Genomic DNA, 144,179 nt, shown 5'->3' on the forward strand with positions numbered 1-144,179 from the left:
AATGCCTAAAACATAATATATTGCTTTCTATCATAATAAATAGATTAATGGTGGTCTTTTTAACTTTTCCTTCAAGAGTAGAGCTCACAGATACATTCTAGGGAGTAACCCAAAATGCAAAAATAGTCAAGAAAATACTATGATTAGTCAGTTTTGCAGGTGTGGCTAGTTCTATATAGAGATATATATTTGGTAGAAAAAAAAAAGCCCAAAATGTACAAAATCACACACTTGCCATTTGAGACAAGAGAAGCCAAGAGAAGAGTAAGGAAGCAGGATCACAGAACCTGTCTTCCATTTGAAGCAGTGATTCCCAAATGTTACTCTGAGAATCAGCAGCATCAGGCCCCTCCTGAGTCAATTTCTGGCAGTGTTCCCAGGAAATCTATACTGTAAAATACCTTCCCAGGTAATTCTGACTTTGACCAGGTTTGGGAAGCCCATGTTTAGAGGCTCCACTGGAAAGAAAGCCTGATACTGCTCCATATTCATATACTCCTTACAATGACTCTCTAAAGTAGGTATGATTATGGTCCCCATCTTGCAGACAAGGATGCTACAGCACAGAGAAGCCACCCAGCCAGTAAGTTGTTGAGTCTGGATTTGAACCCAAATAATCTAGTTTTGGAGCCCATAACAATATTTCAACAGAAATATTAAGAGGAAATAAAGAAGCAAACAACACATGGAAGGAATAGAGTAGAAAGAGAAGAAAGGCAAATATGAAAACCACTCCATAGGGACAAGTAGATTGTGAAAGACAGATACATCTTCTAGCATTTAGAAGAAGGTAGAGGTTCAGTGAAATTCTGTGCTATAGGGCTGTACCATGATAACCAAGATATTAACAACAGTCTTCAGACAGTGCAAACTCCAACAGAAAGAAGAATAAATTGTGTCCAAGATACTATGCATGAAAAAGATGAAAAAGACCCACACACATATTTTTATTTATTTATTTATTATTGATTGATTGATTGATTGATTGATTGTATAGGGGATTGAACCCAAGGGCGCTTAGCTCTTTTTATTTTTTAGAGACGGGGGTCCCACTAAATTGCTTAAGGGCCTTGCTAAGTTGCTGAGGTTGGCTTTGAACTTGTAATCCTCCAGCCTCAACCTCCTGAGCTGCTGGGATTACAGGTGCGCACCAAGCATGGCCAAAAAAAGAAAGAAAAGGAAAAAAAAGACTAATATATTTGTATATATGAATATAATGTGTGTGTGTGTGTGTGTGTGTATAACATATGTATGAAAGATTTTTAATATGAGTCAATTATTCACAGAGCAATACAGATAATCCGGGTAAGGAAAACATTTCAGATCTCTGAACATTCTGCTTAATGAAGGTTTTAATTCATTGTACATTATTTTTCTGTTGTCTAAAAGGCCTCCTTGTCTAACCTAGATGACAACCATGATGTCATACTTATTTGCCCTTTCTCAGTCTAAACCATAATGAAATTGAGATCCTTGAAAAATCCTTCTATTCAGAGCCAGGCCACTAAAAACCTTTCTCAGATATGAGACAATTGTGCTTGTGCTGATAATATCTGGTCTAGACATAGGGATTCATGAAAGAAAGTACAATTAGAATATTTTAGTCTGAAGCTGGTGTCTTGAAATCACTTTTCTAAAAATCCAATTTTAATATATTATTTTTGTAGTGGGAGAGCGCCAACATCTTTCCCAGATCTTCACTAAAACATTTCTTTTATTTCTTCTTTCAAACATCCATTAGAGCTGTACAAGTTGTGCTCACCAATTACGGAAGCTGTCACTGGCAGGCAGGACTTCACTTGTAGCAGCCATAGGGCTCTGCACATACACATAAATGTTGAGGAGCAGGGTGGCAGCACTGTCCTATGGCAGGAGGGGCTTTTCCTGAGGTCCCACCAGAATAGTCACAGACTCATTGAGGGTCCAACATTATTTAATGAGATGGTTGCTTGGCTTATTTGGCCAAAGGGATAGCCTGTGTGTGATCCTTTTTTAACAAAGTACAGTCATTTACCAGAAGTAAAAAGAGAAAAAAAAATTCTCTTTCTTGGGAGGATTCTGCTGCTAATCTTATTGCCATGAAGGTAATAGTCTGAAATGTCAAAGCAAAGGTCAGCATTGTTATAAAGCAGAAGAGACCAACAACTCAATTAAGTTATAATTAGCTGAACTATTTCAGGTGATTTTAATAAACTCATTTCTTACCATAAGTCACAGAGAAGGTCTTCAGGGCCAAGAAAGGGAAAAGATGGTACTGCTATGTTAATATGAATGAATAGTTGCTGAAGGGCTTGGATGAAGGCATGGCTGACTACTCTTAGGAAGATTCATGACCTCTTCTTTCTTGCTCCTCTCCCTGTTACCTACCTCCACCCAGGTATTCTCAGATACCTAACCATGAAGTGCTATGGAAATAAATATTTGGAGTATGTCCATTCTGCTCTCATCTTCACCCTACTTTTGTTGAATGGATAACCACATGGTCATGGGATGGTCTTTCCAAATTGCAGACCTAGTCATATCTATCCTCGACTGAAATCTTCCATGGCTCCTCATTTTTCCACATTGGTTCAAGTGTCATGGAAGCACTTCCCAACTGGCCCCAGCCCACCTCTGCAACCCATAATGTGCCCATCAACACACTCCAGCCTGTTATGCCAAATCCTTTCTGGCTCACAGAGACAGTCGTGTTCTATCCAATTTCATGCCTCCAAACTACCAGTTACCCCTGTCCCCATCAGCCCCCTTTCTCTTCTTGCACCTTCAGCTATCATATCAGTTGCTCCCTTGGTCCCAAGGACTCTCTTGGAAATTCAGGCAAAGTAAATTTATCTTCTCCCTGTTAGTCCTCTTCTCTTCTCTGTGATCCTCCCACATTGTTTACATGGCCGTCTCAGCTACTCAACCAGTTTGACTGAAGACATTTAACCTATTGAGGTAAACACAAGAACTAATTTTATCTTGCAAATGGCTCCCACCAACTGTGTTTCCCATCAGCTCTCCTTTCCCTCTGGGCACCAGGCTCTTGTAACAATGTTTCACTCTATGTCATAATTCTTTAGTCATTTGTGTTTGCTAAAACAATCCGGTCTGGTTAACCATGGCACATTTGGTCCAAACCTCCCCCTCTCCCCGAACCTTGGCTAGCTGGGGATATGTGAAGTCACTCTACAAAAGGTCGGTGTGATTAGATTTCCACTGAAGTGGGCTCAGTGCTAAGACGTTTCCTTAATCACTGGTGGCTCCTTGTGAGGAGAATTCACTGTACCTTTCATGTGAACCCCAACTAAAAGGCATCACTCCATGTCCCTCTGCTACCCATCTGCCTTACCCCCTGGCACAATTTCTGCTAAAATTAAGTTAGAGCTCTTGTGGATTTTATTGTTAGGGAATGTCACCTATAAGACTTATAGAAGGTACAACAAAACCTTGAAAATGAAAACATATGCTCACAAACTTAGGTTTAAAATATTGTAAAAGATACATCATCTTTTGTGGCTTCTATTTGTTTATGGGCTCATTAAGGATCATGGTATGGAACTTTTAAAAATTATGTAAATTTAAATCACAAATAAAAATTCATATAGCTTTAAATTATAATTAGATTTTAGAGAAAATTTGGCCCAGCATTTCTCAAAGTATGTTCTGAAAAACTAAGAGCATTTCTGTGAAGATGGTACTCAATGGACAATTACTTTGGGGAAACCCTATATTCAAAGGGAACCCCTCCTTGGAGGGTTACTGTAGATGTCAGAATGTCAAAAGCCCTGGCAAGTCCTGTAGTAAATAAATCTGGTTGATATCCTTGAACTTAGGATTCTACAAAATAATTTGAGCTTTGAATCCCCCATCCCGATCTTTTCCCTCTGTGATACCTATTGATCCAGTTTGGGACATGCTGACTTTAGGAAGGGGGAGTGGTAAGTCCTAAAAGAACAGGAAGAAATGGCAATTACAGACAAGGCCTGGATCTTTGTACTACAGAGTCACCTGGATTCAGGGACTTTATCTCTTGGCATCATGCCTTCCATATCTACAAAACATGGGAGGCCTGAGCTCATTGCTGCTCCAACCTTTGACAAGACAGACATTAAAAAATGACCTTATGATTCAACTGCCAATTAATATAAAGCAACAGTGCTCTTATTGTATTTCAGTAAAGTTATGGAAATTTTGCCTGATCAGTTTTTTTTTAGATTTTTTTAATGTATGAAATATTTGTCAAAAGGCAGAAAGGTATTATTTTGGAAAAGAAATAAACATTAATTTGAAACCCTTTGACTCTAAGATATGATGAAAAGTCAAGGAAGTGCAACAATTTTAGTTTTAAAAATATATTTAGAGTAATAAAAATGATGTTTTACAAAATTTTTTCACATGCAAGTGCACTTCATAGATATTACTAAACACAGATAATACACAGGCATGAAAATCAGAGAAATCTGGATTAATCAATTCTTGACACACAATTATATGAGGGCATTACAAATCAACAAAAAGAAGATAGAAAATAGCTGCATTTGTTGTCAATTCTCCAAAGTTATTGGATAGAAATAAAAATTCAACATCATTTGAACATTACATGAGTACATATGGAGTCTTAATTTTAAAATTGTACAAACAAAAGCATTCTAAAAAAGTCTATGAGACCTGCTTTTTGTTTTGTTTTACTCTAAACTTAATTCTTTCACTCCAGTTAAATATTTCAGATTTCCTCTCAGTAGGACTCGGGCTGATTGCTGAAAGGTTTTAGCCACCTGAGAATGGCATCTGTCTTCCTGTCTCCATGCCAACTCCTCCTCGGGATTTCCCCCCTTTCTTTTTCTTTCTTTCTTTCTTTTTATTTTTCTCCAGTCTTTTCCTCCAATGTGAGACACACTCACTCCCACCTTGGGAAGAGCACTATTTCTAATTACAGTTGGTTCCCTTCTTCTTTTTTTGTGTGTGAGAAAAGAAAGCCTGCGATGAAATTGTCTTTTTAAACATGATTTGTTTTGTTTTGTTTTCTCACTATTCTTACTGACGTCTTTGTGTGGTGCAGTGGCTGGGATCCCACTGCATTTACATGGTAACCAGGAAATCAGTCATTCAGAGTTGCCATGGTAACCGGAGGGGGGAAGGGAGGAGAAGTCCATTTTATCACAGTAAGCTGTGTCCCTTCCAGGAAGCCTACAGAATTTTTAGATGGAGGTCACTATGAAAACAACAAAAAAACACGCCTGTTGGTCTCAAGACAGGCCTGCATACTGCCATCAACAAGCACACCTTAGACTGTGAGGGTGAGTGAGCAGGTGGCAACTGTGACACAAGAAGGAGGGCGTTGCCTTTTGTCCTGGCACACAGCACTGCCTTGGGCTCTACAGCAGGGCTCAAGGGAGAAGTCTGTACACACAAGCACCAGCCCCAGCCCCAGCCGGATCGCCTCTTCCTCTCTGAAGCTCCAAGTGTGTGGAGGAAAAGCAGGTAACCAATGTGAGGCCAGGAGAGTGCCTCTCAATTTGGGTGGGGTGCAGCTTTACTTTTTTGGTAAGAAGAGCCCAGGCTGCGGAAGTGGGGCACAAAGTACTGTCCCCAAAGAAGCAGAAGTATCTGCTAAGTCTCATTTCCTGTCACAGCTGCAGGTAGTCAGATGTCAAATTTAAAAGAAGAAAGTCGTGTGAGGATAAACAGTGAGATTATCTTTTATGGGCACAATAACAAAATCCTCAGTGGGCCAAAATCCTTGAACTACAGGTAGATGGTGTTTGATAACAGACAAGAGGGCTCTAGACCCCCAGAACAGGTTTAGCTCCTGAATTTAATAATCTGACTTTTAGGAGTTGATTACACCTTCAACTGAAATTGAGAAAGCATTGCTTGATTTTAAACTTTTCTAATGGCAATACTTTCATAAGCCAGGAGATAGGAAAGCTACCCTATGAGTATAGTTTTTCTTTTCTTTCTTTTTTATTCTTATTTTTGTAAAAATAACTTATCTTCCTATTTTAATAAACTATAGGTTTAAAAAAAAAACTATAGGTTTTTTCTCTTTTGTAGTCTAGATGAGCAAACTTGTGATCTTCTCCTGTTTCCCCACAAGGGTCCCCTGCAACCCCTCTGTTTTCATCTCAGAACCTGGCTCCATCATTTGTCATTCACTTCAGAGCCTTTTTCCCTCCTATTCTCCTCCCTCACATTCATTTCAGCAGCAAATTCTTCGGCCTTAATTGAAAGTAAGTCCTGAACCTATCTCTTCTCCTTGCCTTTACTATCTGTCATCCTAAACCAAGCCACGATCACCTTTCTAAATTCTAAAAAGCCTCTTGAATGTTCTGGTTTTCATTTTGTCTGCCTATATTCTGGTGTTACCATGCCAGTCAGAGCATTTCATGCCCTGTTCTGATGGTTTCCCAGCCCACCCATGGCTATCCATCACATTCAGAATATAACAATGATCCACAAAATTCTATCTGATGTGGCCCCTGACTACCTCCCCATCCTCATACCCTAGCTCTCTCCTATTTTTGCTTTCCCTTTTACATACATTGACCTCCTTGTGTTCCTTGAGCACACCCGCTAATCTTGGGGGCTTTGCAATTGATGAACAGTCTTCCCTAGATATTAGGAGGCCTCCCTCCCTCACTTCCTCCAGGTCTCTGTCCAAATATCCTTTCCTACAGGGAGACTTTTGTATTAGCCTAGAAATAAAAGGCATGCAATTTTAGGAGAATGAACTAACTAGTTACAAGGGGTGTATGCAGAGTTAAGAAAACCAACAGCAAGATCTGACACTACACCTGGGCTTGAAGGGGTTAGTGTTGCATCAGTGCAAACAGCTGCAGTCCTGAAGACCCATAGGGCTGCCCGGAAGAGCTGTGGTTTTGTGGAAGGAAACAAAGACCAGAGCAGAATGCTAAGGAACTCACTGCCCTCACTTTCTGCCCATCAGCCAAACACAGATGGAAACCAGAGGCTGAAGGAGACAGGGTGATATACTACTATTGCATAACAAAGTATCCCCTGACACAGTAGCTTGAAATAATAAATATTATTTCTTATAGTTTCTGTGGATCAGAATATTGGAAACAGCTTACCTTGGTATTTCCAGCCCCTCTCCACTTGAGATTTCAGTCAAAATGTAGTTATTTGAAGGCTTGCTTGGGTTGGAGGCTCCATTTCCAAGGTGGTTTATATATAGGGCTTTCTGATGGTTGCTGACTATTGGCAGGAGATACAAAATGCTTTCCATGGAGACTCTCTGTACAGCTGCTTAAGCATCCTCCCAATATGGCACCTGGATTCCCCCAGAATGAGGAATCCTAGAGGCCAAGGTTGAAGCTATTGTACCTTTTTAAATATAGCCTTGAAAACCACACATTGTCACTTTGGCCACCTTGATCTATGAGTCAACAGATCAGAGTCAATGTGGGAAGAGATCACCCAAGGGATATGAACAGCTGAGATTACTTGGGGGCCATCTTAAATATACCCTGGACACAGAACAAAGAAGAACTAAGAATGAATTTTAAAATGTGGAGGAATAAGCAGATTAAAGAAAAAAAAATCAGAGAGTAACCAATATCCTTCTTTGATCATCCTATTTAAAATATTGTATGCATTCCTACCATGATGTTGCCTTTCCCTCTGTTTTGTTTTTCTTCATGGAGTTTAGTTGTGTATTTATAGGTTTACTGTATTATTTATTTTATTATTTCCCCTATTAGGTAAACTCCATGAAATATGACTTTATTCTATTTTGTCTCCCACTATCACCTAATAAACTTCCAATAAATATTTGCATATTGAATATATAAATTATATCCAAATTAAATCCAATTTTAGAGAAAAAGCAAATAATTAATTTCAGTAATATCCCTACAGTTTTTAAAGTAAAAGTTTATTTTTTCCCCTGGGCCCCCACCTCCAAAAAAAAAAAAAAAAAAAAAAAAAAAACGGGTAATACTATTCAGAATTGGATTTTGCTTCTTGGAGATTTGCAAGCAACATTTTTATCTCTTGGTCAATTTTCCCTCCTCAGTTTCTTTTATTTTCCTTTCAGGTTTTGTTTTGGTTTTATGCTTTCTTTCCTTTTTCTTTAACTGAATTTAAAAAGCAAGTTGTTATATTTCTCCTCCTTAAAATAAAATTATATTAAATTGCCTTTTGTTTATATGGTTCTCATTTAAGTTATCCTTTTAGAGATCTTATTTAAAAATTGGCACTCATGAGAAAAATAAACCTTTCTTTCCTGATTTTCTCCTGTATATTTCCTCTTCTGTTCATTCCTGTGAAATTTTCTTGTCCTCTCTGGCACATATAAAACAAAAAAAAAAATTACTGTCCTATGGTTATTGATGATCAGAGGAAAAGAACCAATCACAGTAGAAAATATCTCTTGGTGGGGACTCCAAACCCAATGTGATTCCCTTTGGTTGGTTATAAGAAGGTGACGGTGGCCTTAGGAACATCTATACCCAAATCTAGTATTGGTGGAAGGGTGATTTTTCTATTCTATCACCCCCCAAAGGTATATTACAAATTAGTATCTTCCATGACACCAAATGGGAAAAACCAGTCACTTACATCATGAAGCAGTTTCCCTTGGAATGGGGGAGAGAGCCTGGTCATCAAAAGATATGACTTGCTGGCATGCACACAAGCTTACCACTTCACACCAAAGGTACATGGAAGGCTTCATCATAAAGCCTGCTGTCAATGAGGGGCACCTACTTCCACCATCTATACCACAACCAGAATTTGTGACTCTTAGTATTGATAAAACTCATCTTATATCATCAACAGGAGTAATGAGGTTCTGTTATCCTTGTAGATTCAATCATTCATTTAATAAAGATTTAGTAAATCCTTACTATGTAGCAGGTACTATCAAGACCCTGGCTAAATCCCCAAAAAACAAAGTCTGAATATTCTCTCTGATATGTGGATGCTAACTCACACTAGAGGCAAGAGGTACAGAAGAATAGAAGTACTTTGAATTAGATAAAGGGGAATGTAGGGAAGGGAGAGGGATGGGAATAGTAAAGATAGTAGAATAAATCAGACATTACTTTCCTATGTGAATATATGAAAACACGACCAATGTAATTCCACATCATGTACAACTAGAAGAATTGGAAGTTATACTTCATATATGTATAACATGTCAAAATACATTCTATTTTCATGTATATATAATTAAAAAAAAATAAAAATATTTTTTAAAATGACTCTGACTGATCAAGGTAAGCACTATTTACCTTCCTAGAAATTTAGTGGCATAAAGGTTCTTTTTTCCCCATCTGATGATTGTTAGAGATAATGGATCTTTGAAGAATTTCCTTCGACTGTTAATACGGAGTAAGAGAGAGATACATCTTGCTAATATATTGAGTAAATCCATCTGTGTTGAACATGTTATTTCTTGGGATCTTGTTTTTCTCAAGCTATCAGTATGAACATTTTATTCTCTTCCCTATATCACCTGTGGTTATTACTGCTACATCCTTCAGATATAAACAATTGTTACAGGCAATCCTTAAATGAGGGTATAGGTAATATAATTTTTCATTCTTTTCAAATTTGTGCCAAGTGTATTCATATGGTTTGGGTGGGGTTATTTTTAATTTTATTCATATTTATACTGTCAATTTTCAGTTAATATAAATCTTTCTAGATGCAAAACTCTGAAAGCAGAGCATTATGAGGAGTATACATTAATATTTTAATAGTAAGCAAATGACTTGCCTGTAATCTGGGTGGATTTCAGTAATTCGGAGTAGGAGGGAGTCAATGACAATGGTCTTGAGCATGTAACCTATTCTTCATTTGAAAACATAACCATAAATGGCAATTTGTAATTGATAATCTGCTACACTAATAAGATACTGTAGAACTTTATTCATGTGTATGAATTACAAGTTAACCTACAGATAGAAATTAATCTCTGTGCCTCACTTGTAACTTTGCATGTATTTGCATATGCCACAATATTTATTACATGCTTATTATGTCCTATGTGCTTGTACTGTGCAAAGAACCAGAGTATCACCTCTGCATAAGACATTACCTGTGTATTCTAGTATTTTTCATAGGAGGATAGAGAAAGGTAAACAGGCAATAGTAATGCCTTATGACATGAGCTACAACCGAGATAAATAAAAGGTGATTTGTGGAAGAGGGAATTCCTAGCCCAGCCATTTTCTTTTAGAAAACAGTAAAAATAGCAATTCACTAAGGAATCTTATTTATAGATAAATTTTGCCAAGTCAATAATTTCAGACTTCTAAATTTACTGTATATCACACAATTCTCTGTTGAACTTCCCCTATGCAATCACATAAGTAAGACTTAAAGAATGTTGAATAATTTCTACTATAATAACTGAAATCATTTTGGCAACACTTCATGGGAAGTTATTTCTAATGTTTTGCTTTACTGAAAATGTACCTTCCAAGTTTACAGACTTGCAAAAAAAGCAATCAATTGAAAACACTTCCCTTTAGAAGAGCTTTTTACATATAGTGGGATTCATTATCATCTAAGTAAAGAACAGATTTCTTCTAATGGCTTAATATTATCACTTCGGGGTCTTTCTTTTTCCAAAATCAATATCATCTTCTCCTCCTTGCCACATCCTCTTCTCATTTTCTGACTCCTAAAGATATTTTTGGTAATATTTTAAGTACTCTTGGTTGCTTGCTTGCTAATTCTCTTAGAATTTTATCTGATTTTATAAAAATGAGTGTTCATGTATTTTCAAATGATCAATAATACCTGACTTTCTTCCATGGGGCCTAATTGCTTAGATTCAGCTGAATATAATTAATGCATGTTGATCTCATGCAAAGTGTCAAGTCCAGGGCAAGTTGTTGAATATGCAGAGATGGGAGACCTGGCCCAGGAAGACCAGGACTCAGCAAGGGCTAAGTCCAGTTATTAAACTCTAGGGGGCACTGCTAGAGGAGATACATTCACCAGCCCACACTTACTCAGCAATCCTCTTGGATTCCTATGGTTCTGTTTCTGAAATTCTAAAACATAGGTGAAAAACAAATCAGGGGAGGGTCAGGAATTAAGGTCATAAGCAAATCTATGAAAATTGATTACCCTTTCTTTACAGTAGGGAAATCAACAAAGGCACAAAAATAAAATGCCTTCAAACATTTCCTTTAATTCCCTGGCCTCTTGTGCCAACCTATTTACTGTCAAAATAGATCACCCTGTCTAGTCTGCATATTTGGCACGAAAAAAAATCAAGTTTTGCCTTTCTGCCTTTCCTGCAAATGTTTGGAGTTACTATTGCATAGCTTTTCTCTCAAGACGCTTCAAAATGATTTACTTGTGTGATATTAATCGCACTGATTTGTATCCTTTAATTCTGACACTCTTTATAAAGGATTGTTTTTCCAAGGCTCTGCTAGTGCACAATGTTCTCTAACCTCTGCCACACTTTGTTGCTGACTCCCTCTTGATCTTGTTACTCGTTTCCTGTTGTCCCTGAATTTCTATATTGATCTTCAGAGACTTTTTAGAGGGGACAAGTTTCAGTTCACAGAATTACTGTTTCTGTTTTTATGATGAATTTGCTTTAAATGTTTTCAGCTGATTCTACTCAGTAGACCTGCTCCCGTTTCTGCTGGTGGATAGAGGGTTAGGGACATTTCCCACTTATGGGAAGTCTAGAACTTCAGACATATGGCAGCAAGCCCACAGGTGGGGAGCATCTACCCCTTGGATCCTCATTCATGCCTCAATGGCTCTCTTATATTTGCAGCTTAGGTTCTGCTTGCCTGCCCCTCTCCTGCCTTTTGTCTTATTATGTCCCTCTAAGTCCAGTGCCCTTTTCAGCAAGACCTCACACTTCATACTCAGCTCTCCTCAAACCAACTTCCATCAACCTGTGGACGCCTCACTCATTCCTTCCTTTCTCAACTACACTTGTAATTATTTTCCCCTGAGATGTTAGAAAAGCAAGTTTCTTGAGCTCCTTTATTACTGATACCCTCCCTAGGGTTGAAAGTATGCAATACACACATGTGTGACATTCAGGCAATAGCAGAGAAGAGTCTGGGGGCTCCACAGTCTTCCACTTAGCCCCCTAGTTAGCCCTAATGGATAGGAGAACTCCTGGTTCTAACACTCTTTCTGGAGGAAGAGTTGGCCCTCATTCCTCACACTCCTTGTCCTACCAACTTTTGTAGGACAGAGACAGAGAATGACATTTTTCATTAGTAAAAGCCAGCAACTCACTCTCAAGAAAGATTAGCTTGGCCCCAACCCTCACTCTCTTTAAACCAAATATTATTCAGCCTTCTTGGCTCCTGACAGCTGGGGTAGGCTCAGATGTCTAGAGGAGGGACGATCCAGTGACACAGATCAAGGCAATGATGCCTTTTTTAACTCTTGAGAGGGGCTTCTACTCCCTTTAGCTGATGCAAGAAATGCCTGCAAGACTGTTTTTGTGTGTGTGTGTGTGTGTGTGTGTGTGTGTGTGATAAAATAACAATTTAATAATTAATTTATTAATTCTTCATTAATATGGTACAGCAATTAAGCAAGTCATTAAGTGTATCATCAATGTATATGTGTGAACAAGATTTATTAGCATATGAACTCTTATTCCCATTTCAGTCTTACTTCCTTACCACCATACATGCACAGAAGAATGGGTTTACTGGCACAATTTACGGTTCTTTTCTGAGATAACAGAATGAAAAAGGGAGAGAAAGACCACGATTGAAATGTGGAAGGAAGAGTGGGAGGGGCTCACATAGACAAGGCAAGTCAATCAAAAGAGTAAAGAACTAGCTGGGCATAGCTGGGGGAGAGAGAGAAAAGGGCGGGAGTGGAGGGGAGATGAGAACACTATTGCCAAAAGATTAGAGAGAGAATATGAGTTTGGCATAAGAGGGGTTCTGGGACAGCTGTGAGGTGACAAAGATTGGAGAGTACAGAGGATATGTGAAAAGAAGTATTTCTGGCTTATAAATTGGCCTCTTTAAATTTTCTCCATAGATGCAAGGAAAGACTAGCTTTTTTATTTTTTTCATTTCTTTTAAAGCTTTTTTTTTTTTAAATTACCTTTCTGTTGTGCTTGTTTGTAAGCAATTTGATGCAGAAATGCAGTCAGAAATTGCCCCAGAATTCTGTAGGGTTGCCCAAATAACAAATATTCAGAATTGGGCATGTGTGTGGCATAGTTTTCTGCAGGCCAATTGCAAAAAAAAAAAAAAAAAAAAATAGAGGGATTATTGTTTCTTATCCCATGACCAACTTCTCATTTTAGACTTTCTTTTTTTCCTGTTCCCTAGGCACCCAAAGAAATACAAAAGCACTTTTGGAATTTCTGCCAATTATGTCTTTTCAATATATAAATATCTGTGAACTATTATGTCAGGTAGGCACACACAGCAAAGGTGAACAACACATGGCCCTTACTTCCAGGGGATCAAATACTAAAGGGTGAGATGGACCTATATCAAATCATTAAAACAACTGGTGCTGAAATGGAGGGAGAGTCAAGTAAGTCACCATGTGCTTACAGAGGTCAAAACTGGCTCTGCTTACGGGTCAGGGAAAGCTTCTGAGAAAAGCTGAGTCTTGAAGGATAGTAGGGGTTACCAGCAGACACCATGGAGGAACAAGAATAGCATGTGTTAAGGTGCAGAGGAGAAAGGAACATGGGTCTTACCAGACCCTGCTGTGAAGATGGACATGGGGTGACAGCAGTCAGTGAGGCTGGTGTATAGACAGGTGACACATGGAAGGCTCTGCGTACCAGACAAAGAATTGAGGCTTGCATACCAGGAGCAATGGGGATGGAGAAAGGGAAGACTTATAACAGGGCAGTGATATGATCAAGCTTCATTTTTAGGAGTGTACTTTTGGTGGGAATGGCTTGGAAGAGAGACTGGAGGTAGGAGGGAGGTAGGGAGTGTCACAGTCATGCAGGGAAACCTAAAGCATTCTGGAATTAAGACAGTGGTGAGGGGAAGAAAAGAGGGAGTTTGGGCCAAGAGATAATTTGGAGGTGCTAATAAAAGGTTGAGGAACCACACTGGGATAACAAAGATGAAAGGTTCTGAGATTGTTCATATATTACTGCTGTGGGCAACTGGTGTATATGCTTCATAAAGCAGAAAATATAGAAAGAGGAATAGGCTTTGGATGAAGATGATGTTTAAGACTTGAGGAATAGAAATGTAAGAGCTCCAAAGACCATCCAGCCAGCATTCTCAACAACACAGGCAGGACACAGGCCAAAATGATGTTCTCTTCTTACCAACATCCTCCTCTACTGGGTAGATGCAAGAAATGCAACAGCTATTAATGCCTGCAAATACAGGCACTGATGAATGCTAGAATTTATATAGGCTTTTGTCTCTGGGTTGACTAAAGATCTAAGGTTCATGCCTAGTAATTGAAGGCACGAACTTTAAATGGTGAGATGAAATTCTATCTTTTTTTTTCCTAAAATAAATGACCATTTTTTCAAACTTAGTACTTACCATGCTATCAACTGGATTCATCATCTCTCCTGGCCTGTCTATACCCCCACACTTTCCCTTTCTTTCCTGAAAAAGAGGGTATTAGAATCAGTTGAAAGCAAAGAGGTCAACCACAGGAAGAGAAAAATTTTAAAATCTACTTTTGAGTTTTGAAGAGAATTTGGTTGGCACCTCCTGGTAATGGCCAGATTAACCTACTGTGAGTTTTATGGCCAGAGCTGAAAGAATGATTAGAAGGCAACAAGCTAAATTTCTAGCAATTTTATTGTTCAAAAGAGGCTTTCCTTTATAGGTTTAAATATCAAGTACCTACCACTTCCTGATGTGGGGTAGAGGGACAGAAGAAAGAAAGGATGCGACAATTATTAAAAAAAAAAAAAAAAAAAAAAAAAACTATTTGAGTCCAAAGTTAATACCAGAATCCACAGATCTGAAATTACCTTAAGACATATTTTTATAATCTTTCTAACCATTAACAACACGCTTTTCTTTTTTAAAAAACTTGGCATCATGTATATTGAAATTTAAATTTAGAAGCTCCCGATAACCTTTGGCACCTGGATTCCTGATTTGGTGGTAACTCACATTACATTGGATCTTTGAGAAATCCTCTTCTAATACTATAATTCTATTTGTTGATGGTTCAAAGGTGTTCCTCAGCTTTAATCTTAAAAATCTATTTTGTGATTTTTAGATGTCAGTGAGTTCACAGCAGGGTCCTGTTGAATGAAAATTTTCCAGGAAACAATAAGCAAACTCTGTCCATAGAACATCCAATCAAAACAAAGGGCATCATAGGACTGTCTCGGAACATTTCATAGAAATAAAATTCTGTACCTACCAAGATAATATACTCTGGTCCCCAAGGTGTGTTGGGAAGACTCACTTGGTGGGTTATCCTGCATCAACCCTACATTTCTAATATTTTCTGTAGGTTTATTTGCTAGAGAGTTAAGGCAAGACTGAATTTAAAAAGGTAGAGTTGGGAACTCTATTGCCCAGAAGTTTAGCTTTCCAGGCACTGATTCCAAGTAGGGGTCTCTTAACTGCATTGCCTGACCTCTAAAACAATCCTGTGTTTAATCTGTAGCTTCCCCAAAGCACACTGTTAGTACTTGTGGAGGATGACTCACAAGTTGAATATCAAGAGTACATTAGGGATAAATGGTAAATATACTAACTGTAGGGATTTGAAAACCAACCATTATCCTGGTTTGGTTACTGACAGCCCAGGTTACTTGCCACCTCAGAACTCCAATATCCTCTAAAAATAATAAGAGCTAATATTTGTTGGATACTTTTTATGTTCCTGGAACTATTATTAGCATCTTGTGTTTGGTCTTATTTAATCCCCAGATTTCCACTGTGGGTTATGACTATAATCATCTCCATCTTGCAGATGAGGAAATTGAGGTGCACAGAAGTTATAGGATTTGCCCAAGTTCATACAGTCAGGAATGGCAGCTTGGATTCAAACTCTGGCAGACCGACTGCCCTCACTCTCTATCCTTATCCATGACACTACCCACTCTCTGAAATGAATGGCCTGGAGGGCCATGAGGGTCCTCTCTGCCCTACCAGTGTGAGTCTATGTAGAGGTGGGGGCCAGGGTTCTATTGCTGGGCTAGGAATCCATAGCATGGGGTACCACCTCAATCCTCTAAGAAAGCCTTTAGAGAATATGTGTTCACATTAGGTCTACAGGCAGCACCACAGGACTTGGTTTAGCTATTACGTTCCACAAGAAGGCTTACCATTCCTTTCTGAGCATGTGAGTTAAGTAAAATCTCAGTGGTGGTGAGACCTTGGAGAAATGAAGTGTCTGGAAGGTTGGCCACAGAGGAAAATGCTGAATCAAGAAACTGCCAGCTCCCAGCTGGCGAAGATAGGAACCATTGTAAATCAGGGAACAGTTTAGACTGGTGCTGGATATCAGGGCCAGAGCCTGGGCAGGGGCTGTTGACCCAATAAAAATAGCAGCAGCAGCAGCAAGAAGAAGATAAGAAGCCAAGTTCAGGCTCAGAAAGCAGCTTAGATGACAAAGAGGTGGCTGCTTGGGTCAGTCTGTGGAAGCAGTTAGCAGGTGAGGAATGAGGAATGAAAAGGAGAAGGTAGGTACAAACAGCACCAGAGGGACAAAGGGGTCCCCGGGATTACAGTCAAATTACTGTCAGTAGCCCAGAGCTGGCAAAAACCACTAGAGTAAGTTCTGAAACGGAATAAGAGAGAAGCAAAGAAAAAGCTGCTAACAGCTACCAAAAAGAGGAGGAAGTGGGAGATGCACTGCTTCCTGTACGATGAACGATGATTGAAGACAAAGCTGGGTGGGGACTAGTCCCTGGGCTGCAGCCGCAGCTGCTACACATACACACGACGCTGCTGCTGCTGCCGCCGCCGCCGCCGCCGCGCTCTGTGGGCAACTCCTACTACTGCTGGGCTGGGCTGGGCTGGGCGGGCCGCCGCGGAGCTCGCCTACACAGATCAGCTCCGGAGAAGGGAAAGCCACTCTCCTCTGACCGAGCCTCCGGAGCCAAGGTAAAGGAGACGTTTTTCCATGTTGCTCCTTTTTAACTGAGGAAAGTGACCATTTGCCTGTGGATTTTAGGGCAGATTTCTAAGGGAAGCTGAGAACATTGCTTCTCGATTAGGGGATGATCAGTCTTGGTCTTTTAAAGGGGCTTTTAAGAATGATGGTCAAATTTGTGACATATTTTCTTAACAACAACAACAATAACAACAACAACAAAAAATCATCCACTAGTGCTTACCTTGGGTGACTCGCCAGAAAAAACGCGCTAAATGTAAGGAGCGGTTTGCATAGTTCTCTTGAACGGAAAACAGGGCTGAGTTGAAATCAAACTGGGGCTATGAAGCTGTGGTTTGGTCATCAGTGTTGCAGTCCTCTTGTTTAGGGGTGTAAGTGGTGGAAAAAATGTTAATCTGCATTCTCTTTCTTACATATTGCACGGGGCTGTCTTCTGCTTTGTAATGTAATGGCTGTGATTTGGCTTTTTGGGGAGTTAGATCCTTCTGTACTAAGATTTTGCCAACAAAGGCTCGAATTGTGTAGGTGAGGGGCAGTATTTACCATTGGAAAAAAAACACCAAAAAACGGTGTCTTCCTCCCTCAGCTCTGTGCGGCTGCTTTCAGGGTAACCTCAGAAACAGCTTCCATTTGCCAGTAGGTCTTATCCTAAAGTTGCATCCTTATTCAAAGCAGCGTGGCGGGTCTGGGGACCGTAACTTGTCCAGAATCGAATACTGGCGTACATATGGATTTTATGTTTATATGGATTTTATTCATCTCTAGGTCATGTTAACCTCGGTCAGGGACAAAATATAAAAGTGAGCTGGGTTATTTCCTTACCTGTATATACTGTTAATAGACTGAAGTAGTCCAAGCAGGAGATAATTTTTATTCTTTAATTTTCCTAAGCAATGGATGCTATTAATGAGAGCCTAGGGCTGTGACTTGTTCATATTTATGAATGATATGTAAAAGTGCAATAAATAGGTCTAACGGACTAGAACTGAGATTGTGAGGTTCCTTTGCAGGATATGTAGGAGAAACAGTTTAATACCCTAGTGTAACATGATTTAAAAAAAAAAAAATCAAGCTTTGTTTCTTCAACAAAGTGGGTTTAAGCAATTGATGGTCATTGATAAAAGGGTTTTTCTTGGTTTTATTTTTTACAATTAAGGGTGATAATTTTTCAAAGGAAAGAAAGAACTGCTTATAGTAGAGTAAAAATAATAAAAAGGACATATTTTAACACTCGCAAATTTTTAAAATACAAGTTTTTCATAACCAAATATACCAATTGAGAATGTATATGCCTCCTCCTGGTTCACCATTGCCAGTTGTAAATGGCTAAAGGTTTTTTTGTTTTGTTGTTTTTTGCCATCTTCATGAAATTGCTTTGGCCTCTCAGAATTTGTGGAGTAGAAACACAGTTTCAGAGATAGGAAGCTTTTATTGGTACTAAAGAAAAAAATGTCTATTTTTCTGAGGCCACTTCTCATTAAAGTAAACCGGCACCATGTCTAAGAGACAAAGTATTGCTGGTGTGGAAACCATGAAGCTCATCTGAGGATTCAATGAATCAAAGCTACAGGCAAAACAAGTCATGTCAGGATTCCATAGTTCCACTTCCAGTTTACATCCTAAAGTCAAATATGTAAGATAATCTTCCTAGATAGAATGCCTAGTGTAGATCTTACAGTCCTATAATCAAGCTGTAGTCATTAAATGAAATAGAAAGTTGGGAATCTGAGCTGCATGAATGAGGGCAGGGCTTACCCTCTGGTATTGATCCATCTACAAGCTGTAGTCGGCAGATAATGCCAACACCCTGCTTTGTTTGGGAATGTATTGAAAATGCGTGTTACTCCTCTGTGAGTGTTTCATCCAACAGTAAGAAAATGAAACCCTGGCCAACAGACATAGTGGAGTCAAGAGGCCCCTTCTCTTCTGAAAACAACTAAGAGCTGCCTGTTTTCCTCACAGCACAAAACATTTCCATAATTGTTAAATTCCAGCTTGAAGCAGAACGTTAGTAACAGCAGATCAGTAATTAGGATGGTGAGATGTTTAGGAAAAATATGAATATTCTCCTACGCTGCAAAATGAAAACTATTTCCACTTATTCTGGCCATATGGGATATTGAAGATACATTGCTTTTGCTCAGGGTATTCAGTGGCTTTTGAGGGAGTCAACCAACATTGAAATTTTAATTGTAGGCTTCCTCCCCACCCCCGCCATATGGCCAATGGCTGAATGGAAACATGACTCCATTATTTCATGGCCAGCCCTGGGCCTCATATGGTGGGCATGTAGTGAATGTGTTTGGTTGACTGACTTTTTTAGCCTATTTCAGAAGACAGACCCAACTTTTAAGTCTAAAAGCTCTATAGTCAAAGCAGAAAGCCTGTTCACAGAAGATTACTGTGGGTAGAAGAAAAGAACACAAAGGAATAAAAAGAACACAGGCTTTGGAGTCGGGCAGCTCTGCCTTTGAATCCTACCACGCTCTTACTACTTGACCCAGTACATTAATTTATGAACCTTAATTTTTTCATTGTAAAGAAGGATTAGCAGCACATAACCAGGCTTTTTGTTTGGTTTGTTTTTGCTTTTATGTGTATGATAAATGAGTGTATGGTACACCGAAGATACTCAAGTATTATTTTTTCTTCCCTAGAGGCATAAAAAAAAGTTAACATGCTCTTCATCTTTGTCACTGCTTCCAAAGGTGACAAAGGAGAAGACTTTTTCTAATTTTGAAAAATATTCATAATATAAAATATCCCATTTTAACCATTCTTGAGTGGATTATTCTGTAATCTTAAGTACAGTCACATTGCTGTGCCATTCACCACCATCCACCCATGGAACATCTTTTAATTTTGCGAAGTGGAAACTCTGTACCTATTGAACAATGACTTCCAGACCCTAGCAATCATCTTTATTCCACTGTCTCTATAAATTTGACTAAGTACCTCATATAAATGGAATTTCCTAAGAAAAATATTGTATAATTTTTTTATTGTCTTTGATGTTCATCCATGTTGTCACATGTGTCAGAATTTCCTTCTTTTTTAAAGCTAAATAATATTAAATTGTGTGTATATACCACCTGCTGTTTATCCATTCATCTTTCAATGGACACTTGGACCACTTTTTGATTATTATGAATTATGATACTACAAATACAGGTATGCAAGTATCTGTTAGAGTCCTTCTTTAACTTTGCAGACTTATAGGACTTTAGTAATTCTTTTTAATTTTTTGAAGAACTGCCATACTGTTTTCCACAGTAGGTACACCATTTTACATTCCTACTAGGGTTACAGTTTTTCCACACCCATACCAACATTTGTTATTTTATTTATGATTTTCTGGTTTTTGTTTGTTTTTGATAATAGACATCCTATTACATAGGAAGTGGAATCTCATTGTCCTTTGGATTTGCATTTGTATTTTCTTAATGATTAGTGCTGTTGAGTACCTTTTCATGGACAGACTGGCTACGTATCTATCAAGAAAGTATCTATTCAAATCCTTTACTGATTTTTCACCAGATTATTTTTGAGGCAACATTTTAAAATTTCTTAACATTATGTCATAATATTTGTATTTAATCTCCTGCAAAAAAGTCTTATTCCTGCCCAAATATAATACTTCTCTCAAAAGTAACTTTTAAAATCAAAGGAGAAAGTAAGAAAATATTCATAGCTTCTGTGAACTGGTAATGTTAAGAACCAGTGAAATTCCTTATTGTTGGCAGTCACACATACCAGTGACCCTGCTGGTCAAGTCGTAGGCCAGGCTACTCTCAAGGAGTCACTGGAGGGAGGCTGCTTCAGTCTTTCTGGTCCCTACTCATTAATGAAGCTACTGGGGATAAGAAAAATGTCCAACAGGTATCAGAGTCAGAAAAAGAGAGAAGAAACTGAAGTATTGAATTGTTCTCAAATCCTTTATGATGGAGAGCACTAGTCTCTGCCACAGGCTATAGCAGTGAGACAGTACAATGAGTTTCTGAGACAACAAATTTCTACCCATGAAATATGATTCCAATCCAAATTTCACTTTTAGAAATAAAGAACATTTCTGTTTCATTTTCCACTCCACTACAGATATCACTCCTAATCCTGAAACCAGTGAAGCAGGATGTAGATGTGACTTAGCTCCAATATCTGAGCCTCACAGTGTGGGTGCGGACATTGATTGACCTTAAAGGGTTTGAAGTGCTCCTAAGTGACGACTGTCTATTAATTTATGCATGGGCAGGTGTGTGCGTGGGATTGGGGGCTTGCAGATAATGATCCTCAATTTTATTTAATTTGAAAATCTCTGTTCTATAATTACTGGGAAAGCCCATGTGCCTAGCTTTACTAGAGTAGGTAGATAGGAGAGTTATAGAACTATATTGAAATTCTGCCCTTAAAGTGATAGATATGTTAATTAGCCTGGTTTGATCATTTCATGTATGTGCTCAATCATGAATGGAAATATCATATAGTAACCATAAATATGCAAAGTTATTATTTTTCAATTAAAACCTAAAAAAATAAATAAATAAGACTTAGTCCCTGGCCTTGGACATGGTAGAATGGCAGGAACTGAAAATGGCCTGGCATGACCTAGCTTTTATCAACCACTTCATGATGGATAATGAAATAGGCCTGGAATTGAAAGTTATACAGTTGATTAATCCATCATCTCCCAATTCAAACTCCATTTTTCTTCCTGCCATATTAGGGCAAATGGATAGAGAAAATCTTTATTCTCTGTCATTCTTAAAATTATTTGTAAGACTAAATTATTTTGTTCAGAAAAGGGGGGTAATGTTTAAATTTAATGCCTTATATAAATATGCAATTTTTGTGTCCAAATTTGTTGTAGTATAAGGAAGGTACTGCAGAATAGAGATTTAATTTTTCAGATGAAAGTATGAGAGGTCTCCTGAAAGCTCTTTATGTTAAAAGAAAAAAGTTGTGTTAAATGAGAGTCAGTGTTCAGACAAGCTCTAGAGAGCTTCATTAAATCTTTAAAAAGAGAGTGCTCAATCATCAAATTTTAGTGCTAACATTTTTCTTAGAAGTGGTACCACTATCCACTGAGGTTTGAGATAAGGCAGGACCAGCTCTTTTATCTCCTGGCAAATAGCTGCAAATAGAGGAGCTCTTAATAGAAAGACTGTGAAAGCAGTCTTTGGACTTCCTTTCCATGGCCTCCCTTCCCCCCAGCATGCCTGGTTGGTGGGGCCAGCCATCCCCCTGATCTCCCAGGTGCCATAGGTAATAGAGAAGGGCTGGAAGCTGGGTAGGTTGGTTCCACTCTGGATTCATTGTTATGTCAGCAGGGTCATTCCTGTTCCTTGAAAATCCTTTCCTACTTTCTTTTGTATTTCACTTTTCACTCTCCTCGGTGCATTTTCAATGAAAACCATTCAGTCCAGGTTGCTACTCCCTTTATTCATTATTGGTGACCTCACCTTCTCATTTTCTGATAAGGTATGAATTTCGGTTTTTCTTAATCTCCTTTCTTGTCACTTCAAAATTTCTCTGTCTTCATTTGTCTTAGTTCATTCAGACAGCTCTATCAAATTACCAGGCTAATTTATAAAGAATAGAAATTTATTTCTAACAGTTCTGGAGGCCAGGAAGTCCAAGATCATGGTGCCAGCAGATTAGATGTTTGATAGGGGCCTGTTTCTCATAGATGATACATTCTTTGTGTTTTTATCTGATGGAAGGGACTAGCTAGCAGCCCCAAAGGCCTCCTTTTTAAGGGTACCACTCCCATTCCTGAGGCAATTATGAGCTAATCACTTCCCCAAAGTTTTCTTCTCCCAATACTAATTGCATTGGGGAACAGATGACAATATATGAATGGGGAGGAGAGAGTGGAGCACAAATATCTAGATCATAGCTTCACTAATTCCTTCTTTAGGTCAAATTAACATAACAACATTCTTTTAAACCAGGGGAAGAACATCTACATAGAGTCTCCATCCCATTCTCTCTTATTTTCTAAGGGATTGTATCTTACATAATTTTCTCTTTGCTACATATTTGGTTTCTTCTCTTAATTGGTCCTTTCCTCTTTGCCTATAAACATGCTTACTTTTTTATACACTCATAAATTAATTACAAATAAAAAATAATAAACCTGCTGCCATCAGTTTCCCCTTAACTTTTGTAACCTCTGCTGATTCTCTTGTAAGTTCTCTTCCTACCTCTATGAAGGCTTCTTCACTAACTCCAATTCCTGCTTTCTAATATGAGTATTCTCAAGATTTGGTTCCTCTTTGGTTCACTTAATTACTCCCTCTCTCTTAATTACATCATTTCCTGTGATTTCAATCATTGCCATTCATGGGGCAGTCCCAAATCTGTTCTCTCACCTACTTTCTGAGCTTGCACACCTGGTGAGGTGACTGTAAACTCACCAGAACATCCAACCCACCAAAGGTAAAAGCTCATGCATCCAAGATGGTGCTCCACATTGCCTTTTCCACACCTCAAAACCATCTCCTCACCTAATTCCATGATTATCAGTGACACCTTCCTCTTTCAGTTCCTCAATTACAAAGACTTAATTTCACTATTTTCCTTACTGCGTGACTGTGTTGTGGAATGTAGCACAGCCCTTGGCATTGCAATTGGAAAACATCCTGATGCTATCTCTTTTCTGTATTGCTAACCGGTGTCTTATTCAGGCCCTCCTCACCTCCAGCTGGGCTGATTTGTAGGTTGTGTTTTTTTCTCTCCCTGGAATAGCTTTTCTGCTCCAGAGAGACACCCTATACTTGACCCCAGCTTACCTCTCCAAGTAGACGGATTCCATTTGTCTTGGAAGGCTCAGTTTGAATGTTACCTCTTTTGTGGTGCCTTTCTTGGATTCTTTCCTTTTTTCCCCACTAAGGAATGGTCTTTGCCTCCTTTGAAATCATTCTTTGGTCTTTTATCACAGCATTTAACTCATTCCTCTATATGACTAGGAAGTAGTATGTAGAATATATTTCTGCATGCCTTTTCTTTTTAACCACATGGTAAGATCTTTGAGGACAGCAGTCACATCTGGTTTCATCCTTGTCTCACAGTGCAGTTTGTTTATCATCCATTTATTTGATGAACTTTCTTGAGTGACTCATTTTTGGATTTAGAGTGAACTAGACACAGTACTTGTCCTTTAGCTCACAGAGTACTGGGGAAAACAGACAAATACAGAAATTATTATAATTCAGTTGGTTTGTCTCTCTGCAAGTCTTAAATGAATGTCTGCAATGTGCCCTGCACCTTTCTAGATGCCAGGGAGACGAACAGTGAACAAAACAAGCCAGTCCTTTGTTTTCTTGGAACTTACATTCTAATTTTGAGATAGACTCAATAAACACACACACACCAGTGGTTTTTAGATCTAGTTGCACATTAGAAATCATTAAGGGTACTTTGAAAAATTTTTGTCTCAGCCTCACTCCAGACTGACTAAATTAGAATCAGCCAGGACTGGAACCCACAGACAGAAATTACAAAATGAGAAAATATTTGTAGAAATGGATGGAATGATAGAGATTGTGCATATGATCGTGGTGGTCAGTGGGACTCAGCTTTGTTGGGTGATCTTGGAGTTAATAAGATGACCCTGGAGTTAATAAGATGGTAAGGAGTTGGCCAGGTGAATTTCTAGGGTGGGGAGTTGTCTCCAAGCAGAAGATGCAAATGCCTTTCTGAAGTAAGGCTGAGGTGAAAGGCCCAGGAAATGTGACTTTTGAACATCCATGTATGGTAATCTAAAATATGTCTTTCCTCTACAGAAAGCAGCTTTTCAATTAAACTAGGCGGACTCCGAATGCAAAACACTTAGCCCTTCTGTTGAGTACTTGCTCTGGGTTAGATTTTTTTAGATCAAATTGACTTACACAGTCAGGAAGACTACTCCATTTAATTATATTATTTTCCTACATTGCAATCAGCTCTACAGGGCTTGTTGTCTGAATTAAACACCATCCTTATTGTTTAAAATAACCTTAGGTCCTTGGTATTATCTCTTGGGTGAATAAAGAAAGGAAAGCAATGATTTATGTCCTTAATTTTGTTTAGGGGAACCAGGGAAAACTTTCCAGAAGAATCATTCTAACCATACAGATTAAAGTACTTGTGTTAGAAGATGTTTTAAGAATCAAGTTGAGAATCATTATTTATTGAACTTTGAATTTGTGATTGATACTTTATATACATTACTGTTTTCAGCTAGTTTTAAAAATAACTCAAGAGATGAGGATAGTTTTTTTCTACGAGAATACTTTTGGCTACTCATGGGGGAAAAATGCCCTACCAAAATGGCTTAAACAATAGAATATTATCTCAAGACTTGAAAGGAGGGCAGCTTCAGAGCTTGTTATGTGGTAGCTGGACAATGTCCTCAGCAACCTAAATTCTTTCCTTTCTCCCTCTCTGACATCCTCAATGGGTTGATTAATCGAGCTCCCCTCACTGTGTCAAGATGACTACTCCAGTTTCAGAATTAAAGGCAGATATCAATATGTAGAAGCATAGTACAGGGCTAAATTATTCTCTGCTGTTCTTAGTAAAGTTATAGCAAAGCAGTCTCCAGCAGAATTCCCCTCCCAACTCATATGCCTTCTGTGTTAGTGACCAGGTAGATCAAACCACTGGGGTTTAAGACTCATTTAGGAGTCTCCTCCTGAAGCCATAGAGCAGCCCAGCATCTCTAAAGAACAAGGTCACCAGACCCCAGGAAAAAAGGACTATAAAAAGGTTCTATTAGCAAGAAAGAAGGGGTTGGTGGTTGTTTCGTAGCCAGTCACCACTACTAGTATTCCCATTTTATCAGTAAAGATACTAAGTCTTAAAAAAGTTAAATAACTTACCAAAATCACACAACTTTGAATGGAAGTGTTTCCATGCATTTCCCTTTCAGAGAAACACACACACACACACACACACACACACACACACTTTGTTTTTGTTGGTGGTGATGATCTAGTTTAGGTAAAGATTCCTTGAGGAAAACACACAAGGCTGAAGAAAGACAAAATAAGGAATATCTTTCTAAATAGAATATTCCAGAAAGTCCTAAAAAAGCAATAGGAATGGCATTTAATTTAGACAACTAGCCCTGTGTTTCTGCAATGTCAAAAAAATATATATAATTAAATGAGTCTTCTTGCCTGGTCATTTAAATCAATTTGATCTAAATAAAATTCACCCTGGGCTGAGTAATGAGCTTCAAAAGGCCAAGGATTCTATGACTGGTATCCGTCTGACATAAATGAAAACCTTGTTTTCTCTAGAGAGGCCTGTATTTTGGTGATTACAGCACCTGTAAGAGAGGAATGAATAATCTCTGGGATTCCTGATCATGAGCTGTTTAGATGACAGGTTTCCACTTCCCAACTCAGAGGCAGCACCAAGTAGTGTGGCGTTTCCAGTGTGGCTCCTGCTTCCTTCTTGGGCATTCTCTTCCAAGGCTTATTGGGTGAGGCAGCAGCCACGAGGAAGGGAGAGTTCAGTGCATTTGCTGTCATTAGTATTTTGACTGCTTGTCTCCAAGGTGTATTGCTGTGCATTTTCATCGTATCAGGCTAAGCGTTAACGGTAGGAGTGCTTTTTCTGTAATAAATGACTGAGCACCTCCTACTCTTATATTTGCATTTTTAAACAGGAAAGTAAAGTTAATTTCTAGGCTTTGCCAACAGAGCTCTGTTTAAGGTGAGTATTTATCTGATCTGTGTAGGACAGAAAAAAAATGTAAAAACATTTAAACAAGAAAAAAAAAATCTGTCATTTGCATGGTTTTCCTGGGAGAAATGAATTGATCCTTTGCCATTTTTCTTTTAAACTCATGAATGTGGATTGTATTCTGGGGACATTGTTGTGCACGGGCATTAAGCCATTTCCCTAGCAGTGTTATTATTTCTTTCCCTTTGGGGAGAAAAAAAGTTGATATTGAACAACTCCAAGACTTTTAAATTAAAATAAGAAAAGCTTAACTAAGAAAAGGAGAGAATTTCTAGGCAAAAAAAAAAAAAGTCTTACATTATAAGCCTTAAAATAATTCTAAAATACACTAACAGAAAAATAATAATCCTAAGGCTTAATTGATAGGAGAGCAAAGTAGTTGGAGACACAGTCACACTTAGACGAGTTGCTTAAACTTTCTGTGCCTCAGTTTCTTCATCTATAAAATGGGAAATAATGATGATACCTACTTTGTCTGGAGAAGATTATATGTATATAAAATTTTATTTAGCATGGTACCTGGGTTAATTACTAAAGAAGGGTAGCTATTACTCTGTAATTGTTACTACAGATCTGCACTGGAGTTTCTTTTATTTTATTCAAAGAATTCTTGCCAATTTCTAGCAGAAGTGATTGCTGTGGCCTAATATTAACCACAGGGACTCAGACCTTGGAGTTGGACAACTAAGGGTGCCCATTTTCCTGGAATAGTCAGATGTCCATGTTTTCTCTTAATGAAGTGCCAGTCTCAGACTTGCACTGTTTGTTTGGAAATCCACTGAACTTACCCATAAATATTTCCAGTTCTCCTTCCCAACTGGTAAGAAATTTATACAAAGTATGGCCATGTGCCTTGCATCAGCTAGGGCAATGTAAGCACAGTGGTGTATGTCACTTCCATGAGGAAGCTATAGACCAGGCTGCAAGCACATTCCTTGGAAATCAGCGGTGTTGTGAGAACAGTATTAAGTCAGTTTATTTGTTACCAGAGTATACTCCAGTTTATCCTGACTGATAGTCACTCTGGTTTTACCTTTAAACTCTAGAGGGAAAAAAACACAAACAAACATATTATTGTCAGTGTACATAAAATGTGTAGCTCTTCAGAAAGTGTAATTTCTAATGACTAGGTATAGGTGTGTGTATGTGTGTGTGTGTGTGTGTGTGTGTGTGTTTGTGCACGTGCGCATGCATTTGTACACAAAATGTAGTATGTTAGAATCAAGGGATTTAAATAGCTTTATATAAGTAATTTCTACTTAAATTCTTTTAAAATAAAGTTATTTCCGTTTTTTTTTAAAGAGAGAGAGAGAGAGAGAGAGAATTTTTCTTAATATTTATTTTTTAGTTCTTGGCGGACACAACATCTTTGTTTGTATGTGGTGCTGAGGATCGAACCTGGGCTGCACGCATTCCAGGCAAGCGCGCTACCACTTGAGCCACATCCCCAGCCCCATTATTTCCGTTTCATACAGAGGAAATCAACAGACTAAAATTATCAGCATATGTTTTCTTTGAGCAAGTCAACTATTGTACCAAAGTCAGGACTCTGAATTTCAGGCCTGATATGATCATCAGGTTATGATTTTTAGGTAATGAAAGATCTACCCAGAATGGTGCCTTGAGCAGTGAAGGAGTTTCCTGAGAGAAGAGAATGCACCCAGCCATGCCCATGGCCTTGGTCTCCACTAAGACAATAGTCTTCCTTAAGCCCTATTGTGATATTTTGGTTATAAACAATGTGCATAGTTCATAGATGGTATTAAATATATTTGTTGAAAAAAAAATAAATGGAAGTAGTTCATGTTCTTTCAAATGTCTGGACTCTTTCATGTTCAAATTGATTAAATTAATGATTTTATTTTGTACCTTGGTTTTAAAACATCTTGTATTAAGATTTACATATATTATTTTGTAATACTTTACATTTGACCATGCATATACCCCCATATTTGGGTTATTTTATTTGATAGTTTTTTACTACAGATCTTATTTTGCCTGATTATTTCATTTGGATCTCTAAAAGTACATTATGAAATACCTTAATTATTTAAATTAGGAACAGATTAATTATCTCCAGTGTACAAACTCAAATTAATTTCATTATAAACCTGAGGTTTAAATTGATTAATCTTGTAGTGTTTAAGGGACCACGTGGTTTTTTTTTTTTCTTTTTCTTTTTTTATCCTTAAGGAAAAGAGTATGTTTGATTTGATGGATCACTCTCCATTGCACCAGATATGCTAATAGGAGCAAGAAATTTGCAAGAAAACTTTAGATGCATTTCATAAACCAGCCAGAAACCTGTGTGTCTGGGGCTTCTGGGGGAACAATCTGTGAGTCATTTTAAAAAACAAACACACTCATAATCAGAGTGCATGTTGTTGCCATGGCAATTAGGCCTGTTGAGTTGGCTTGCTTATGTTCCTGTAGAGGGAAGAGGGGGAGAGAATTCAGAGCTTTGACTATCAGCTCTGGTTTGCCTATTGCGGGAGAGAATTTAGGGGTTTTTTGAGAACACACTGGCATAGTCATCCTGACTATAGCCTGTCTTTCTTATTGAATATGAACTAGCTATATTAGTGTTGGGCTTTGCAGTTCACAGGGGAGAAAAAGACCAATTGGCATTCCCTTGAAAGCGGGGAAATAGTTTCTTTTTCTGATATATAATTACATGTAAGTCTCTAAGGTCAGCCTGGTGGAGCATCTTGTGTGCCTGTGCACAAGACTAATGATCCTCTAACAGGCACCAAATGCTGCTGGCAAAACATTATTTTAGATTTAAATGATCCTCGGTGTATTGCCCTAATACAGTTACAGACTGCTTTTAATGAGACTATTGTTCTGATCTGATTCATAAGTAGACCTGGTGTCTTTATTTTGTAGGCTGGGTATGACTCTGTATCTTGAACAACCATCTTATAATACAGACCCATGGGTCACCTGGGAGACTGGGGAAATTATGGGAGCTCTGCCAAATCTGTCATTACTTCAGGAGAAAATAAAATCAAAGCACGCGCTTGGTTGATGGGCATCCAAGTGTTCTTGGGCCAGTGGATTGGCCATTGGGATTTTATATAAACACCAATGATTCACTGAAGTACCGGTGGGAAGGCACACTCACAACTGTCAAAAGTGTTTCTAAAATTCACTTTAAGAAGTCTGGGCATACTTTTAAATATACAACTGTAATACAGTGGCTGAAATTTATTCTTTAGAGCATACATTAAGCAGATTTTATTAGAGTTGGAACAACTTTTCCTTAATAAAACTTTTTTTTTTCAAAAATCTTTGTATAAGGTGAGTTTTGATTAAAGGGTAATTCAAACTCAGAATTTATGTGTGTGTGTGTGTGTTGGTTGTATCCCAGCATATGAAATAATAAGAAATTCTAAAATACATATTTTATTCTTATATGTATTCTTATGGGTAGAAAGAAGGAATATGTTGCCCAAATTTCATTTTTTTTAAGATTATCACATATGTATTTTTCCCATACACCTAGCAGTAGAGAAGCTGGGAAAAATAGGTATTTTGATATATAGCTTATAGCATAGCTTAAAATTCTATTAAAAGTAATGAAGAAAAGAAAAGCATATTTTGGGGCATATCTAGAAATTTCTGCCATTTCTATAATCCTATAAAAGAGAGGAAATGTGTGGTTTACATTTTTATGTATTTTCTTCCAGTCCTTTTCTAAACAAAAAAAATGTGTGTATATGTATACACAAACGTACATACATACATACATATGTATCAGAATGAGAGATGTATATTGCATACTAGAAAATATTGTTTTCACACTATATATTATAGTATGTACATAGCATATTTATAATGTTATATGTTAGCATGTATGATATATTAGAAAATATTATATATTTAAAAATCATAGATGCTATGTGTTAAAAAATATGATGTACAGGAATACACCCTTATCCTTGGGGACATGCACCATGGCCCCCAGTGGATGCCTGAAGCTGAAGATAATATCAAACCCTGTACATACTATGTTTTTTTCCTATACATTCATACCTATGGTAAAGTTTGATTTATAAATTAGGTGTAGTAAGACATTATCAACAATAATAAAATAGAACAATCTTAACAATGTACTCTCATAAAAGTTAGGTGAATATGGTCTCTTTCTCTCTCAGTTATACTATACTCACCTTCTTGTGATGATATGAGATGATACAATGCCTACATGATGAGAGGAAGTGAGGTAAATTGTGTAGGCATGGTTGTAGTCTGTGTTGGTCTCAATTACTATATCCACTGTTGCAAGATATCATAATTCTTGTGTTCAATTAACCCAAAGTGACTAAGAGTGGGTAGCATATACAGTGTGGATACAGTGCACAAGAATATGATTCATGTCCTGAGTAAGATAGAGAAAGCAAGGATGAGATTTTATCATACTTCTCAGAATGACCTACAATTAAAGCTCATTAATTATTTATTCTGGAAAGGTTCTATTTAATATTTTCAAATAGTGGTTGACTACAAGTAACAGAAAGCAAGGAAAGTAAAACCTCAGATAAGGAGGGATTAGTCAATATGCAAATTTAAATTACAATATTGGTTGAAGCTACCTTTTTGATAACATTTTATTATGTCTTATTTCACTTAATTGTCTCACATGCATTTTCATCATTTAATTTTGTTGTGTCCATTGTTTGTTTTACATATGGAGAGTCTTGTTTTACTTAGAAGAGTGTATTATTGTTAATAAGATTATAATAATTATAATAATTCTTTGTCTATTTGTTTTATTCAAATTAAGGAGTGATGTCACTAAAATAATGATTGAGAATATATTTGAGACTTTTGATAAATAGTGCTAAACTATTTCCCAGAGAAGCCATGCCCATGTATACTATCAGCAATAATATATTGGTCACAGAGCACCCTTGAACAGGCTTATTTTGCAACTCAGTCATTGTTATCCCCAGGGTTCATTCTCTGAAAATAGGTTGTTTTTTGCCCTTGGCTTGTTTTCTTTTCCTTTGCTGTCATTAATCATGAGATAATGGGTTTTTAATAACTTTGGTTCTTTAAAAAACATGTGACCCCTTATAGTAGCCTGAGAATAGTGTTAGTTGTGTTGAGATGTAGCCTACATGCCAGTCTCAAGCAGTGTGAGATCTCTAGAGATGCTGCTGTTTATTTGGTCCTGAGACCCAATCTGAATTTGATTTCCACCTTCAGTTGTATTACTCTCAATATGAGATACCTCTTTGTGCTTGCTGAGACTTTGGCAATTCCCTTTAGACTAAGCATTCTGTAGTTGGAAGAGGAAGGAAGCTCCTCTATATAGGAAACTTCTGTATATGAACCACACCAGGCAGTAGGCACAATTAGGCCACCTCTGTTCAACATTCACAAGACACATTAGTTACTAAGGGCATAGGTGCCTTTCACCTCTAAGCAGCCTGCATGAAGCTTTGGATGCAATAAATACTTTCATAACCACTGGCTTGTCTTAAATTACCCTTTTAAAGAGGCAGATGCACACAAACAATATGGACTCCAACTCTGTCCCTAACACTGGAGCAGGAGTGTGCTTCCTCTGCTGCCTTGGAACGTACAGGTTAGGTTAGGAGCAAAGCTTGTTCTTATTCATCCCATGGTGCATAGCCTCTGTTACTAACAGCTCTGTTTCTCCTAGGTTCCTAAGTGGACTTTTTGTTTTCATGCTTTCGTGCAAGCTGGTGAATTTCACAAAAGAGAAATTCTTATTTCACATACTATATATCTTAAAGGAAAGAGTTTACAAAATGTTTTTAGGTCCTGAAATGTAAACCTGTGAGACTCTTTGCCCTTCCAACTATACTGCCATTAGCATCAATTCTGATTATGGAAACATTCATTAGCTCATTCAGCTCTTATGTGTTTTGCTATTTTCTTTTCAGAATTTATTAGCATAAATTAAATGATTTCTTCTCTTTTAATGTTTCATTTGTACATTATAACTCTACATAGTGGGGTTCATTGTGACTATTCATATATACACAGAAAAGGGAAATAATGGGGAACTATATTGAAGGAAATCGTGTTATTTCTCATTTTCTTAAGAAATACATTTTCCTCTGTTTTCTCAACAGCCAGATCTGCCAGTGAGCCTCAGGCTTTGGAAACTGAAGAGGTAAGAGTTATGAAATATTTTTTTCTAGGATCTTCTTGAATTTTACCAGAACTATAAAAGGGAAAAAAATCTTAAGTATGTCTATAGATGAAATCATTTAGACATGTTATGTTTTATGGAAAAGAAACATTCATACACTCTTAACAATATTGACATGACTATGGGATACAAAGGAAAAAAATGTTTCTCTTTAGTGATAGATAAAATTGGATTTTTACCCCAAGTTTCCCATTATCTAAAAATCTGAGCTAGAAAACCTTTGAAGTTGCTGCCTTGACAGAATATGCTTATGATATCAAACGTGATTTATGGTATCAAACATACCATGTCTGGTATGTTCAGACACTGGGAACATACCCTGTGCAAGACAGAAGCTCAAAGGAGATTAGATCAGAGAACGTAAACCCTGCTCTTAGCAGATGGGTCGTAGATATTGGAAAGACTTTTCTTGTACCAATAACAGTAATAACAGAAGATCAATCTCAGCTGGTGGAGATTCTTCTGGAAGAAGCACTATTAGCTTTTGAAACTAGCTAACACCATTTATATCTAGTTGTAGACTCAAAAGGGTCTCCATAATTCTGGGACAGATGATAAGTATTTGTCTGCTGCCATGAAGGTAATACTTTCCTTTAGTCAATGAATTTGATTTTACCCCCCCATTTAAAAAGTTAACTTCACTATGAAGAATTTCAAGCATATATCAAAGCAGAGCTAGTACCACAATAAACTCTGATATCCTCATCACCAGTTTCAGCAGCTGTCAACTCAGGGCCGGTATTGCTTGATTTATATTCCCATCCACTTCTCTTCTATACCCATTGAACCGTATGACAGCTTAAATTTGATTGTTGGATTTCTAATTTTTATTTACACTGTCTAATGGCTACAGAAAATGCTAATAAAAAGTAAACCTACTTATGGCTCAGTTTACTAGAACTAGTCATTCATTTATTTACTCATTCAACAAATATTTATTGTTTATTAGGTAGCAGACCTTCCTTAGAATTGAGGGTCAGTTTTCCTTTTCTCACATTTTCAAGGTTGTCAGATTTGGACTTTTGATATCTGCAATGAAGTTATCTGTTAGACACTGACAGGAGGAAAAGTCAGCATACATCCTACAACTGTGATTGTTAAGGTAGACATTTTAGAATATGCCACAATTCTTTGGAACCTGTTTTTGACAGTTTTTTATATTCATTTAAAAAAATTTTTTTTGTGAGAGATGTTGGAACCTAGGGCCTCATGCATGCTAGGCATGCGCTCTACTGAGCTACACCTCCAGCCCTACTTCTTCACTTTTTAGTACACGGGGAGTGTAAAAACAACACAAAACCAAACTTATCCCAGTCCTCTAAACAGTACCTTTCTGTTTCATCACGAATGTTCATCCAGCTGTCCACCTCCCTTTTAAGAAAAGCTCTGAGAGAGCAGGCGTGGTTTCTAACTTGTTAACAATTTTGCCTCCAGCATGTAGCCGGCATGTCTGGCACTTGTTATAAATTTAATAAAACCGTTGAATGAATGAACAAAAGAATGAATGCCAGATGCTGGGCATATAAAGATGAAAAATGCACAGGCCTGGCTCAGTTGCTTAGTCTCCAGGAGGAGAAACCGAGCCCAAGGAGGCCTTTGTGGTCAAACTGTGAGCAGGAAAAGGCCAGGCTGAAGGCAAGGTGGGGAAAAGCGCCAGGCATTTGAGCAGTGGTATGAAGTGCCATCAGGCAGAGGAGGGGACAAGTGATCACATGTGAAAGTACAGAGAGGCCCCAGAGAGCATAGGGCACTCTGAGAATCTTCTAGAATTTAGAGTGGCTATGGCTGGAGAAGCAGGCCAAGGAAGCCTGGGATGGACCCCATGTGTTTTACTCCTGTGTCCAAACTCTATCAGCTGGGTGGGAAGCCAGGAAAGGGAACCTGAACAGAATTTTTCTTTGAAAGGATAATTCCTTAGGCAGCAGGGTAAGTGGAAAGCGAAATCAGTGGGGGTTTAGGTCTGGAAATGAACTGGATTTGGGAGAACTGATGGTGAGGGTGGGAGTCTGAACAATAGTAGTTTCTAAAAGCTCTTTGGGTAATTTTTGAAAAGTAACCAAGGTTGAGAATCTCTGGTCTAGATCTGGTTAGAAGTAAACCGTGCGTGCACATACATGCACATACTCTCTTAAGACTGTGTAGCTGTACTTAACATCTTTTAGATGAGGGCCAAGACACTCCTAAATTCTACCAAATATTACTAATAATTAAGACTGTTTTAAAAGAATATGATGTTATTTGATGTGTGTGCTGATTTTTATTCATGCTAATAAGTATACTGAAAATTTTCAAATCAATCAAGCTGTTTGTCAGTGGGGATTACCAGTCTGTTTAATGGAATAATACTTCATTGTGCTTTTTGATGTACTGGTTCTTGGCTCATAAAAGGCCAGTGGTGTCTTCCAGTCACTGTGACATCCAGAATGCCCTAAGGATGTTGAGAACTGTCGTTTCTTAGCATATAATTTTAAGGAGGTTATTTGTTGCTTTCTACTCTCTTTTAAAAGCATTTTTTTTTAAAGAGAGAGAGAGAGAATTTTTTTAATATTTATTTTTTAGTTTTTGGTGGACACAATATCTTTATTTTATTTTATTTTTTTATGTGGTGCTGAGGATCGAACCCAGCGCCCTGCGCATGCCAACCGCTTGAGCCACATCCCCAGCCCTATAAAAGCATTTTTCCTTCATACAAAATTATTGGTTTCAGTTATGCTCAGAGGCTCCTTATGTAAGTAGTCTCTGTGCTAACAAGCTGAAGAGAGAAACTAAACAAAGTAGACAACTAAAAGGAAGTATTGTTTTATATGGTCAGAGGGATTTGGAGTATATTTGGTCTAGTACTAAGTCTGTTTTTTAAAGTCTATACAGAGGAACAAATTAAACACTAGGTAAGAAATGGTCAAATATTGAGGTCTGAAGCAAAATACTACTAAGGCATTTTGCAAATTGCACAGCAGCAGTGATGAGAGATGTATTAGTTTTCTATTGCTGCTGTAACAAATTATTATCAACTTAGTGGCTTAACACAGTACAAATTTATCTTACAGTTCTGTGGGTGAGGTTCTATAGGGATTTCACTGGTCTCAACAGGGCTACATTTCTTTATGGAGGCTCTAAGGGAGAAGCCACTTCCTTGTATTTTATAGCTTCTAGAAGCCCCCTTCCTGCATTTTCAAAACCAGAAACATTGCATTTCTGTGTGTCTTTATACTGTAGTCACATCTCCTTCTGACTCTGAACTCAGACAGACAAGGTTGTCTGATTGTAAGGGCCCATATGATAAGACTGAACACAACTCAATAAACCAGGATAAACTCCTCATCATAAGATCCTTAATTTAATCATACCTTCAAAGTGCCTTTATCCAGATAAGGTTACCTATTCACAGGTTTCAGGGATTAGGACATGAACATACTTAGGGCTATTGTTCTGCCTACTATAAAGTGAAGAGATTAATGGTTCAGAATGGTAGAAACTTCACACAGTACAGATAGGATCATCTGTAACATTTAATCACATAGGATTAAATGTAATATTTAATCACACAAGACTGAGAAGGTCCTGGCTTCTCAAAATAATGAAGCAAGTTTTTGTCTTGATTCTGCAATTCCTGTTTTATAGGTTCTGGTACTGAAGCCTCTTGGTTTTCTTAGAGAATTTGGCAATGGAGCAGGTGGACAGATTGAAGTCCAATGGCCCCTTTCTTGGCCTGCTTTTCTGGTACTATAGGTGTGGCCTCTGGAGTTTGCTACTCTTGGCATTTCTCCAACTCCGGAGTTTGTCTACTGCACACAGGATCCAAAGTCTTTGAATAGGACCAAAGAAATGTGAGGTTTGTATTTTATGCTGTTATGGCTGCCTGTCATTATGCATTATTTATTAGGTTCTAACTGGAAAATGGGGTGAGTGATAATATTTTAGAACCTCACTCTAGTGGCATTTATTATAGTCAGTTTCTAGGTATGGTTTTATTTTCTCCATGCATTAGGTGGGTCATTCTTACAAAACAAGAAACCATTTCTTGCCTGGTGAGTGAAATAGATCACTGGATTATTTTTTGAAAACAATCTTCAGAATGAAACATGGCTGGAAATTTTTGGTGGAGATTTTCCGTTTTTCAGCTATTTTTGCAACTACTTCCCTTTCTATCCACTTTTAGACACTCCAGCAATACAGATCAGAAGTCCAGGCCTAGGGCTAGCAGGAGGGCACCAAACTGTCCTGATTTGCCCAAGACTGAGGGATTTTCTGGGACAGAGGACTTTCAGTACTGAAACTGAGGGAATCTCAGGCATGTTGAGATATTTGTTCACCCTAGATATTTAACAAAATGGCTCCAGTAGAAAGTAATGGTCAGTTTGATGAATTGTTAAAATATAAATATAAAATAGAATATAAATAGAATATAAATTGTTAAAATATAAATAATGAAGTAACCCCCAAAGTTTGGGTTGAAACTGATAGTGAATTCAACTCCTTTGGAAAACTCTACATCTATGCATAGTTACTAGGTCCTAATTGTATTCATGAGTTCTGCATCCATGGATTCAACTAACCATTGTTTGAAAATATTTTTAAAAAAGAATTGCTTCTGTACAATACTCATCACTATTCCTTAAACAATATAGTATAACAGTCATTTACATAGCATTTGCATTGTATTAGGTATAATAAGTCATCTAGTGATATTATAAAGTATATAGGAAGAGGTCCAGTAGGTTATATGTAATACTATGCCAACTCCAATAAGGGACTTAAGCATCTACAGAATTTAGTATTCACAGGGGTCTTGGAAACAGTCTTCCATGGATACTGAGAGACAACTGTTATGTTGGTCCGAACCAACTTAAAAAGAAAAACAGACTCCCTAAAATTCTTATCTAAGGAAAACCAATGATATTTGTGAAATCACAAGTATTAGTGAAGAAATCTAGCCATTCAGTTCTCCAGTGTTACAGCACTCTGCTGTGGAAGCTTGAATAACTCTGCTCCTAGGTGACCACAGGACCTCCCTGAACCTTTTTCAGCATGTCAACATGTGTGGAAGTTACAAAACCCACATTTGCGCCAGCAGCATAGAACTCCTACAGCTTCATCCCTTGCATTCTTGGCTCTTATTTGGAGATTTGTACTGTCCAAATAATTGGGACTAAACAAAGAGAACTAACTCTTCACTGTACTTGAAAGAACAATACGTCGGCTTCTTCAGAATAGGCATTTGACTTTTAGGAGTTGGAAGTCTTTTTTTTTTTTTTTTAATATATTAATCTTTTTCTGTCTTCCAAGCTGTCCTAGTTGATAGATCCAAGGAATTCTCTTTCTATTCTTCTCTCACCCACCCCCCTCTCCCCCAAAAGATTTAGCACTATCAGTCATTGAGGTAAGATGTGGGTTTCAGACAAGGAGCAATCATGAACAGAACTGTGAATTATTTATTTTTATTTATTCTTTATAGTTATACATGACAGTAGAATGCATTTTGGCATATTACACACACATGGAGTATAACTTCCCATTCTTGTGGTTGTACTTGATACACTTGTGTATTTACATATGAACATAAGAAAGTTATGTTCAATTCATTCTACTGTCTTTCCTATTTCCATCCTCCCTCCCTTCCCTTCGTTCCCCTTTGTCTAATCCAATGAACTTCTGTTCTTTCCTCCCCCTCCTCTTATTGTGTATTAGCATCTGCATATCAGATTTCTTTATCCATTCATCTATTGAAGGGTACCTAGGTTGGTTCCATAGTCCAGCTACTGTGAATTCAGCTGCTGTAAACTTTGATGTGACTGACTCACTGTAGTATGCTGATTTTAAGTCCTTTGGTTATATACTGAGGAGTGGAATAACTGGGTCAAATTGTGGTTCCATTCCAAGTTTTCTGAAGAATCTCCATACTACTTTCCAGAGTGATTGTACCAATTTGCAGTGCTACCAGCAATGTATAAGTGTACCCCTTTCCCCCACCCCATATCCTTACCAACATTTATTGTTATTTGTATTCTTGGTAATTGCCCTTCTGACTGGAATAAGATGAAATCTCAGTGTAATTTTTATTTGTAGTTCTCTAATTGCTAGAGATGTTGAACACTTTTTCATATATTTGTTGACCATTTATATTTCTTCTTTTGTGAAGTGCCTGTTTAGTTCCTTTTACCCATTTATTGATTGGGTTATTTATTTATTTATAAAGTTAAGTTTCTTGAGTTCTTTATATATCCTGGAGATTAATGTTCTATCTGAGGTGCAGGTGGCAAAGATTTTCTCCCATTGTATAGGCTCTCTCTTCAAGTTCTTGTTTGTGTCCTTTGCTGTGAAGAAGCTCTTTAGTCTGAAACCACCCCATTCTTGATTTTACTTCTTATTCTTTAGGAGTCTTGTTGAGGAATTCGGTTCCTAAGCCAACATGATAGAGAGTTGGGCCTACTTTTTCTTCTAGTACATGCAGGGTCTCTGGTCTAATATTTAGGTCCTTGACCAATTTGAGTTGAGTTTTGTGTAGGGTGAGAGAGAGGTTAAAGTTCTTCTTGCTAGATATGCATTTCCAGTTTTCCCAGCACCATTTGTTGAAAAGGCTATCATTTCTCCAATGTATGATTACGGCACCTTTGTCTGGTATGAAATAACTGTATTTATGTGGGTTTGTCTCTGTGTCTTCTATTCTGTTCCCTTGGTCTATATGTCTGCAGAACTGTGAATTATTTTAATTCCTTCTCCATATCATTTAAGTTTTCTTCTTTCTAGGACATCCAATCCTGAATATTCAGACTAGCTTCTGGACTGAGGGTGTTGCTTCATGGTAGAGTGCTTGCCTAGCATATATGAGGCCCTGATTGGATCCCTACCTCAAAAAAGTAAAGGGGAAAAGAAAACCTCACTTCAACTTCAAACCTCAACTGATATTTGTGAATCAACAAGATTGAATCTTTATGGTGTAATTTAAACCCAGATTCTTTTATTCTTTTCCAAAAAGGAATTAGAGAAGAAATGTAAATAAGAGATCAAAAAAGCCTATGTCTCTGGGTACAGAGTTCTCTATCAAAAAAGCCTATGTCTCTGGGTACAGAGTTCTACAGAGTTTGGATTTGATAGAAATGTCTGGAATTAGATAATGGTGACACTTGCACAACATTGTCAACATACTAAATGCCATTGAATTGTACACTTTAAAATGTTTAATTTTGTTATGTGCATTTTTGCCTCAATTAAAACAACCAAAACATTGACTGAACTTGGAGAAAGAGAGACAAAGGGAAAAGCTGCTTCTCCCTTTCTTCAAATTCTGGATGAACGCTATATGCTTTCATATATGCGTATTAAATTTCTAGACCTAAATTATTGTTCTGTTCTGTTCCATTGTTGGGAGAAGATATTTGAATATAAATATCCAAAGGACAGACCAATGAGTAAGCTGTTGGAGGGGTAGAAGAGGAACATCACCAAGAGTTAAGAAGCTAGTTGCATATTCTAAATATATGTAGTTTTTGTTCCTAGGTTGTGGACTGACCTATCCTTTGCAAAACTGATGACAACAAAAAAATATTTTTTTGTTTTGTTTTGTTTTAAGTTTAACAATTTAAAACACTGGACTTCTTCTACATGTTGTGGGATAGGAGCTGTATCAGCTAGGTTGAAAAGTTTTTAATAGCTCGTAGTAGCAGCCTATAATTGGAAATAATAAAATGGCGAGTCCATATGTGATAACTTTAATGAAGTAAAAGCAAAGTAACAAATCTCATTTATAAAAATATCTTTTATTAAAATCTCTCCTTAGACATCCCAAGGGCCATCACCTGATAGGAACATGTTTCAAGGGGTGACTGCATAAAGGTTCTTAAATAGTTCTTGGTTTAATTATGAAACTTTGGGGCTTTAAATTTCTTTTGGATTTGGAGACAACGATTATAACCTTTCTACAGAGATATAAGTAGGCAACTAGTACAGCACTTAGCCAGAGCACAGTATTCAAAAATCCTAGCATTTGCACTGTTTTTAAAACAAATACTATTTAAATCTTCTTTAGCTTTGGCATATGTTGCCATGTAACCTTTATTTTCTTAGAAAATATTGTACAACCCTCTACCCTGCTGTAAAATGGTACAGTTTTTGGAAGCCCAGCAGGCTCTGATGGTAATAAAGAAGTATGTCCACAAGGGCAGTAAAGTCCTTGAGAGGGAGCCACGTGTACTGTGTCTTGTAACTGAGAATTAAGATAGTGGTTTCAGTTTTGATATGTGACTATGTAAGGGTTTAAAACCATATCCTCAGCAGGTGGAAATAAGCAGTATGATTCTTGAAAAAAATGTACATTCACAGACAAGAAAACTAGGTTTTATTTAGTGAATCTGATTTTACTTTCCTGAATAGGTGGTAGCTAGAAGTATGTAGTTTGACTGATAACCAATACCATATGGAAGCTTTTAGTGCTCAAAATACTACACTAAGTTTATGCCGTGTTCCTTTTCTGCAATAACCAATAATTTATTTCTAATTACTTTTAATTGTGAAAGAAATATAAGGAAAAAATTTTTAAAATTCAAGTAGTAGACACAGGCATAAATGAAAAGTGAGAGTCCAACCCCCACCACCAACTTGCAGTCTCTCTCCCTGAATTTAACCACTGTTAATAGTTTCTTGTGTGCATTCCAGAAATTTTCCATCTCCTGGTTAATCTGTGTTGAAAAGGTGAATACGTTAAGTGTCATTGAACCATCTGTTCATAAGCTCCTCTTCTGAGCTAAGTCTTTTAATTTCAAAACACTGTTGATGTTTCCTTTTGAACTGTGCCTTTTAAAACTGAAAGAGTAGAAATGTCAGAACCAAAGGAAAGCCAGTAGAGAGGGCTGGTGGCGTCTAGGACTACAACTGATGAATGTTAATGTGTGATTTTAGCCTCCATAACATTTACGGATGAAACAAGTAACGACCCTCAGTGTAGTTCTTTTAAGATTTTCAAGTCATCTGGAGTACATTATCTCCCTGTACCCTTTTGATGACCCTGCGATGCAGGATCTGTTTATTTTACAAAAAAAAGGAAGTTATGGTTTCCAGAGGTTAAGTAACTTGCCCATGATCACACAGCTGACTAGAGAAAGGATTAGGACAAGAATCCAAGTTTTTTCTAAGCTTTAGCCTCTCCCAGACCACCTTAGTAACTGAAGACAAGAGAAGCTCAGTAGCATCTCTGGGGCTTCTGCAGTGACAAACTATGAGGGGACAGGTACAGCCTCAAGATCTGGTTACTCAGTCCTGATGCTGCCTCTTAGGCAAGTTGTTGAAGGCAGCACACAAACTAGGGTAACAGGCTCTCTCCTCACAGTTTCCTTGTGGCTGTTCTGTTTCCTTTTTTTGTTTGTTTAGGTAATACTGGGCACAGGGGCAGGACTTAACCCAAGTTGAAGAAGCCGTAATATTTCATCCCCAGACCACAGTGGTGGGTTCAGATTGTGGCATATGACCATCCAGGGCCGGTGGGTTCTTCCTCTGGATTATCCAACTCAGGCTGAGGGAGGAGAGGTCCCATCTTTTCTCTCATCTTGAGGCAGTGGGAATCATGCAAGGCCATATTTAAGTCTGCTGCAGGGATGAATCCAGTGTGCAGAGAGGGAGGACAGAGAGGGCGGTGGGGAGGGAACTCAAGAGTGCCTAGAAACAATTAGGGCCAATAAATCCAGTCACTGAGAGACAATATATTTCCATCTTTTGCCTAAGCTAATTCAAATTGTTTTTAAAAGAGTCTTGACTAATAATCTCTAGGTCTTAGTTTCATTATCTGTAAACAGGGGTTATAATATTTTCCCTGACTATACCTGAACTATTGTAAGCATCAGTTGAGATAATGAATAGGAAAGCACTTTGTAAATTGTACAGTGTGACACAGATGTGAGATGGTATTATTCATTGATATGTTACATTGAGTTAGGAAAAGTTGAAAGAATGAAATTACCACTCATTTGGAAAATAAGAAGCAAGAGCTTTGTGAAAGCCATCTGGTCTCATGCAGAATTAAAGGGAAGCTGCCAGAGTTCCCTAGATTTTCTTTTCATACCTACTTTCAGATGCTTCTAAGTTCTAGTAGATAGCTATAATGAATGAAAGCATAGATCTTTCTTTGCTGACTCAGGTTAATTGAATGGGTTTCTTTTTCTTGCCTTATTCTGTGACACACATGCAGGCTTACACACAGAGATAAATAAAACATCATATTATATATTATCATTTAGCTTTTTCACTTAAAAAAGAGCTTTACAGATTCATACTAAGTAACAATTTAGCTTTATCAAAGAAAAATCATCAAGGAAAATAAAACAAAGTAGTTATTCTAATTATACTTCATTTGGGAATGATACAGTTGAGGTTATTCTGGGAATGGGGATTTAGTTGTTTTGGATTTAAATAGAATCAGGATTCAACTTTTCTTTAAAAGATATAGCTTTGATATAAGCTCTAAGTAATCAAAATCTACTTGACCTTATGACTTATTCATGACACAAGAAATATCACTTCACTTTTATAGCCTTTTCCCTATATATGATAATACCTCTCCATGAAGGAAAACAGATGGTATCTCTCTGAATCTTAGATTTGCCATGTAGACAGTTTTTATTGTAGCAAACATCACTTTCTTTATATTTGATAATTAAAACAAAAAAAGTGATTTAAAACCTCAATCTAAGAATACCATATGCAAAAACAGTGGAAGGCACTATGGAAATATGATTTATAAGCATGAATAAACATGATCTTTCAACCTGAAAATGTTTTCCATTTCTCACATTTAAAAATCTGTGAAATGTATCCATTACTGTGACCATTCTCATAAGGTACTGCCTTCACTTTCTCAATCGCCAGTACAGGTTGGTGTGATTCTGTGCTCTCTTAGGTGGTTATCTTTCCATGGGATCTGCACCACTAATGTTGGTGTTTTCATATAGACAAAGGACTTGAATAAGTTCATAATCTGAATAAGACATATGCTGGGTTCTCCCTCAGAAAATATCTGTGGTACTGAAAATTATTGGCATCCTTAGATTGTTTTATTTCAGCAGAGCTTAATAAAGAGAATGTTTACAAAGACTTGGGCAGAGTAGGGGACCTACCTGCAAGGGAGAGAGGAGTTCTCCAGGTCTGTGTGACCTGATGCAATGAAAGAAGTAAAGAGAAGCCTCCTGAATAGAATGGAACCAGAGTCTCCAGCAGATTATGACAGCCCTGTAGTCAGGGATCCCAGGAAGCAAGTAGCCTGAGTTGATGTATCTCCTGATCTGCTCATGCTCCCCATTGGCCAAACCCAACTGGAAGGCAAACAACAAGCCAGTCTGCTTTTGAGTCCATACAATTTGATCTCCAGGGGACAGTGAGCCAGGTGGAACAGTGGGGAGAATGAATTTGTTGTGGCAAATGGAACATATCCAGTGCACTTAATCTTCATTATGAAAGTCTTTCATGGAAGCAAGGGCAGCACTCCCTTACCAAAAAATTTGTTTGAGCCAACTGTCTCATTTTCGTTTTCATTAGTTTTACTTAATCGGGGTCATAGGCCATGTTCAAATGGACACAAATGCAGCGGTAGCATTTAGACATAGTTCAACTGGTAAAAGATGATCTGGAGGAGGTGCACAAAGAAAGAAAACCACCCTCTTGCTTGCCCTGTTTAGAGAGAGGATGGTAGCTTCAACTTACAGTTCAAGTTGCCTGTAAAAAGGAGCCAGGCATCATGGAGCAATTTTAGATAGCTCACCTTCTTGGGCCTCCCATGTTCAAGGGAATAACTGTTATCCCAAAGATGTCCAACACCCAGCTAAGTGGGTTGAATGCCAAGGTTTGCATTTTTTCTAGCTGGATTTTAATTTCAGATGAATTATTTTCATTCCTTTAACCCAGGAAGCAAGATTACTTCCCTCAATCTATAATCCAGATTAACCACTCTGATCCACTGAACATGAATAATTGTGTTCAGTGAGATTCATCTGATTCAGTTGAATTGTGACATTCAACTGAATCAGATGAATCTCACAATTAGGAAAATATTTTCGGCAATATAAAATGATAGTCAAATGTGGAGTACCACACTGAAGTAGAAACCTCTTCCATGGACCAGAAGATTCTGTGATTTGGGAAATACGGGGAAGAGTTGGGTCTTTGACCAGAACAGGCCAGTTTGGTATAGAAAAATAAGCATGGATTTGGGGGTAAATAATTAGAGACCTCAGACTAAGACTGACTGTGATCACTTTGGAAAATTACTGACCTCTCAACCTCAAATTTCCTTATATGTAAAATGAGGATAATTTTACTTGCTACGAAATTAATTGAAATGTGCAAAATGAAGGCAGCATTTTCCATGCAGTAGTTATGCAAAATGTTTGAGGAGGGGGATTATATATATCTTTCTTAAATAGCTTGATTGGAGCACAGTTGATAGACCAAAAGAAATTTTTATATTTAATGTATATAGTTTGATGAGTGGATATATTCATTTTTTTTAAAAAGTACTTCTTGCAAGAAAAGATGCTGCATGCCTTTAATACCAGCAGTTTTGGAGGCTGAGGCAGGAGGATCTCAAGTTCAATGCCAACCTTGGCAACCTAGACTCTGTCTTAAAAAATAAAAAGGACTGGGATTATAGCTTAGTGGAAGAGCACCCCTGGGTTCAATCCCCAGTACTTTAAATAGTAATAACAATAATAATAATTTCTTAAAAACTTTATTGAAGTATAATTGATATATAATAAATGACACATATTTAAAGTATATGAATTAATGAATTTTGACTGCATATACCTGTGTAACCATCACCACAGTCATGGTAATGAACATATCCACCATAAGTTTCCTCATATCCTATGATAAATCTCTCCCTCTCATCCCCATTCCAGCATAATTACATTAAGATACACCCATGTCTTATGTATCAACAGTTTTTTTTTTTCTTTAGTTGCTGGGTGGTATTCTGTTATAGTTGAGTTTGCTCATGTGTTCATGAACATTGCTCAATTATGTTTTAATTTCATTTTTTCTTCTTCCTTCTTTATTAATAGTATAACAAAAAAATATTAACAGTTTTATGTAACCACAGCAGACATCTCTGTTAACATCCTCCAGAGCAATATAATTTATAAGAATCTGGCACACATGCAAATCTAATAGCAATTGTATTTACTAATCCCTGGTTTCATTTGAGTTCAGAGCCAAAGTCCAGTTTCTTCTGCTTCCTAGATTTTCTTTTTTCTTTTTTTTTCCAAAATAAGCAAGCTGAAGGAAAGAACCCAGATGTCTACCAGCTGATGAACAGCTTAAGGAAATTGTGGTAGATCCATAAGATGTATTATTCAGCCATAAAGAAGAATGAAGTACTGATACATCCCACAACAAGATGAACCCAGAGAACATTATGCTACATGAAAAAAAAAAAAAAAGACACACCAAATCATGCATTGTGTGACTGCATTTATTGAAATGTACAAAAGAGGCAGAAGAGACAGCAAGTTGATGAATGGTTTCAGGAGCTGTTGGAAGGGAGGAGAAAATGGGGATTGGCTGATAGTGGGGATTTGGTGTCAGAATGTTCAGAATTTAGGAATAGTGATGAACGCATAACTGTAAATATGCTAAAAGAGTTATGCTTCATGGCATTGCATTATAACTCAATAAAGTAATTATTTTTTAAAAATTACATGAAAAGCTTTACTTGGCGAAAAACATTCAAGAACAGTGACTAATTTCCCTCTTTTCATTGGCTCAAAGGAAATGTCAAGCTGTCTATCTCACTGGTTGTGCTGCACCTGCATTCCCAGGTCTTGAGCACAAAGTGAACCTTTCTAGCAATAGGAAGGAAAAATGTGACATCTGGAAATAAATTGTATTTGCCCATATGAGGTAGTTCGATATTGTTTTGGTTTACTCAGGAGGATAAAGGGTCCGAGGCTACTTTGACTTTTTTGTCTTTTCCTTTCCTTTTAAAAATAACAAGCATCCAGATTGTCTAACCACCCTTTCCTCCAGCCTTAGTTAACTAGATACAGGATATCCTGGCAGTAAGGCATCTTAGTTCATTCAGATTATTTATTGAACTCCCAAAAGCAGTAGAAAGAATAGGGAGCATAGAGTCCAAATACTCAGTCTGTGGAGAAGAGAAGAAGCCAGGAGATCAGAATGAGCAGTCAGCAGTACAATGTGGGTTTTAGCCAGCTGCAGAGGGTGGAAATGAGAACAAACTTCCTGCCTTTCTGACTGTCTTCCTTCACCTGGTGAAACACCACCTTCTTTCTGTCTTCCTTCACCTGGTGAAACACCACCTTCTTTAAAATGCTTTTAGTCGCTGGGCTGCAGAACTAGGACCAGTAGTGTAGTACTTGCAATTAGAAGCTGGTGTTTCCTGGGTATTCATGGTTTAGGGAAATAGGCATTTTTCCTACTCTTGAAAATCATACTATGGGTTGGAGTTTTGATATCATTTATCATAAACCTTAAGGTGAATGACCAGGAGGTATTATTAATTCAGGGTAAATAGAAAACCTGTGTAACTCAGACATGTTAGCTTTGCTTTTGGTGTAACTTGGCAAGCTGTGTTTTTCCAAGGTAACTTGAAAATTTTTTTATCAGTATGTGATTTAGCTTGGGTTTTCTCTTATTCTCCAACATTGATGCACTATAAAAAAATTGTATGACTTTCCATTTTACCCCTGTACTGGAAAAATGACTCCCTGGGATGCTTCTTTGAATATCACTCTAGAAAGCTATCCATTCACCTATGTATTAAACATTTAGAACACAAAGTACACCTGAAAGATGGCTAAGTGACTTCTCTAGTGAGAGGCTGGGCTTTATACATATGAATAGACACAGGCATAGAGATTTTCCTTGTGTGTGTAACGTATCACATCAAAAGAATTCATGATGTACACACAGATGTTAAAATCTATTAATAAAACAAACATACATACTTCCCCCTTTTTCTGGGAGGGAAGGTTACCAGGGATTAAACTCAGGGGCACTGAACCACCAAGCCACATCCCCAGCCCTATTTTGTATTTTATTTAGAGACAGGGTCTCACTGAGTTGCTTAGGGCCTCGCTAAATTGCTGAGGTTGGCTTTGAACTTGTGATCATCCTGCCTCAGCCTCCTAAGTCACTGGGATTATGTGCCACAGAGCCTGGCCACTTCCCCATTTTTTAAGTACTATTCAAAGACTCCTCTATTTCTCTTCTGATCCCATCCTTTTTTTTTTTTTCTTTTCCAGAAAGGCATAATCTCAACTCTTTACTTATTTCCCTGCTTACTTAGTTTTGCCTACTTATAGTCTTTAAATAAATGGCATAGCTTTTTCCATGGCTTGAATTTTTGCTCAACTTTATGTGTGAGTCTCAAGCAAGTGGATGTTCTAGCTGTAGTTCACTCATTTTCACTGCTAACTAGTATCAATTCATGTATCACTGTGGCTCTTCCACTATATGAAATGTGCCACTCATTATCCATTCTACCCTTGGGTGCATTTAAGTTGCATCCAGCTCCTTGCTGTGATGAACAATGCTGCTCCCTCTGTTCTGACTGGGTCTCCTGGTCTACACGCAGTTGTTTTTCTAGGACACACAGTTTGGAGATCAGTTGGTAGGTCATAGAATATGCAAATGTTCATTTTTTTAGGAGAATTACAAATTATTTTAAAGTAGTCATGCCAATTTAGCAGTGCAAATGAGTTATTATTCTGCTGTCAACACTTAATATTCTCTGAATTTTAATTTTTACTAGCTTTGTTGCAGGTATGTTCCAAATTCTTCAAAAAAAAAAAAAAAAAAAAAACAAAAACAGAAGATTACTTAGAGTACATTTGAAACTATTATGATGAAAGAGAGAGAAATAAATTGTTTTTTTTATTTATTACATTTGATAAAGTAAAATGGACCATTGCTGTATTGCAATGTAGATGTATGCTTTCAAGCACAACCCAGCCTGAGAATTTTTTAAAGTTTTTTCTCCAAACTGTTTCTTTATTAGATATTTTTTTTGTTTATAAAAGTAATATATTCTTGTTTATATAAGGAAGACAGTGCAAAGATGTATGGAGAAGTTTATCTCCTCTTCTCTCTTTTTCTCTTCCTCTCCCAGGTAAACAATGCAAATGTTAGGGGAAATCATTCCACATTTTTGTTCCTATTCATAAATATGTAACTAATATATGTTAGGGAGACATGTGAGAGATTACCATTTTTTTAGATCAAAAGCAGTTGATACCAGCTATTTTGTGTAATTTAATCATACAGGTGCCTATCTTATTTTGGGGGGATTTAAAAAAAATATTAGCATCATCAGCTGTGGTGTGTTCTAGTTATCCCAGCAACTCTTGAGGCTAAGGCAGGAGTATCACAAGTTTGAGGCCAGACTGGACAACTTAGGGAGACTCTGTCTCAAAAATAAATAAATATATAAAATGATTGGGGGTGTAGCTCAGTGGATAAAGCATTCCTGGGATCAATCTCCAATGCCACACACACACACACACACAAAATAAATAAATAAATAAATAAATACATACATACATACATACATATATACATACATACATAAAGAAAAATAAAAGAAAGAAAAGAAAAAATATCATTATCATGCCAATAGATATGACATTATAAAACAGATATCCTAACTTTTCATCTAGCTTGTAGAGGCAATTCTAACTCATTCATGGTAACAATTGCCTCATGTTTAATCCCCTCCCCTCTATGGAGAGACTTCAACAATGTTTCCCTTGGTTGTGGTGTGTGTCCCCTAAATAACCTGTTCCTATATACCAGGACCTCATTCTGATTGAATCCCTAAAGAGGGATTGTTAAGCCAAAGTTCCAAAAACATCATCACAATTCAGACTCCAATTTGCAGATAAAAGACCGTCTCCTATATTCCAGTCCTCACTGTGTATTGCCACTCTATTGGGTGAAAAATGGTGTTCTGTTTTATTTTGCATTTCTTTGAATTCCAGTGAAGTTGAGCGTATTTTCATATGTTTTTATTATCTTTTGCATTTCCTCTTCTGTAAACTGTCATTTCGTATGTCCTTTGCTTATGTTCTGTAGAGTTGTTTGACTCTTTCCTCAATTTGCAGAGTCCTTAATTTATTAGTGATAATACTTTGCTCTGTGTGACATGGTTACTTGTTTCTCAGTCCAGCATTTTTCTTTGGTTTTGTTTGTAGTATTTTTTTTTTTGCCATATTTGTCGTTGTTTTAGTATTTAGTCATATATATGTCTTTGCTTTTATGGCTCTTGGTTTCTTGTCTTGCTCAGGAACATTTCCTTTATCCAAGGTAATATAAATATCCTCGTTACTCTTTTTCTAATATTTTTAAATGTTTTCCATATATATATATAAAATCTATGTTCCTATGATTTGAATATGATTTGTCCTCCTGAACTCAGGCAGGAGTTTAATCCCCAAAGTTATGTTAATGGTATTAAAGGTGGAAATATAATCCCTTTATAAGATATAAGATCACATCATTAGGGCAAGCCCCCATGATTGAATCTTGGTGACCAAAAGTCACACACACACATATATGGTCCCACCTTGTGCTATAGCTGTGAGGGGCCCTTGCCAGAGCCTACTCTTTGCCATTTGCACTTTGACTCTCAAAAACTGTTATGCTTTTTAATAAAGCAGCATATCTCAGGTACTTCATTATAGTAATGAAAAGCTGACTAATACACATATTTTGCATGTAATGTGAGGTACAAGCACTACTTTGTTACACCAAATGTGTTGCCATGTTTGATAACACCATTTGTTTAAAAAAAAAAAAACCTGTTTTGTCTACTGACTTAAAATGCTATCTTAGTCATATAGTCATAAAGTATTTTGCACATATACTTAGATCAATCTCTGTACTTTGTATTATATTATCTTGTTCTATTTTTCATTTTTGTGTCTATATGATGCCATTATGTGTGCAATAAGTTTCATCTTAGGTTTTAATGTCTATAAAAGTAACTGGGTCCCATTTCACTTTTTTTTTTCTTCAAAATTTCTTGGTAGTGTTTGGCATTTATTTTCCATATAAACTTTGAAGTCATCCTGTTATCTTTGAAATAGGAAGAAACTACCACTAGAGGTTCTAATAACCACCACATTAAAATCATGTGTTATTGAAAAGGATCAACTTATTTTTTAACATTCTCTTTTATCTATCCAGAAAGTCTTCCTCTTCAAGTCTTTGTTTTATATCCCTTTATAGTTTCTAAATAGGTACTATAGCTTTCTTTTTAAATGTATTTTCTAGCAGATAACATTTGTTACTTTTAGGGGTCTCTCTCTCTCTCTCTCTTTCTCTCTCTTTGGCAAAATGGCTAGAAGTAAGATAATTCTAAGAAGAAACAGATTTCTTCTCTTAATGCTAAAACTTGTTCTCAGACTAAAATGCAGTGGAATCCCTAGTTCAGATCCCCAGGGACAGATTGATAAGATGGATTTAAGAAATATGGAAGAAGAGCTTTGTCCCACTTGACCTCATCCCAAGTTCACTCTGTGTGTCAAAATTACGATGGAAGAAGGCAGTTCTGTGAGCCTCCTGTAACTGGGCATGTCGTTTCTGTGTTTAGTTCCATATCAGCCGCAATTTGGTTGAAAGTAAAATCCTAATAGAGGTAGTTGATTATTACATTTAAATGTAAATGTCCTTTAAAGCCTAATTTTATCTGTTGGATAGAGGCTCATTTTAAGATATTTGCTATTGGATAAATTTTTTCATCAGTCTAAAAAAAATCTATGGCACTTTCATATGTACTCACTTCCAAAGGCTAAATTTTATAAGTGGGAATACTGCTGCTACCTCTGGGAAGCTAGTGGCCGGAGTAGCAGGGGAGCCTTTTCCACATGAAACCCATTAAAATGCCAATGAGAATGCCCCAGGGAGTCCTCAACAGCATAACTTCAGCACCCACAAAACAAGTCAAAGAGAGATTATTCTTTAAAAGTCAGATTCCAAAGAATAAAGCTGTATAAGAACAGGGGGAAAAGAACAAAACACAGAACAACCAAAAAGTCTTAATCCAAATTTAAAAAACTACTCAACTATAGCTAAAAGAGAAGAAAGATAAAAGCCACAAAACTAAAGCCATGTAGTGAAAATTAAGGAAATTTCTAGAAGTGGTTGAGAAAAGCATTTACATGGAGAACTACTAAATAGTTAAATAGAGAAGTGTATTTATTAACTGCAGAATCAAACAAAAAAATGAAATGACTTAAATAAATTTGTGAAAAATAGCTCCAGACCGAGATGAACCATTTCGAGAATGGAGTACCGTATCTTAATTTAAAAATAAAAGAGTAAACACTTAAGCCAATAGATGAAATAGTCAGTAACTTAAGGTATAACGTATTTCCAGAATTGATTAAAGACGTGAGTTACATGTATAAATTAATGTCCAGGGAAAAATGCCAATATATGTACTTAGAACATTTTCAAACTTCAGAGAGGAAGAATCCTGAAACATCTGGAAAGAAAAGCCATTTGACATTCCAAATACTGATTTCAGCTGCAACCACTATTAAGCCCAGGAACCCCCCAAGGAAATGAAATAACATCTGCAACTGTATTTATGAAAAAAGTAATCCAGGCAAGAGTTCCATTCTTTTGGGAAAGCTGAAGAAGGATTTTTCACATATCCCACCAACCCTACTCATTGACCTTACACTTTGGGTCCAAAATGGGACTTTCTTCACATTGTGGACTCCTGATCAAGGCTTCCTCTCAGGATAGGATAGTGAAAACCCTAACTAAGGTCTGACTGGGGTAGGTATAGGAGGGAACAGCACAGAGCTGGCCAGGAGAAAGAGGGTTCTCATTACTCGTCCCTTTTAATAAAAAATGGAAGACCTAAGTCATATGAAACAAAGCCTAAAAAGATCTCTCATTAAAGAGAGAAGAGAAAATTGTCAAAATAACAGCTCCAGCTAAAGCCCAATGGAACAAACAAAATAATCACAAAGGACCAGAGAAATTTCTTTGTCTGAATTAAAAATAACTAAAAGTGGCAGGATGTGCCCTGAATCCAAATGTGGGATTCACTGCAGAGCACTCAAGTTCTGTCACTTTGCAACCACTCACAGGGATGAGCTTCCCAGCCAGCTGCCCTTAGGAACAGGTCATTAGCTCCTGCTTCCTTCAATAGCCAACTATAGCCAGTGGCCACGGTCAGCTCTCCTTGGATGTTCCTGCTGCAAACCCAGGAGGATTTGATAGAAATAAAATGACGGATGAACCAGACCACTGATTGATGAAGACCTTAGGAGGCTGGTGTACTCCCCTTCAGCAGCAGTGAGGAAAGATGGGTCAAGGGGGAGGAAGGGCAACTGTGAGAAAAATCTCCATATCTGATAGGGCCTCCTTAAGCTTTTTAGAAACCGTCTCTACTCTGCAAAAGACCTTCTAGGACGAATGACGAGTTTGAGTTTGTGACTTTCCCTTTGAACATCCCCATGTCTCTACAACATTCTTCTGGTCCTGAACTCTTGTAAAATAGAGTTTACAAGTAGGATTGTTTGGGGAACCCATTTATTTCCCCCTCTCCCAGCCCATCCCTGCCCATCGGCTCTTGACTGGCCTTGTGTCTGCAAGTTCCAGCCATTCTCTGACTAAAGCCACAGATGGAACCATACCCTCCCCCAGGGCTCAGGCCCTCCCCAATCCATGCTTTCCTTGGAACTGAAGTAAGAAATAATGACAATAAGCAGAATTGTGATTCATGTTCCAAATTGAGAGAATAAAAAGGAAAATAAAAGTTTTGAGTTTTTTTTTTAAATGATGGTAAAGTACACACAACATAAAATTTATCCTCTTTACTATTTTAAGTATACACTTCAGTTGCATTAAATATATTCACATTGTTGTATAATCATCACCACCATCTACTTCCAGAACTCTTTGTTTTGCAAAACTTTGAAACTATACCCATTAAACCTCAACGCCTTACTTCGCTCCTCCCAGCCCCTGGCAACTGCCCTTTTACTTTTATGAACTTAACTTCTCTGAGCACCTTATAGTAGAATTGCATAGTATTTGTCTTTTTGTGACTAACTTGTTTTACATGCCATATTGTCTTCAGGGTTCATCCTTATTGTATGCTGTGCCAGAATTTCCTTCCTCTTTAAGGTTGAATAACATTCTAAGTATATTACACATTTTGTTTATTCGTTCACCCATCATTGGACCCTTGGGTTGTTTCCATGCTTCAGCTGTTGTGAATAATGGTGCATGAAACCCTTGGTGTGCAAATATGTCTTCAAGATTGCTTTTAGTTTTCTGCTGGATCATATGATAAATCTATTTTTAACTTTTTGAGGAACCACCATATTAGTTTTACATTCCTATAACAGTGTACAAAAAGGTTCCAGTTTCTCCATGTGCTAGGTAATTACTTGTTGTTTTCTGTTTATTTTTTAAATAGTAACCATTCTAATGGGAATGTGGTGATCCCTCCCTGCTGTTTTGATTTGCATTTGCATATCACTAATGAGTAGTGATATTGAGCATCCTTTCATCTGTTTATTGGTCATTTTTATTGCATATCTTCTTTGAAGAAATGTTGATTCAAATTATTTTCCCATTTTTGAATTGTGTTGTTTTTTTGTTGTTGAGTTTTCTGGATATTATCCCCTATCAGATACAGGATTTGCAAATATTTTCTTCCATTGCATGGGTTACCTTTTTTCTCTGTCGATAGTGACTCTCAGACCACAAAAGTTTTTAATTTTGATGTAATCCAATTTGACTGTTCCTTTTGTTGCCTTTGAAAGTGCTTATCTATCAGGCATAGAAAGCTATAAAAATGTACTAGTTGAGCACATGGAAACTTTCAGTTAGAAATCAGAAATTATACCATTATATATCAAATTCTATGGCCATAGCACAACTGGTACAAAAATAATGATAATTAAGAAGCTACATTTAAAATGATTAAGTTGAGCTGGAGACATAGTTCAGAGGTTGCTTAGCATGTGTGAGGCCCTGGTTTGAGCTCCAGAACTGCACAAGAACAACAACAATAATAATTAGGGTATAGCAAACAGTACAAAGGGAGAGATGTATTGCTCTCAAGATTGTTTTATTCTCAACTGCAATCCCGGCGACTTGGAAAACTGAAGCATGAAGAGTTTGAGGCCAGACTCAGCAATTTAGCAAGACTTTAAGCAATTTAGCAAGGCCCTGTCTCAAAATAAAAGGGGCTGGGATATAACTCAGTGGTAAAGTGCCCCTGAATTCAATTCCTAGTTTGAAAAAAAAAAAAAAAGAGATTGTTTTATTTTTTTCATTTCTTCCTTGAATGAAGATAACTGTTAACCAGATAGAGAAGGGATTAGCAATGTTTGAGAGTGGGAAGAAGAAAGGGCAGTGGCTTTTTGGAGCACCTGCAATCTGTCAGGTGATTTACATGTATTTTTGTTAATTTCTTCCTGTGGACCTGAGAGGAGGGAGGCTTTGATTCCTATGCCATTTCCCTGGCCAAGGCTTCCATCTTGCCCACTCACAGGCTCACTGAGCAGCAGGAAGGGGTTGGTAGCCCCAAAGCCTGTGTTCTCCGAACCTGCCACCATGTTTGCTAATGTTAACCAATTTAACAGTTTCAATTGAAATACTAATAGGGCACTTTATAGAATGAAACAAAATTATTTCAAAACTCATTGATAAGAACTAAATTTCAAACAAAGAAATTAGTTAAGGAGGATCAAGCTCTACTGCATGTTACAAATATAATACCTCATAATTCAAATGGTGTGACATAGAATTAGACTTGGAAACAGTATTGTGACAGAATAAATAGTTGAGCACCTTAAGTTTATGAGTTTTTTAATATATTTTGGATATTAGTCCCTGTTGGGAGAGTAGCTGGCAAAGATTTTCTCCCATTATTTAGCACACTCATAATTGTTTTCTTTGCTGCACAGAAGTTTTAATTGGATGTCATCCTACTTATTGATTATTGATTATTGATTGAGCTTTTGGAGTTTTATTAAGGATGTTGGTGCCTGTGCCAATATGTTGGGAGTGTTGACCCTATGTTTTCTTCTAGAAGTTGCAGTGTTTCTGACCTAATTCTTAGGTCTTTGATCTGCTTTGAATTAATTTTTGTGCATGATGAGAGATAAGGATCTAGTTTCATTCTTACAGATATGGATATCCAGTTTTCCCAGCACCATTTGTTAAAAAGGCTATCTTTTCTTAAACATAGACTATTGGCACCTTTATCAAGGATCAGATGACTGTAAGTATGTGGATCAGTCTCTGTGTCTTCTATTCTGTTCCATTGGTTTTTATGTCTATTTTGGTGACAATATCATGCTGTTTTTGTTATTATATCTCAGTAAATGGGCAAGTGTTCTAAATAGTCATTTCTCAAAAGAATAAATACAAATTGCAAAAAAATGAAAAAATGTTCAATATCCTAGCAATCAAGGAAATGCAAATCAAAACTACAGTGAGATTTCATCTTACTTCAGTTAAAATGGCAATCATCAAGAATACAAATAACAATAATTGCTGTTGAGGATATGGGGGGAAAGGTACAATTATACATTGTTGGTGGAACTGCAATTAGTATGACTACTTTGGAAAGCAGTATGGAGATTCCTCAAAAGACTAGAAATGAAACCACTATATGACCAGATTTCTGTTCTTATGAAACAGAAATCAGCACACTATAATGATACATGCATACCAATGTTTATAGCAGCACAGTTCACAATAGCTAAGTTATGGAACCAGTTTAGGTGCCTGTCAACATATGATTTGATAAAGAAAATGTATTATGTATATGCAAGTAAGATTTACTCAGCCATAAAGAAGAACAAAACTATGTCATTTAGAGGTTACTGGATGGAACTGGAGAACATCATGCTAAGTGAAATAAGCCAGACTCAGAAAGTCAAGGGTCAATATTTTCTTTTATATGGAACTGGAGACAGAAGAAAAAGGAATTTTAAAAAGGGATCTAATGAAAGGGGATCAAGAAGGAGGGTGAACAGGAGAGCATTGGTATGTATAAGGGAATGGAATCTAACAAAATATGTGATTTCCAAGAATGAACATACCACAATGAATTCCAATTATATATATAATTATAATGCACTAAGTAAAATAACAACAACAATAATAGAAGGAAAGTCAGGAGGGTAGAGCAAACAGATCAGGAGGCAGGAGAGGAAGGCAATGGAAAATACTGGGGAATGAGATTGATCAAATTATGTGCAGGAACAAATATGGCATAATGACTCCTACTATTATATATAATTATAATGCACCAATAGAAAATACAAAAAAAAAGAGTTGAGGATAAATCTTCACACAATTAAGACTTAATATATATTACTACAAACTTAAACAATTCATTGGTTTATCGAGACTAAGATTATATAAAGTCTATATTTAGAAAAAATAATAGGCTGGGTTACACACTAGCCAATGGATTTTATAAAACCAAAGAGGTGTGTGTGTGTGTGTGTGTGTGTGTGTATGGAAGGTGTATGGGGAAGGTGCATTTGAAAGCTTCTGTTGCTACTTAAGACCGCAGTTGCAATTTTCCAGGGAAATTACCATTCCATACTATCTTCATCTTGTCAAATTTGTGTTTCTGTACCTGCTTAGCCCTTTTGACATTTGAAACTATGACTCTTGCTTTATAATCATTCTTCATGAGCGATTCTCAAAATTTAACATACATTAGAATCACTTGGAGGTCTTGTTCAAACAGACTGCTGGGCCCCAAGCCCAAGATTCTGCTTCAGCAGGTCTGGGATGGAGCCCAAGAATTTACCTTTCTAACAAGTTTCCAGATGACGTGAGTGTAGTTTCTGGACCTGATTTAAGTACATAAATTGAGAACAAGCCCTTAGAAGCTATTATATATATTTTTTTACAAGAAACTTCTGATTTACAGGGTAATTCGGCTTCTGTTAAATCTAATAATGAAAAGATTGGGTTTGAATTTCCTGTACATTTTTAAATTTCATTTTTCTAGTTATATATTTTAATTAGATTTTACAACAGTTTTGGTCCATAAGGCATTAGAAAGTCAAAACTAACAATGAACAAAACTGTATTGCAACCATAGAGCATTTGCTGCTATTTCCCTTGCAGATTCATGTGATCTGGAATAGGTCACAGCCTGCAGACCCAGAAACTTGATCTAGTAGAAGAACCAGAATTGATTTAAGTACAACATAGACACATGCTGTCAAGTCCCACAAAGAACTGGAATGTAAAACCACATGCCACCGCCAATTTATTCATTTACCAGGAAAAATGAAACCACTAGCTGGATGGGTTACTCACGTTGTCTTGGGCAGTGAATCACTTCCCTGCTGGGGAAACCCACTTATTCCCAGGGGTTACTTAGTGAATGTGGAGAAGGAAAAAGGGAACTAGTTTTATGGATTGTGTATTTAGAGACATCAAGGGGGGTACCTACACATAGAACCTGTATATACCTGCCAAGTGGATTCCACATCCTCCTGTTAGTTCTTAGATGACTGGACATTTGCTTTTGAAGTTTCCATTGCTGAATCACCAATTTCCCCTTGCTCACTGACCAACGAGGAACTTAATTCAGTCAAGTTATGACCCTATCTGGAAGTAATCCTGTCTCTTTGATGATGTCTTTGCAAATCTCCACCACAGCTCATTGGCTCGTGGTTGTCAAAGTCAATTTTGAAAAAGTTAAGATTCATACTTGTATGAATCTCATACAAGTATGTCACAAGCACACACGTCAAAGATTTAATTAACTTATGGAAATGTCAAGTGAAAACCCTGATTGAAAGAATAGAAAGAGATTGAAATACATCGTCCATGAATGAAAGAATGCTGAAATAAGATTGCCAAATGACACACAAAATGAGCTAATGTCCTACGGGACAATAAAGCTATAAAATTGGGGTTTTTTATTCAAATAATTTTATCTCTATCCAACAAAAATAATGTGTAATCTGTTAATCTGAGTGAACTTCTAGTTTTATGGAGTCTATGCCCTAATATAACATGGTCACTGTTATATGTTATATTAACTTGGTCTCTTATATTACACTGAAAAGGGCTGGGTGCAATGCCTCATGCCTGTAGTCCTAGAGGCTTGAGAGGCTAAGGCAGGAGGACCACAAGTTCAAAGCCAGCCTGAGCAAATTAGTGAGACCCTAAGCAACTTAGTGAGATTCTGTCTCAAAACCAAAAATAAAAAGGGCTGGGAATGTGGTTCAGTGGTTAAGCACCCAGATTCAATCCCTGGTACCACCCCCACCCCCCAAAAAAGAAAACAAGGAAAGAAAAGGCACACAGGTATATTTCTGCCACATTTCAGAGCTTTGGAATTTATTCTTAAAAAACTTAATAGTTTTACTTATAGAGAGTAATATTACTTCCTTGTTTCCATGTTCTCCAAAGGAGGGTAGTGATAGGTTAGGGAGGCAGAGAGGAGAGAAACTGTCACTTTTCTAACTTCTTCCCAACTCAAGTTTTGCATCTATTTGTTGTGTAATTGCCAGAAAGAGTAGCCCAGTCAATGGAGGTTTACTCAGCCATAAAGAAGAATGAAATAATGGCATTTGCTGGAAAATGGATGGAACTGGAAAATATAATGCTAAGTGAAATAAGCCAAGCTCAAAAAATCAAGGGTTGAATGTTGTCTGTCATATGTGGAAGCTAGAGCAAAATAAGGTAATAAAGGTGGTTGGGGACAGCATGAAGTAGCATAAAGATATAAGGAAGATCAGTGGAGAGAAGGAAATCAAGAGTGAAGGAAGAAGAAATGGAAAAGGGAATAATATGGAATGAATTTAACAAAATCATTTCATATTTGTATACAAAGGAAATTTCAGCTTTGTGTGTATGTAGAAGAAAGGAAGTTTAGTAGAGAAGGGAGAATAGGGGGAGAGAGGAGGGGAGAAAAGGTGGAATAAGGATTGAAATCAAATTCCTTGCATGTATGATTTTGTCAACATGACCCCAAATACCATGAATAATGCTCTAATAAAAAATAAGAGTAGTTCAGTATCATGATTTAATAAAAGCAAAGGTGTAACTCTATCTACAGGCACTAAAATGCTCTCATCAGCTGACTTTGGGTTTTATTTATTTAGATAGATATTCAGTATATGCAAAGTTCAAATGTGGGACGTGATACCAACGTGTTCCCACACCTGCCGTGTAAGCCATCTAAAATGTTTGAGAATACTTAGGGCCAAGCAGACAATAGATCTACAGGCATTGTTTCTCAATTACCATTTTATATAAAACATTCATTTTGGGATAGCCAGGCTGGTATGTACCAGAGAGTTGCAGTGGGTGTTAACATACTGAAGTGTTTTTGTACCTGTTGGTAAAGAGAATTTTCTTCCTTGAGATTATAAGGTATCTAATGGCATCACCCATCAGTGAACATTAGAGTGCTAATGGACCTGGGAGGAGTGCCAGCACCAAGGCTGGTGGCTCCTGGCAGCCACTGAGTGGCCTGGGAGGTGACAGTGGAGATGTGTGCAGTGACTTCTACCTGCCCCAGAGTTGCCAGGGGCAGCAAAGCAGGCAGTGGAGCAGGTAGCACTGGTGGCAGTGTTTGAGGGAGGTGAGAACAAGGGGCAGAGGAGGAATCAGGAGGCTTAGCCTCTAGGAAGCACTGGCATCCAGGTTTGATGTTGTGAAGAGCCTGGGATATGTCCATTGCAGCAAAGATAAGGGAGTTTTAATGTCAATATGACACTGAAATCATGGATATTGTTCTTTTATGGTCTGAACAGGGACATCGCTTAGCTAGATAACAGCTACATCAGCTAAGACCACGACAGCAATTTTGTAAAAATCAACAAATGATTTGAGAATGTCTAAAGTATTTGGGCAAATAATATTCTCCATCATATATTGTGTTTGTGTATATATATATGTGTGTGTGTGTGTGTGTGTGTGTGTGTGTATACACATTACTTTCTGAAAGGACCTACTTAATTTATACTTGTTATCAGGGACACTCATATGTGTGTGTGTGTGTGTGTGTGTGTGTGTATGTGTGTGTGTATAAAATTGTTTACAATATAGTTTATTCAGCAAATAAAAGGATGTTGAATATATTTTGGCTTGTTACATTACATCTTGACATTTTTACCTCGCCAATTGTTAAATATTTTAATTTTCAGTGTGACTCTTTTTTTAATGGCTGTATAAAAATCAAAATTATTTAACCAAGCCATCAGAATTAAGAAAAAAAATGATAATAGCAATATGATAGAGAAGGACTTATTGTCTAAATTTACATAATAAGCTTATTCAAAACTGAAAAGATGGCACAACCCTCCAATAAGCAGATGGTTGAATTTTAATAGGCAGTTTGTGTAAAAGTAATCACAGGTGGTGGGGAGGTTCCTGAGGGCATGGACTGTGGCTGACCCAGGCCTGGCTTCCATATCTACCTGGCAGGGGCTTGATAAATGTTAATTGACTAAATGAATAACTGAATCAAGATATGAAAAACTCTTCAACCTTTTCAGTAATTAAGTAAATGCAAACTAAGACAATAATGAGGGATAATTTCACACCTGTTAATTTAGTAAAATTAAAAAAAAATGTTTTCAAAGATGGAGAACCATTGGGGAACAGCAAAGTTTGTCATTACTTTCTGAAAGGACCTACTTAATTTATACCTTGCTATCAGGGACACTCACTTTCTTCAACCCATTTTATGGATTTAGCCTTGGGAAATAGGTGATTAAATTTGTTTATAATAGAACTATTTTTTAATAACAAAACTTAGAAACACTCTGGTGAAACAATTTGGCAGAACATGCACTTGTTTGAAATAATACATGCAGAAATTATATAGACAAGTTTAGAAGATACAGTAATAAATATGCATATTGCTTGCAACCATGTTAAAAAATAGCACAACATCTATTTATTGAATAAAAATGGAGTGGCATTGGAGAGTATCTAGATATAAAGGTAATTGGTTTATAATTCTTATTGAGTTACTTTGCTAGTGAATGACCAGTAAATTTTAAATAAAAATTTACCTCCTTACAGATTGCTAATATAGAAAGCCACTGCAGTTATTAGCCCATTAGAATCTATTGCCATATTTTCCCAAAATGGAAGATTGTTTCTTCTCTACAATTTACATTGCTTCTCACAAATTTATGATACAGTATGTAATAGCAATGTTTAAAAGTAGTTCATAGCATCCAGCAAGATTTCTGTCAACAAAGTACAGTTGACCCTCATTATTTGAGATTCCATATTTATAAATTTGCCTTTTAGCTAAAATGTATATTCAGCCCCCCAAATCAGCATTCATGTACTTTTGTGATTATTCCCAGACATATGCAGACAATGGCAAAAAAAAAAAAAAAAATAAGTTTTCCAACATCTGTGTTCCCTGCTGAAGTTGAACCAAGGTGACAGCTTTCATATTGCAAAAAAGTATTCCTTTTGTGGTCTATTTATTGCCATGTGTTTTGGTTTTTTATGCTTCTTTTGTTGTTGGTGGTGATAAGTCTGCTCTTGACAATGGTCCCCAATCACACTTCTGAAGTATTGTCTAAATGCAAGGAGGCAGCAATGTGTCTTATAGAGAAAAACATGTATTAGATATTTTGCTCAAGCATGAGTTACAGAGCTGTTGGCCCCAAGTTCAATGTAAATGCATCAATGATATATATTAGATATATATTAAACAAGGTATCTTTAAACAGAAATGCACATAAAACAAGTGTAGGTATTGAGACTCTCAGGACCCGTAACTCCATAACCCCTGAATGCAATTATCAGTCTTTTCAGCAATATTACAGACCATATCTACCTTCAGATAATGAGTATTATCTCTATTAAATGAGAATCACCTCTATTAATGAGAATTGACCTCTAGTTGGAGACTTAGATGTTCACATTTGAGTCAGTTATTTATTAGTAATACTCAGTCTTGAGCAAGAAAAGGGTATCTGTTTTTAGGTTAGTGTATTGTTTTTAAACTCTCTCATACCAGTGAACATAAACAAGTCCAGTTCAAAGTCTATTTCATGTCTTGGCTTTCTGTCTTTTGTGAAGTTTTCAGATCTCTAATTCCCTTTTTTCCTTTAAGATCAACAAGAATACCATTATTCAAGCAGCAATAGAACTGCACATGAAATTTTTAGAAGATGGCAAGCACTTTTGGAGAGATAGATAGATAGATCTAGATCTATCTATCTATAGATATCTATATCTATATATATATATATATAGATATCATATATCTATATATATATATCTATATCCATATATCTCTATATATCCACAAGGTCATAAAGTGATAACTACTCCTAATTCTTTGGTTTGGGAATAAACCAGATAGTAACGTGGTACTTGTGATCCAAATCCTAACCAGAGAGCTTAGCTGGAAATAACAAAGACTCAAACCTCAGAGAACTCTGTTGCTTCCCAGGTCTAGCTATGGTGGGCATTAGTTATAAGCAAAGTAACCAGCTTTGGTGAAATTTATCATAGAAAGAATTAATCAAAAGGTTATGACTGCTCACAGAATTTCTGGAGAAATGGAGAATCTTCAAATGTGAAAGATGGATAGTCAGAAACAGCACTCAAATTGCCCCCACAGTGCAGGTCACAGAAGATGCCACCCCCACTTCTGCTGGATGCCAACAGCTCGGCTCACACAGACAACCCTGACACTGGGTACTCAAACACTACTGCTGGAATTTCTGCCACAGATGTCTCTGAAAGCCAAACGAGCGTCTATCACACCACATCCACCATCCCTGATTCTTCACACAACTAATTTCCAGTCCCAGTGGGGACAGGAGCCCCAATAGCATGTCCTTTTACATTAATTGCAAGGAATCCTGGGAAATGAATCTTAACCTCTGCCCCAAAAGTTTGGAGGAAGGGGTAGAAAGGAAGGGAGAAAAAAATTATGAACATTCCTTACCATCTTGTACAGTTTATTGACAGTTCATTACCAGAAGGACTCACTTGTTACTTGGGGCACCACAGGGAAATGTTATTGCAACCATTATCTGCTCTGGCACAGCCATATTGGTACCTGGGCTGCTTCTGCTGCTCTAGCTGCTCCATATACACCCTCCTTTCAATTTAGGATTAGGAGAGGGGCAGGAGACTCCAGACAGTGATAAAAAACAATTTTTAGTGAAATGCCAAACTTTAAGCCTTTTGACTCACCCATGTGAAAAAATCATGCACAAAATTAAGACCCTAAAGGTTTCTGCCTCCCCATCCAACATGAGATTCAAATACAATTTCTATTGTAATACTTGGATCTTCACAAGTTTTTCATCAGCTGCTTCTTCTTCTTCTTCTTCTTCTTCTTCTTCTTCTTCTTCTTCTTCTTCTTCTTCTTCTTCTTCTTTTTCTTCTTCTTCTTTATTTTTGGTAGTAGGGATTTAACTTTAGCATTAAGTCATATCCCTAGCTTTTTTTTTTTTTTTAATTTGAAATAGGGCCTTGCTAAGTTGTTGAGGTTGACTTTGAACTCGTGATCCTCCTGCTTCAACCTCTTTAGTGGCTGGAATTACAGGTGTGCACCACCATGCCTAGCTATGAGCTTCATTTCTTTAAAAACAAATTATTCCTTAAAAGACACTTTGTCCCCACTGGTATACAAAACTTCTGTAAGCAGTTTCTATGTCTGCCAGGTTGTCCAGCTAGCTGGAGACACAGAACAACAAGGTTCATATAGGATGAGTTTTAACAAATCTGGACTCCTAAAACATTGCACTTAAAAGTACTTTTCTGAGGATATTTTGTTTAACATTTTTCTCTATAAATGTAAATGTTTTGTTCTGTGAGGAAGGGGTGGGGGTCGTGGGGTGGTGGGGCAGGTGGTTCTCTGGGTACCTTCCGCAAGGCTGGCTCCCTGCCTCCTTGCTCCAAAATCACCCCCTCTCTCCCAGGGATTGGAGGTAGTTGGTCCCAAGTAATTTTACTGTGACCCCAATCTTTAGATAACACTAGTTTTGCTTCGCAGCCAGACATTTGGGATTCAATAATATTTCATTTGAAAGTGTTTTCTTTGCAGAACATGGTTTAATTATTTTATATTTTCACTGCGAGACAGCTGTGGTTTTTCAATTTTTGAGAGGTTTTTGTCCTTTTGGGATAGTTACCACATCCGTGGAAACTATAGGAAATAGGTAGCTTTAAAATAAAAATGACAGTCATCTTGGCTGAAACTGAATAACATTTTCATCCTAAATGCTTCTTCTGCCTCCATCAATTTAATTTTTCTGAACATACATTTAGATAAATAAAAAAAGCATGTGGTATTACATTATTATGTACAATGTTTATGTTTTCATGTGTCAGTTGAAAACTAAATAGAAAAAGTAACACAATAAAAATAAATTTAGAGAAGTTGAATCCATTTCAGTTACCTTTACCTTTGCAGTTTAAGTGGTAGACAAATTTAAAAAGAATAGAATCAAATATGCCTTAGAATTAGGTCACCCAGGGTGACAGGGTATTCTTTGACAGAGTGCCATCAAATATGACTGAGACTTGAGACAATAGCATTATAGCCAGTAAACTCAGAGGGGTCTGTTGCTATCACTTTATTTCATGGAAGCTACTAGAATCTGGGCTTTTCGCAGGAGGTAAGAGCTACTACTTTCTGCTCTTCCTACCACGTGACTTTCAGGGTTCCTGCTCTGTTCCTTCCTTCTTCCTTTCTGCTTTGTTTTACTGTTTCATATTACATTTTTTACCAAGTAGGAATTAAGACACTCTGGTGCCTTCTTATGTAGCATATTTAATGAGGTACAATGAGTCTATTCACTTTTGTTTAAAATGCATACTCTGTAAATGTAATTTATGCATAAAGCATGATTTGGTTTAGTCATCTCACTGGCCCTGCCTGTCTAGGAAGTGGCTGAGCTGAATGAAGGTGCCATTACATCTTGTAGAGAGTGGAACATTTTTTATCTTACTATACAGCATCTCTAGAACAATGGTTCCCAACATTTTGAATTGGAAAAGTCTTCCTTTTTAAATAAAATTTTGCCAATCTCAGTATCTAACTGACAAGAGATAAATTTTTGATGTCCATTGTTTGAGAAAGCTATTAATTAAAAAGTGGTTTTAAACTAATATGCATTTGATTTATCATACTACCATCTACCTGTATTCAGGAAAATAGAAAAAACATATGTGTGTAGAATATATATTACATGCAGCCTGTTGGAGACTCCTTTGCAGAAACTCCATGACTTTATTATTAAGCTGTGCTTGGAGGCACAGTGTGGCAGCTCCTGGATTTTATTCAGGCTGGTGACTGCTGCCAAGTCTCCTTGGACTGAGCTGGCAGCAGATCGATAGTCTAGACATGCTGGGCATGGTCCCCTGACCTCTCACTGATTTTTCAGGTGCTGATTCATGCACATTTTTTTTTCAGTTATACAAAAATGTACGATCCATGTGCAAACCATTTTAAACAGAAAAGAAAAGCTATTCTAGAGCTATTTGAGCAGAAGCTGATAACTGGATTCAAACCCATCAAAAATAGGGGTCTTGAGTGAAAACGTACCAACCATCATAACAGAGATTTCTACGATAATGAGACTTCATTTTCCCATCTGCACATGGTATTAAGGAAAATTAAGCCTACAGACAAAAGGAGTCCATTTTTCCTTTCATCAGAGATCCCATTTAGCAAAGAAAAAAAAAATAGCTTTTTTTCCAGTGTTCTGTCCTTTTTTCCTTTGTTAGCCGGTTCTCCTGTGACATTTAATTTAAACCACTATTTGACTCAATAATGTAACAGTTAGGTGGATCACAGAGAAAAGGTAGACATCTTCCAAAAAGCATAGGACTTTAATTTGAAGTTTTGATAACCAAATCAGTTCCTGGCTCCTGTGACACCTGTGACCATCCTTGGATTTAGCCCCTGCTCCCTTCATCCTTACTGCTGTCCTCTTGAGGATATAACAAAATACTGGACACTAGCTTTGGTTGCTGGTCTTAACCAATTTGGTGTTGGTGGGAAGAGGGGACCAACATGAGACTGTTTATTGTGTAAAGATGGTATGTTGGATAGGGAAACGAGCACTAAAGCACTAAAACTTAGAGCCAATTGGGTCCTAATTATAATGGACTATATAGCAAATTAGCCCAAACTTGTGACTTAAATCAAAAAACATCTATCATTTCACATTTTCTATAGGTTGGGAATCCAAGGGTGATTTAACTGGGTGGCTCTGGGGATCTTGGAAAGCTGCATTTGAGGTGTTGGCTGGGATGGCTGTCATCTGAGGCTTGACTGGGTCTGGAGGATCTGGTTCCAAGCTCATTCATGTGGTTATTGGCAGGAGGCCTCAGTGCCTCACAGCAGGGCCCTCTCCATAGTCTGCTCAGAACCTGGCTTTCCCCAGAGCAAGTGATCCAAGAGAGAGAACCCAAGATGGAAATCATGTTTTTGTTTTTTTGGTTTTTTTTTAACCAAGTATCAGCAGGCAGGAATTATTACAGATCGCCTGGGAGGCTGGCTACCACAGGCTCAAATGACTAGCTTTTCTAGAAACCATGGATAGCTGCATTCTTTCTAAGTCTAGTAGTTTATCTAAAAACAGACTTTTGATCAATTTAATAATAATGATTAATAATTTGAAAACAATTTTATACCTTTGTTTTCAAAAGGTATAAAATTTGAATGTAAATTTGAAGCATTTAAGTAAAACACATTTATAAAGTCTATAAATACTAGAGTATAATATAGACATGAATATTATAACCATAGCTATGTATTTATATATCATAGAATGTATTTACCTAATATATTTACTTGAAAAACTATACAGTATTCTAAATCTTGTTTTTTTTTAATACTTAACAGTATATTGTAGACACCTTTTAATAACATTTGATAAACCCATTCTTTTTACCAACTGATTAATATTACATTGAATGACTGTACCATATACAGTGACCGCCAGAATCATCTAAAAAACAGTTGTGTTTTTCCCATCAGCTTTTTGATAAAATAAGAATTGTGCTTTTACCTATCTTTGCATGCTTTGTGAGAATTCTTTTGGGGTAAATTTCCAGAAGGTTAATTATTGAGTGAAAGCGGTTGTGCATTCAAAAATCTACTAAATAGAGCTGAGTTATCTGCTAAAATTACTGTACTAAATTACTGTACTAAATTGTCACCACTCTTTCCAGTGGTGACAAAAGTGCCAATAACTTCTACCTTTCTAGAATCGGTATCTACCTTGATATACCTTGCTGTGACTTTAAGAAGGCGTGATGTTGTACTTGGTAGAGAAATTAAGACCAAAGGTAGTGGGTGCTGCAGTAAGATCAGAGCAACCACCAGAGGAGTGGAAAGGATTCTGGGAGGGTGCTTCCTAGGCGGGGCACCCTCTCCAGGGTGCTGCTTACAGCTCCAGAGCACAAGAGTGATTTCTCTGCCTGGAACCTAAACACTGGGGATGTGTTCCTGGCTCCTCTGCTAATGAGATAAACTCTGACGTCTCTAGGCCTCTGTCTGCGTGTTGGTGAAGACAGTGATGGCTAGAAGTGAAGAGGCGTGGATTGTAGAAAGCCAGCTTCTCTCAGTTCTTCCCCATAGCTGTCACCATTCCTTCCTGAGAATCTCCCTACCACTTTGGCGGATTCCTCAGACTCAACACAAGTTGTCTCGAAGAAACAATTTGTTGATATTGGCCAGAATGTATAAGCAAGGTTAATATTTGACAATAGTTGAAGAGATCAGGGCTCTGAAAGAAAGGGTCTCATTTGTTTGTGGATTTATTTCGACAGTGGATAAACTTTGAGTACCCACTGTGGGCTCTCAGGAAGTTCTAAGGGGCCCTAGATATATAATTGTGAGCAAAAACCAGATTCGACATGGAGCTTCTTGTGCAATGAGGGAGAGAGACAAAAATCAGACAGTCACAAATACGTATTTAGAAACTATAATGAAGTCAAGGGAATAAATGATATTTCAGGGGCCAAAAAAGCGGAGATCTAAAGGATGAGTTTGAAGCCAATGAGAGATCTGCTGGGAGAATCATTCCAGAAAGCAAAGTAACAGATAGCATGCACACAGGACCCTAAAGTAGGAAGGAGTTAGGCTTTCTGAGAAAGTGAAAAACACCTCTGTGGCCAAAAAGAATCATAGCAAGAGAAGAGGCTGTGAATGGAGCCAGGAGCCAGAGTGTTTGGGACCTACACATTTTGCTGGAAGAAATAGTTTGAAAAAAAGAAACTCAGGGTATGGAGATGTTCAAAAGGGCAGATATAGGAGTAGGAGTAGTACTTGCCATTGGACTGGAGGGGAGAGATCTCAGCCAGGGAAGAAGGTCCCATGAGTTCTATCGATCACACATCTCCTGGACTCATTGCCCTCCTGGACTTCATGAGCAAAACACTGTTGGGCTGGGACCCGTTATTGTACATGGCACCCACTCCAAGGGCTGAGCAGCGCTGCCAGGCCCTTTCTACCCTCATGGACTTCAAAGTCTGTGCCCCACTTTGCCTTTCAGCCGCTCTGGATGATGGCAACAGAAGTCCATGCCTGCTTCTGTTAATTGAATTACAGAGAAAAGGCCCTGGTGCATTCAGCAAGCCGTGATCCATCTCCACATTACCCTAAAATGTTCCGTGTTGTAAAAAGCCTGGGCAACATGTCTCTAAAGCAACACTTAATTGACATAATATGGGTCACCTGTCTACATGGAATTTGCTGGCTGAGCTTCCAGAACAACCTACTTTCCCTCCTTTTTGCCTTTAGCTTTTGAACCTTTGAAATGCATCACTTGCTAGTCAGGTCAGTTTTGAGCCATTTTTTAATAAGGAGAGCTGTGCTGCTAACCTCAGAATTTCCCTCACGGTGCTCTTGGGAATGCAGAAGGGATGTAGCCAGAGCCCGTCTGTGCCACTCACCCAGCTGGTGAGTCATAGGGTCAGCTTCAGCATTTGCAAGAATATGAAATAAAAATATAACATGATTTGGTGCCATACTTTAACGTGATGTGCTTTTTAAAACGTGTGTGTGTGTGTGTGTGTATAGGAAAACGAATAAATGAAATCTATTATGGGGAAGGGAAAGGAATGCTTATTCCAGCCTAAAAGAATGAAATAGTCTCTGAGCACTAACTTGGTTTTTTTCTGTCCAGACTCGGGAAGCCACAGGATTGAATGGCCAAGAGGTGGCCTTGGCGATTCACTGCCTTAGTTCAAATCCTGACATCATGATTGACTGTCTGGGAACTCTCTGGAACTGAATGAACTTATCTGGGCTTCATTTTCCTCATCTTTAAAATGAGGATATGGATAGTCTTTCCTCATAGGGTTTTTATTAGGCTCACAGGAGTTAAGGCATGAAATGATCTTTATATGAAGTAGTTGCTTAGTAAATTAAAAAAATAAAGCCAACAGTGTCAGATGAGGAGTGGAGGCATGAAGGCAAAGTAACTTGCCCCAAATCACATAACTATTAGATGACAGAACTGAGACTCAAACAGTTGGGCTCAGGATCCTCACTGCTTTGCCACACACCTCTCAACCACATAAAAGTGTTAGCTTTCATTGTTATTGCAAGAGGAGGAAAAATAATGGGAGAAATATAGTAGGAAAACATTCAGGCAAGTTGCAAGAATAAAACAACGAACACCCATATACCAACCACCTGGTTTTAATAATGATCACTTCTTTCTCTGTCCTCTTTCTCTCCTCGCCATTTGAAATTGGAAAAGACTTCATCCCGAACATTGTAGCAGTCATATCTCTTTGAAAGCATAACTATAATATCATGGATTCAAAGACCAGCAGAGATGAAGAACTCCAGCATTTTAAATTAAGTCTTTGTTTTAGCTTTTCCTGAGTGATCTCCTACCTCCAGGAAACAACACAAACCCCAAACCAAGCCAGGTTGCTAAAGTAGATGTTGTGGTGTGGAGACTCTATCTCCAGTAGGATGAAAGATGATAACACTGATTCCCTAAGACACCTTTGTACAGTGGCTGAGCCCTTCCTACCCTCTGCCCCCATCTACTGCCTGCACGCCAGCCCCAGCAATCCCTACATCCTGGTGAGTCATCCTAATGCTAAGTGTGCCCTGATAATGTTCTACCCTCAGAGATTCCAGTTGGGTGGGGAGAGACTATCTCTTCCTGCAGTTGCTACAGCTGCCCTGCCTAGTGGAGGCTGCCTAGGGGTCTTTCCTGGGGTATATGATCCACCTCCAGGGTAGAGCCCCTCTTACACAAGGAGGTGTGGGATCCTCACTGCTTTTAATACCGCTGGGCTTCTTCAGACAAACCACAAGAAGAGTCCAGGGGTGAAATTTCCAAAACAGAACTGTAGGATTGACCCAATCTGACACTCTTGAGTTATTCGCTGCAGGGTGGCCAGTCTAGATTCTTTCTTCTAAGATGTCAGTGAGTCCAGAATGAGCCTAAAGGTACCACACAAGGGAACATCATGTGGGCAATCTTTATAATATAATGCTGCAACACATAGTACTTCACTGTATCCAGGGTAAAGTTCAAGGATTTTTGTTTACTTGCTTATTTTTTTTTCCATGTTTTTGCAGATGGTACTTAAGTTGCATTCATCTGATGAGTTTTAGGAATGTTCTATTTTGACTTGTGTGTATGTCTGTCTCCACTTTTGTACCAGCCAGAGGTTGCTGGACATGACTGTGCCATTGGAGAGGGGTCATTAGGCAACATAAACTGGATAAGTCAGAGCAAGGCAGAATAAATGAGGACTGCCATCTTAGGCCACTAAATTTGTCTGAAACAGTACTAATGGAGGAATACTGGCACAGAAACTATGGCTCCTTCATCCTTTCTTTCTAAATTGTCTTGGGGAATCCTCTGAGCTGATGGTGCCCAGCATGGGAGAGGGATTAGAATAAATACTAGCTGTTCAGATAAGAGGTTTGGTAAACCACCTTGGGTGTTAAGTCCCATGTAACAGGATCTGATCGTAATGTGCTGTCAGCAGTTTTTATCTATTTAAAGCTTTGAATAGACCACATGAGTAATGTGCTGCAGGTGCTTATCTCTAATTAATTAATTCATTTGTAAGTGAAATACCTAATTAAAACAGTCGCAGGGAGCTCCTTTGCAGCCCTGATCTGGTGGGTCCGATAACAAAGAGAGATCTTTGCTGATGAAACACTTCGAACTGATCCCCATGGTCTAGTTTGCTTTATCCAATGTCAGTTGAAGAGTATTTTGTTGTTATTTTAAGTTAATGCAGGTTTGAACTGGCCTTCAGTATTAACCAGAATCACTCAGTTATTTATAGATTGGGAAGAAACCTGAAGATGGTATGATTGGGTTCTCTCTCAATAAAATGGGAGAGAGACAAAAATGATACATGCCCTGTATCATACCTACTGCCATGCCACCATCCACTATAGGCAAGTGGCAGAGAGCCTGTTTCTTCATGGTTGCTTGCTTGAATCTAACTTCAGGGGCATTTCTTTCTACTTAGAAGCTTGCTTTGCCTTTACTTCATCAGAAAACTGCGTACCTGCCAGGAGTGGTGGTGCACACCTTTAATCCCAGCAGCTCTGGAGGCTGAGGCAGGAGGATCATGAGTTCAAAGCCAGCCTCAGCAACTTAGCCAGGCTCTGGGTAATTATGTGAGACCCTATTTCCAAAGAAAAAATAAATACAGACTAGGGATGTGTCTCAGTGGTTAAGTGCACCTGGGTTCAATCCCTGGTACCTGCCCCCCCCCAAAAAAAAAAGGAAAGAAAAGAAAACTGAGTACTCCCAAATGTTTGCCTCAGCTGTTAAGAAACATTGGCCAAGCATAGAGCCAAAGGGTATAAATTAGTTCAATTGTCTGTTCCCTGTGCCTCATCTCTTTTGTTCTTTTCCTAAAATAAGGATGCATCCTTAAAGGAGAAAAGCCAGTTCCTTGGAAAAGCAGTTAACTAACTAGCTCAGGGGTGAGAATGACAACTTCTGTTGGAGAAATTTCCATTTTGTCATATTGCCCCTCTGATCCCTAAGAGGGAAAAGGGTGCATTTGAGTGGTTAACAGCATAACCATGACAGACTTTAATGTGTTTTGTGCCTTGTTAACTGTTACTACACCAAATAAAATGAATAGAACATCAAATGTAAATGAATTCTCCAGACACCCAGGCTTCTCTAAGGATAAGGGAGGGGTTTAAAAAGGCAGAAGGAAAATAGATTGAACTTGGGGTAAATGAAAAATTAAGGGGGGCAATGAGTAAATATAAAAAAGTAGATACCTTCTGTTCTCGCCTATAGTTAAAGTGACTTTATTTCATAAAAAGCTTCTGTGGGGTCCTTTAAATATATCTCCTTGTCAGAAAATTGATATTTTTCTAAAATGTTTTATGATAAAATGCTATTGGGGGCTGGAATGCCATCATTCTACATTTGAGCTTTGAAGGGAGCATACTCAGCCTGAGAGAGTCCCTTTTGCCTCCACATATGAATTAAGGGCCATGTGTTCAGAACTTAGTAAACACACGCTGTGCTCCTTCACCAGGCACAAACACACCACAGAATGCCACAGCGGGGTTGATGGCTCTCCCACAACTGTGGCAGCAAGTGACAGGTAGCAATAATTGGCATCAGTTAAATCTATAGATGCTGTCATTTTCAGAGAGGGAGACATTAGAAATAAAAAGCATACAGTTGGACTATAAAAGAATATAAAGTTGACCTTAAAGATAAACTTCTTGAGAAAAGGAGCTTCCTCCTGTGTGTTTCTTTGTCCCCTCCTGCACGCTGTAGTATATGCAGTAGGCACCAAATGCACAGCGATTCAGTGAATGAAACCACGCATTGTTGTAACCATGTAATCATTTTATTTCCGTGTGAAATTTCTTTGCATTAATTGGTAGCTGAGAGTGTCTCACCAATGGCTAGTTTTAGAAGGAAAATCATATTTGAGATCTATTATTATTTTAGCCAGAAGAAAACAGAGAAATTGAGTGGGTGCTGGAACATATCCACTATTTGCCCCCTGGAGATAGATGGAATAGTTGGGAATGGTGCGCTGTGGGCAGAACACAGTGGGAGAATTTGCATGTTGGCATCCCATGAGGGACTGTTTGAGGCTGAGTTATTTCATATTCATTCTTGAGGATGCCAGTGTGATATCACCTGAAATTTCTCCACTGGAATAATTGTGGGGAAAAAAAGACCAGTGGAAATTAATCCAATTAAACACACCCTCCTCGGAGAAGAGGATTTGAGGATTTATAGTTGGTACAGCTGGTCAGTGAGAGGGGAGCCAGGAGCAGGACAGCCAGCCAAGGAGAGCTGTAGGGGGACAGAACAGACCTCCCTGGACCACGCTCAGGGGGGTGGGGGCTCCAGGAGTGCATATGACAAGAGGTAGATAGTGTCAGGGCCCAGGGCCATTTGCCAGCTTTGAAGCTATCTCCCATTTAACAGCATTTGTTAAGATTCAGGGAGAAGGAATGGCCACTGGAGGTGGAGGCCTGGCAGAAGGCCCAGCTAAAAGGAACTTTATCTGGGTGCCCAGGTGTCCCTTGGTCCCTAGTTTTAAGGCTTAAGGAAGCAAAATATATTTCAGACCCTTTTTCTTTCTTTCTTTTTTCTTTCTTTTTATTTTTTTTGACACATAATAGTACATGGAGTTCTGATGTTATATATTCTGCCCAGGTTTGTTCAGGGATGGTTCAAGCGCCGGTAGGCAGTCTGCTGAAAGCCAATGGGGAGGAGGTGGCACCTCGAAAAACCAAACACAGGAGTCCATCTTCAGCTGATCCTCACCCTTTCACAGTGTTTTCTCATTTCTTCCATAATAGGGAAAGTAGTCCCCAAGTGCTGCAGAGTCAAAATACACAATAGTCACCACACTCCTCAGTGGAACCCAGACACTGCTGGGAAGAAGAATTTTCCATAGCTGCACTTGTGGATCCTCAGGAGGAAAGCAGAAGAAAATTGCACCCCATTTGTTAGAGGCAGTGACATGAGTGACGGCCTTTGTGCTGTGATCACCTTTGTGATCATCGGAAAGATGTGGTGTCCTCCAGGGGATTAGAGTCTGCACCTTAGCCTGGAGCCCAGTTTATTAGAACCAAGTCTTCTCAATCACTTAACTTCCAGCAAACAGAATAAATCCTGCACATCCGAAGTTCTCTGTGATTAAAGGTAGTTAGGATTAATCAAAGCACATTTGTTGTTCCCTGAAAGTAAAAATCAGGTTTTTCTTAAACCATGCCATTGAGCTATGTAGTCATGATTATTTTAATCACAAAAGATAATCTGAAGTTTTGATCATTTCCCTATTAATCATCGCATACTCTGTATTAAAAACTAACAAATGAACTCCTCTGAACCCCAATAAAGGGAAAAAGAAAAAAGCTACAGGATAATGAACCAGAAGTGATAAGAGCAGAACAGTGGGGTAGTAGCATTTTTATTCAACAAGGCCAGAGACACCTGTGATCTCAGGAGCCTTGCCATGTCCCTAAGAAATCATGCAGCACGACCTGTGTACTGCAAGGAGCAGCTTTCAGATAATTTTGTTTCTTAGTTTTCCTTATGTACACACAAGCCTCAACAGAGCATTTCTCAAAAATATAAGGTCAATTTTTATCCCTATCATTAAAAAAATAAAGGAGAAAATTTTGCAGTTTCATTTTGATAAAATGAAGCAGAGTGTTAGGTTCAAATTCTAAAAATATCTACCCATCCCAACTTATACAAGGGTATTTTCTTAAACTAAAAGGGCTGTTATTCATCTCTCGCAGGGTCCCACAGGAATGCTTTACTTGTGCTTCCAATGACTTGCACTACTCAACTTAAAACAGTTTTTACTTGGAGACCAAAGTACCGTGGGTTATCACTTGGGCACACAAACTACTGATTTGCCTCTGTGTCCTTATTATTGTCATTATGAAAGAGTTAAAAACAAAATGCTTGTTGTTTTTGAGAAATTCTTATTTATCATCAAAGAAATAGAATTTAGAGAACTTTTTATAGTTTAACTAGAGTAAGAGCTTCATTAATTTAAATTCTATTAATTTGAGTGATGTTTCATTTTACTCAACAAACCTATTCTTTTTAGATAGCACAAGTGATAACAATGCAATAGTGTAAACAGGATTGTAATGACAATGTTTAAAATATTAAAGTAATAATTCCTTTTAAACATCATAAGAAATAACTCTTTACAGTTAACAAGTAAACACACTAAGCAACAATCTTTTTATCTAGTCTTTCAAGCAAGACCCCAAAGAAGCCTCTTGTAGCAACTCTGTTCACATATTCTGAGTTACCTTCAGAGCTGAAAATTAATGCATTTATCCCTGATGTAGTCCATCATTTAAATGTTTTAGATGGTCTTTTTCCCTCTACTTAGTTAGATAATTGAAGTTTAACAGCCTCAGTGGTCCCACTGACTGGGTTCCTAGTGCATTCCTGTGCCCTGAATGAAAGGTAGATTTATAAACTGGCTTATTCTCATTGACACCTTGTTTGTATATTTTCTGCTTTAGTGATGTATGTGGTCCAATGACTGGATCAAGATACCAGTCAGTGGACAATAGTTGTTAATAAGGCAAAATGTGGAACAGCAAAAGATTGTCTTTAAACTGTGACCGAGACTCTATTATGAATTCATTTAACAAATTTTAGTTGAACACCTATTTCGTACCAGGTTCTGGATATTTATAGAGAAGCCAGACATCACCCTTGCCCTCATGGTGCTTACAGTCCAGTTGGGGAGACAGAAACTAAATATATATGTCATTGGCTTTGTAATTACTCTGAAGGACAGGAACAGGATGCCATGAGCCTTGGCACACATTTGGGAGGACTTACTTTGGATAGAATTTATAAATGAAAGGTCCAGGTGAGCATTAGAAATCTTGAGCTCTTGGGATAATGCGTGCATGAATGGTTCTAAGTTCCCTTTCATCCTGTTTAGGCAGTGGAATATGGCAAGAATGCCCCAACCATGAATTTCACCTGTGTCATGCCCATGCCAATGTTTCTTAAACCAGAATATCATGAATTTACATATGTCTGACAAAAGACAATCATGGAGGGCCTGAAACATGGGAGATGGGCTGCTTAGGAGGACATGTTTTCAGGGAGGGATGTGCATTTACATGTTTTGTTAGGATTAGAGTGATCTTGGTTCTGCTCTGGACTTTGCCAGGAACTAGCTATATCCTTCTGGAAAAGTCACCTAACTCCGTTGAATCTCATTCCTTCTCCTCTAAAAGGAAAGAATTCAGGTGAGATAATCTCTGAGGTCCATTTAGATTTGAAGTCCTAAAAGGCTGTAAATAATACAGTGAAAGGAGTTCTGGAACTCTGGAACCGGATTGCAAGGGTTCAAATCCCAGCTGTGTAACCCAGCTGAGTGACTAGCTAAGTTACTAAACCACTCTGTGTATCTGTTTCCAAAAGTGTATCATGCTGTGAAGAATCTGATGAATTAATCTAAATAAAGTCCTAGAATAGTGCCTGCTTTACTACTATTACTATGCCCTGAAAGGAGGTCACCTCCTTTAAGAATTCCAAAAAGGCAGAAGGCTTGAGACCCAGCAGTGAACAAGTAAGTAAACCGGATGGTCTGGCGGAATGAAGAGTTTACAAGGCCACAATTCCTACCAAAACTCCCTTGTTTTTAGGCATGTTTTAAAGATGCAAATTTTGATTGGTAGAAAAAGGGCCATACTCATGAAATGTTTTATTTTGTGCCTGCAGGGACTCTTCTTCCTCAGGTCATAGGTAGGTAATTAAGCCCCTGGGCCTGGTGTGTGCACAGGATATTAAACTAGGGCTTAGTTCTTATTGCTCTCACACCTGTGGCTAGAACAGCAAAGCAGCTGAAATGAATGCTGCTATCTTAGACGCTGAGGGTGGAACTTGAATGTGGTGGTCTTTGTTCATTTTAAGCAGTAGAATGAGGCTTCAAATATTAAATTGGGGAAGATATTTCAAATGGCGAAAAAAATTTATTTAAAAAAAATGTATCAGCCTTAACTTCAGCTGGGTTCTGTCTCCTGTAGACATCCCATTTTAATGAAGCTCATGCAGATTTTCAGTAGCCAGCACTCTTTTTCTCTTTTTTCATGCATCTGAATTTCTACATTCCTGGGGTTTTTCTTTGTATTATTTTCTTTAGTATTTTCATATTAAATGGTACCATCTGGACTCCATTATATTACAATAAATTATTATTGCTTAATTAGTAAAGAAGAAATTAATGAGGCTTTCTATAATCTGTGTGTGGTGTGTGTGTGTGTGTGTGTAATTTTGTCACAGCCAAGTACGTCAATTATAAAACTCGAGGGTTTTTCTGCCTCCTCCCCAGATTTAGGATGTTTGAAATAGTTTAGGTTATGCTTCTATAGGAAACAGAAGGAACTACTTTCTCTGTGGTGAACCAGTATAGGATGATAGGAAGAAAACAGCTGTTGACTCCTGTAAAATATAGCTTTTTGGGTAAAAGAAAAATGAGGGGGGGGGGTGGGGAAAATCAAGAAATTAGGTCTATTTAGAGAAAACCTAGTTCCATGAAATTTTTTCTGGAGAACAGAGCACAAGGGTCTTCCCTAGATGTTCCTTGCTATGGATGACTCTCTTTCTGGGGGCATCTCAAGTAACTAGTTGGCCCTTACAGCCACACCCTGATCCCACCTCCCTCACCAGCCATGGAGCACTGGAACTTTCCCCTTGGAGAAGGAGAGAGAGCTCACTGCCTGACAATTTCCACTGCTGCCTTGGTCACCAGCCTGGGACCATCCTCCCCTGAGCCTCCTCCCTGCTTCAGCTTCTCCTCCCTCTCCCAAGACTTCAGGGGAGCTCAGTTTTTCCTAAAGAGTAACAAACAAAAAAGTCTTTATGTGGGAGTCTGTTTAAGAAATAACGGACAACGGCTTATAAAGGCCCCTTTCATTCCGTTTGCTGGTATGTGCTTCCTGAGCAGCCGGGGGTGGCAAGTCTGAATAGAGTCCAGTCAAAGATCGCAGCTACTCATTTCCAAGGCTGTGGGGGGGGGGGGAGGAGCGGGAGGTGTGGCGCAGGCTGCTGGGTAGACACTTGGTGCAGGACTTCCTCAGAGCTGCTCTGGGAGCTCCCTTTTTAAACAAGCCAACCTACATTGGTTAGCAGGGCCTTTGCTTTCTGACAAATAACGTTCTTGGTGGCTTCCCATGGACAGGATGGCATTATTCCTCACAGCATATCCTTATTTGAAAATAACAGCTAAGCCGAGAAAATAATAGGCATTAAGTGGGCAATGGTTGCCTAAGGTTCCCCTTCCTGGAGTAGGTTAGCCAAGGGCTGCCAGGGTGAGCCCATGTGTGGCATGTCCTGTGGACGCCTTCAAGATGGAGGCTTACTCTTCTCTTCCAACTCAGCAGGTACTCTGGGACACCTCAGTTGAGGACGGTTGGTCATGCAGGTCAGCAGGAATGGAGAACAAGGATTGGAGAGATTCTCTGCTCAAAAAAAACACCATTTAAATCCCCAATCCCTGCCCCCATCTTCATTCTGTAATTATGAATCTATTATTGTTTTCTAGGTTTCTCTTTTAAAAGCAGCTCTCTCTTGAAAGGTTTAGGCTACTGGCCACTTACATTTTAGTATGATTTACTTTAAGCAAGGAGCTTTCTGTTTCAGTTGCCTTTAGAGACTAAATCAGAAGCTTTGGGTTTCTAACCTAGAGTCACTTAACAGTTTTGTGGATTAAAATAAGCCCTGTGAATTCGTTTGAGCTCCAGTTTCCTAATCTGAAAATAAGAATGATTATGCTTGCCTAGGCATCATAGAGTGGCTATAAAGTCAAATGACGTAATGTAAATGGAGAACCTCTATCAAATTATGAAGTACCATTCAAACACCAGTCACCACCACTATGGATCATTATGGTTGAACTAAGTAGTCACCATTGTGCCTTTTCATTATCTCTAGTTGAGTTGGAGAAGATGCCACAGGGAGAGGAAGCTTTGAAATATAAGACATTTAGAGAGATCAGGCCTGTACATGTTCATTCAGCATGAGACTTTGGCATCCGAAGGCACTGCAGGTCAGAGGACAGAAGGAAGAGGAAAGAGTGCGTAAATTCTAGAACCCACTTCTGCTCTGCAGTTCAGTGAGGAACCGTGAGGTAGCAGCAGCCCTGCTGACCTAGGTTGCTGTTCTGGGTAGAGTCCCTACATGAGATTCCTGTTCATGTGTTAGGTAATTCACAAGACAGAAGAGGAATTCTGAGCCTAAAAGCAAGGATTGACCAAAAGTATCTGACTGAAGGTCAGTCCTGGCCCCACTTAGCATTCAAAATATGTAACGTCCACTCCCAAGGGTGCTGCTTGTCCTCTCTTGCCTCCTCTTCATCTTCCTGAAGGTAGACAGCAGTTGTTAAGCTTTTCCTGTGCATGGGTTGCTCTTCTAAGCACTGTATATGAACCATCTTATTTAATCCTTACCTCAACCCTAGGTACTTTAGTACTCCCATTTTATGCTTGACAAAACTGAGGCTGCACATTTAAGTAACTTGACTAGTTAGTAGATGGCAGAGGATCCACTTGAGGCAGTGTAACTAGAACTGGATAGATTCTGTGAGTCCTTAGTGCACTCCTTTCAACCAATGGCATGGCCATTACAGGTAAAGGTAATTATGATGTGCACAAGATGGAAATGCTCAGAACCCACTCCTCTGAAATTCGGAGGACGCTCTCTATAGAAGTCTGGGGCCCAAATTCTCTTGTGCAAGACTTGACAGTAAGGCTTGAAATATACCCAGAGAGGCGTGGATGAAGCAAGGCAAAGGTTTCCAAGGAAATGATTAGCTGTGTTTTTGTTTCGTTTTCCTAAGCCGATGAAGAAGAATCTAAGGAGTCTAAGGATACTGAGAAGGTTAAGTGACCATTTTTGTTAGGAAGTGGTATTTAGGAAGTTCCCAATCTAGTATTGTCATTTTACTGGCTTCTGAAATCTGAAACCATCAGTGTGACATTAAGTTTGCTTCTGACACCCAACTTCACAAAGGCACATTTAAGTTTATTTAGAAAGAAGCCCTAAAAAGCAGAGAACGATAGTGAATTTTATATCTTAACTTTAAAAAATATCCCCTCTCTTTCCCTCTAACCAAGTCATAGAAATTATAGGCAAACATATATTCAATGTAATTTTAAAAGTGGAGGGTTTATATCTTCAGCTAGAATGAGCTTTGGTTCATCTTTCTCAGGAGTGAGGATATGAGGGGCAGAAAATGTAGACCACTCAATTGTCCCACCATGCCATAACAGACCCCAACTGACCACTGACACATGATAGCTCCAATACTGTTGCTTGTCTGAGATTTCTCATTTTTTGAATAACTACTTTAAGGCCCTCTACCAACTGTAATATTTTTAGGTCTTAATAAAAAACAGAATGATATTTAAAATAGTCTAGGTATTAAAATTACCATAGACCTTAATCTTCTTGAGAAAATTGTACTTTTTTATTCTCGGGCTCATTCATGTAAAATAACTCTTCACTTAGGACCTGATCAGAAACGTGGTCCATAGTGTGGGGCACCCCTAACCTATGAAAGGTAACTTAAGTACGCACTTCAATGATGGAAAGAGGTCCCTGGAGGCACATAGGGTGATCTGAATGGAGGCTAGTCACCAGGTGCACTTCTGATGGTTAATCAGCAATTAATTAATAAAGTTAAGAGTTTCCCCACATTTGGGAGCTGTGCTTGTCTTTTTATTTCTTATCTCCCCTGACCATTAGCAGTACCATTTGGTCAGATAATTCCATTTAAGAGGATAGTCAGTCCAGCAACACGATAAATAATTTTGTCTGGGATCAGATTTCTATTTCTTTTGTAGGGCTGTTGTCATTTTGAATTATAATCACCAGGCTTCTTTCCTCTGATCCCTCTCCCCAATTTAACTATACTAAAATTCTTCAAAATCAGATTTCCTAAGGCAGGTTCTCTAGCTCAGTTAAGACCCAGCTGCCACTGAGTGGCTAAGGTAAACAATGCTAGGTCTCCAGGCAGGGGGTGGGGGTGGGGGTCTGACTCTTTATGTCAGAGGCTCAAATTGTGATTCCAACCAGTATGTGTGTCTCATGTGGCCAAGGATCAAAAATGTCACTTCATGTCCAGAGCCAAGAGAAACTGTTCACATCTTTGTTTTTCTGCTTCCACTGTCAGCTCTTCTCACATCTTTTTTTTTTAATATTTATTTTTTACTTATAGACGTACACAATATCTTTATTTTATACTTATGCAGTGCTGAGCATCGAATCCAGTGCCTCATGCGTTTAGGCCAGCACTCTACCACTGAGCCACAACCCCAGCCCCTCTTCTCACATTTTAAATGAAGCTCTTCTGCCTTTCTCCACATTCCCTGGGCCTTGAAATATAGGACTTGGTCAAGTCACATACTCATGTTTTGAAGGAATGCCCTGAGCTTTGTGTTTATTAGCCAGAAAAAAAAATTCCTTTTTAATCCAACCAATCTCAATATCTCACTCTAGTACTAGACACTAGACTCTTCTTTCTCTCTAGGGGTAAAAAAAACAATGGGTTGGGGTGCCCCTCAGAGGTGCCTTTTCTTCTCCTATTAGAAATCACACCACATCAAAATCACTTGTTTGTGGATTTGTCTTTGTCCTGATCTTTAGCATAGAAGCTCCTTGAAACAGAAGCTGTGTCCTGTTTGTTCCCTGTCCAACCCTGGCTCCCGGTACTGTCTGGCACATCAAGCCTGAAATCTCTCCATTACATGGAGATTTGGAAGGAAAGTAGCTCCAAGAAGCTGGCAAGATTTCTGATCTGCTGCCCAGTAAATAAGCCCACCTAGATATTTAGGAAGAATGATCTGCTAAGTGAAGGAAGGCTGAACAATTTTTAAACGGTCTTTTGGTGTTCTTTGCAAACAATCAGAAGAAAAGATCAGCCAGTCCCCTTGTTAATGAGAGCCCCGAGGTTTAGGTTTCATCCTGACATCACATGTCAATGGATGGAAACACCAGGTCTCTTTGGCAGCCCCTGTTGGGAGTTTGCCTCTTTCCAGCTTTTGTGTGATCACAGTGACTGGTGTGAACTGAATAATGGCCTTTTCTAATGATAGACTCTCTTTGTTCTCACCAAACCATAACTTTGAGAATTCTAAAAGACTTTTTATTATTAATCTTCTGTCATTAGTGTACATGTGGAGCTCAGGAATAAGGACTTTACGAGCAAGTGGTATTACTGACATTGGGGTTTTTAAGGCCAAATCCTAGGAACTGGCATTTAGCAAATAACTCTACGAATATGAACATGTGAGTCAGACCTCTGTAAAATGAGCCAGGCTCATTTGCTTAATCAGGAGTCACCTCGGTGACAAGCTCAGCAAGTAACCTGGCTTAGATTCACAGCTGTCTGTTGTTGCTTTCCCAGCTATATTAAATAGCTGCTATAATGGGGCCACTGGCCATTTCTGATCATCGCATTCTGTCTACCCCCAATGATGGATGCGGTTCATATCTGCATGACTCATCTAATATTTACTGACGACGTGAAAAGAATGTGAAGATGCTGAGAATCAAGAGTCACCAAGCAGCCTTTCAGGACACACAGGGGTTCTGAAAATGAGGATCCATAAATCACAGAATCCTGTAGCTGTGCCAGCAGAATGTGTTCATCCAAGCAAGGCAAAAGGTACAGAGAGAATGCCAGGCATTAGTCATCAGTATAAGCCTTATGTACCTAGAGCCCAAAATGATGGAGGGTGTTGAAACTAAAAGTAATGCCCCCCTTTCCTTCCCACTCAGTTTTGGTTTAATTTTCATGGAAACATTCTTTAGGATGAGATAAGACTGAATCCATTTATCATAGATGTTTTCTTGTGCCTTCTGTGCTTGGTAGGGTAGAAAACAAAGAGAATATTAGGCTGGTGTTGAGAAAAAAGGCTGGCGATAGTCCTTGAGGCTCTGGTACCAGCATGACAGACAGATGAAAAATTTTATAGGAGAGTCAGTGCCTCTGCAAAGCTGTTTGCTGAGACGATATTATCTTTTCTTGTCAGCCAGAAAAAAAAAGAAAAAAAAAAGTTTCAGCCTCATTTTAAATACACCGGTAATGAAAGCATCTATGTCTAAAAGTTCTGGAATATGTTTCTCTATAAACCACCAGTCACCATCCCTCCCTGTGAAGTGCCTGTTCACATTAGTCTCAACATACGTGACACCCAGAACTACTCAGCCAAAGTGAATCCTGCTCTGACCAGGCATAAAGTGGTTTTCTGATTCCTTTGTGTGCACTTCCCGCGGTGTGTTTGGTTAAGCACTGTACAAATACGGTGAGAACACTTTCTTTCCTTTTAGCAGAGTCTGCTTTGCTTGTTCAGCTCAGTCCTGTCATGTTCCTTGGTGATTCAGGCACATGGTAACCATGAGCCTAATTCATACCCATGAGCAAAGTGATTGGGAATGTGAGCTCTACTCTTGGTTCCACTTTATGGAGGAAACAAATCATTTTCACAGGAAAGGCCTTGCCTGAGAAAGGATTTTTCTTTTCTGGGGTTTTCTAATGCAAGTATTATTTCTCAGACAGGACAAGATCAGCTTCTGGTCACCATCTTTGACCTTGGTTGGTCACCTGATCTCTCTATTGTTTCTTCAACTGCAAAAAAATTTGTTTCTGGTTCTCCTCAGAAATGTTTACCCAAAACACGGGAAAATACAATATGAATCTTTGAAGGTGACCTTTCACATGATGCTTATCTTTCCATAAAAATTTCCTAAAAATTAAATGAAAGAAATAAACCCCAGAAATATCACATAAAGTTAGCATCAAATCCCCTAACCTGTAGGTAGGAGCAGTGTTTAGAGAGATCAACAGAAAACCTGTTCTAAAGCTAACTTCCAAGTATGCTTTTTTAAAAAATAAAGTTCCAAAGTGCCAAACCTCTCTAGGCCCATCTACAAATAAACAACAGATGCAAACTTCCTTTCTGAAAAATGACTCTTTGACAAAAGCATTATGTGTGCTTCCATCCATCCATCCATCCATCCATTCATTTACTCATAGTACAATGAGTTATGAAATTAAAATAATTCTTATCATTCATTCTACTGTGAACCAGGCCCTACTCTAGGCACCAGCAATTCAACAATAATCAAAACAGACCAGGGGGCTGGGGTTGTGGCTCAGCGGTAGAGCGCTCGCCTAGCACGCGCAAGGCCCTGGGTTCGATCCTCAGCACCACACAAAAATAAATAAATAAAATAAAGCTATTGTGTCCAACTGCAACTAAAAAATAAATATTTAAAAAGAAACACACTAGTTCTTTGTTCTCCTGGAACTTATATTTTACTGGACAACAAGACAACTAAAATAAAGATAAAGTATATTTCACATGGTGATAAGTGCTAAGAAAGAAAGTAAAGGAGGATAAGGGGACAAGAACTGCAAGAAGGGCTTCAGTGGGCACAACTATAATCCCAGCTACTCAGGAGGCTGAGGCAGGAGGATCCTCAGTTGAAGGTCAGCCTAGGCAACTTAGTGAGATGCTGTCTTAAAATAAAAATCAAGGGCTGGGGATGTAGCTCAGTGATAGAGTTCTTGTTTAGCATCCAAGAGGCCCTAGGTTCAATCTCCAGTACTGCAAAGGAAAAAATAAAAGAGGTGGGGTGCTGTTTTAGACATGAAGTCCAGGGAAACTTCTAAGTAAATGTTTGAGCAGACACCTGACTGAAGTGAGGCAGTGAACTAGAAGAATATTCCAGAGACACGAGGAGATGCCAAGGCCCTGGGACAGGAGCATATTTGCAACGTTCCAGAAAGAGTAAATTGACATTATTGCTGTACTAGAGCAAACACCATGGACTAGCAAAAGGTCAGAGAGATGCCCATGTACCTCATCATTCAGAGCTTGAAGACCATTTGAAGGACTTGTACTTTTTCTTTGAGTGAGATGGGAAGCCACTGGAGAGTAATGAGCAGAAGAGTGACATCATTCTGACATAGCTTTTAAAAAAAGAACACTCTGGTTGCTATATGAAGCATAGAGTGAAAGAGGCAAGGGCAAAATCAGGAAGGACAAGATGCTATTGAAATGTTCAACAAGAAATAAAGTCAGCAGGAGCAGTGAGGAGAAGGGGTGGGATTCTGGATGTATTTGAAGAAGAGTTCAGGAATTTGCCATGGATAGAGTGGAGAAGAGAAGTAAAAAGAAGAAGCAAGAATGCCCTCAGTTTTTAATCTGAGTGACTAGAATAGAGCTGCTGTTGACTGCTATGAGAAAGAATGCAGGAGGAGCAGGTTTGAGGGAGACCACTGAGAGTTTGGTTTGGGACTTGTCAAATGGGAGTTGCCTGTTTAGGTGTCGAAGGTAGGTAGGTGATTGGATTTATAGGTATAGAGGTCACAGGCAAGATTTGCGTGGAGGTGCAAATTTGGGAGATATAAGCAAAGAGATGATATTTACCAATGGGAAGGAGTGAGATCACCTCGAGCAGGGAGGGTAAATTTGGGAAAGTGCACACATGCTGAGACCTGGGAGTGGCAATGAGGGAGATGGTTAAAAAACAAGGGAAGAGGCCTGGCATGGTGGCACAGGCCTATAATCCCAGAGGCTCCAGAGGCTGAGACAGGAGGATCACGAGTTCAAAGCCAGTCTCAGCAATTTAGTGAGGTCCTAAGCAACACAGCAAGACCCTGTCTCTAAATAAAATACAAAAAAGGGCTGGGATGTGGTTCAGTAGTTGAGTGCCCCTGGGTTCAATCCCTGGTAGCAAACACCAAAAAAACAATAAGGGATAAATGTTTAAGGCAAAGAGAGGTTGTAGCAGGCTGAATAATGGTCCCCCAAGATACCAGGCACTAATCCCTGGAATCCATGTTACCTACAAGGGAAAAGGGTCTTTGCAGATGTGACTAAGGCTCTTAACATGGAACAATTATCCTAGATTCTCCAGTTGGGCCCTAAATTCACTCATAAGTATCCTTACAAGTGAGAGGAACAGGGAGGTCACACAAAGAAGAGGAGACTGCAGTGTGACCACAGAAGAAGAGATCAGAGCTATGTGGCTACAAGTCAAAGAATACTGGTGCCACTACAGGTGGAAAAGGCAAAAAATGGGTTTACCCAACGACATCGGGAGGGAGTGTGACTCTGTGGGCACCTGGATCTCAGCTTGGTGAAACTGACTTCCAACTTCTAGCTTCTAGAACAACTAGAGAATAAATTCCTGTTGTTTGAAACCATCCAGTTTGTTGGTGATTTATTATAGCAGCATCACAAACTAAGACAGAGGTAAAGTAAGATTAGGGCTGAAGAGTGACCATTGGATCTGGCAAACTGGATGTTGAACCTGCTGGTGATTGGGACAGTGGAGTTTCAGTGGAGTACTTGATGGGATGGTATTTAAAGTGGTTATTAGAAAGAACTGGAAGAGAAGAAATGATAAGCAAGTTTAGAGAATTCTTTCAAGTTGTCGATTAAGAAAAAAGCAGAAATATGGGATTCTGCCTGGGGAGGGAATTCAGAGTCAAGGGTCAGGTTTAATTTTTGTTGTTTTTTATTTCTGAAGATGGGAGATGTTTTAGCATGTTTATATGCTGGCAACATTGCTCCAATAAGGAGGGAAGGGAACTAATGAAGCCAGATAGAACAAGAAGGCAGGGTCCTTTAGTGGGCAAGAGAAAAAGGAGCCAATGCTCAAGGGAAGGGGCTGCCCAGAGACAGTTCATCTGTGTTTATGAATACAGAAGGGCAGGTGCAGGTAAGTTGGTGGGATTGGTCATGGGAGAATGTGGACTTCCTCTTCTTGTTGCTGCTATCTTGTTAATGAAATGTGAAGCAAGGTTACCAGCTGAGAATAAGGACAGGGAAGAAGGAGGTGTTAAGAGGCTTAAGGACAGAAGAGAAGGTGTGGAAAAATCATTAGAAGGTGGCTAAATAAATATGGATGGAAAGCTGGATCCACTTGAAGTTATTTGCAAATTTCAAATGAGACCAGCCCCCATGGTGGTGTGTATATTCAGTGTTCTTCAGATGCCCAGAACTGATTAAATACTGTGCCCAACCAGGACAGGGGATTTTATCAGCCGGTATGAGGGAGGAAGAAAGAGGCCATTGTAAGCGACAAGGAGGTGACCACTTAATAGATTGTGGAATCCAAGCCTGGCAAGTCAGCCTATGAGGACATGATGGTTTTAAGGGACAGCAAAAAGGCAGCAAGCTCACTAGATTAGAGTCCTGGTGGAATCAAAGGATCATTAGAGTTAGGGTACAATGAGAATCTAGTAAAGCCAGGAAATGGACACCCCCATTTTACCCTGGCGTCCAATTGGTCTTAGAGCTGTTCTACATTTTTTTTTTTTTTTGTCTAGTTTCTTTGTGTATCTAATTTTGGAGTATGGGCTGGAACTTAACTGTGCTGAGAAAGTCCCAGAGCTGTGGGACTCCTTGATAGTGAGTCGACTACATTAGTCAATAAAACAACTGGCAAAAAAAAAAAAAAAAGAACCAGAAAGGAATCCATAAACACCTATTTCAGTACTCTCATTTGGCAGAGGGGGAAATGGAGGCCCAGAAGGGTGAAATGACTTGTATGTGTTCACTGAGCAAAGTTAAAACTCAGACATAGGCTTCTAGCCTCAGCATTCAGTACCCCATGCTGATGCTCTCATCCTCTCACGAACATCAGTTGGGCACCTGGGATGCTGGACTGCCTGCTCCTTAAGCCTCCTTGTGGCTCTGCTATTTCCACATCCCTTTGTCTTTTCCTTCAAATTCTCACAGGCTACCACATTTATAAAAAAGAAATGTCCTCTAAAAAAATTCCCTGGCGATCCACACAATTATCTATTTCTCCCTCTGTACAACATTAAACCTATTTTATTGAAGTACAGAGACCTGCTTAGCAAATACTATTCACACACTAATCAGGGAGCCTTTGTAGTTGAATTTGCTCCCCTTTAACAGATTGTAACAATTAAAAAAAAAAAAAAAACTGGGAAAATCAGGCCCAGTTCCTTTATCTCATTGCATCAGAATACCTCACTACTGCATGGTGATCACCACTGGGAGGGACAGGTCAGCAGAGAGGGTAGGGTATTATTTCACCTTACTCCTGTCTTTCAATTCTCCTAATAGAGGCCATATATTTGGATCGGAAGAAAAGACAACTTACTGAGAAACCTGAACCTAAATAATACATCCAATTTGAGAGGTTACAAAATGTTTAAAATAAATTCAAGATTGCTAGTAAATAGGTGGAACTAGAGAGTATCATACTAAGTGAAATAAGCCAATCCCCAAAAACCAAAGGCTGAATGTTCTCTTGGATATGCAGATGCTAATACCCAATAAGGGGAGAGGAGGTAAGAATAGAAGTACTTGGATTAGAGAAAGGGGAATGAAAGGAAGGGAGGGGAAATGGGAACAGGAAAGATCATAGAAGGAAGCAGACATCACTATCCTATGTGCATATATAATGTAATGCTACGTCATGTACAACTAGAAGAATGAGAAGTTATACTCCATATATGTATAATATGTCAAAATACATTTTACTATCATGTATAACTAATAAGAACAAATTAAAAAAATACTTAAAGTCAAGAAACAGTAAAAAGTATATCTAATGAGGTTCTGACACTTGGTTATAGTTATGGTTTCCGGAGCAATTCATGTACTCATTCTGTCCCTTATGTTTCTTTTATCTATGAAATAATGGTCCCAGTTCAGTGGATTTCAAATGTCTCATCTTTAACCCTTGTTTAAGGGTCAGTGGCATAAATTTGCAGAAGAGCCATTTTCTAACTTGCTCATTCCTAGAAAAATCCTCACATCCAATCCTGGAGAGGACCTTCTTTCATGAGCCCCCAGGGACCACAAAAATAGGCTCCAGCTTGTTAAAAGAGAAAACAGTGCCACTCTGAGCTCTGTATTTTGGGAGGAATTTTCTAAACCTGAGTCACAAGTGATTAAAGTGTTTCAATCAATGGCAATTAAAGAGATTTCTCTTTTGGAAAGATTGTTCTCCAAGACAGCTTCTGGATTCTGCAAAACTCTATGAGATTTAAGAACTTCATCAACCTCATGGTACATTAAGGTCAGTAAGGGCCACAGCCTTTGCTTTCTCAGAATGGCCCTGAACACCCGAGGACCTCCTTCTGTGAAGGTGGGCTAGAAAAGGAAGCAGGTGAGCAGAAAAGTGGTTAAACAGCTCCTTAAATAGTATCTGCAATTATGGTGATACCCTAAAAAGGATGAATGTTGATATGTAAAATACTTCAGGTTAAGTGTCCTTAATCAAAATGCTGGGGACCCGAACTCTTTAGGATTTTGGGTTTTGTTTTTGTCTTTTGTTGTTGTTGTTTTGGTTTGGTTTTGGGTTTTGGTATTTTGTTGTTTTGTTTTGTTTTTGGAACAGTATAGGTATATACTTACTGAGACATCTCGGGGCTGGGACCCAGTTGTAAACACAAAATTTAATTTTGTTCATATAGGCCATACATACATGGCCTAAAGATAATTTTATATAGTATTTTTAGTGTGCCTGCGTTTTGACTGCAGCCCATCCCATGAGGTTAGGTGTGGAATTTTCCACTGGTGGCATCATCTTGGTGTTCAAAAAATTTCAGATTTTGGACCACTTCAGATTTCAGAATTTTTTTTTGGGGGGGAGGGTTTGGGTACCAGGGATTGAACCCAGAGGGTGCTTAACCACTGAGCCGCATTCCTAGTCCCCCCCCTTTTAATATTTTATTTATAGACAGGGTCTCACTAAGTTGTTCAGGGCCTTGCTAAGTTGCTGAAGTTGGCTTTGAACTTGCAGTCTTCTTGCCTCAGCCTCCTGAGATGCAGGGATTACAGGCATATACCACCACACCCAGAAAAAATTTCAGATTTTTGAATTAGGCATATGCATCCTGTTTCTATAAGATTGAATTCTGGTTCCAAGTCAAAGCTTAAAATAAATGCTTATCACCCTTTGGAGATGACAAATAAACAGCTGTCCTAGAGAGAAGTATCCTTTCCCTGGTTCTCTACCCCACCAACCCTGGGCATTTCGGAGCCTGCAAGGACAATAGATGCCTATACTCTTACTTAGTGACATTGTTTTTTTGTTTTTAAATATCCTCTTCCTTTCCTCTTTTATTTCCCACACTTTTCCTCTGCTTTCTCCTGTAGAGAGTACTGGGTTGGCAATTTATCTTATGTACATAGAGGAGAAATTTTAAAGACTGTATTGCTTGAAAGAAAAAAAAGAGCCTCTATACCATACACCATCAGAGGTGTATAATCACCCTAAAAGATGTAACATAAAATTCTTTGCTGAGTCATGGGAAAAAAATAAAATAGCCTTATTCTCCAAAGGAAGTTCAGCTAACAAGAAATTATCCCAGAGGTCAGCACTCATGCAGGATCCAGTAAAGGATTATGTATATTAGTCAATATTACTTTCCCAGCATGGTAGTACACAAAAAGAGATAAATACTCCAAGTTGGGGAAAAGCACTTGAAAAATACTGCAGAGGTTGATTTAGATAGATGTCCATAGGTGGTAAGATTATAGGAGATTTTTGTGCATCTCTGTTTTTCAACTTTCCAAAAGTAGTTATGTGTCTCTTTTATAAGAAAATTAAAAAGTCTTTAAAAAGGGAACTTGGGGGGAAATGTGCTATCCACTGTTCCTAACAGTAAACTTTTAAAAAGAAAGCAGGGCCTTTGATGCTGCATTTTCAGGGACTATGGCCTCATACTGGGACTCTGTCTCAGAGGAGTAAGTTGTCCTGAACTGATTCAGGGACCAATATTACAGAGACGCTTATAACATCAGACTGATGTCTGTGCTCTTAAGATAGAGTATTTGTGTAACTTCATAACTGGGAAAAATTGTTAGGGTTTATGTGTTGCCAAAACCCAACCCAGATCAAATTGAAGCACTGTCCCTTTCCAGAAGTGGCCAGCAAATGATAAGAGGGAAGATAAGTCTTAAGACTTATATTTTGCCCCAAGAAGGTAGAGGTACTCAAAGATTAGATGAGATCAAGTGAGAATCTGAGAGGTGTCCTTTTGGGGAATATGTACATTAGCATTTTTGCTACCAAAAAAGCCATTATAAGCAGTTTGCATCCAGGAACATGCGTTTGGTTGGGGTAGGGTAAGAGGTATGAAAGATTCTCAACTTATCCTCAGATGGCACACAGGCAGAAGCCAGGTGCAGAAGATGCTTTAGAGGACTGTCATGTATTTGACCAGTATTTATTGAGCATCTACTGTGCACACTACAAAGTTACTGTTTTTACAGTTTATATTTAATGGAGGTGACTGATGATAACTAAATTAATTTGATAACATAATGCACTGAAGATTATTATAATGCATTAAAGAAAATAATTATGGTGATGTGTCTGGAAATGACAGGAACTAGATGGAGGGCACTTTAGAGAGGGATCAGCACGGAATTTGGCATTTGAACCTGGGCTGCAGAGAGAAAACTGACAAGGGCAGTGCCATACAGGGACAATGTAGCATTGCAGGCAGGGGACTGAGCATGTGCAAAGCCATTGGGTGAGAGCTCGATCAGCCTGTTTAACTATCGAACACAGACAAATTTATAATCACTTTGGAGAGATTAAATGGCAGAATTTATAAATATCTACTGGACAAATGGCTGCACAAAATAATTATAATTAATAACACAACAGCGTGCAAAAGAAAGAAAGAAAGACAGTCCAAGCAATGGCTCAGATTACCCTTGCCTAGGCTTGTGGGCTGGTGTGGGCTCTAGGGGCTGAGGGGGTTGCTGTGATCACGGAGGAAGGATTCTTAGAGGAAAGGAGGCTGGCCCTGGGCTGTATGACACAGCATTAATGACAGATGAAAGAAAAGCATCAAAATCAGGGCTACTGTAGGCATGAACTGTGTTGGGAGAACAGAGAACAAGCTGGTTTGGCTGAAGATCAGGGCTAGTGGCAGCCAGGGTTGGTCTTGAGCAAAGTACTTATGTGTGTTCTGCAGGGGTCTTTGCATACAGCATATAGGGCCCAGGAGACAGAGGTAACAGTCAATGAAGCAAGCCTGTGGTGCTAGGCTTGCAGGTTTATTCTGTGGCTACAGGAAACCTTTACAAACACAACGTCTGTGGATGTGGGCTTTTCCCTGCAAAAGATAGCAACGAGGGAAAGCACCTACTGGAATCATTGAGGAGCCCAGGGCACTCTCACATCCTCAGCAGCTGGTTTCCTTAGAAACCTAGTGGAACACGTGCATGTTGCTTCTGGGTCACACATATTAAGTAAGCACTCAATAAATCCTTGCTAACTGACTGTAAATCACAATCGATTTACAAATAATCACCATCTCGTTAATAAGTTGTCCATGAAAATTAGAAATTTCAAAATTGGATGTAAGGATTTATTTATTGTCTTCCTCAAAACAGACTTCCCCTGTTTGAATTGTTATGTTAAGTTCTTGTTTATTATTTAAGTGCTTGCTGAATAGAGTCCCAGTTAGTTGTGCCTATAGATTTCCTTGCTTTGCCCATCTTATTCCATGATTCCTTTTCCACATTCTTTCTTGTGAGGAATGAAGACTATGTATGTAATATTTTTAGGCCATAAGTGCTTAGTAGTTACTCAGTAAAGATCAGTGGTCAATCTTTTCTGTTCATCCCTGCTCCTCGGATAGTACTCTGTGATTTACAATGTGTTGTCTCAAACATTAGGGACAAACTATAAAAAAAAAAACAAAAAAAAACATTAGGGACATGTATGCGAGCCCCACCTTATGGCCAACTAGTTGAGGCCCAGAAAGAGTAAATGATTTTTTTTCAAACAGCTAGGAGTGTGGCTATGGAACTAGCATTCAGCTCTTCTGTCTCCAAGTGCAGATTTTTCCACAGTTGTACAAGATGATGTTGTACATCACTGGAAGTATCCAGACAAGACAATGCTGAAAAACAACCCTGAACTAAAGAGGTCCAGTCCTTATTTGGGGAATGTAGTTGGGGAGCTCAGCATCTCTTTGTTCACCAGCAGACTTCTTGTGATATCATTTTGTAAACCAGCTGGACCACTGAGCAGTGGCAAGAAAGCTCAGGGAGGGACATCTCCCGAACTCCAGAAGTTGCTTAAGGTTTGAGATTTTCTAAGGATTTAAGATTGAAGCAGAGGTTTCTTATAAGAAAATTAATTAACCAATAGATAATTCCCTACTAGGAAGCAGAAGGCCACTGCCTGTCAGATCTCCCTTGCCTGCTGTTACACAGTATTAGACATCAGTAGGTTAACAGAGCCATTTCTATGGAAACTAGCTCATTATTTCTTTTTTTGTTAGAACCCTACTGGTTCATGGTCTGAGCTTCCATATTATTAAAAAAATATATATATTCAACATATACCAAACAAAATACTAATCTTCTTCTCCTTGCCGTGAACAAAGCCTCCCTACCATCTAAGAATGCCAACTCCCATTTATGGCTATAAGCCATTTCCTTATCCAAGCCTCAGATTAAAAACTAAAAGCATGTGTATCATTTTAAAATTGCAAGACAGCCTATTCATTTGTTTCATTTTGCAAAATCCATGGCTTTGAAGTTAACAATTTTCAAGGGCTGCGGGTTTTTGTCAAGGTCATTAAAAGCAGCTAACCAATGACCTCCTTTCCAAGAGGAAGGCTGAATCTTGTAGAAGTTAATGTTCTGAAAAGCAGGAGTTTGCTGGAAAGCACAGAGCTGTCATTTCAAATACTGGTCTCTGGCACCAGAGTGAGGCAGGGACACTGCAGGTCCTACTCTCCACCTATACAGCATAGATGCTCCCGTGCTGATTTGAAGGAAGTCAGACTCGATTTCGTCTTTCCCTCGGTTGGTAAGTGGCGACTTCCCAGCAAACCTGCATGGAAATAGTAGAATGCGTTTTAAATTGATCTGATTCAGTTTCTTCCCTCTTGGCCCAATAGCAGGCTTGGCTGTTAGGACTTCTGTGCTCATCCTCGTTCACTTTAGCTCACCCTACAGCTACACAGACCCACACACCGGAAGAAATGGCTATTGTGTTTGTGAAAATGGCTAAACATATACCATAGACCCCCAGATTAGGATCAGTCTGGTGCCTCTGAAAATGTGAATTGGGAGAGACTGAAAGAAAATCTTTTCCTGGAGAGATTGCTGCAGAATCTCCCTTCTCACTAATGTGCTCACTTAATCTGAGCCTCAGTCTCCTCCAAGAGGCAGATAGCGCTCGCCTTCCGAGTTGTCATGAGGATTAAATAGGATAATGCTTTGAAGCGCTTGGCCCAGTTCCCAGCACATGACCAGCTCTCAGTTCTATAAGCTAATACTCCAATGAGTTCCTGGTCCTCTGATGAAAGAACGGAGCATTCGGCTTGCAAATGAATTCCCGGAAATAAGAAGCACTAAAAGATGGAGAGGAGGGAGAGGGAGGTAGAAGCTCTTGGAAGGCTCTTTTTGTTTTGCTTTGTTTACAGATCCATCCTCCCCCTCAGCCAGCACTGTGTTGTCCAGCCCTCTGTATTCTGGCTCTCCTGTGAACTCCTGGAGGCTTCCAGGGGTGACTGTCTACCTATGCTGTCCCTCTATCCTCCCTCCTCTCTTCCCTTCAAACATAAGCCATGATCCATGGAGTCCAGGATTGTCCCACACGCTCCATCTCCAAGCTCCTCCATGCCTGTTGTTGCGAAGCCATCCTACACCTTCCCTGGTGCAAAGCCATCCTACACCCAGTCTATCCTCATCTCCTTTTTCCTTCTCCATCTCAAACTTCCACACTGCTGCTCAAAAATAAAAAATATGATTGGGAGCAGGACGCAATGGTGCACTTTTATAATCTCAGCGGTTTAGGAGACTGAGGCGAGAGGATCTCAAGTTCAAAGCCAGTCTTGGCAACTTAGTGAGGTCCTAGGCAACTCGATGGACCCTGACTCGAAATATAATATTAAAAAGGGCTGGGGATGTATGTGGCTCAGTGGTTAAGCACCCCTGGATTCAATCCCTGGTACCAAAAAAAAAAAAAAAAAAAAAAATTATATGATTGGGAAAGAGTAAACATGTGTGGTGCATTCTAACATGGCTACTCTTGCCGTGAAAGTATTGCTGGAGCATCAATGGGCTCACAATAAATCCTTTATAAATTTCAACTGTCTGTAGTTGCTGAGGAACCAAAAGAAATTAATGTTTTCTGATTAGCAGAGATCAATGCACTATTTTGGAATTTGGGGGTCCAAATGGCCAATGATAATAGAAGGAGATGCCTGACAAAAAGCTACCTGAAACCTGGCAGACTAACACTTTACAATTATTATTTGATTTACACTGCATCTACTATTCATAAATTCACCAGTGTTATATCTTCACATAGATGAAAATGAACTGTACTCTTGGTACATAATCTAATGTTAGCAAACATACTAACCTACGTGTGTGCATATATATTTAATACAATCAATTTGATGGTGTGCATATACTTAATTTAGCATATATATACTCTAACTTATTTACCAGCATAGACAATATCAATTTGATGATGGTATACTTAGTTGCTGCTGAATAAATCAGAGTAGAGCTTAAAAAATAAAGTAACAAAAATACCCAAACTTGGGTTATGATATGAGCAGTTAGCAAAGACATATATCCAAATGACTAATTGTAGAAGCTCTGAAAAAAATTCTAAATTGGGATACTTTGAAATTAGACCTCTAATTCAAAGCCAACCAACAACCAAACGCTGATGATGTGTCTAACTGACAAATGAGAATAATAAAGACATTATCAAGTGACTAGGAGGCTAATTTATATTACAGATCTAGAAATTGTTTGTTTTATTGCTAGGGGGATACATGTAAATAGACAAAACAAATAAATTAAAACCTCTAAGTACCTACTGCAAATACCAAAACAGTGCCTGGAACATAGAGTTTTAATTAAAATTAAAGGTCCTAGGGAAGTCTGTCTGGGTGCTTTGAAAAACATCATTAAAGGATGAAAAGAATGGAATCTTCCACAATTAACCTACCCTGTCTAAGGCAAGGATCCCATTATCAAAACATTTATTTATCTCTGTGCAGCAGAAATAAGGGGTTGTATGCCTCTTGTAAAGGCTAAATGACAGGAAAATGTATGGTTTCTTAACAGAAAAGTTCCTCCTGGAAGAAATTAAAACACTGCATTTATTTTTAGACAAAGAAATCTCATTGAAGGGTTGTTATTCCACAACAGGCCTATTTCTCATGTTCTTCGTGTGGAGGTGGGGGACTCTCATAAAAAAGAATAAAATGCCTTCTGTATTTTGGAATTCAGGTGGGAGAATTAAGGCATTTTTGAATAATTCTACCAATCTCTCACATATAATTGTTCTAAAGGTTTTTGTTATTTGTGTTCTGCTTGCTTTCTGGCCAGTATAATGCAGCATAATCTCATTTTACCAGTACAATGCACAAAGGAGACTTGGCTCTGTTATAAATGATCAGGAACCAAATATCTATAAAGCATAATGAGAATCATGAGCACTAGCAGTATTCATCACTGGAAAAATAATAGGGATTATAAAACCTAAAAGCCGATTAGTTTGAAACTTTCTGCAGGTAGTGCTTTCTTTGAGCAGCTTTTTCGTGCATGCCTTTGTGGCTACTTTCTGGATATCTTTTCTGTTTCTCATCATGGGTACCGTGGGCCTTTAGAACAACACAATTCACTGTTGTCTGGCATGCTGTGGGGCTTTGAAGTCTCCACTTCTGTACACTAAATGCCAAAAGCACCCACGGTTCTGTCATAAGCAAAACCACCTTCATACATTTCCAAAGGTCTCCTAAGAAGTCCTACCTCCCTGGTTGGATATCCCTGCCAGTGGGTCAAGTGTGAGGCATGGAGAAAAGATTGAATCTCATTTGGTATTGCCAGAGCATAGATGGCTAGAATTTTTAAGAGACTTTGGCTGTAGAGTTTTGAAAAAATAAACCTTCAGCATTGTAGTTCTCTGATGCAAATACAGAGAATGCAACCACACAAAGAGTCCGTGCTGTACCTTGGTCACAACAGATGATCTAGCCCTTGGCAGCTACTACCCCACTGCGATGCTCAGGATGGCTTGCTAGGCCAAAGAAAGTCGCACTAGCACTATCCAAACTTGGGTCATCACCCCAGCAGATGCCCTCAAATGTTCTGCATTCTCAGAAGTGGCTTCTGAAATCTCATTTATCCAAAAGAACCTAAATCTGGCTCTGTTTCCTCTGCTGCTCTTAGAGAGGTGAAGTCCACCACTGGGAACATCTCTGGAACAATCTTTTCAGGGCCAGGCTGGGCTTTGCCAAACTTCAACTAATCACTAACCAGTGTATCATCAAAGGCTAGGCTGATGGGGTAATGGAGGCAGTATGGAGAATTGAATCACCTGTCTTTTTAACTAAAAGCATTTTTGTCATTTGAAGAGACATATGTGTTCTGAAGCTTTGTCTAAATGAGCTTTTCAGCAAAGTTTTACTTTTAGAGCTATTTCAATGATCAGTATATTCAAATCATTTCCTTTCCTCTTAAACAAGTTCTGCCCAACTTGGGTTACATGTAAAATGAAACAGGAACATTGGCAAAGAATATCTCTGTGTTTTCCTGTTGAAACTCTCAGTGAGACTCTGTGGTGGAGCTCATGGTTAGCCTGTTCAATCCCCGGCACTGCCCTCTCACACACACAGTAGGATCAAAAATCTAAACGTTAGAGCTATAAGCTATAAACCTCTTAGAAGAAAATTAGGACAAAAGCTTCACATCATCAGATTCGGCAAAAATTTCTTGTATATGACACCAAAGACACAGGAAGAAACACCAAATAGACAGACTGGAATTCACAATCATTTAAAACTGCTGTGCATCAGAGGACAGCATGAAGAGTGAAAAGGCAGCCCATATAATGGGGGGAAATATCTGCAAACCATTTACTTGATAAGAGGTTAACATCCTGGATATATAAGCACCCACGCCTCAAAAACAGCAGTGTATGAGGGAACCTTTCCCCACATCCTTGCAACATTTTTTGATACTTGTATTCTTGATAATTGCCTTTCTGATTCAGTGTAATTTAAATTTGTATTTCTCTAATTGCTAGATATGTTGAACATTCTTTCATATATTTGTTGACCATTTATATTTCTTCTTCTATGAAGTGCCTGTTCAGTTCCTTTGCCCATTTATTGATTGGGTTATTTGTGGGTTTTTGGTGTTAATTTTTTTGAGTTCTTATTATATCCTGGAGATTAATGCTGTAGCTGAGGTGCTGGTGGGGCAAAGATTTTTCTCCCATTCTGTAGGTTCTCTCTTCAGGTTTCTGATTGTTTCCTTTTGCTGTGAAGAAGCTCTTTAGTCTGATACCATCCCATTTATTGATTCTTGATTTTATTTCTTGTGCTTTAGGAGTCTTGTTGAGGAATTCACTTCCTAAGCCGACATGACAGAAATTTGAGCCTACTTTTTCTTCTAGTAGGTGCAGGGTCTCTGGTATAATGCCTAGATCCTTGATCCACTTTGAGTTGAGTTTTGTGCAGGGTGAGAGATATGGGTTTAATTATATTTATGTGGGTTTGTCTCTGTATCTTCTATTCTATTTCATTGGTATTCATGTCTGTTTTGGTGCCAATACCATGTCATTTTTATTTATCCTGTAGTATGATTCAAAGTCTGGTATTCTGATGCCTCCTACTTCACTTTTCTCACTAAGGATTGCTTTGGTTATTCTAGGCCTCTTATTTTTCCAAATGAATTTCTTGACTGCTTTTAGTATATATACACATTGGAATATTACTCTGCCATAAATAAGAATGGAATTTTGACATTTGCAGGTAAATGGTTGAAACTGGAGACTATTATGCTAAGTGAAAATAAGCCAATCCCCCCAAAACCAAAGGCTGAATGGTTCTTTCTGATATATGGATGCTAACATACTATAAGGGGAGTGGGAGGGAAGAATAGAAGTTCATTGGATTAGACAAAGAGGAAGGAAGGGAAGGGAGGGAAGATGGGAATAGGAAAGACAGTAGGATGAATTGGACATAACTTTCCTATGTTATATATGAATACACACCCAGTGAAATTCCACATTATGTACAACGACAAGAATGGGATCCTAATTAGAATAAGTTATACTCCATGTATGTATAATATATCAAAATATACTCTACTGTCATGTATATCTAAAGAGAACAACAACAACAACAACAAAACCAGCAATAAAAACCCAGTTCAAAAATGGAAAATGGAGCATTGGTTGTGCATGCCTATAACCCAGCAGCTTTGAAAGCTGAGGCAGGAACAATGCAGTTTCGTAGCCAGCCTTAGCAATTTAGTGAGGCCCTAAGCAACTTAGCAAGATCCTGTCTCAAAATAAAATATAAAGCCATCTGGGGGTGTGGCTCAGGGTTATATTCCCTGGCTTCAATCCCTGGTACAAAAAAAAAAAAAAAAAGAAAAGAAAAAAGAAAGAAAGAAAAAGAAAAAAGGAAAAAGACAAGAATAGAAAATGGATTTGAAGACATTTCACCAAAGATGATATATGAATAACAAATAAGCATTTTAAAAAGACATTCAACATCACTAATCATTAGGGAAATTCAAATTAAAATGACACATAATACCCACTAGGATAACAAACAAAACAAACAAAATGCCAGAAAATAGCAAGTGTTGGAAAGATGTAGAAAAATTGGAACCCATAGTGGAAAATAGTATGGTGATTCGTCAAAAAAATTAAATAGAGGTTAACCATATGAGCCACCAATTCCACTTTTGGATACATACTCAAAAGAATTAAAAGCCAGGTCTAAAAAAGATGTTTGTACACCAATGTTCATAGCAGCATTTTCATGGTAGCTAAAATGTGGAAGCTACAAATGTGTTCATCAATAGATTGAAGGAGCTGGGCCCAGTGCCACACACCTGTAATCCTAGCAGCTCAGAATGCTAAGGCAGGATGATTGAAAGTTCAAAGCAAGTCAGCAAAAGTGAAGTGCTAAGCAACTCGGTGAGACCCTGTCTCTAAATAAAATCCAAGATAGGGCTGGGGATGTGGCTCAGTGGTCGAGGGCCCCTCAGTTCAATCTCCAACATGCCCCCTCAAAAATAGATTGATAGATAAAATATAATATATACATATAATGGAATACTATTCAACCTTAAAAAGGAAGAATATTCTGACATGTTACCACATGGCTGAACCTTGAAGATATTATGCTAAATTAAATAAGCCAGTCACAAAAAGACAAATGGTATATGATTTTGCTTGTATGAAGCACCTAAAAGTAGTTCAGAATCAGAGACAAACAGTGGAATAGTGGTTGTCAAAGGCTCAGGGGAGGGAGAATGGGAAAATATTGTTTAATAGAGTTTCAGTTTTGCAAGATAAAAAGTTCTGGAGTTAGATGCTAGATGTACAACAAATTAAATGTACTGAATACCACTGAACTACATTCTTGGAAATTATGATCATAATTCATTTGCTCTGTATTTACCACAGGAAAAAAGTAGGGGGAAAAAGAATCAGTACTTCAGAGAATCAGTAACGTAGAGGTCTCCTTTTAGAGGAAGGAGGAAGGGTTGAAGGGAGGGATGGAGGAAGAAGAGAGTAAGGGAGAGAAAAATAGTATGTGTTTGAGGTATACTGCCCAAATAACTCAAGCTTAAAAGACAGCTAACTTTTACTTACTTTACTTACCACAGTTAAATATATAAAGTGACTTTTCTCCTCCTCCTCTCACATAATTTTGTTTGTTTGTCTAAATTTTAGGGCTTTTTTTTTTCTTTTTGTTGTTGTTTTGCAGCACTTGGTTCTACAGGGTTTGAATAAATCCACATAAGCCAGAAATAGAGACATATCACATGGTGTTTCAGGATATAGCTGGAAAGCATGGCTACATATATGTTGCCTTTCATAACATTTACAAAGGCACTTGCTTTTAGGACACTGTGGGGTTTGACATTTTGGGGTGTAACTTTTCCTTTTAAGACCTTCAGATTTTGCCTAACTCACAACATGAGTGAAGAGCTTCCAAGGAAATGAACTTCAGAAAATGATGACCTGGTTCTTTGAAGATCTGGCAACATAGTATTCTGAGTTTGAATGTTGTGAGGCGCAGTTGGGGACCCACACCAGGATAGATCAGAGTCAATCAAAATGATTAACTACTAATATTTGATGTTGTTTGATATAGGGGGAAAAAAGAGAAGAAAGAGAAAGCATTCAGAACATGGAAGGGAATGCAGTGAATTCCAATGAATGTACAGATGTCCATTCTATATTATGACCAGTTTCAAAGAGAAAGAAGAGACTGGATCACAAAAAGAAAAACTACTGAGGTGGGGAGAGTGAAGCACCCAAAACATGTATGGTGTGAGAGAAGGGAGCTGGAGCCTCGGATCCACTGCCAGCCCCCAGCTCTGCGCCAGTGTTTCCAGCTCCTCTCTCCTCCCACCCCAGCTCTGGACAGCATTTCCTTCCCTCCAGTCCTGCTCCTTCATCTTTGGATCCCACCCTCTGTTTTTAGCATGAAGCGCCTCTTTTTACCTTCCATTTGGTGAAGATCCCCCCACCCAAGTGACTCTAAGCCTAAGTGGATCCAGGGTCCTTGCTACATGATTCTTACTCCTTACCAAATGCCATGTTAGTTTTTAAGAAATCAAGTACTTCTTTAGGACACTGGTCTAGAACTCTAGAGTTCTTCCCGGCTCTTCAGGAGGGGGATTTTTCCCCTTGCTTTTGTGGAAATGCAGCTGAATGTGAAGAGGGGGAAATGTACTAAGTGATTCCAGAGTTGGCACGGGCCTTTGTCTGGGTCATATGGTAAAACAAGAACCTAGAGGATGTAGCTGCCTAAAACTAGAAACCCAAAGCCTGTGTTTAACTTTTAAGTCTATTTAGGTTTCAAATGTGTTCCCTCTCCAGCATTTTTAAACACCTGCCCCTTCCTTCTATCCCCACCTCGACTCCCCTCCTTCCTACTTCCCTTCCCTACTCCTGCCAAGGTCTCCTTTCATGGCAGGCAGAATGGCTTTCCCACTTCAAAGTTGGTCATGTCCCAATTCCTGGAAAGGGGGGGGGGATTCAGTTTGCAGATGGAATTAAGGTTGCTAATCAGCTGACCTAAAAGAGAGACAAGAACAGGAGTCAGAGGGAGATGTGACTTCAGCGGAGTGATGTGATGTAAAAGCTCAACTCACTTTTGCCAGCTTTGAAGAAGCTTTGGAAAGGAAGGGGTCAAGTGCCAAGGAATGCTGGTAGCTTCTAGAATCTAGAGAAAGAAAGGAAGCAGATTCTCTCTGAAGAAATGAATTCACCCCCAGAGGGAACACAGCCCTGCTCACACCTGGATTTTAGCCTTAGGGTACCCGTTTTAGTGTTCTGATCTCTAATGTTTAAGTCACTAAATGTGTAATGGTCTGCTACAATAGCATCAGAACTAACACACACTCTCCATCTCAATCTCCTCAGGACACTCACAGCTTTTTCCAGGCATTAGGACACCAACTTTCCTAGATGCATTAATGGAAATAATGGAGCATTTTAATCAGTTAATAGCATATCTGTTGGCCAGTGACAGAAAACCTCTTACTAATGGTGGTGTATGCAAAATAGGCACTTATTCCTCTCTCGTGTCAAAGTGGGCCAGTGCACGGCTGGCCTGGTGTCTCCACATAGTCATTAAAGACTCAGATCCTTCCTGCTTATCCTAGAGTGTTCAAGATGGTCAGCAGCAGAAGGCAGGAGACACAGGGGGTTAACTCCTTCCTTCAAGGGCACGTCATATATATATGATGGACAGATGGACACAACACCTTTATTTTATTTATTTATTTTTATGTGGTGCTAAGGATCGTACCCAGTGGCTCCTATGGCCTAGGCAAGCTCTCTACCACTGAGCTACAACCCCAACCCCTTCAAGGATGCTTCTGCTTAAATCACACTGGGCAAAATTTAATCAGATAACAACATCTACTTGCAAAGGAAGCTGGAGAATGTCTTTCAGCAAACTATACCCTGTTAAGATTCAGGGTTCTTATGATCTCTGGTTTTGGTTTTTTTTTTTAAGGCCATTATTAATAAGAGGAAGGGATAGTGGGAGGCAAATTGTGGTCTCTGCTACAAGTTACTGTATGATCTGGTTTAGATCCAAGGGCTGAAGAGTATCTGGATAGACTCCCAAGTATTCCACAGGTTCAAAATGTTGTGATTATCTGCATCCATGTGATGAATGAATACTAGTTTGTCAAAAACTTTAGCTTCACACAACTCTGTCCAGGGGTTATATTATCCAGATACCAACTCTGGATGAATGGAAGGGTTAGGCTCCTCTACAGAGTAAGTCACGACTCCATTTCCATGCTTTGATGGTTTGATGGACTGTTAGATGTTGATTTGACTGTGGGAATATCATTAGCTGTAAGGCTGAGGTAACTGGGTTCCTAACCATGCTGATAAAATCAAAGTTTTTGTTGTGGTTGTTGTTTTAACGTGTGTTTTTCCCTCCCTTGATCTCCAAATGTACGAAAGTAGAGTTTGGGGATCTTTGTGGCTTCAAAACTCGCATCCATCTTCCCTCTCATTTGTTTTGTCTCCAAACTCTTTGAAAATGAGTCACAGGAACAGTTAATTATCCTCTAATTTATACTGCAAATGCTGTTGGGTGGCTTATTTTGCAGTATTCATTACAAAGTAACATTCTCTATAAAGATACATGTGTGTTTACAGAAAATTATATATAATTTCTTCTTTTGTCTTGAAGAATTATATATCAAGAAATAAGTGCCAAAGGAAGTATTTTTTTGACTTTTGCACTTTTTTGTAATTAAAACAAAATTTTTTTTTTTTTTTGGTTTTAGTGGGGGAGGTAAAACTATGTATGAAACTTACTGGGATTATTCTTCCTTCCCTAAGTTTTCTATGTGTCTTCTTTCCTTCTTGAGATGGGTAACCTCATCCTGCTCCATCCTTAAATAAAAAGATTTCCCAAAGTTAGCAAAGGTCAAGGCTTTTAATATAATGTCTTCGGAACAAGATTTTCCTAGTGTTGACTGAAGCAGTGTTTAACTTTTCTCATTTCTTGGGTCATGCACTTCTAGATAAATTGAAGCTCTCTGATACTTCTTCAATATTGGGCATCAGTGACCTCAAGAGTTATATTCACAAGTTGGTCCTGAAATAGCATAGGGCACCTTGACATGGAGCAAGACCCAATCAGAACATGAGGAAAATGAGCACTGAAAAGAAAACAGGAAATTTTTAAGATGAACAACAGGAATAAAGGGAGGCGATGTGTCTATAAAGGATTTAGAAGACAAATGACAATGGGTAGGGCTTGAAGTGGGTGCAGGCACACCAGAGGAGGAGGTCTACACAGCTAGAGCAAAGACGTCTTCTCATGATCTACACAGATGGCAGAACTCCACTCTCAAAACCTGTGTGCTCCATTCCATGTTTATAAAAGAAGCAAGTCTTTTGTACTTAATTTAGAAGAAACAATGATAGGCTAATTGATGTATTGAACAATTTAAAGATGGCGGTCCCTCTGCCCTGACATTATAGGTGTACTCCTAAAGAATGGTGAGAGAAGCAAGTAGTTGTGAATCGAGCTGTATTTCACACAGAATAGGGAGGAATGGCGATTTACAACAATGCTGGGTGAGGTGACACTGAGAAGCCAGCCCTCTTGCTGCAGTGCCGCTGCCACAAATAGATTGAGGTGTCACCCTTGACCAGCAGGGTGGGTTTTGAGGCCATTTGGAGAACATTGAAAACAGTGTCTTGAGTCCTAAAGGAACATAGAATTTACCCACCATCCCTCTGCTCATCTTCCCCTCCTCATCCTCTGAGCACACTTAACTCAGAATCTAACAATATTAGGATTCAATAGACTACAGCAACCACCACAGTAATAATGCACACCATCATCTTATCATTTGGAACTTATATTATAAATCAAGATAATTTGAGTATCTTGTTCTTTTCTTTTTTAAAAAAAATATTTATTTTTTATTTGTTGTTGGGCACAATACCTTTTTTTTTTAAATTTATTTTTATGTGGTGCTAAGGATGGAACCCAGGGCCTTGCATGTGCTAAGCAAGCTCTACCACTGAGCCACAATTGTTTTCTTATTGAGGAAGATCATCTTATTCAAGTTAATTTGATGAACATTCTCCCCCACCATCACCCTCCAAGAAGTGGCAGTGTGTGTGTTAAGCGGGTGAAGCATTGCAAAATGAAACCTCATCTTCTGGTCTACCTGCCAATCAGGTGTAGTACTAACAGGAATGCGGAGAGCTGGAGGAGCTGGACCTGGCTATAACCACAGTTTTAGGATCCCCTGGTTGCAAAGAACTTGCCCATCTGGTGGCTCCTTCTCTGACAGTCTTCCTCTTTGTGTTTTCTTCTAGACTGCCTGAACAGCCCATCCAGCACTCCGATGGCCAGCAACAACACCGCGAGCATAGCACAAGCCAGGAAGCTGGTTGAACAGCTCAAGATGGAAGCCAACATCGACAGGATAAAGGTGAGGACCACTTAACCCCCACAGTTCATCTGCCTGACGACAAGGAGCACAGTTTGCAGCCATCTGTCATTTGACTACTCTTCCATAGAGAGGGATGAGAGCAGAAATGATAGTACAGAAACTTAATGATTGGGCAAATGGTCCTTTTTCTAATGTGTCTTTGCCTTCTCTAGATTTCTCTAGTGTAAAATCATAGCATAAAAAAAAATAAAGCTGGTTCTTCGTGTCAAATTAAAAACAAAACAACACTAAAACAGAGCAAAAAGTAAAACACAGGCTCATGGCTGAATTCCAGCTAGGAAAATAGAATATGTGGTAGGTTGGTCCACCGGTTCACCTCCCTGACTTTATAGAGGTCCTCTTCTCATTTGGGTTCTTACTTTTCTGTCCTTACTCAGGTTCTAAGACTCTTTCTTTTAACCCTTCTATTCACCATTGTTGGTTCATTTTTTCTTCCTTATACCCTCTTGGATATTTTTCCTTTAACATACAAAGGTGAAACTTGATCTCCCTAGGAATAAAACAACAGAGTTATGAGTTTTTTTGGTTTGTTTGGTGGGTTGATGTGTATGGTGGGGGGTTAGTACTGGAGATGGAAACCAGAGATTCTCTCCCACTGAGCTCCATCCTCAGTCCTTTAATTCTTTGTTTGGAGACAGGGTCTACGTTGTCAAGGCTGGCCTTGAACTTGCTGTTCTCCTGCCTGAGTTGCCGGGATGGCAGGTGTGCACCACCATGCCCAGCCAACATAAAGAGTTTTAATGAAAGTTAATAGTCTACTTCTTTTTCTTTCTCTGACTCCTGAAATCCAACCTGACAGCTTTGCCATATATCAGGGCTGATATTTGAAAGCAAGACTTCAAATCCAAAACCTTTGTTGCCAGATTTTGAATGTGAAGGTGGCCCCACAGCTATCTATTGTGAATAGACAGCTAGAGGAGGATAATCAGAAGGATTTGTGTCAATCATCACAACTCTACTTCCCCAGAAATATTCTATAAAATAGAACACAGAAATGTATCTTATTGTACTAACAAAAAAACAAAGAAAAAAAATACTCTTCTAAATGCCTTTTTAAACTGGAGCATTCATCCTACTTTCCAAACCTAAGATATTTACCCTCTGGCCTATTACAGAAACAGTTTGCTGACTCTGGTTGAAAGCCAGTGGTTCTCAGCCCATCTGTATATTCACATTACCCAGACGGTTATACAAAAGGACCAATTCCAATACCATACCTAAACCAATTGGAATCTCCTGGGTATGGTCCAGGCATCAGTATTTTTTCATGTTTTTGATTTATTAATCAAAACAATCATGTATAGCAAAGTGTGAAAATTGCTGTCCCAGGGGAAGGGCTTTGGTCCTTCTGGATCCCATCAGATATGTCTTGGAGAGTGAAGGGAAAGCTCATCTTTCTCCATAAGTTAGCTGAGCAAATATCCAGGGATGTTTTCTCATGTGTCCTAAACCTCCTTTGTAAAATTTGACTAGGGGTAACGGGTCATAAGATTTAATCAGTGCCTGCTCTTCTTTCGACTGCTTTAATTCTTCTTGATCCATGAATGAGGTCAATAAAAGGTCCCTTCCTCTGCCTCGCTCCTTTGCCATTTTCTGCTGTTCCTCCTTCCTGGCCTCTTCTTTTCTGTTCTCTTTCTGGAAAAGTACAAAGTGACAAGTTGGGCATACCAACTGCTGAGAGAAGCAAGGTGGCTCAAGGACGGTGGGATCAGAAAAGGACATTTGGTTATTTTAGTGGAAGAAGGGTTCTGCCTGCAGGCATTCTGGAAAATGCCACTTTGCCTTTTGGGCTGCCCAGGGAAGATAAAAGTTCATGAAGCTCTACTGTGGTTGGCATTTGCGGTTTCTGCTCAGCATCCCCAGGCACTGTTCCTGAAGGAGGACGTGGTGTACTGACGGGTGGTGGAAACTGACAGGAGTGGGAGAAGAACTGAAACAGACATTTTTAGTGATAGGTCAGACCTTCATCATCCCTCTCCTGAGTGACTGACTGCAAGGGGCTCCTACCGGATCTCTGCAATCCCATCTCAACCCACCTCCATTGCTATCAATTACCTGTCACATTGTCACCAAAGTAAACTTTACCAAAGAAAATCCCATTGTGTTCGTTTCCCACCGGAAATCTCACCATGATTCCGCATCACCGGTAGGATACAATTCAAATTCTTTAGCAGGGTCATGAGGTTCCTCTGGTCCCCAGTCACCACTTCAGCTTCATCCCCTTCCTGTCACCCACAGGTCTTATTAAGCCACTTTGAATTTTCTTGATGGCAATTTCAAATGTCTAGAACATTCTTTCTAACTTTCTGCTTAACTGCATTGACTCCTTGAAGAATCAGACCAGTCTTTAGGTCCTTTAAGAAGCTTTCCTAGAGCTGAGCACAGTGGCACATGCCTGTAATCTCAGCAGCTCAGCAGGCTGAGGCAGGAGGATTGTGAGTCCAAAGCCAGCCACAGCAACTTAGTGAGGCCCTAAGTAACTCAGTGAGACCCAGTATCTATTAAAAATATGAAAAAGGGGCTGGGGATAAAGCTCAGTTGGTTGAGTGCCCTGGGTTCAATCCCGGGTACCAAAAACAAAACAAAACAAAAAACGCTTTCCTAGACTTTCCTCATAAAGTTTTGCTGATTGCTCATTCATTCATTTATCTAATATTTTATTGGGAGTTTTCTAAATTGCTAGTACTTATTAGGTTCCAGAGATCTGGAGATGGATAAAACACAATTCTTGGGGTTGAGGGTATAGCTTCATGGTAGAGTGCTTGCCTAATACACTCATGACCCTGGGTTCCATCCCCAGCCCCATAAAAAAAAAAAAAATGTTTTTTAATGATTGTTTTCCCTCAAATATCTATAGCCTAGTAAGATTTATATTAAAAAAAATTATGAACAAGATCTGTTATCAACACAAATAAAATATCCTGGAAGCACAATTACCATCAGAAAGAACCCAACCCCATGTCCTGATTGTCCTTTAAAGAGACACAAATAAATCACTACTAAACGATATACCGAGCATTAACCTTCTAAACTGAGCACCAAATGGTTGTCTTCCTAGGTGACCTGCACTCAGATCTCTGGCCCTTCTTGACATCATTCGACTTTACCTTGCTGGAAATGCAGGAGCAGCCTCTATTTTGGCATTTGTTCTGCACTTCAGAGCCAGGCCTGCATGCTGTGGTGAAGTGACAGAAAACTTTTCGTTTAGCTATTGGATAAAACTACAGTTGGGTTGACACAGCAGTTATCAGCTGGTTTGGGGCTTGGTTATCGGGGCTTCTGAGCATTCAGCTTCTCCATCTATTTTCTGTGTATGATGCTGCCAGCAGGAAGGGACTTCTCTCCGAAGGTGCCAGACTTGTGATTTTTTTCAGTTAGAGTCATGACCCCTTTGAGCTATAAAGGACAGCAATACTTGTATGTACATCCGGCAGAACCTACTGCAGCTTGGTGACAAAGAGGAGGACTCTTAATAAGAGGAGATGGAGTACACTGGAGCTGCTAAGGGGCCCTTAAACAGGGAGTAGTCTTGACCCTCAGGTGACCCCAGAGTAACTCAGGCTGCAGAGAGTAGCCCTGTGAGATCTGAATAACATTTCTGCTTTTCAAGTTTTCTTGTTTTCTATCCCTTTGCATCAGAGGTCCTGGGAGACTTGGGCTAATGAAACCATTATCTGTTTATAAGCCCCAGGCATAATTATCCTCCCAGCTTTTCTCTTTGTTATCATTTCATTCAAGGACAGAGAGTAAAGAGAAATAAAAGAAAAATGGGGAGGGGCAGGTTGTGAACTGTGACACTTCGATTTATGTAAATGCACCAACTTGGAGCAACAACAAAATGAAAGAGAGCTTGACCTTAGAGCATTAGTGAAGGGAACGCGTACCAAAGGGGAGAGGAAGGTTCAGCAAATGTCTTCATTCATCATTGCATTAGGACTCATCAGGCACATAATAACAAGAAAAGACATGGGGTGCCTCAATCTGAAAGCAGAAGTATAGCTGGGTAAGGGAGAAGTGAAAGGCCACTGGGAACTGTGAGAGCTCTGTCACATGTCTCTGTTTTTATGTCTTCTATCTATGTATTTCCTTGGAAGAATGGATTTCTCAGCTGCCTGGTTGATGTGGCAGATGCAAGATGGCCACCCATAGCTCCAGGGTAGCACTCACAGTTCCAGCTCCATGAAGAAAGAGACAGATTGATTCAATTAATTCCTTTCAGTCTCAGTTCCATAGTTGTAGAGTAGCATCTCTGTTCTAGCAAGAATGAGACATCTGTGGTTTCAATCAACTGGCATTAGAATAGAACCACATTATATAACCATGGCTCCAAGGAATTAACCTATCCAAATAGATAGGAAAGGAGCCAGGAACTATTGTAAGCTGGAAAGAGGATGTCTGACAGAGGTCACTGTTAGTATGAATAAAAATACTTTGCTGGGGGCTGTGGCACACACCTCTAATCCCAGCAACTCAGGAGGCTGAGGAGGAAGATCACAAGTTCAAGGCCAGCCTCAGCAACTTAGTGAAAACGTGTCTCAAAATAAAAAATAAAAAAAGGGATAGGGATGTACCTCAGTGGAAAAGCAACCTTGAGTTCAGTCCCCCCCAAAAAAAAGAAAGAAAGAAAAGGAAAAGAAAAGAAAAAAAAATTGATGTAAGAGAAGAAGAAAGTCAAGGCCAGGGAACATGGGGAAAATGATAACTTCTTAACACCAGTTGGGTGTACCATTATTTGACCCCGCATAAAAATTCCAAATGTGTTTCTCATTTCTCCCCATGTATTTCCAGTAGACTTTTCAACTGGTTCCCCTTACTCTTTAAACAATGTGCTATGTAAATTCCTACTTCTTTGATTATTCTGGGTCCTTCACCAGGAAAACCCTTCCCCTTATATTTTACCTATCCAAATAGTCCTCAATGATAGGTCAGCTCTGTCTCCACTTGTTCATGAACCTCTTTCAATTCTGAAAAAAATTTATTAATTAATTTCACTTTCATCAAATAAACTTTTCCAACTAGATGACCATAGTCCTTAAAGTCAAAGGCCATGTTGTCCACTTTTCATCCATCCTTCATGATGCTGGGGAGCACAGGCATTCAATAAGTACTTTCATTTCAGTAGGGAGCTTAAAATTTGTGTATCAGAAGTATCATATATATGTATATGTACATACGATTCACATATATAATTATCATGTATGTCAGGAACATATATTCCCTCATGACATTTCCAATTTCATTTATGGATTTAGAAATTCCAAGCATGAATGTAACAAGCTAACTGTGATAATAGGAGAGAACTTCAATGTAATATAAAAAAAGAAGGGTATAATTAATTATCTAAAAGAAAGGTTTCATGTCATTGATCAAAAGTACCTAGTTTTTAAAATTATTTGAAATAAAAATAACAGACTAATTTTTATAAGGGATAAACATATATAAATGAGTGACCCAATATGAACATTTCTTATGATTAAATCACCTTTCTGATGATTGACTCATGATATAGTGGAACTGAACTTAAGGGAAAACAATAATAAGTAATGAGCTAGTTAAATATCATGCTTAGACTGGGTGCAGTGATGTACATCTATAATTCCAGAGACAAGGACACTGAAGCAGGAGGATTGCAACTTTGAGGTCAGCCTCAGCAATTTACCAAGACCCTCAAAAACTTAGTGAGACCCTGTCTCAAACTAAAAATGATTTTTAAAAGGACTGGGGTTGTAGCTCAGTGGTAGAGGAATCCTGGGATCAATTTCCAGTAGCAAAAGTAAATAAAATAATATTGTGGTTGATAATAGAGAGTGAAAAATCCTAGATCCAGGAATTTGTAAGCATTTTTCCAGCATTTGAGTTGAAAGTTTTAACATCTCTTCCCTAAAATGCTTATGTTAATTTTATTAGGAGGAACAAGATATAATTCCTTTTTAGATGGATTGAGACTATTTACAAGGATGATAAAAATCAATCAAGTATACCAATGAACTTCAGAGGAAAGGGATGTGTTCAAAAATACCCTGTACTAATTCATTTAATTTCCTTAAAATGAAACAAAATGCTTTTAAATTAAATTGTGGTATAAGTTAATAATTCAGCATGTAACTTCAGTTTCATGAGGGTTGATATAATTTATAACAACCCAGTATATATTTGTTAAACACCAAGTACATACTTAGCCTCTGTATCGTACCTAAAAGCTATAGAAGTAGTACAAGTTGCACATTTATACCTTCAAGGTCCAAAATCCAAAAGCTTTTTGAGTACCAACATGACACCACAAGTGGAAAATTCCACACCTGACTTCATATAACAGGACTTAGTCAAAACATAGGCTCAAAACAAACAAAACCCACAGGCTCACTAAAAATATTGTATATAATTACCTTCAGACTATGTGTATAAATTATGTATGAAACATAAATGAATTTTGTGTTTAGACTTAGGTCCCAACTCAAAATATCTCATTGTATATATATGGATATTCAAAAAATCAAAAATTCAAAACACTTTTGGTCCCAAAGATTTTGGGTACGGGCTATTCAATTTATACTTTAAAACCTTGGTAATTCAAATCCTTGGGAAATTAATTTTTCTGGAAATCCTAGTTTTCAGGGAAGATGGATGTAACTAGTAACTTGTATTTTTTTTTCTAGAGAGAGGGGGGGAGAGAGAGAGAGAGAATTTTAATGTTTATTTTTTTTTTTAGTTTTCGGCGGACACAACATCTTTGTTTGTATGTGGTGCTGAGGATCGAACCCGGGCCGCACGCATGCCTGGCAAGCGCGCTACCACTTTAGCCACATCCCCAGCCCAACTTGTAACTTTTAAAATGACAATATTAATGCCTTTCTTCTTTTATTCAATAGAATAATGTGAATATGATGTACTTTTCTTGAGGACTTTTGTTTTGACAATTAATTATTCTGTTATCTTTTTTACATGGATCCTATTGATATATGCCATCAGTTTAGTATCACCTTAGGGGAGCAAGGAGGGGACAACATCTTAGAATAGTCACATATTATGTTACAAATAAAAATAGTAAATATTTACTCATAAAATTATACTTTCTCTAGTGTCACAATTAAAGTTTGATCCTGGGCACTCTTCACAATCAGAGTGGAAATATTTAGACTCACCTTTGACCACTAGCAATTATGCAGCAATCATGGTGATTACAAGCATCATAATGATGCAGCCATCATGATGATGCAGGTGGTCATAGTGATGCAGCTATTGTGGTGATGCAGCCATCAGAGTGATGTAGTGATGCAGGCATCATGGTGTTGCAAACAACCATAGTACAAAAATAATGGTAATGAGCCATTGTGATGATGCGGGCATCATGGTGATGCAGGTAGTCAGAGAGATATAGGCATCATGGTGATGCAGCCATCATGGTGATGCAGACAACATTTGATGCAGCCATCATGGTAATGTAAGCATCTTGGTGATGCAAGCAGCATGGCAACTCACTGATTTCCATTCTCTGTGTTAGGAATCTTGCTCTACATAGCACCTCTCATTTTTTCTGTATAATTCCAAGATATACTAAAGAATCTTGAGGTTTCTTCTGCATTTACTACTGCTTAACCTAGATGTGTTAATATTTCTTATTAAATCTTTTTTAAAATGTGTTCAGCATTTCGATTAAAGTAAAAGACATCCTTAGTCAAATGTTAGCCCAACATCCCCTAGTTTGAAAATTCTGTGCTGTCTTCTTCTGCTTTCACCTACATTTCTTCTGCTTGATGTTGATAATAATTTGCTGTGAAATTGTATGTGTGTGTGTGTGTGTGTGTGTGTGTGTGTGATCTTCCACGGATTCCCAACATAGAGCTCCCCAAATCCTTTTAGAGGTTCTAGGAAATCTTTTGCTCTAATATTTGATTTTTGACCCTGGTTCCTAACACAGAGCTCCTAAGACCCACGTCTTTTCCCAGGTGATAAAAGCATCTTTTGTTCCAATAAAGTGACTCATGATAAGCTCCTGCATGGGAGTTAGTTAGCAGAAGGACCAGCCCATGATTAGAGGTTGGGAACTTTCAGTCCCACCCCACATCCTCCATGGAGAGAAGAGGGGCTAGAAATACAGTTAGTAATGTTTCATGCCTAAATAATGAAGCCTCCATTAAAAAAAAAGTATGTGATGCAGAATTTCCAGATTAATGAATATATCCACATGCTGGAAGGGTGGTGCATCCCAACTCCATGGGGACAGAAACCACTGCATTTGGGACCCTTTCAAACCTTGTCCTCTATGTCTCTTCCTCTTATCCTTCTATTATTCTATTTATATCCTTCAAAATATTTTTGGTAATAAATCGACAATTTTCTTTTTTCCTGTGTTCTGTGAGCCACTGTAGCAAACCTCAGGAGGGAATCATGGGAACCTCTGATTTATAGTCCAGTGGGATAGAAGTTGTGGGTATGCTGAGGCCTACTGCTTGCAGTGGGTGTCTGAAATGGGAAGAGGGGAGCAACTATGTGAAACTGAACTTTAAGCCTGGGGGATCTGATGCTGTTCCCAGGTAGATAGTGTCAGAACTGAGTTAAAGTGCATGATGCTCGGGTGATGTCAGAGAATTTCTTGGTGTGGGGAATATGGGTTACATATCTGTTGTTAGAAGAGATGAGTTGACAACGGTTTGGGTATAGAGCAGGAGAAAGATGACATATTTTTTCTTTATGCATTTCCATTGCAAGCCTCCATCCAGTGTAATCTTTGAAGTCCTTTTAAGCAACACTTAAAGTCAAGTCAACCCTGGATGGTTCCATGAACAAGCACCCCAACTGAAAGGGTGATTTTACGACTGGCACCCTTTCACACACCTAAATTCCCTGTGCACAGGTTATGGAAACTCCTCAGTGTTCATGTCTTTGCTTGATGGCTTGCACACATTTTGTGACATCACTTTTAAAAATGTGTCTCCATTCCCAGATGTAATGAATGGAGCTATATCTTTACATTCCATTTAAATTTGGGGAGGTCCGGTTTTTATCCTGACTGACAGCTACTTTTCAGAACTAACAAGGTGTCTGCCTAGAGTTGGTTCTTATTTTTTTCAGAGCCCATAGTCATGGTCTGATGTCCTTTCTAGTTTGGAAAGATATCTGAATGACTGGTTTTCAACAGTTGTCAATCTGGGAAGATCAAAAGTTAATTCCTTCCTTTGTGCATCAGAACCTGGGTCTCCTGAACCAAAGAAACTGCTCCAAAACTTTGCCGGCCTTCCAAGTCCACCCCTTGCTCATCCTGCATCATCAGTTTTTGGTTCTCTACTTCTTCATTGACATCAGCATATAAACATAGCATTATTGCTTCATCTTAAGTAAAGTTTTTGTCTTGACCTATCCACTTTTCCTCCCATCCACTATTGCATTTGTCAGCTTGCCTTTCTAACTGTGAAAAAGTTGTCTCTATTCACTGTCTCTGATTTCTGTTTGCCCTTTCTTTTGGAAAGTGTGGGGTTTTTTTCTAGAAATAATATCTAAGTTACAGAAGAATCACAAGTACAGGGCAAAGAACTTCTTTTTCCCTGAACCATTTGAGAAGATGTGAAAAGATGCCTTATCACCTCCAAAAACTTTCATGTGCCTTTCCCTACAAGTGAAAACATTTTTCTACACAATCATAATGCAGTCATTAGAATCAGAAAATTAACACTGATACGTTACTACCTTCTAATCCTGAGACCCTGTTTAAGTATTGCAAATCTTCCCAGTATTGTCCCTGTTAGCAAAAGGAATCAGTTCAGAATTATGTGTTGCATTTAATTATCCTGTCTGACAGTCCCTTAGACTTCCTTGGCTTTAATGAAGTGTCATGACTCTGACATTTTTGAAGATTATAGTCCATTTGTTTTGTAAAATGTCACACAGTTTGGATTTCTGTGGTATTTCTCTATAATTAAATTCAGGAAACAAAACTTTGGTGTTAATATAGAACCAGTGGGTATTCAGAGTATTTTATCAGTGGAATGTGGTTTCAGATAGGTACTTGCTAGTTTCATTAACTTTTATTACTTGACTGCAGTGGTTTCTTCTAGAATTCTACCCATGGACCCCATGGGGAACCCAGGTTAATCACTTTTTATTTAAGAGGTTATTTCAGTAATCATGGAGAAAGAAGATGAAGGCTTGAATTAGGGAGTTTCAGTAGAGATGATAGAGAGGGGCCAAATTTGAGGTATTTGGGGAGGAAGAGTCAACAGGACAGAAAAGGTTTTCTAGAGTTTGGGGGGAAATCCCAATGGAAGAACAAGGCCTAGGAATATAAAAGATGACTATGTGCAAAATGTTAGCAGGAATAGGTAGAAAGCAAGAGATCTGTTAGGGAAAATATTGCTGTGAATTGTTGTAAGATAAAGTGTGAGGATGATAGCCCCAGGTTAGAAAGGAGGAGTGTTCATAAAGATGAAGTCAGGAACACTGAGACTCACAGCTGGCTTCTCCTGAGCCAAGACCTGGGCAAACACTGATCTAACAAAGCCTAAGCTTCACATATTCAAGATGATCATATTTTACTCATGTTGTTGTGCAGATTAAACTGGATATTGTATGTGAGGTGGTTTGTACAGTTCTGACACATAGCAAGGGCTACGGATATTATAATTATTCCAGTTACTACTGGGATTCTGACATTCTGACAATGGTCCTGTGGACCATCATCCACAGGAGGTTGCAAAATCTAGTCACAGAAACAAGATAAAACACATAATATGCTTTGAGAAGGAAACCCTTCAGAATTCAAATAGAAGAGACTCAAATTACTTATTTGGCATAGGATAGTGTTTTCTGTGTCATGAAAGGGGATTTCAAAAATTCACACCACATCTTTGCATGTGAGTGCTACAAATGAGTAGGAATAGACAATGCTGGATCTCTCCTTAGCAGGAGAGTTTTCTAAATTACTATTTTACAGTCTCTGCTGCTTACCGGCTAAGCTGCTACGTGGTACAATAATGAGTATTGCTAAGACATGAAATAAAGTGGTCATGATTCAGTCTGAAAGTCTGACCTTTGCTTTCATTCAGGGGAACTAACACAAAAATAGACTATTTCCTTTCATTTTGCTATGATAGCATTTTGTAAAGGTGCAAAACGAATTTCAGTTTTAGCCTTTGAAACAATCCACATTTTTGAGATGTCTACATATATCAGTACAGTAGTTTATATGCAGATAGTTGTGGCTTAAAGCAAAATATCAGGGTTCAAGTTCTTTTTCTGACATGTGCTTTGCTGTATGCCATTGAACAACTCAAGTTTTCATCTATAAAAGGTAGATAATTCCTTCAGAATTGTTGTGAGAGACAAGAGAAAATTTAACTCAATTTCTAAAACAAAATACAATAAACTTTTTTTTAAATGCTGCAATGTCCTAAAGAACAAGCATAATTTTTGCACCAATATACTATACTAGACTGAATAGTTTCCCCTCAAATTCAGGCCCACCCAGAATCTTAGAATGTGAAATTATTTGAAAATAAGGTATTTGTAGATGTAATCAAGTTAAGAGAGGGTCACACTGGATTAGGTTGGACCCTAATGCAATGACTGGTGAGATGGGAAATTTGCACAGACGAGAAAAACAGGTATAGACAGAGGAGCCCAGGAGAAAATACCATGTGAAGACCAAGACAAAGACTGGAGTGACAGTGCTACAAATGGTTTGCACAGTTGCTGGCAACCAGGTGCTAGGAGAGAGGCCTGAAACAGATTCTCCTGCAGTCTCTTATAGGGACCAGCTCTACTGACACCTTGGTTTCAAACATTGAATTTCTAGTACTGTGAGAGAATCAATGTTTTGTTGTTTTAAGCCATTAAGGTTTTGGTGATCTGTTCAGATAACCAGAGGAAACTAATACCCATAACAATATCTATGCCTCTTTGCATCAGTGAGGTAGGCTAATTCCATGGTAATAAGAAATTGTCCCCTGCCTCCATTCATTGGAGCTTACAATAGCAAAGATATACATCTCAGTCCTACCTCAGATCAAAAGAGAAGATTTAATCCAATGTTAGGAACAAGGTAAATTATGATTATAGAGCCACTATGAGATCTTAAAAAAAAAAAAAAAAACCGATTTGCTGCTGCTCCCCTACCATGTCACATTTATCAAGAACTCTGGCATCTGAACACCTTCTAACAGGAATAGTGCCTTTGTGCATTCTGTGCAAATGGGAACAGAAAATCCAAAACTTTAAAGATTTATAGGATGAGAGGATGAAACTGATTTTCACGCTCAACCAGGAAATGGTAAAACTGACCTTCCTTTAAGCAATGAGAGGTCCAATCAACTTAGTCCTAGGCAAGGAACAAAAATCAAGGATGTGGCCACTATGCCACTCCTTGAAACCTCTGAATCAATGAAGGGCTTTCCTAGTTAACTATTTCAGTTGGACAAAGTGGCAAAGGAAAAAGGATATGACAAATTATACATGGACTCCTGAGGCTTCTGCCCCAAATCCTTCTATGGCAATTCTACTCACATCTCATTGGCTAGAGCAAGTCATGTGTGACATGGCCAACTGAGGTCATTGTAGGGATTTGTATACCCCACCCCTTGGGATGGGCAGTGAATATTTTTAGCAATAATATATCTACCTAATTCTTCCAGAGGATTATGCTTTCAGAAGTAGCTTTGGGACACTTATAGAAGAACAGTGGTGTTACTCTCATGTGGAAAAGTCTTTTGGAGTGATGTTCAGAGCAAGTGTATTATGTCATAAAGAAATTGACTCTTTACCCCACATGGCATTTTTCTGATTGGTCACCTGATATGTTTCTCAAAATTAAATCCATCCCCTTAAGTAGTGAAAATTTGCCACTGCCAAAGGAAGGTACTACAGACAACTCCTGACAACAAGCTGTGAAAGTGTGAGAAAGGATAGCATTACCAAAATCAGTGACAGTCTACCAATGAAGCATCCCTCAAAGGTACAAGGCTTGGCTGAAATCATAGGTGTCATATTGCAATATGTATATATATACTCCTGCACTCTGTAACCTTCTATTTGTGTGTACAGATGATTCACACATACTCATGTATGCCTCCTGGTGTGTTCAGTTGAAGAGGGGGCGTCAACAGCCTCTCCAGCACCATTTCTGAAGCAGAGAATCACAGCTACAGAAAGATAACAAGAGCTAGCTTGTGTGGAACACTTACTAAATGACTTGTATGGATTATCTCATTTATTTAATCCTTGCAATCAGGGATGGGACTAGAGTGGCACAAATGAGGTATCTTGGGTATACAGTTGAAGCCAACTTGCCCTCTCAGGGCTGGACCAGTGCAGGGTTGATACCAGCATGACCTGGACAGTGAGTGCCTCCTCCACTTTTGGGCCCTAAGTGACCATCTCACCTAACCCTAGCCCCAATACCTCTTCGTGGTAATCCTTTGCAGTCAACATCGTTGACTCCCTTACTATGGAGGTTGAATGTCTGCTTCGCTTTCACACTAGTGGTGGAGTGAGGATTGGAGCCAAGCCATTAGACCCCAGAGCTGGGCCTTGACGGCACCAAACTGCCCCCACAGTTCTGGTTATTTCTCTTTTCCCTCCAGGTCTCCAAGGCAGCCGCGGACTTGATGGCCTACTGTGAGGCTCATGCCAAGGAAGATCCCCTGCTGACACCTGTCCCGGCCTCAGAAAATCCATTTCGGGAGAAGAAGTTCTTCTGCGCCATCCTTTAAAGTCTCCAGGAGGAGGCTGAAGAGCCTCAGGGCTCCCGGGACATTGCCGTAGAGTTTCTAGCAAAGTGGGCACCTTTCTTGTCCACGACATTTAAGGAGAGGGAGGAGAACCATCCTGGAAACTCCAGGCTGTGCATGTTTAATGAACTGGTCCCCTTGATGAGAATGAAAGCCGATCCTGACTTAAAAGAGATCTGATTCTGCAGACCTGCCTGGAGGAGGGGAATGTATAAAAATAAAATTGGTGTCACTTCTTTTCTGCTACCCTCCCCCAAGCCCTTACGTTTCTGCTTCATATTTAAAATATATATATATAAACGTTAAAACAGACAGCTGTACTAAGCTAAGATGTGTATGACCTTCTCGGAATGAATATTGTCATTAGAATTCCCCTTGATAAACCGAGTTGTCCAGTGTAGCCGCAGTTCGGTTTAATGGCATCGATGTTTAGTCTTTGTGCCTTTTTCTGTTTTCCTTCTCTCCTCCACACACCCCTCCCCTTAGAGTAGTATGAAGATAAGGCTGGACTTATCTGTAAGACTGAACTCCAAGAATGAGCACCCAAAATGTCTAGGGAGATGTTCCTTGTGGTATATTCTCATGGTAATAACAACAACAAAAAGCCGGTTGTCTGTGTTCTCTTATCACTATTCCTAATATTTGTACATGATAGCTTTGATTCTGCAAGTAAACCATGTGTTGTGACTGGTGCTTTCTTATCTTTGTGACAATTTTTGAGTAATATTGCATGAAAACATCCCTATGTTACATCCATTCAGAAGTTTTGTTGTTTTACTATAAAGTTAGGAAAAGAAATGAGAGAGAGAAAAAGAGAAGATGCTGAGGAGGAGAAACCTCAGTCTTCTGCAAATTGACATTACTTCAGAGCCTTAGCCATGCCTAAAATACCTCCTAATGAACAATGGAACAAGCGCCTCTGTAATATATTTTTTCAGAATCCAAAGCGTTTTGATTTATCCAGGATCCAGGGCAGCACAGATACCCCAAGCAGCATCATGAGGGATTCACTGAGTTGGAAGGTGCTTTTACTAGAGGGTGAGCGTTTCCTCTTCTCCTGAATTACAAAAAATCCAGACTGAAAGAATGCTTTTTGCATGCTTAACAAGAAATCCATGGCCCTCCTTCATTAAAGTATCAGAAATGAGCCAAGAGCTCCACAGAGGGTGATCCTTTCTCGAAACACCAGCCTTTCACCCACCAGGGAGAAGGACCCTGAAGCCCACTCTTTGTGCGGCAGGCATGGTCCCCAGAGCTGGTTCCACCAGGAAAGGGTCTGGCTCTTTTTTTCCACTGTGCTGGTTTTCAATTTTCACTAAGTTTTCAAAGAAACCTTTGTTTTGGGTTCTCTACCTTGTTTGTTAAAGTCTCTAAGTCTTTATTTACAGCTTCCTTGCAGCTAGCGCTCCCTCTTTGCAAGATAAGATATTGGGAGTGATTTTTCATTGCTGCTGTAGTTCCATCAGTAATGACAGACCCTGGAAGCCTCTGTCACTTTTTTTTTTTTAATGTGTCATTCCCAGCCAGAGAGGGCCTCTCTTACATCTTGTATGCTTCCAAGTCCCAAAAGATCATTAATTCCAAATTAGTTATTCTCCTCTCTTTCCTCACCATTCTCCTATTTAAAAAAAAAAAAAAAATTACTAAGAGGGAGAAAAAAGAAGATAAAAATACCACACCAAGGATTGAAACAGACTTGGTAAATATTTTCCCTAGCTCCTTTCTGGGCATGCTAGTAAAAGAATTAAAATGTCCAATTAAAGCTTATGCCTGGGATGCGAAGAAGAGGATACTGAAATATTCACAAAATGAATGAACCTATTTCTGTAACTAGAAACTTCTGATCAAATCTTGGGGTTTTATTATAGTCAGTGGGATTCCAATGAAGATTGAAAAGTGAAAAAAAAACTGGCAGAGTGTTTATTGAACTGCAGTACTACACAATGAGATTAGGGGTACTGTGAAATCATCTAAAACTGAATCACACTTTTAAGGCAAGCTAAAATGTGAATTGAAGATATAGTTATATGAAAACAACTGAGCAAAGCACTCTTTGGGGGTGTTGGAAGCATCATTAGAAGGCCCAGATCATTTCCACAATCCATACCAGTTCTTTCTCTAAGAAGGACTCTAGTTATTTCCATGTAAATTTAGATCTTTGGAGCAATTAAAATTTCTAGGAAGCACCTTAGTATAGATCTGGCAATGAAAAGTTAAGGAGGTTCCAAACTATATGTGACTGTGCCTATAAAAGGAGAGAGAAGGCAGAAAATACATAGCGTCTGAAATTAAGTTTAAGGAAAATGTTTTGGCTTTTTCATAATTTTATGTCTTTATGTAGTTATAATACCAGACTCTTTATATGAGTTTTGGTTTATTGGTATTTGTATTTATTAAGGGGAAATTGGTTTTTTGATTACATAAACCAATGTTATGTAAAGAGCTTAATTCCTTTAGAAATTCAACAATCATTTTCACCAGCATAATTTTATCTTAAGGATAATAGAAAAATTCAGCTTAATTATTTAAGGCCCCAATTTCTATCTATCTGTATAATAATGAAATCTTCCATGGAATTAGTTCATAAATACTAATAGTAGACTTCATGTTTAGAATGCAAGCTCTCTAAAAGAAAAAAAAAAACAATTTGCATCATTCTCAATACTAACTCCAGTTTAAATTTTGATATTTTATTTGAAATGAAGTACTATTTAATTTAAATCAAAGATTTAAAATAAATGCTTTGATCTGAGTCTGATTCTGCCAATAATATTGGAAAGAGATTGCCTACCAAGAAAAAAAATCCAACAATAAAAAACATTTCTCCATACACTCATATTCATGTAAGGAATTCTGAGAAAATCAAGTATGCTCTCCTAGAGGGGTTTTATTTATTTTTTTCTTAATATTTGCTTCTAGCTGCTCCTGGAAATGGTGAATTGTTACATATACATTACTGTTTCATAGCCCAAGGATTGTTCACATTTTTTCCTATATAAGATCTATAGAATGTGTCATTCAAAGAGAGGGAAATACAGAAGTGTTAAAGCAGGAAAACCTGAATGTGATGTGTACATTTTCATCCCACATTGACAATGTATTTGTTTTAATAAATGGAATTTTCAGATTCATTTCATTTGGAGTCAATTTCATTGTGAAGGCCTGAGGACTACCTTCCCATCGATCGATCCCTGGTTAATTTAAAAAGGAAATACAGATGATAAGGAAATACAAAATCCATTAATTTGCCTTCTTTGTTAACATAGGTCCTAAAGAAGGGAAAACTCACCTGGGACTCCTTAAGAGCCTTGGTCTCTACATCTTAGAGCCACTGGGAACAAAGAAAGATGGGGGTGGGGAAAGAGTCCAGGACTCTGGCAGGCTGGACCATGCACAGAGATGAGCTGTGGGTATACCAAGAGAGATATTTTTCCACTATTATTATTATTAACAAAAAGTGCTATACTCTGTAAACTACCCATTAATTAAAAGATGTACTGGAGAAGATAAATCCTTAAGACTCTAGCAGCAACTCCTGGAAGACCTTCTTGGTGCAGAAAAACCTTCCGAATGTCCCTCAAATAATGCCAGCAAGTAGTAGACCCCTTTAGTAAAGAAACACTGGACCTCCTAGATCCAGTGCCAGCAACAGCAGCATCTTTAAACCATGGATGAAGGGGCCACTTGGCAGAGTGCACCAGTGCTCCATGGATATCACAATATCTTAGACAGTGGTCCACAGACCACCTGCTTCAGAATTACCTGGGATGCTTCTTTAAAAGGCAGAACCTGAAACCGCCCCCCCAGCAACCTCTACTAATTCAGAATATCTGGCAATGACTCTTAAGAGTATAAATTCTGTTGCATATTAGGATCTGAGGACCCCTAACTTAAGTACTTAGGACATCTAGCTTTTCATAAGACCTAACAAAGAAGGCACAAATAGTAAACACACTCGCTCTCTCCCCCACAGGGCAGTAAATGACTTCCTGAGAGTGAACACGTAACCATGAGTGAAAACCCAGCCAGGCCTGCATCTGAGACACTGGGAAGAGGATGCCGGTGGGTTTTAGCTCTGTTCCTGTTTCCTGGAGCCCCTGTGGGAGACCTGCCTCCAGCTCTCATTCTTTAATAAGCTGGTCACATTTTAGACAGCGTTCACAATGACAGAGGGAATTGGAGCTGGGTCAGTTCCAATCCACAAATTGCAAATAATTTGCCAAGGGAAATCCCTTTCCCTTCGGTTCTGCCCCAAATCTACATTTTCTTCTATTTAGAATCAGGAGACTTAGGCAGAATTTATTTTAATGAAGGGGGCCATGGGCTCCCAGGCTTTTCCTCAGTGAGAACTCCTACTATTTCTTCAGGTCAATAAGATAAGCTGAGGGAGGACATGCAGCTCTACCCTAAGGTGCAGAAAGACAGCACCTGGTGACCTCAACTCATACCACATTCAAGCAATAGCGCATTTGGCATGAGCCAGGGAATCAGATCTAGGCTCCAGAGTTCCCCTGTAACCTCAGGCCAATCCTTTCATCTCTCATCTCACCATGCTATAAAACAGGGAAAGGAATGTCTGATTCACTTGTCTCACAAAGTTAAACCCAAATTAAAGTGAACAAGTCAAACATGCAGTCAGATGCAGGCCTGGCTGGATTTTCACTCATGGTTACATTTTCACTGGTGTGGCCACTCTTGACTCTCCTCTCCTGCACTCTCAGCCACCCCATGTGTGAACACCAAGTGTTCATTCACTCACTAGGGCTTCCCAGGTTGCCAGAGATAGGAACCTCACCGCAAATGCCTGATGCCTGAAGAGCCCAGAAATAGGACCTACTTCAAGCCCAGCTGGATCCAGGTGCTCAGCTGATGTCTTCAGAGGACCCTCTCATCCCTTGACTCTGCTTCCCTCTGTGCTGGTTTACTTCTCAGATCTTTCCCTACAGCATCAGGATACTGTCAGCAGCTCCAGGCTTACATCTCATCAGTTCAGCAATCACAGAAAAAAGAACATGATAACCCTGGCAAAATCCCCTGCCCATATCCCTAGAACATTTCCTCAAACTCTTACTGGCCAGATCTGGTTCACATGCCCACCATGGGAATAGAGAGAGTCACTAAGGCCACGCAAGGTAGAATGCTGGTCCTAAGAAAACTGAAGTCCTTACCAGACTTATCCATGTTACCACACTCAGAAACCCAGAGTGCTCTGCTTCATGGTGATCCTGTCTACCAAACATGGTCCTCACTTAACTGCTTGACTCTCAAGACCCCAGAGAGTCAGGTCCCACTCTGCTGATCCTCTTCTTTTTTCCTACCGTCTCTTCTGGCTCATCTGTCTCCCTCACTGCCCTGAGAATTTATCTACCTTCTCCCTTTTACATATGCTGTTAGCCCCTCTGAAATGTCATTACACAACTCCTTGAGCAGCTTGATCTTCCCTGGATTGAATCTCGTGTTGTCTACGAATGATTCCAGGGAATACTAATCACTTTCCTCTCTTCACTCCTGTTGTCCTTATTATCACCTCCAAACCAGTTGGTATTTTACTGTGGTTGAGGCATTGTGTGAGGGCAGACAACACGATACCTCTTTTGTAGAGTTTGTCGTTTAATGGAGGACGCATACAAGTAAATTGTCAGTGACCAAAGTGATAAATTCTAGGATATGGGAAGCCAAGTGGGGAGCAATGGTGGATTACCAGCCGGTGGAGGTGATTTTGGTATTAATGGCCCACCATACAAGAATTGATAATTCTCTTAGGTAATCTGTAGCCTTCTATGGAATAGAGAATGCCAGTTAGGTAAGTATTCCTTTAATCATCCTCCAGTCTCAGGCAGCTGAAAATTAAGGTGTCCTGCTTGCGGATGGTCAGCAGCCCACCGTGCCCAGAACAGTGGAGCAAAGATGAGGAGAGGTTGTAGCCTCCTCCCCCAACCTGCTCCAGTTCCATGTGCCCTCCCCATATGGCAATACAGATGTTCTCTTATCCAGCAATCCCTTGGCCTCAGTGATACACCACTTCCCAGCCTGGAAGTGAGATCTTGTGGCCCTCAGCCTATCCAGACATTGCTATCTGAGTTTGTTTAAATTTAGCCCCAGAGAAAGATCCTTCCACTACCCACTAAGTACACCATTAGTAATTGTCCTTCACTGTGTCTGCATGTAGCCATTTAATTCGATATAAATTAACTAGATTTCCTTAAAATTAAAAATTCAGTTCCTCGGCTGTTAAAATGCCCCATAGCAACATGTGGCTAGCAGCCACTGTATTGAATAGCATGGATACAGAATATTTCCATCATTGCAGAAATTCTACTGGACAGTGCTGATCTACAGCAACGGTTAGCAATATTTTTTCCTACCCCAAACAACTGACAGAATACACCTTCTCCTTGTGCTCAAATTTGACAAACCATACACACACACACACATACACACACACACAACACCCACAAAGGAAGAGCAAAAAGGTAAAAGTACAGTGGCTCTCCTGTGATTTCCACATCTGCAAATTCAACCAATAGCAGATTGAAAATATTTGGGGGAAAATTTGCATCTGTAATGGACATGTAAAGAAGACTTGTTTCTTCTCATTATTCCCTAAACAATACAGTATAATAAATATTTACATAGCATTAACATTGTGTTAGTTATTATAAGTAATCTAGTTATGATTTAACATATTAGAAAGGATGCTTGTAGGTTTTCCACAAATACTACATTCCTTATATAAGGAACTGGAGTATCCAAAGATTGTGGAATCTGCAGGGGGTCCTGGAACCAGTCCTCCTCCAATACCGTGGGATAATTGTGCTACAATAATCCATAACAATCACAATTGGCCTTGGGCCATGGTAAATCATATAGGCTATGAATTATATGTCCCTCCTGGAAACTTCTAAGCTACGCATTTACCCCGGTCTCTGTCACTCATCAAAGTACAATGATCACATTGTTGTACCAGCAACAATAAATACTTACTGAGTACTTAGCTATGTGCCAGGCACAATGCTGAATACTGTAGACAACATACATCGAATCCTCACAATGTGACATGGACTTTATTTATCTCCTGAAGCAGCTACCATTTATTTATTTATTTATTTATTGGTGGACACAATATCTTTATTTTATTTTTATGTGGTGCTGAGGATCTAACCCAGCGCCCCGCACATGCCAGGTGAGCGCACTACCACTTGAACATCCCAGCCCAAGCAACTACCTTTTGTGCCTCATGACACATCTGTGACCCACTTCTGAAAGCAGCCACAGCTGCAGTGAAGAATTGTTGGGCAAATTTCTTTTTCCCAGAGGAAATTAGCATCCTCTGGGACAGTCCTTAACCCCCGAGGGATGAGGGTTTAGAGAAATGTCTCAGACTCCACCTTTCAGAGGGACAATTCTGAGTGCATTTTATATAGTTTTTTTTTAGATTGATTGATTCTCAATCATCCACATAATAATCAGCTTCATAACACACCATATTGGTTTCGATTTCTTAAATCTCCCTTACTTTCTATCTTTCTGTATTTCTGCCTTCTGAGATCACTCTTGCCACCTTCCCCCTAACAAGCTACCTGCATCCCAGTCCTTCATTCAGGCTCTGCTTTGCATGTCCATTGCAGACTCAAACTAAACCACTCTATTTTAAAAACAAAGAATCTGAGATTTAGAAAAATTGACATTTCCCCAAATCCCCATTGAAGAAGTGGCAGATTAAGGACAAACCCCTAGATCTATCTAGATTCCAAAGACTTAACTCTTTTTTTTTTTTTAGAGTAAGAGCTGAGATGGGCATTTATTTATATTTTTAAATCTTTTATTGATTTTATTTTTTTAAATACATGACAGCAGTGGAAAGCATTATAATTCTTATTACACAAAAGAGCACAATTTTTCATATCTCTGTATATAAAGTATGTTCACGCCAATTTATGCCTTTATACAAGTACTTTGGTTTTTTTTTGCATTACAATTTTTAATACACATATATACCACAATTTTTCATATCTCTGTTTGTATATAAAGTATGTTGACACCCAATTCAAGTCTTCATACATGTACTTTGTATAATGATGTCCATCACATTCCACCATCCTTGCTAATCTCTTGCCCCCTCCTTTTCCCTCCCACCCCTCTTCCCTATCTAGAATAATTACTATCTTAAAAGAGTGTAAATTGGAATTCGTGCACATAGAGGGAGTTTAAAAGAAAAGTTCTGAACCTGTTATTATTTATAGAATAAGCATATTATTTGCAAGCTTCAAACCTCAAATTACTCTCCTAGAATGAAGAAACTGTTATGCTCAAATTCGGGACTCCCCAAAAGACCACAAGAGACCAAGATTGATGTAAGCAGCATGTTTATTGCGAGTAGCTCGGTCCTCTGCGTGCACTCAGCAACTGGTGACGCTGAGAGGCCCCAAGCCCAGGGTTTGCAGCAATTTTATACACTCTTTGGGCAAGGCAGGGACTTCTCATACATCATAGCATCTCTTAGCAAATCATCACACACCGCGGGAAAATCATAAAACAACTCTAAAACATGATTAGCACATTCACTGGCGGGAACAAGTTGGGTAGGGGTGATTGGCTAGTACAAGAGGGGGATTCCTTTTAACTGATTGGTTTAGGCCACGAGGGGAGTATGTGCTGAACTACATGGTTTCCCAACATGTTATCAACCACCATAAACTACTGGGGGTCATCTGGCATCCCAGGTATTTCCCTGTCTCATGCTGATTGGTGGTTGCTAGGGGGTTGCTATGAGTCCCCACCTAGCCTGACTGAGTCAGGGACACCTGGCACAGCAGATCTCTCCTGTTATTTGTAGACAAACAACTCAGCAGGGTGGGCATGTCCTAGGAGTGCTCTGTGGGTCTTTCCAAGGACAAGGGCCACGCCCCCTTCCTTGGAAGGCTTTGCTGTGAGGTAGAGGGTGGTTTTTCAAAACCAGTAAGCTCTTTTTTTGTCAGCATTTTCCTTTTCTTTGCCATCATCATTTGGTATGAGAAAGTCTAGGCAGTAGCTTTCAGGTTCATCATGGACAGAAAATTTTCCCTGGTACTTAAGAGCCTGTGCAAGAAACTCCAAGAAGAGGATTTATAACAGGGAAGGTTCAGAGTGTTCAGAAGGGGAAAATCAGTAGTTTCCAATTACTGTTCTAACAACTTTTTCCCTGTCATCTCAGAGCCCTCCGCCACACCGACCCTCATAGGTCAGAAGCAAGGTCATCTGAGTAGCAATGGTTGCTTTAGCAATGGTTGCTTTCAGGAGATTCACTCTTTTTTTTTTTTTTAATTTTTTTTTTTTTTTTTAGTGTACATGACAGAAGAACTCATTTTTATATAATTAAACAAACATGGACTGTATCTTTATTGTAGTTAGGACCCCATTCTTATGGATAAACTTGATAATGGGATTAAAATCATGTCAGATTGATTCCATTGTCTTTCCTTTTCCTATTCCCCCTTCACTCTTAAAACCATGATGTAAAAGCCAGGTGTGGTGGCACATACCTGTAACCCAGAAACTTCTGAGTCTGAGACAGGAGGATTCCAAGTTCAAAGTCAGCCTCAGAAAATTAGAGAGGCCCTCACCAATTTAACAAGAGCCTGTCTCAAAAAGGGTTGCGGATGCAGCTTAGTGGTGAAGCTCCCCTGCAGAACCAAAAAAAAATTTTAAAAATAAAATGAAAGAAAACCAAAACCATGATTTGAGAAAAGGATCAGGAAAGAACAGCATGACAAAAGTCCTCGAAAATGCAGTTTTGCTTTTTTAAGAGCTTCTTGGAAAAGATAAGAATGGTGCTCATTCCTCCCCCTCACCTCCACCCTGCTTCCTATCCCTACTCCAGGGACAAGCAAATTCACTTTCAAGCTTACAATTGAATACCAGCACAGATCAACATACGCTGCTGCACTCATGTGCACACGCATGTGTGAGACACACACATACACACACACAACAAACATACACAGAGTAAAGCTGTTCAAAGACTTATCAAAGCAAACTGTCACTCTCAGAAGGGGATCAGCATAAGATATTGTTACATCTCATCATCAAAATCACTCCTCCCACCTACAGGTCATCTTGGTTTACTTTATAACACTAATTCTCAAAGAGTCCTAGACAGTCCCTGAGACACTTTCAGGGTGATCTATAAGGCAAAGCTGTATTTATAATGATATTCTAATGTTATTTACCTTTTCTACTCTATATTTCTCATGAGTTCCATTGAAGGTTCAGAGGTTATGTGATGTTGATGTCACAACTAATTCAATGTGCACGCGCATATGAGAGTCCAGCTGTTTCATATTAAGCCAGACATTTAAAAGATTTGCAAAAACTGTATAAACAAAGCCACTCTTCTTGACATATTTTTTGTTTGGGAAAATATAATTATTTTTCATAAAAAATACGTTAAACTATAATGGTTTTTTAAAAATTTTCAACAAATTAATAAATGCATATTTAATTTGTTTGCTTTAATTTCTAACATGGCAAGTGGAAATAAATACAACCCCCATAAATCAAAGTCCTAAGAACTTGAGTAGGTCCTCAATAGTTTTAAAAAGCACAAAGGAGTACTTAGGCCATAAAGTTTGAGAACTGTTGCCTTATACAATGCCTTCATGCCCAACCCTTTATTTTGCAAATGGAAAAACTTAAGTGTCATTCAAAATTACATAGCTGTTGGCTGAGTCATGAATAGAACATTAATGGAAAGGGAGATGATGCAAACAGGCAAGGTAGAACTGTTGTAAATTGTCCCCTAGGATACTTTTCAAACATTTTCTAGGAGCACTTTCCTGAATTCACTTTCACAATTAAACAGCAAGTTAAAAGATAGTTTTCTATATAGAAAAGGTAAAATCATGACTGATACAGGTATTAAATGATTTTATTTATCAAAGATTTTATTTAACTCACTATTAATAAGGAAATTAACAGAGACATTTATAGACTAGGGATGAATTTGCAAAAGGATGCAAAACTGGCTTATTTCACAAAGGGGGAGAAATCAGCGGAGCCTCCACTAGGCAGAATTTAGTTGCATGTCTAAAGCAAGAAGCATTTTGCAGTTCTATCAGTTATGTACAGTGTACAGGGCTTTAAAAAAAAATCTCGAAAGCAAGAAAAGGTACAAAGTTCCCACAGAATCTGAATTAGATAACCCAAAACAATGTGCTCCAACAAATGCTCAATTTTCCATTGCAGCACAGGTTTTTCCCTACCACCGAGATCCCTTGAGGTGTCAGGCACTGAGCTAAGTTAAGTGAGTAAGAAAAAGAAGAACTTGGTGTGCATCCTGAGCTCAAGGACTTTGCAATCCATTCCACTACTTATGTGGGGAGTACCTGGTTCTCATAGATAGGCATATCTTAAGGTCCAACTCTATTAGTTACATATTAAAAGCTACCATGGATTTAGGGGCTATGTTTCAGGTTCTTGACATGCTCCCTAAAACCGTTTTAGACAATAATAGCCCATCATTTTACATGTGGGTAACAGAAGCTAGCCCATTATTTTCATATTTTCTATACCTGCTTTTAAGCTGCAAGGGCAGATTTGAGAAGTTGTGACAGAAACTACATGGTCCTGGGGGGGATGAAAATATCTATTAGCTGATCTTCTACAGAAAAATGCTGCCAATTCTTGGCTTAAAGGAACTTTCTGATTGGGAATAATTGCTCAGAAACCCCAGACTGGGTAGTTCTCAAGGACTTCAGCATGACATGTCCTAAGTGCCACTGTCTCAGAATTAGTTGGGAGGAAATTCTGTTATTTCAGGAGTCTGGTAAAAAGGCCAAACCCCACCAGAAACTTGGAATTCCAGCCTGAAGAGCACTTTGGGGAGGTTCTCCGCTGGGTTTCCCGTGGTTTGTACCTCCGTGGCTGTTCTGGTTTATGTCCTGTGGAAGTCTGCTTGAATTTACCATTAATTACAATAATTAAAATTAAGTGGTGCCTCCTGTGTGGGAATTTTCCAGCTCCCTGTCAGGAAAATCCTTCCAAACAGTTCTTTCTCAAGAGCGCCCTCTGCTGGCCAGTTCTCAGAAGGCGGCTTCATATCATCTTGTTCCCAGCCGCAGATGGACTTTAGCTCCAAGAAGCTGGAGGCTAATTTTGATCCAGAGACAAGCATTTTGGGTACATTCCCCAGGCCAGGTCAAGTTTTTCACAACATAGGGGCGTTAATATCTGAGGAAGTACAACTTCATCACAGAACTTGGTAGAACAAAACTCCCTTTGAATGGAAACTATCCCCCAGGCAAGCAGAAGCCCAAGTAAGCAAAAACCTTGTTGAATGTTGCTCCTGTTAAAGAGGCACAGCTGAATTTATTGCTTACACCCTAAGTAAGAATGATAGGACAAGAGCAAGGTCTTGTTTGTTAAGACTCAAGTCAGGTTTAAGTCACTCTTTTTGGGGGGCGGGGGGAGAGTGATTACTGGGGATTGAACTCATGGGCACTCAACCCCTGAGCCACATCCCCAGCCCTAATGTGTATTTTATTTAGAGACAGGATCTCACTAAGTTGCTTAGTACCTGGCTTTTGCTGAAGCTGGCTTTGAACTTGAGACCCTCCTGTCTCAGCCTCCCAAGTCACTGGGATTACAGGCGTGCACCACCACACCAGGCTTAAGGCACTCTTTTAATGTGTAAGTGGATACCAAAAAGGGGAGGAAGGCCTGATTAGAACTGGGTAAGAATTGTGATGCAGCAAGGTTCCAGGAATCTAGGAACATAAACTTGATAAAACTTTCCAGAAATTTCTACAGTGAAACAAGCTTGTAGTTTTGCTCTTCCAGAGCAAGTTTCTGAACTAATAAAGTTACCCTAATGGTGATAAAATATTAAACAGTGGTTTGGGTTCTGAGTCCTGAAAGATAGTGAGTTTTGTCTAGAATACCCAATGTGTGCATAGGACATAGTCAGAGCCTGGTGACTTGAGACAAAATGTTAGACCCACTCTGGTCTTCCAGCTTTGTTAGAAGTGAACAGAACTATGTTTATTGCCGCAGTCTGGCTGGGCAAAAATCACGAGCTACTGAAGCAGGAACAAACTTTATTTTTGAACTGCAAGAAGAAACCTCACACACGCTCCTCAGGAATTCTCCCGAATGCCACGCGGCTCCTCCAGGAACCCCGCAGCCGGAAATATCTCCCCCAGTAAACCCTCCTCCTGCACTTCCCCAACCAATGGGAACTCTCAGGGAATCCCTGGAAATCCCCACAAGAGCTCAAAAGTAGTGCGAGAACTCAGAAGTAGCGGCAGAGGTGGAAAGTAATGCCTCGCCTGTCAATCAATACTGTTGGCAAAATGCCAGGGGCCATACAGACTCCACTGGCTCTCAACATCTCCCCACTTCTGTTTAATTAAACAACAAGCAATGTGGCTTAGGGTCCGTGCCTATTAGGTAGTCCAATTCAACATATGGTTCTTACCCGTCATCGGATGAACTGACCTCTAGGCATCAGCCTCCTATCTTAGGTTGGTACCACTGTAATTGGATCATACCCGTCACTGACTACCGGTCCAGCATACAGCCATACTTGTGGATAGGCCTTTGCAACAGTGGGGGGGTGAGGTTCTTTGCCTCACCTCTGTTGGCCCCCAAATTTGGCCTTGGTGCCAGTGGGGGGGTGAGGTTCTTTGCCTCACCTCTGTTGGCCCCCAAATTTTAGACCATCACTAGTAGAAGGGAGGAGGATGCAAAATGTCATGACACTAAGCCAATTGACGGCTCCTTTGAAAAATTGTACCACCGGTGACACCATGAGCAAAAATACTCCAGCACTACCACAATTGCTGCACCAACAGATAGTTCACAATGCATACAAGTGATACATAGTCCAGGCAAGTTCTGCAAGCAGTTCAAAGCAGAGGAATCTGTCAATATGTCCATTTCCTCCCAAAGTAAATCGACTCCTTGATTGAGCATTACTTGTTGAGTTATTATTCATTGATGCATCAGTTTATACAGTTTGTTGTGATAACTATCGAGGAAGCTGTAGTTTGGTTTTATCTTTGTCTTCACCGGCACTGGGATGAAGATAGGAATTCTGGCAATGATGCTAAGAAAAAAATTATGTAACATTCCAACAGGCACTAAGAAAACAATTTTTTTAACAATTTACATTATCCTGAACAGAATTATTAAATATAATGAAAAGGAAAGGTCAAAGTAAACAAACAGATCTGTTAACCTCCTTATTTGTTTACATATTAAAACAATTTTCAACAGCTGTTTACCCAATTTAAATTAAACCATTAAAATCACGTGAATAAAAAAATTCGTATCCATTTATTCATGAGCGCTCCTCATATATGATCTATGGACATACTCACATACAGACATACAACACAAAACAGAAGTGTGCACACATAACATACAACACATAAGATGATAGTAAAGGCCTTGTAGCTTTACCTAGGTGAAATCTCCATTGCAATGTTTAAAAACTCCACAGTCAAAAAATAAAACTGATCAGAAAAACATTAACCTAGGTCTGTATGAGCTCAAAAATAAAATAGAACTTTATGCTGTGGGAAAAGGCAATAATAAAATAAATATTGAAAAGAACATCCTGGTTAATCACTGTCGCAGATGTAAGAATAGCCAAACTGGAGCTCTGGATATCAGCTGTTATGCATTTTAGTCAAATCACCTTTTTTTTTTTTTTTTTTTTCCGTCCGTAGAATTCGCTTTGGTTAGTTTCTCTGGAATCCAAATCGGCTGTTGTTTTCCCTGTGGAAACACACAAACAGAACCCTGACTCCAGACAATCACTGGGTCAGGACCTTAGTTAATCTCTCTGAAATCCAAATCGGCTGCTGTTCTCCCTGTGGAAACACACAAACAGACCCCCTATTCCAGACAATCACTGGGTCAGGACCTTTCCATTGTCCTGTTAGAATATCCTTCCAAAGCACCTTAGGCTTATGTACATTTTTTGGACACATATGCCTTTCCGCAGCACTAAGCCCTGATGAATCCAAATTTAAAAAGTTTAGAGTAAAAAGGGTTATTTTAAGTTTATCTTTGGGGGATATATACCCCTTTCCAATTCCCTCTTTTTGCTTTAATAAGTACATTTTAATAGTTTGATGAGCTCTTTCAACTATGCCTTGTCCCTGAGGATTGTATAGGATTCCTGTTATATGAGAAATACCAAATGATGAGCAAAATTGTTTAAAAGAGGTAGAAGTATAACCAGGACCATTATCTGTTTTTAACTGTTTTGGAACGCCCACAGTGGCAAAATTTTGTAAGCAATGAGCTATAACATCTTTAGTTTTTTCTCCAGCATGAAGGGAGCCCATCAAAAATCCGGAAGAAGTATCATCTGTAACATGCAAATATTTTAATTTTCCAAATTCTGGCAAGTGTGTGACGTCCATCTGCCAAATATGCTTAGGTATCAGTCCTCTAGGATTGACTCCAAGATTAACTTGTGGTAAAAAGGTCACACAATTTTGACATTGTTTTATTATTTGTCTAGCTTGTTCCTTAGTTATTTTAAAACGCTTTTGTAAAGTATTAGCATTGACATGGAACCTTTTATGAAAATTTGTAGCTTCTTCTAGTGTAGAGAAAATATGTATGTCATGTGTAGTTTTATCTGCTAAATCATTGCCCAAACTAAGGGCTCCAGGCAATCCTGTATGCGCTCTGATATGTCCTATAAAGAATGGATCTTTTCTGTCCCATATCAGACTTTGTATAGTGGAAAACAAAGAGAAAACAGTAGAGGAAGGGGAAATCCTATCAGCATCTTCAAGGGATACTATAGCATTAACTATATACTATCAGAAAATAAATTAAATACAGAATCTTTAAACATCACAAAAGCTTGTAAAACTGCATTAAGCTCTACCTTTTGAGCTGATTGTTTGGGTACTAAAAATGTAAAAGTTTGATCAGGGGTAACTACTGCTGCTGTACCATTATTTGACCCATCAGTGAATACATTTGGAGCATTCATGATGGGGTTTTTCTTGTCATTTTTGGAAAAACTACAGGATGCGAAGACCAAAAAGACAACAAAGGATTAGATGGTAAGTGATTATCAAATGAAACATTAGATTTACACATGATTATTGCCCAAGTATTTAACTCATTAGCTAACTCATCAATTTGATCCATAGTATATGGAGTAATAATTTTATTGGGAGAAATTCCAAATACTCCCTTTGCTGCTTTTATTCCTTTGAGTATTAATTGTCCTACAGCCTCAGGATACCTAGTAAGAATAGTGTTAGGAGAATAAGATAAATGTATCCACAATAATGGACCTTCTTGCCAAAATACTCCTGTAGGAATATTTTTTGTTGGTATTACAATAAATAATAAAGGCAAAGTTATATCAATTCTATCCAAATGCATATTTTCCATATATGTTTCAATAATTTTTAATGACTTTCTTGCTTCAGGCATTAACACGTGGGGGTGAATTTGGATCTGATGGACCTTTTAGGATATCAAATAAAGGTCCTAGCTCTCCTGTTGGTATGCCTAGATAAGGCCTTATCCAATTTATGTCTCCTAATAACTTTTGAAAGTCGTTAAGTGATTTGAGTTGATCTACTCGTATTTGAATTTTTGGTGGACGGACCATGGTTGAGGATAATAGAACTCCTAAATAATTAATTGGAAAATTTAATTGTACTTTATCTATTGCTATCTCTAGATTATAATTTCTTAATAAATTTGTAAGTGTGGCATAACATTCTAGCAATGTGTTTTTATCTTTGTGTGCTAACAATACATCATCCATATAGTGAAATATTTGTATCCAGGATTTTGATTTCTAAGTGGCTGGATTGCTTTGTTAACATAAATTTGACACATAGTTGGGCTGTTAGCCATCCCTTGAGGGAGTACTTTCCATTCATATCTCTGATCAGGACCTTCATGATTCAGTGCAGGGATAGTAAATGCAAAACGTGGACTATCCTCAGGATGAATTGGAATTGAAAAAAAAAAATCTTTAATATCTATAGCTAAAACGTACCAGGTTTTTGGCAAAGCAGACAATTGAGGAATCCCTGATTGAGCAGGTCCCATAATAACCATCTCATTATTCATGGCTCTTAAATCTTGCAATAATCTCCATTTACCAGATTTCTTTTTAATGACAAAAATGGGAGTATTATAGGGAGATACAGAAGGTTGTATATGTCCCTCCGCTAATTGTTGTTTGACCAGGTCATGGGCTGCTTGTATCTTTTCTTTAGTCAGGGGCCACTGAGGAACCCATACTGGTCTTTCTGATTTCCAAGTAATTTTTATTGCCTCAGTGACCCCTTCTGAAAACCCAGTCCATGTCTATTTATTCCTTGATCTATTTGAATTGGTGCTGCTATACCTTGTTCTCCTAATCTTTTTTCTTTCCTGAAACCTTGTTTAGCCCTAATAGTGGGCACATTTGGATTGATGTTATTTGTTAATGTCAAACCTAATTGATCTAGGACATCTCGTCCCCATAAATTTATAGGAAGATGATCCAATACATATGGCTGTATTGTTCCTTCACATCCTTCAGGATCCTTCCAATCTAATACCATTGCACTTCTATGGGGATTAGTTGCCACTCCTAGGCCTCGAAGCGTTTGAGTGGCTTGTTGTAACGGCCAATGTTTTGGCCATTCCTGACGAGATATGATGCTAAGGTCAGCACCTGTGTCCAGTAGCCCATTAAATTCATGTCCTTGAATATTTAGTTTTAGCATTGGGCGAGAATCTAAATTTAAAGACAGCATAGCCCAATCTACACCTGTGGAGCCTAATCCCCTGGAACCTCTTTCTTTACTACTACTGGAAAATTTATCATGTAGACTGGGTATTATTAATAACTGTGCTATTCTATCTCCTGGTGAAATTACTGATATACCCTTTGGAGAACTAGCTATAATTTTTATTTCATCTTCATAATTGGGATCAATTACCCCGGGACTTATCATAAGTCCTTTTAGAGTAGAAGAACTGCGTCCTAACAATAAGCCTACTGTTCCTTGGGGAAGAGGTCCTTTTACTCCTGTGGGAATGATTTGAACTCCCATCTCTGAAGTTAGTACTCTCTGGCGGAGGCGCAGATGTCCAACCCTGTGCTCCCTCTGGTTCATCTGATGAGAGATCTGATGGATAATGTGTCCTGGGCACTACCCTGATGCTGTTGCTGGGTTCCTCCATGGTGTTTCTGGGTTCCTCCAGTGCCCTGTACATTTGTGGTTGTGGGCCCCGGAGCATTGGGCCCCCCTGTCCGTTTTTTTGGCAATGGAGCCCGATGCCTTTCTCCACGATATTGTGGGTAAACACCTGGTCCTTGTCCATTTTTTGATAACGGAGTACCCTCTATGGTGGTTTGAGAACGGCATTCATTAGCCCAATGTCTCCCTCTATGGCATCGTGGGCAAATACCCGGTATTCTATTCCTTTGATACCTAGCTTTGTTAAACCCTCCTCTTATGGGACAACTCCTTTTAAAATGTCCTGTTTGTTCACAATTGTAGCATGGTTTTGGCCTGGCATCTAAAGCCTGTTGTACTGCTGCCAAGACTTGTCCTTGTTCATTAATGTCTCTACATAATTTAATATATGTGTTTAAATCTTCATGTCTCCATGTTCTAATGACCTCTCTGCAGCAACGATTTGCTTGGTCATAAGCCAGTTGTTTTATAAATGGCATTGCTTGTTCTGTATCCCCAAAAATTCTAGAAGCTGCTTGAATAAGCCTATCTACAAATTCAGCGTAAGGTTCATTAGTTCCTTGTATTACCTTAGATAACTGTCCTTGTAAATCTCCATGCCCCTGTAGAGTTTTCCATGCCCTAACCGCATCTACAGCAATTTGTGCTTATACGCCAGGATCATATTCAATTTGTTGCCGTTGACCCTCATAAGGTCCTTTTCCTAACAACATATCTAGATTTCTTTGAGGGTAACCGGCTGCTGCATTGCGCCTAGCTGTCTCCCTGCAAAATTCCTCATTGGCAACCTTCCATAACAAATATTGTCCTCCATTTAGCACAGATTTACACATACTAGCCCAATCTGCTGGCGTCATGTCCAAGTTGGTAATGGATTCGACCATGCTCACTGTGAAGGGTGCTTGAGGACCATAGGTTGTTACAGCCTCCTTTAACTGCTTCACTGTTTTGAAATCTAAAGCACGGTGAATTCACTGCCCTCCTGCCTGCTCAAGTACAGGGCATGCTAATCTTTGAGGTCCTGTCTCAGGATCCCATCTATCAGCTACCGGGGTTGAGGGCCACTCAGCTATCTCCATAGGTGGAGCTGTTGATTGAATTACGCCCTCTGGTGATAGAACAGTGTTAGTAGCAGCCTCCTGTTGTAGCTTTTTCCCTAAAAGCTGTTTCTCCTCTAAGCTTTCTTCCTTTAAATTTTCTTCCTCTGTCTGACTAGCTCGAGAGACCTTCTCTTTTGCTTGATCTAAAATGTCTTTCTCCATGGTCTGAACCTCTAACAATTTACTTAACACTCTTTCAGTTTGTTTTTTACTAATTTCTAATATGTTATAAAGATAACGCAACCCAATAAGATAACACAAAACAAAACCGAAACAGAATGAAGCAAAAACGGAACAAAAAAATCGTTGTATCAATTTTCCTATTTTCTTGACATGTGCATTTGTGGTCTATTTCTATCTCTTCCTCAGGGGCGAACAACTTCAAACCTTGAGCCAACCATTTTTCCCAGTCTGCCTGAGAAAATTCTAGGAATAGGCAGCTTGAAACAAACACAAAACAAATCAAAACAAGAACACATTGTTTTTTAAAATGGTCACCCATTCTCTCGCCTTCCCTTAGGGGCAAGCAATTTCACTTACCCCGAAGCTTCAGGCGTTCCCCCTACAGGCCACCAATTGCCGCAGTCTGGCTGGGCACAAATCACGAGCCACTGAAGCAGGAACAAACTTTATTTTTGAACTGCAAGAAGAAACCTCACACACGTTCCTCAGGAATTCTCCCAAATGCCACGCGGCTCCTCCAGGAACCCCGCAGCCAGAAATATCTCCCCTGGTAAACCCTCCTCCTGCACTTCCCCAACCAATGGGAACTCTCGGGGAATCCCTGGAAATCCCCACGAGAGCTCGAACGTAGTGCGAGAACTCAAAAGTAGCGGCAGAGGCGGATAGTAATGCCTCGCCTGTCAATCAATACTGTTGGCAAAATGCCAGGGGCCATACAGACTCCGCTGGCTCTCAACAGTTTATAATTCTCTGAATGACATGGACATGGGGACCCTGCAACTGTCACGAGTTCTTAGGAAGCTTTCTAGGTCACTGCAATTCTGGTTTGACATGAGCAGCTGTGTTATTCTGCAGGTTTCCAAGATGAAAGAGAGAGTCCCTTTCCCTCTGCCCCTACTTAGGAGGAGTTCTGCAGAGACATCATCAAAGAGCTGCAGAAGTTGTATAAAGAACAGCACCCAGGTGTAGCTGGGTATGGAGAAAGAGAACTTGCCTAGGGTTGACATCAGAGTTGTGATTCAAAAGGTGACAGGAAACTCATCAGGCTTGGAAAGGACAAACTTGGAGAGACTCCCAGGCCTAAGAAACTGTTCATCTGTGGATACAGGAAAGCTCCCAATATGTTCTGGGAATGGCAAGTGGTTCCATGTTGCAGGAGCCCTGTGGGCTTTCAGTTTCAAAGAGCAGGAAAGAAAATTTGAGACCAGCTACAAGAATCTTGTTTTCAAAGATGTTTTGACTTATCCCAGAAGTTGTACTAAGCTCCTAAAAAGGTATCAGCAACCAAGTGCCATGATTTGACTTGGTAGTTAGAATTTCACTCCAGCTGCTGAGTGGTAAGTGGATACCAAAAAGGACAAGCAGTTGTGGTTGCAATAATAGACAACAAGAGCCTTTACTAAGAAAGTGGCTTTGTGGATGGAGAAGAGAATCACTGTGCTTTGGTGACCCAGTGATTTTGGTTTGGATGTGAGGTGTCCCCCAAAAGTTCCTGTGTTAATGCAGGAATATTCAGATGTTAAATGATGGGATTATGAGAGCCGTGACTTAATCAGTCCATCCTAGTTTGAATGAATTTATTGGGTAGTAATTCTAGGGAGGATATGGCTAGAGGATGTGGATCACACTGGGGGCACCTTAGAAGAATTCATCTTCCCTGATATCCCTTCCCCCTTCTCTCTCCCTCTGCTTCCTGACCAGTCATGTACAGAACACCATCCTTCCACCATGTTGTGCTACCTCACCTCAGTTCCAGAGCAATGAACCAGACCCACCATGGACTGAATCTCTGAAACCATGGGCCAAAAATAAACTTTCCCTCCTCTAAGTTGTTCTTTCAGGTATTTTAGTCACCATGATAGAAAGCTGACTAATAAACCCACTGAATGTGGAGAGGAAGAACAGAAAAGGATTGCTAGTCTGATGATACACTTGACTTTGGTTCAATTAGCTGAGATGGAAAATGCAAGAGAATAAGTGGGTTTATTGTAGAAGGTGACATGTTCCGTTTAGACATGTTGGCTGAGTCCAGAGGATGAGGTTATCTTAAGAAATGCAAAACTGGAGCTCCTCTGAGAAGTAGGGTTTGGACAAGCAGGGTTTGGCTTCACTGGTGGGTAGGAAACAGAGGCCATAGAATTGCTAAAACCACCAAATGAGAGAGTGGAAATCAGGAGTGGAGATAAAAACAGCTCTGAAGGAAATTGTGATACTTATGGTGTGATATCAATGCTTGAACAAAGCCAGCTGGCTTAGAGCTCCTATATCTCCCTCCAGGGAAGAGAAGTGCTTCTCTGAAGAGCCAGTAAAAGCATCTTAGAATGTATTCATATATTCCAACATCTAGGGGCCCAGTGGAGACGGCCATGGACAATGTGAAGGAATGTGCTTGGAAGAATATGAGAAAGGACTCCCCCACCTCACAGGGCAGAACAGAGGAGGACAGAGGAGGTAATTAGTTTTTGTGGAACAGAGGATTTGGCCTATTTCTTACTCTGAATTTAATCAACTCAATGCCTGAAAGGTTGGGAAACAGTAGAAGTGGGAAAGAAGAAAATGTTATAAATGAAGCCTGCCTCTCTGGGGATCCAGCTGTGCAAGCTGCAGAAAAGCAGGTGTGTGCCTGGGCTGTGGCTCAGGGCTCAGTGGTTGAACAAGAAGGAATGAATGGTCCTAGGGGGAGGTAGGGCAGAACAGAGGCCCAGGAACCAGCCTCAGCTGGGAACCCCTATGTAAGAGAGGTCAGCTCACAGGAAGCTCACACAGTCCTCTGTGACAGCTGTTCTCAATCTTGATCACATAAGGATCACCTGGAGGGCTTATTAAAACACAGACTGCTGGCCCCACCCTCAGGGTGTCAGAGACAGTAAGTCTGGAGCGGAGCTAGAAAATGTGTGCAGTTTTAATAAGTTTCCCAGTGGAAACTTATTAACTTTTGGTCCAGGGACCAGCTTTGAGAATCATGAGTCTATAAGATCCCCAAAAGGTGGGCTAAATACCATTATCCAGAGTGATTTTAGAACAAGATAAATCTTATATTTTGTAACTGTTCTTCATGTATGTTTATGTATATGCACAAAGTACTAGTTGCATATCAAATTAGTTTTTGTGGAACAGAGGATTTTCAGAATATCATTGTTTAGAACCAGCTAAAGGGGGTATAAAAAGGAAGCCTATTTTAATAAAAAATCAGTAAAAAAAATGTGTAGGGCACAGGAAAAAACAGATGTATGCTAATTATTGATATTTAGTAAACATGAAAATCAAAACAATTAAAAGAGAATAAGAAAGGTTGAGTGTAGAGCTCAGAGGTACAGTGTCTGCTTAGCATGCACCAAACCCCTGGATTTGATCCCCAGCGCGCGCACACACACACACACACACACACACACACACAAAATAGAGTAAGAGAAAAGAGATCTTGTGTTCATATTGACTAAGTAGTTAGGGATCTGGGGACATGTCCAAAATCAATCATTAAACAGACGGACACAGACACAGGCCTATTAGAATGGGCACAGGGAAAGTCAGTAGAAGTAAGTAGAAGTAAGTAAATCTTGTTCTAGTTGGAGCATTCACTGTTTCTTTGTTTCACAAATGAGGAAACTCAAGTTAAAAGAAGTTTTGTTTTTTTAAGATCATGGGAGCAAATCTATGACTAGATTGCACAGGGTATTGAAAACACAGAAAGGACACAACATGTCCAAGACACTGGCATGAAAAGTGGGCATTGCTCTGTGAACCTTGCCCCTTCCAACACCACCCAGGAAACTGAGGGGCATCCCCTATTGTCCAATGGCCCTATACTAGGTCCTTCTTCCTCTTTGACAGATGACCAGACCCTCCACAGGGGTCATCAGCCCTCCAGCTACAAACAAACTCTGCCTATCAATTGCTGTGATGGTTTGCAATTATTCAACAAATATTTCTTGGACACTGATCTGTAGCAGGACACCAAAGCTGATGCTGGGGATAACAAGAGCAATAAAATGCAAATCCTAGCCTCAAGGAGTTCCTGCACTAGTGGTAGGGACAGGTAAGAAACAATTACATGCAGTGGTGATGCGGTGGGAGAGGTATACAGGGACACCTACTGCTACTGACTGGAGAGAGGGTAGTCCAGGGAACTACCCAAGATGGTGACTTGACACAGTCCTGAAGCCACCAGAGTCAGCAAAGTGAGGGAGCGTACAGGCTATTCTAGGCTGAGAGAGGAGAACTTGCAAAGGAGCAGAGGAGAGAGGTCATAGTAAATAGGGATTTGTTATAATTCAAATGTTGAGCATGAGAAAGGAGTGATAAGATGTTGAGGGCCACAGCCGAGTCGGGATGACGCGTGGCATTTTTGCCAGACGTAGTGGTTGAGAGGTGACGACAGCGAGCCTTCAAGATGATGACTTTTGAGTTCTCGCGGAGTTCCCTGTTGAGTTCCAGTTGAGCTTGCGGGGATTCCTGAAGAGTTCGCATTGGTTGGGGAAGTGCTGGAGGAGG

The 144,179-nt window shown here is 38.9% G+C and overlaps 1 protein-coding gene across 1 annotated transcript; it reads left to right on the forward strand.

Annotated features, from left to right (window-relative positions):
- The first annotated feature begins 16,931 nt into the window (after positions 1–16,931).
- On the forward strand, positions 16,932–120,586 carry Gng2 (G protein subunit gamma 2). Its single transcript, XM_076850284.1, has 4 exons — positions 16,932–17,021; positions 32,868–32,908; positions 106,333–106,448; positions 120,041–120,586. The coding sequence occupies exons 3-4, from the start codon at positions 106,362–106,364 to the stop codon at positions 120,167–120,169; spliced, it is 216 nt and encodes a 71-aa protein (XP_076706399.1). The 5' UTR covers positions 16,932–17,021; positions 32,868–32,908; positions 106,333–106,361; the 3' UTR covers positions 120,170–120,586.
- Positions 120,587–144,179: the final 23,593 nt, after the last annotated feature.

This window comes from Callospermophilus lateralis, chromosome 3 (genome assembly GCF_048772815.1).
Source record: "Callospermophilus lateralis isolate mCalLat2 chromosome 3, mCalLat2.hap1, whole genome shotgun sequence".
NCBI lineage: Eukaryota > Metazoa > Chordata > Mammalia > Rodentia > Sciuridae > Callospermophilus > Callospermophilus lateralis.

What these genes read in the sequence shown, in the direction of transcription:
- Gng2 (XM_076850284.1), top strand. Translation starts at nt 106,362, where the DNA reads ATGGCCAGCAACAACACCGCGAGCATAGCACAAGCCAGGAAGCTGGTT. An exon ending in CCAACATCGACAGGATAAAG is followed by an intron (nt 106,449 to 120,040) that starts GTGAGGACCACT and finishes TTTTCCCTCCAG; the next exon opens with GTCTCCAAGGCAGCCGCGGA.